Below are 126,752 nucleotides of genomic sequence, written 5' to 3'. Positions count from 1 at the left end.
AATCATCTTTGTTGCCCTACGCTGGACCCTCTCCAGCAGTTCCCTGTCCTTCTGGAACTGAGGGGCCCAGAACTGGACACAATATTCCAGATGTGGTCTCACCAGGGTAGAGTAGAGGGGAGTTAGGCAAACAGTTCAGCTTCTCAACAGGGTTCCCTCTGTAGTCAGCTCAGAGAAGAAAAATAAAAAAATAAAATAAAAAATCCAGGTGATGTTGCTTGGTAACTCAAATTTTCTTCAAATATTTAGACAGTTATCTTAAAATGGAATGAAGTTTCCCCTGGAAAGTTCTTTCTCCTTCCAATGGTTATGGATGAAATAGATTAAAGTGACTGCCTAACTTCTGGACCAATAAAGCAGGTGAAATTAATTCGATCTCAAGATATAATTACAGCACAATTATGCATTTTGGTTGGGCTCCAAGGACTGTAGTAGAAGGAAACTCAAGTATTACCACACAGAATGTAAAATACTTCATCTCTGTAGCCAGAATAGAGATTTGCCAAACTGATGGAGGAAGCAATGGCATGCTCTGTGAAGATTATGCATTCTTTTACATCCATAAACAGAGGACGACATGGGAGATGTCTGGGAATATTCTACACAGACAAGCTAAGATCCCTGTTAATAGGCTTATTTATCCCAAAGTAGAATAAATGAAAATTAATTTATTGTTTGGGGATCATTCTTTACCTTTGTCACATCAAAGGATGAAATATCATCATACAGTTTTGTTTCTTTTTTTTTTTTTTTAAAAAAAGCTGCTTCTTCTGGTATTTTATTGATTCTAAATAAGCTTCTTCAATGTTACAGAAAAGTAACTCTCTTCCCACTTTTTTTTTTTCAGTAAATGTTCAAAACTGTCATGTGTCACACACTTTAAGTAAAGAATTTAGGAATAAAATTATGAAAAAATGACAGCTGAAGGGTTAGCAGCTCATTGCAATAAGTTTTTGAAAGCACATACAAAGCTCAAATTGACTTTAGCTATGGAAATAAGGATGGAAATTGCATGTGAAGCTGAAGTACTTTATAGTTGTTCCTAAGCAAATCAGAAAACTCACGGTGTTTATTTTTCTTTTCAGAAAATAAAGTGATTTGTTTTGCTTTAATCACTAATTTTACTGATATTCTAAAATTCCTCTTCAATTAATTATTTTTAATTTTTTTCAATATTATAATTTTGGGGTCATATTTGCAAATTAGTAATTTAAGATCTACAAGTAGGTACCGAGTCCAAATACCATAGATACATGTACCTGAAATGCCTAGGGTTCATTGTTTCTGTACCTTTCCAGTGGCATTCACACTGCAGAGCACTTTGCTGGTATCTCTTCTGAATCACATGCACTACCATTGTTGCCCTGAACCAGGTAGTTAGTTAATTAGCCAGTTTGTGTGTATGTGTGTGTGTGTACACATGAATGAGGGTGGGAGTAGTTTCAGATCAATGAGTCTGATCTAGGATCTATGCAAATACCTCCAATCATTTTGTGCCAACTTTCTAAAAAAGCACTGTTTTTTTACCAAGCTGAGAAAAATTCAAATCTAGCAATTTAATTTACTTAGAAATGCTGTAAACAGTGTATACAGATTAAGCTCTGTAACTGATTATTGCATATATTCTTAACTAAAGATTTTACTATTCTGTTTCTCAAAACAGAGATACAAATAAGTCTGGGGACATGTTAGCTTAATCCATTTGTTTGTGTGGCACAGGTTGCCTTAGGTAAGTGTTTCAAATTTGCTTTGTTTTAAATAGCTTCAAGTTTAGAATGTGTAATGATTCTTACCTTGTTTTGGTCTTGTTACGTGTTCTTCCCCCTCCCACGCACATGTCTTCCCTCCTCTCGTCTCTTTTTTGGGAGCTTGGAATCATATACAGAAAAATAATTCTCCTTCAGACAAGACAGAGTGGCTGTTCCTTTCTTAATTGTACCAAAGGAAGAGATTCAAAAGCAGGAAAGGACCACAAGATTTCTTATTCTCTCTCTTATGCCCTATCCTGTGCATATTAAAGTGGGTCAGCCAAAATCTAGTGCTTGTCAGGTCTGATTTAGTAGTGTTCTGACAATCTTTCAAAGTCATACACTTCATCATATTCTTTAACAAACCAATCATTTAAAGTCTTTCACAGAAATGGAGAAGAAAGCTTGGAGAAAAACTGGAAAATAAGCCAATAGCATTCTTCTGAAATGATTGACTAAGTGAAAATACAGATGTGTTTAGAACTAGTTTTTTAACTAGTAGTAATTATTTGATTTAGTTTCTTTATGTTTCAGAACCTTAAAGGCTCTGGTGAAAATGAGCAGAACTAAAGTTGCAAAACTGTTAATTTTCTTCTTGTGAATCTTGGGGAGTTTTCTTATTTATGTACCTCTTGATTGTTCTGTTCACCTCTGTTCTTCTTTGACATAACAGAGTCTTCAATTTGAGAAAGACTAAATGTATATTTAAGATTTCTGAGAATGAAAAAAAAACCCTCATGTAAGTGACATATTGAAGGGAAGTTATTACTACTGAAGCACAGACTCCTTTTTTTCTTACAGACCCTTGGACATCTGTGAGAACACAGATTTGAGAGAATTCAGGCCTGCCTTGGCTTACCAGAAACATGGGAAGAGATTGCCTGGGATATCAAAGTCCCACCGGCAGATTTCTAGACATCATCTGCTTACTGAGTATAAGCAGTAAAACCTAAGGATAAAAATAAATTATTACTTTCCTCTTCTGACGTTTTATTTGCATTTTGTTTTGCCTTAACAAGTTAAGTGTAAACATGTCAGGAAAAGAAAAAACGATGGGAACCAGGGATTGAACTCAGAATGATTTATCATGGCAACCAGTCCAATTCCGTGTACTGCTGAGTGATCTTAGCCTCTGTGAAATAAGGAAATGCTCAGAATTTCAATGAAGATTGGGTTTGTAATCACTGCTTCCCATGGACTGTAGCAGACAAATCTTTAGGAAGGTAAATAAAGATGAATAGGGGTCAAAAGAGAAGAGACCTGATTCCAAAAAAGACTTCATAAAACTTAAAACTGAAGTACAGCCTGTCTTGCAATAAAAACAATCCTACCTTACCCTTTTGGTTGGTGCACTTCTTGCTTCTCCATATCTCTTCCCACTGCCCACTCATTTTCAGAAGTATTTTGTTTTCCTCCTCTATATGGAGTAGCCTTCTGTGTGTTAGAACACCACCTCAGATTTCCACCCTTCTTTCCCTATTTGCTGTTACACCTACACTTTTTCCTCTTTGGCCTACTTTTTATGCATATTCCATTTACGGTGCATATTGCAAAACTTTTTACCCCCATCATGCAACACTGTTAGCATTAGAACTGTCTTTTGTTTGTGAATATATAGCACATAATTTCATTTTTTCCCCTGTAATAGTTACTGTGCTGTATTTACAACACCATGAAAAATATATGTGAGAAAATAGACATTATGTCATCAAATATAAATAATGTTCCTTGCTTTACTACAGACTTCTAGGTGGCATCAGCAGAAGCAAAGGCATTCCCATTTATCTGAGTGTATTCTGCCTGTTATGAAACAGATCTATGCCTTCCTTTAAAGCAGAGGCCAGTCCTTCAGCTGCCGCTGAATAATGTTCTCTAAAACTCAAGGAAGTATTGTGCAAAGATACATCTTTCCAGTTTCAGGGATTTCTCTGTACCTGGATGCCCTCCCGATATTAATTAGAGTAGCCACAATGTTCCCAAAGAGCAGCCAAAAGAGTGAAAAAGCAGAGCCATTACTCATGCATTTTTATCATACAGGTATCCTCCTTTTAAGAAAATATCTTTTAGGCACCCCAAGATTTAAGGCTGTACTGAGACCATAGGGCATCAGAGATATACATTTGTCAGTAGCTTTTCTTTTTACTCTCCCATGTAATTACTGAGACAAAACTTTTGCTAATTTTTTTTCCAGTAGTTTCACCACTGAAGTGGACTGACCATGGGATGAAAATACAGATTAAAACTTTCCTTTATACATTTTAGCTGACGTAATTGATTTTTTCTGGGTTTGGATTTTGCTTTTTGGTTTTGAAAATACTAAACCAAATTCTGCACACCATTACACACATGAAAATATTGTTTTAATTGATGTGTAACAATCTCAGAAAAGACTTAGTTAATTTAGGGCTCAATTTAACTGCCATTGAAATCAATAGAAAGGTCCTGACTGATGTCTATATGAATTGTATCAATGTCTTAATCATTTCAAATGGGATCTAATGGTGAAATGGTTCTCATTAGAAACAGTGTATTGTGAATATGAGCCTGCTGAGCTCATCATTGGTAGTACTAAAGCAATAATAAGAACTTAAAGCATTAATTTACCTAGGTGTCTCAATTAGCTATTTGATGTAAACATTCCTTTTGTTACAGTAAAATTTCTCTGACAGAAAAAAACAGATTCCTCCTTTCACCGCAGTTACTGAACCCATAGCTTTAATGATATTTCATAATTAGAAACTAGTTTCATGACCCATCTTTCTAAGAGGAAATGTTGGTACTAGATTAATTATGTTACAAGCCCAGACAATTACACCTTGCAGCATTTAATGTTATTCTGTTGGTGCCCACAACAGACATCGGATGAAAGCTGTCTTCAGGGTTTGTTGACAGAGAAAGTGGTTGTGAAGTAAACGTTCCTAGAAGTCCCATTGAAAATGCTTATTTTATGTAAGTGGCTGAAATAGTCATTAGTAGGCAGAAATCCACAAAAATGCAAAAGTAGCAGGTACAAAACTAGAACCTATGATACTCCAGTTTTAAAAGGCAACATCTTATGCTTCAGTTGGAGATGGCAGTTCAAGTAAACCACAATATTGTGTAATATTGAACATCTGGTGACATAGTAGGGAGCAGTGATTACTTGTACCCAAACAAGCTGCACCAGGTACTGCTCCTGGCAAAACCATGTATTTCTGTGAATGACCTGGACATTATTAGCCACAATTCCCAAAACGTCCTTTGCAACTTCGTATTATGTCCACTTTCAGGTACAGTGGAAAGTCTATCATTATCAATAGCTGTAAATGACACTAGTTCTATAAGCCTATTGAGTAGAGGGGGAAATCTCCCACACCTTGCCCTCTTTCTACTAAAAATATTTTGTCACTGTGGCGTTACAGGATAATTTTACATTCTTCAATGAGTATGTGCACACAAATGGCACTGCATTGCTAGTGTAGATAATTAGAATAAATTTTTTCTCCACATAATTCACAGGTTATGGGCATGCTTTTACCCTTTTTATTAAAACCGAAAACAGAAAAAAATGAGGTGGTAGCATGAGTCTCTATGTTTAAGCCTCAGTTAATAAGAGGGTCCTTAACAAAGCCCTCCTTCCTGAACCCTCCCACTGCATTCACTTGCAAATCACTGTATGGCTGGCAAAGCCGGCATCCCGTCCCCCCACCCAGCCCCAAACCTTCTCTTGTTGAGCACTGCGGCTCTATCAGCAGCATCATCTCTCTCAGTGAGGGACGTTTGTTATTAATCAGGGGCACTGAATGGAAACCAATCAGATAGAGAGAGTCCCTTTGGCTTCGTGACTCTGCCTGCTTGATTTAAGAGTGATGCTGAGAGAGAGTGAGCTCTAGTTAGATGCAAGTACATGCAGCGCTGAAGATACAGTAACAAGCAGAAAGGAGGAAGCAAGTAAAGGAACAACACTGGATGGACTGAGCTAGACTCACACTGGCAGACACGGTGAGTAGATTAGCTTTCTTTAACATTGAAATTGATGAAAGCAAAAGAGCATATGTTTTCTTAAAAAGTGCCTAAAATGTTGAAGATGCCTTACAGATACTTTTTAGGAAGGGCAAGTAGGGGACAGGGTCAGCAGAGCATTTTGGGGAGAGTTCTATACAATTCAGAAAGAAAATAGTTGTGTTAAATTGCTGAAATCTGAACTTCTGTTGCTGTATATATGACAACTGCTTGTGTATATTAGAAAGCTGGCAATGTACATGCTATTTGTCAATGTTATTAGATGTTATTAAGTCTTTACTATGATACAGCAGTAACAATACAGACTAACTTTTGCTCAGGATGCTTTTTTGACGGTCCAGATAGAAGGTATCTTCTTTTTCTTTCTTTCACATCTGTTGTTATCTAAAACACCTAATCAAAACAAATCCAGTTAAGAAGGATAAAAAGAAGGACGCCTTTATTACTAATAAGAAAAAAAGTACTGATGCTTTGTTTTGTTTTTCTTCAGTGGCTGTAAGAAATTTATTTATTTATTTATTTATTTATTTATCTATTTTTTAATATGTGGTATGGGGGAAGTGGCAGTTCAGGGTTCAGTAAGACTGAGAGGTGAGGGAGATGTCACTTTGGATATTCACAGCAGTAAGTCAAAGTCAACAGGCTTTAAGTGTAAGGCTGTTTTCCAGAAGCACTACCAAACAACCTCATCAACCTAATATGTATAATCAGAGACAAGTACAGAAAGCAAGGCAGAAAGCATAAAAGATTGAAATGACCACTTGATTTTGAAGTAACCTTCAGAAACCAATTGTCCAAGGGTTGACATTTTGCTTTTTCTCTTTATTTGCAAGAAACCTGCAGTCATATCCTTTCAATTTCACCCTATGAGCTTCAAACAAAGAATGATGCATATGAACTATAAAGAAATCTATATCCTTTGCAGTTGTACACACAGTGCATACAGTAGCCACTTACTTTCTCACAGATTCAAGTAGTAGGTCAGAAAATATAATGGTATTTTCTTAGGATGATTTCCATCTTCAGTAGACAAAGTTACAACCAATGTATCAGTTTTGCTCTGATTAAAGTCAGTGACAAAACTCATATTTTACTTAAATCAAAGCAGGACTATGCTTCATTGCTGAGTGTTACACTAGTTACTCATAGTAAGGACAAAAATGGTCAAAAAGACAAGTGTAATATTTGCAATAGTTCTGCAAATGGGACTGAAAGCTTTGTTTAATAAATAACATTGGTGGTAATTACAGGAAGTGTGAAAAACAGAAATTTAAAAATCACTGTTTCCACATCTGAAATGTTAATTTACAATCAAAAAAGTGAGAACGGACCAATTAAAAATTTAGAATATTGTGATATTTTTTCCTATGATTATTAAGAACTCTGTAGAAGAATTATGTTAGTTTTAAAAAAGGTGTACTGTTATCTCTGTGTCAATTTGACAGGTAAAATATATTGTTCTGCCACTTTTCCTTCACTATATAATAAGTTCAAGACAGCATTAAATATGTTTGCAGATAATGTGATTTTGTGTTAGCAAATATATAACATTTTACAAGGCCACATTACACAATCAAAAGCCTATGAAATGAATATTTTTTGTTTTATTTTCTTGTTAGTTAGATAAACAAGGTTAATTTTAAATGAGGAAATCTAACTGTATCAGTACTACATACTAAACTTGTACCTAAAATAGTTGTCAAGTCTTTACAACTTGATGGAATGTTTTCAATGGAGTTTTTTGTATGTTTATGTGTGTGAACAGAGTAGGGTATTGCACTTCAGAGACTTGAAGCTGTTATTGTGAAAAATCATGTTGCATAGGTAACCAGTACATCTCACCTAAACTCAAAGAGCAATGCAATATTAAGTGAAAAACTCTGCCATACGCTTTGTACAAATCCATGGTAAATGTGTTTTGAGCTTCTGGCGTTTTCACACTTGTCTGAAGAACTGACCATGCTAAAAAGGCTGTCTCCCCTGCAGACAGCAGCCCATTTGTAGGGATCTGTGTTGTCATCTCTCCTAGCTGCTGCTCCACAAGGATGCTGAACTCAGAGGCAGTTACATGGTGTTGGCAGACATACTCTCATCATTGCATCAGACAATTAAGATTATTTCATTCTCCAACTTATCTACTAAACAAAATGTAATAACTTGAATCTGCTAGTTTAAATGTTAGCACCCATGATGCTGCGGAAAGAACTGTGAAACTTAATTCTGACATTCGCTTATGCCCTGGCATCAGGATACAGTTTCTGAAGCTACACAACATAGGTTTCAAGGAACCTACTGGTGGAAGTGTTGAGAAGCACAGCTAGAAACTAACAGGACTGACAATTTTCTCTGAGCTTGAGTTTGTTCAAGAGATAAAACAAGGTAAACTGATTTCTCCTTTTGGTTGTCGAAAGCCTGATGATAACAGGATACATGAAGGAGCACTTTTTCCTTCAGAATTTTCATTTATTATAGGGTAGCACACACACGCATAGAATTTTGAACCTATTTTCAGAGATAAACAGAAACACAGAACTGTTCCGCTTTTCTTCCTCCTCACCCTTCTTTTCCAAGTGTTCTGGAGAAACAGCAAGACCTTACTGAAAATCAAAACTCAGCAATGACCATTCTTTAAAAATTCTCCTAATTCCTACACAAATCTTATGCTTTTAAGAAGACTGGGCTATATAGTCCTGGATATAATACAATATAGTTACATAATTTTCTATATTTTTTTCATGTAGTCAGTTCTATTTGACTGCAGAAGGCAACTGGAGGAAAAGCCAAGACAAAAATGCCTCTCCCACTCATATCAGAATGCCTTCTGAAATTCTAAGGCTTGCAGCAGGTGTTACATGCAAATGCTATCTGCAGAAGCACAAATATTTGAACATGAATAGAGATGTCTGAAGGAAAGCTAACTGCATTCTGCATGTGAGTGAGAGAGTTTATGAAAAGTCATTTGTAGGAATAAATCAAAAATTTTGCTGAAAGGGGGTGGGAGGAGAAGGAAGATAAAGTAAAGAGAAATGAACAAAAAGAGTATTTGTAAAAGCAGTCAAGCATCTTTTTAATAACTTTCTCCTTTTCCCTTTTAAACAAATAAGAAATTGATGAATGGCAAAAGGCAAGTTACCATCCTGACATTGGTTGACTGATCGAGATTAAAAAAAAGTGACATCGAGGTCTACTTGCTGAGCATGACTGAACAGGAGAGACATATCTTGATTAGATCATACTATGTGTTTGCAGTGCAAAATCCTAGCAAAACTAGGCTTCGGTTACTTCAAGGAAAAAGTTGGTACTACCTTCATGGGAAAAGGAGAAATACTGGATATATACTGCAGCTTTAAATAAATATCTACAATGGCTATGTTTTAAAAATAAGTATTTTTTTAATGCATGCATGTAGTGTAAATGTAGAAAAGCTAAGTGAATTATGCTATTTATAATCTTCATTCTGCAATCTCGGAAAGACTGCAAAAGGAGACTTGTGGCAGTGTCTTCTTCCCATACACAGAGATGATTACACAGACTATTGACTTGACTCGGTCTCAGTTGCAGAGTAGCTCAATGTCAGAGCCCAGGAGTAGAATGGAGCCTCTGCTCTTCTACTCATCCAATTTTTCTGTATGAAAACACCAATGTTCATAAAAATAAATGTGCCTGAAATGCCTAAATAATACCATAAACAGCCACAAACATTACTCTGGAAATTTCTCTAACTATAAAATGGAATGCCTCAAGTGATGGCCAATGTATTTCTTTGACAGCAAAATGCAAAATTGTATATTTAAATTTCACACATTTTAGTAGGAAGAATAATAACAACATCAAGACAACAAGACATTAGATTCAGTTTTCCCTGTCTCATACAAACATGTCTTTCGTATTAGAGGTTTATGTAAGTACAAATTTTCTATGCGCTAAATGATATTCAGGTTGTTTCAACCTCACAAACCCTAGGCAAGGAAAATAAGTACCAGATTCCTGGAAATTCTGCCTGGAAGAACATAGTGTTGGGCTATGCATGTCATTGCTTACAGACTCCCATTTTGAAAAAAGTACTGAAAACATTTTCCCACTCTGTGTAAGAATGTTGAGAAAGAACTCCTAAATTACTTGTCCAAGTTCAAAACATGCTCTTTATAAATGGTACCGAAGAGAAGATTCTGTGAAATAGAGAAAATTGCAGATGATGCTTTCATGTTTATGGATGGAAACAGCAGGCCTTTCCATCATTGTAGACAAACTACATGACAATTCTCATAAGGAGATTATCTCAATTCGCATATTTTTAATAGTTTAGTTGAAGGCAATTAATAATGTATATAAGCCTATCTAGCAATATATACAGACATTATTGGATTTATCCATTACTTTCAGAAAACGATGATCAATGACATTGATAATGAGTAGTGCAGAATTTGACATTTATATTTTGACACCTCTTAAAAAGGAATTCAATAATACATCAGGTTGTATAAGAGTGTTCAATAAAATGAATTTTAAAAGCATAATGATGTAACAACCTCAGCTGAATATCTTACCAAAATAAATTTTCTTTATTTCCTCTGCATTCCTTTATTTGGTCCTGAGGAGATGACAAAGAGGTAAAATGAAAGAGGTATGACTTGGGGATAAAGGTGAAGTTAATCCCATTACTTTTGTTTAGAAAGAAAAAATAGACATAGTACAAACAGAAATCAACATTTTAAAATCCAGCAGCTATAGGTTATATATGACTAGAAGGTATCAGAAAACTACTCATACCTGAATTAAAGAAATCAAAGGAACCCCAATTCATGAACAGAATTGGTCGTATATATAAATACACATTCATGTATATATATGTATATACACATAAACCCAAGCATAATTCAGGAAAACTGTAAGAAAAATGATAAAATATTTTTAAAAGGAAAAGATTAAAATAGTTTTTCTTAATTTTGCAGTGCTACTTTCTGGCTGAATCTGCATTCTTATTTTGTTTATCATACTTTCATGTGATTTCTGTTATTCTTTATTATAATACTTTATAATAGTGTATTATAATATCAAATTCAAATTTTGTAGTGGGAAACTATTGTAAACAAGTTCTTTCTCCTGATTTTTAAGGCACAGGTGCTGGTTGTGGGAAATCTCATGGAAATAATTCTGCCTGTGTAGTAACAGGGGGAAAAAAAAAAGTTATTTCAAAAGGAAATTCTTGCCGTTATTGAAATTATTTGAAAGGAGAGCTGTTTGTGCTTGTGCCACATTCTCGAACCCTTGTTCAGCATGATTAACATCTTGCAATAAGACTAGCCACACTGAAGCCAGTGAAATTGCTTTTGTGCATTTCTGTTACCCAGAGTAAAAATGAGTGCTGAATCTGTGTTCTTGTAATTATTCTATCTGATAAAAACATATATTTTCCTCAAATTAAAAATAATGTGTATTGCTCCTGAAAATATTTTCTCATTTCCTGCAAGATTTGCAATAATCCTTACATTTACTTTCCAAACATAAAAGGAAATTTTACCTCTAATGAGAATTCAGACTTTTTGAAAATGGAAATATATTTTAAAATTAATGCATACTCTTTTTTCCTTACTGCTGTCTGCATCCCATGGGTTACCAGCAATCAAGTCAGATTTTGTTCCTAAAGGTTTTAAATTTGTGTGATACATGGCTTCCTTCCTAAGCAAGACACATGTTTTTATATTTTTTAGGGGTAAGATATTAAGTAGAACTCCTTGTATTCTAAAGAACATTAATTAGTGTCTCCGTTTTCCTTCAAGGAGATGGACCTTTTTTATCTATGATATTGAAGATATTGTTATTTGTTTAGTAGTAATAGTAACACTACCAGTTACTACCAGGAAGGAAGGAAAGAAAAGGAAGGAAGGAAAGAAAAGGCAGGCAGGCAGGCAGGAAGGAAGGAAGAAAGAAAGGAAAGAAAAGGAAGGAAAGAAAAGGAAGGAAAGAAAAGGAAGGTAGGAAAGAAAAGGAAGGAAGGAAGGAAGGAAGGCAGGAAGGAAGGCGGGCAGGAAGGAAGGCGGGAAGGAAGGCAGGCAGGAAGGAAGGCAGGAAGGAAGGAAGGAAGGCAGGAAGGAAGGAAGGCAGGAAGGAAGGAAGGCAGGAAGGCAGGAAGGAAGGAAGAAAGGGAGGAAGGAAGGAAGGCAGGCAGGAAGGCAGGCAGGAAGGCAGGAAGGCAGGAAGGAAGGAAGGCAGGAAGGAAGGAAGGCAGGAAGGAAGGAAGGCAGGAAGGAAGAAAGGGAGGAAGGAAGGAAGGCAGGCAGGAAGGCAGGCAGGAAGGCAGGAATGAAGGAAGCAGGCAGGCAGGAAAGCAGGCAGGAAGGAAGGAAGGCAGGAAGGAAGGAAGGCAGGAAGGAAGAAAGGCAGGAAGGAAGGCAGGAAGGCAGGAAGGAAGGAAGGAAGGAAGGGTTTCTCCAAAGAGTGCTTCAAGAGTGCATTCACAAAGCTGAAGCATCAGAAAGATCTGTGTCAATCAGCATAAGATTCTGGATTACTTGATTTGAGCTCTTCTAAACACAGTACGGTGGGCAGCCATGATAGAAATGGTGCCAAAATAAATGCTGTAGTTTGTTTACATCCTTTCTGTGCAAATAGCAACAGAATCATTAATTTGTACAGACTGAAATCTGAAATCTGAAAAAAACCCATAGGAACATAAATAGGAACATAAATAGGGGGACATTGCTGTGGAGTGGCATATAGATGAGTCACATCAATTTTCTGCTTCCTTCACCTCAAGTTGATTAGCACTAATCAAATGTCATGCTAGTCAGCCTCTGAGTTTAGTAGGCCATAAAAAAAAAAAAAAAAAGACATTTCAGTGCTTGTGTTGAAAATTCACACACATGTATATTTGCATGCACGTACCTTTATCTGTATCTTTATTGATGTAATTTTAAAGACTGAGATGAGATAAAGAGATCTAGAGATCTAAAGATATCAATGTAAATATATATCTATAACTATAATGATATCAATTTAGAGAAATGTGTTTTTATATAGGTTTTTTATATGCACAGCATCAGTGTCATGAAAGCCATGCATGTACTTGCATTGTAAGGTGTCCAGTGGTATATGTTCTAGCCAGTGACAGGTAAGGTAACATGTGAGGAGAACTCTGAAGGCCATTTCAAGTTGCAGTTCTTTAACAGCAGACTCAGACTAGTAAATATCAGAAGAAAACATGACAAAACAGCTGCTCTGCCTATACCATCAATCCAGAATTATTGAATCTTAGAATGATTTGGGTCAGAAGGAACCTTTGAAGATCATCTGGTTCAAACCCCTTTCCATGGGCGGGGATGTCTTTCACTAGATCAGATTTCTCAAAACATGATCCAACCTGACCTTGAACACATCCAGATATGGGTCATCAACAACTTCTCTGGCCAACTTGTTTCAGTGTCTTAACACCTTCACTGTAGAATATTTCTTCCTTCTGTCAAATCTAAACATACTCTCTTTCAGTTTAAAATCATTGGCTTGTGTCCAGTTATTCATCCAGCAGTATCCCCAAGTCCTCCTCCATAGGGCTGCTCTCAATCCCTTCATCCCCCAGTATATATCGATACTGGGGATTGCCCCAACCCAGGTGCAGGACCTTGCACTTGGCCTTGTTGAACTTCGTGAGATTCACACAGGCCCACTTCTCAAGCTTGGCAAGGTTCCCCTGGACAGCATCCCTTCCCTCAAGTGTATCAACTGCACCACTTGGCTTGTTGTCATCTGCAAAGTTTCTGAGGGTTCACACAACCACACTATGTCATTAATGAAGACATTAAATATTCATAGTCCTAGTACAGACCCTTGAGTAACACCAGTCATTACTGTTTTACACTTGGATATTAAGCCCTTCACTATAACTCTTTGGACACAGCTATCCAATCAATTCCTTATCCATCCAACAGTTCAATTATCAAACTTGTGTGTCTCCAATTTAGTAGCAAGAATGTTGGGGATGATTGTATCAAAGGCCTTACAGAAGTTAGGATAGATAACATGTGTGGGTCCTCGTGCACTGATGCACTCAGTCCATCATAGAAGGTCACTAGGTTAGTCAGGGAGGATTTGCCCCTGGTGAAGCCATGTTGGCTGTTTCAAATCACCTCCATGTCTTCCATATGTTTTCACATGTCTTCCAGGAGGATCTGTTCCGTGGTTGTACCAGGCACTGAGTCGAAGCCAGTAGTTCCCAGGGTCCATCAACCAGTAAGCCTCAGTTTATTCTTTCAAGGTTTTCAGGAAACAATCTCTGCTTCATTCAATAACTTTGTATTGAGGCAAGCATTCCCTGGAAGAGGAACTGATGACCAAACCACCTTAATACAACCATATGGCATGACTGATGACTTTCAGTGAGGCATCTGTATTTACTCTAATACTCATACAATTGCTACCTGATTACATGTATTGATAAAATTCCTACCTTCAGCAAATGTAAGCAACTATTTCTAAATGGGATTTTCAGCTTGTCTCACTGTTTCTTGCTTCAAGGGATGAAGATTCAGGAAACCTGGAATCTTCTTGCTACAATGCAGACTTTAGAATATCTTCAGCCTTACTATGTGGTCATCTAAATGATCAGCCAAAACGTAGACAAAGCAATACCTCTGATAACTTTAATTTAAATGCCCCTTTAAAAGGCAAAGTTCACTTCTTATTCCTACTTTATATAATTGCTCCTGAAGTTTAGCTTTTTCCTGATAACTGACAGTGATATGAGCACACTCCTTTTGAACAGAACTTTCCATCCCAGTGGTCGCTATCAGTTATCTGAAGGACAGGAAGGATGAGGAAGATACAGACATGTTCTTTCTCCTTGCCAGGTAGCCTGTGGTAGTTAATTCAAAGGAACACTGAATGAAGTATGAGGTTTCCAGGATTGTCACAGAACATCCAAATTTCTTAACCAATTTATAAAATAGAGAATTGTAGATGTTAGGATTTAAATAAAAAGGTAGTCATAGGACAAAGCTGCCACTTCCATTTACAAGCAAATTTTTTCTCAGGTGCAGGTGACAAGCAATAGTACCTATCCCCTTTAAAAGGTGAAGAACTGTTATTTGTCTTGAAATATAACGTTGTTCATCTTTGGAGGCAGCATGTATTGCAAATTTTTTTCCTCAATAAATAGAAGGTTGCCATATGGTACGTTAAACTGTTGTGTCTGAGAGCTGATGTATCTTAATACTTAGCCAGCCATATTAATTAGTGTTAGGAATAGACATTAAAACTTGCAGTTTATCCCACTGAGAATTTAATAAGAAGTATTTGTTAATGTTCATTTGGTTTATTGTCCACAGTTCCACGGAAGTTATGTGTGAAAGATATTCAAACTGAATCAGTGTAAAAAACTTCAATATTTAAATGTAAGAAAATATATGTGCTTTACTTATGTGTATATATATATGTATTTATGAACATAAATAAGTGTAATCGAAAAGTTAGAGTTGACTTACTAGTAAGAGTCAGGTGCATTATGATTTCACAGAGTGTATCGACTGGTGAGCAGGAATACCTCGAGATCCTGGCAGAATCTTAATTTACATGACACCAATTACCAAAATTATTATCTGCTAGAATTAGATAGTATTTCCAACATAATTTCCAATAAACATAACATTTCCAACATTTATCTCTTCTCATACTCTGCACCCCTCCCTAGGGTGTGGCCTCACTGCCTTCTTATAGAATCATTCTGGTTGGAAGAGACCCTCCAGATCATCGAGTCCAACCATAACCTAAACCTAACTTTAGCACTAAACCATGTCCCTAAGAACCTCATCTATATGTCTTTTAAACACCTCCATGGATGGTGACTCCACCACTTCCCTGGGTAACCTCTTCCACTGCTTCACAATGCTTTCCATGAAGAATTTTTTTCCTAATATCCAATCTGAACCTTTCTTGGCACAACTTCTGGAGAAACTGGCCTTGCTGTGTCCTAGCTGTGGTTTGAGCTGGAGGACTGTTGAGTTTTGTGGGGTCAGAAGGACTTGCCGATTTCAAGGGAGGACAGTGGAGGGCACAGAGGTTTCTGAGTGGTCCTCATTCTGAGGGAAATGAGGGAAAAGAAGGTGACACCCTATATCATGAGGTGATGTGTCAGTGAAAACATTCTTTGCCTTTGCTCTGGAAACCAAACCATCTTAGCAAGTGGACAAAGAGATCTTCCTGCCTTACTCCAGGTCTCACTGACCTCTTGTTCAAAATAATTAATGTCACCATCAGATTTGTCTTAACACTTTATTGATATTCAAACAATTAGAGATTCAGAAGGTCTTAACAAATACTAATGTCTGTATTCCATCATTAAGAGACATTCAGAAAAGGCCAGGGACTGAGCAGAAGCATAGGATCCAACCTAGCCTAAGTATATGCACTCATATCACTGGACAGCCATAGCCTGTCATCCTATTAGGGCAGTTATTGATCAGATCACCTGCAAGTTATATGCTCCTCTATTATATTTATGTCCACTGATAGTGACTGCCTGGCAAATATAATAATAATTAACTAATAGAAATATTAGTAATATTTCTGCATTCCCCCAACATGGAAAATATTGCCTATTACTTATGTGAAAGTCAATTTATCATTCGTAAATTAAGGACACTGAAACGAATTCTTATAGAACAACACAACACCACCTAAGTCACTAGGGATACACTGTTGTGTGTGTCTTTTACCCTGTGAGTCTCCAGACTTTTGAGCCTGTTTCTATGAGACCCATACAAAAATTTATATGCCCATTACAAGGAGGTTTAGATTTCTTGGACAGAGTTCCACTTTCTTCATGGTAAAATATTTATAGTGTCTGTAAAACACAGTAATCAAAAGGGAACAACTTACAACAATATTTGTCTACTGTATTTTAAACAGATTTGACATTTATAAATAAGACACGTGGCCTTTATCTTCATATACTTCATATACTGCAAATAGTGGAGGCACACAAAGTGAGAGGATGGGAAAGGACTTGAGAACGAAGACTTTTTATTCATATTTTGTTGTGATTTTGATATCACTAATAAATCTGAAGGACAGGAAAACAGGCAGGAAGGAACACGCAGTGCTGTTTTAAAAATGAGTTCTAACCATTCTGGTTTTAATATGCTATTAACATGTTGGGAAACCCGCATGGATATAAGTCTGTATTTCTTAAGCTCAACTTTTGTCTTTGACTTCAGCTGAGATAATAATAAACAAATAATTTTACTACTGAATATGAAGTCTGTTAAATTACTGGTACAACAGGAGAGTATAAACAGTTATAGTTTACTGTTCATTAAAAATGTACAGTAACTTGAATAACAGGTTTTCTCATTAGGCACAGAATAAAATACTGAAATTAAATTTTGAAGAATACTAGAACCTGAGAAAATTATACAAATACTATTAGTGCATCATACGTAATGTCTTTGTAATGATATGGTTCTATCTCACTATGACTGAAATGGAAGAAGGTCAGTGTTGTAAATACCAAGTAAATTGGTATTCCTGTGGTGCCCCTCAGAAATTATCAATTACCAGTCAGTAATTACAACAAAATATTTCAAAGTGTTCTATGAAAGCAGTTAAATATAAGCTTCAGGTAAACAACAAAAGTGCATGTAGTCCTGATGGAAAGCTATACATTGTTTAGTTGAATATTCCCATAGAAATTGCTAACATTAAGATTCAGTCTTTATAAAGGGAGGAAATACTGTCATGGTCATTAATAAGCAGAGCGGAGGACGTGAGAGCTGCAAAGGGAAAGAAAGGGCAAAATTTGCTACTCAGCTGAACACCAGCATGTTCATGAATGTCTGAAGTGCCTGACCCCCACCAGAGCCCACAGACTGGGCAGTAACAGCCTAACTAGAGGGGAAATGGTCAACTATTGTATAATCAGGACTAATGTTAAATTATATTTTTTTTTTCTTTCAAGCCTCTTTACACACATTCTCCTACACAGGGATTGGTATGTGTATAGAATCCACATTAATTTGTATGTGTGTGAATGTAATGTGAGTAGATACATAATATTACATGACAAAGCAAATTTACATACAATATGTGAAAAAATGTACCATTATTTTTTAAAATGTATTATCTTGTTGACGTAAGTAATCAGTATTCAAGCAAATAAGTGGGATAAATCCATGTTCCTTGCAAGATAAATATCAGAGGAAACAGTATTGCAAAATGCCAACAAATATTGATTTCTGATTGATCAGAGAACAAAGTTAGAAGAAAATCCTGATAATGTAAAGAGGTTTCTTTCTGCACAGGCTGGGAAAGAAAGGGAAATTATAGCATGTTCAGCTGGCAAAATGAGATTGCAATATAATTTCAGTATAGCTTTAAAAGGTATACATAGAATACTGTGAACATATTACTCCTAAAAGTAAAAAAAAAATTTATTAAACTAAAAACAGTTATACTTCAGTATTGCATATTACAACATTACCTAAACACACAGTACAGATTTTAAAATTATACACCGGGCCATGGAATCTTTGATTTAAAAAAAAAAAATCAAAATAAAAATGCATACATTTGTAACTCATGTTGAAGAAGTGACTTCATTAAAAGACAGACACTGACTAATGCCACAGAAAGTGAAGAAAAACTACAGAAATACAATAAAAACCTAACTGTAAGCTACTGAATTTGGCAGAATCTTTTTACTGACTTACATATTTTGGAAGAAAGTTCTGAAATTTCTTGCAAAGAATATAACAGCAAAAAATATGAACACCACTATGAATATCTGAGCAGAGCAAATACAGTTGATGTAGGAAGGAGAAAAGAAAACCCAACCCTAAAAAGATTAATTGCTTATTGAAATGGTGTCCTGTGTAAGTGATGGAGGAAAGAAGAATGAAAACAAAGGGTGCCTTACCACACTTAAGCTTTGAATACATGCCAAAAAAATAGATATTGAAACAAAGACATCAGAAAATTCTGGAATACATTTGCTTTCAGAAGGAAAAAGCAAAATTACAATTGTATGTGTCATAGAGAAATCACCAGATGTTGGCAATTCAAACTAGGAAGTTACTACCTAAATTCTTATTAAGACCATATTTTTTAGTGTAGGTACAGGTACAACATGTGTTAAAATCAAACAATAATTCAGTATTAATATTCAGTCACTGTATGACAGAGGACTTACATGATCAAAAAAATAAATTGAAAGATATGCATATTTTTGACTTGGTAATACTGTATTGAAAGTAAGCCTGAAGGTACATAATAGAACTTCAGTGAATGTAATTGGAGAAAATATGAACATGTTTTCAAATGCCAACAGGGAAAAGAGAAAGTAAAAATATGGCTGGAGTAAGCGGTTTTATTTATAATTACATTCACAAGGCTTACACCTAAATGAGGAAAGATTCATATGCAGTATATTTTTCAATGCATTGTCTATTATACTTTCAACACTCAGAGCCTGGTGTTAACAAATTTATTTTCATATTTATTAATCAAGACCAAACAGAAAAGCTAAAGATCGAGAAACAGATTTAACCTCAAGCTCATAATTTCTTGTATGATGACTTAATGGCAGCTAATAATATTTTATGAAATGAAATTCTGTGCAAAACTATTCACTTTCATGATACTACAAGTGCAAGGGAGGTTCAGTCTAGAAGTTAAGATAAAGTATTACATTTTTTATTACTTAACAAGGCCTTCAATTATGGAAGTGGTTTTATTCCTTAATATTAAATACTAAAACAGACCACGTGACAACAGGAGTGGTGAAGTGGAAAGCTGTTTACGTATGGTGAGATAATATAATAAAAGCTCATGAAATATTGAAACTAAAACTGGAAAACATACATTTTAGAATATACAATTAAAGAAGTTTTCTGTTACAGGAAATTTGGAAAAATACTTGTGAAGGGAGTAAATTATGAAAGGGGAACAACTTTAAACAAACAATAATAACTTGTTGAACATAAATAGCTCTAACCAATCTTTTTTCAAGTTTTGAATTCAAATATTTTTTTACAGCAAATTATTGGGAGGACAAGTCACAAGCTGTTCCAATAAGGCACAGAAAATTCAACAGGTCTCAAAACAAGCAAAAAAATAGCAGCTTTGAAAAAGTTAGATCCATGTTTCTTAAACTGAGCAACTCAAAAGAATAATTCTAATGAACAGCCAATCTTTATCTAACAAATATATGCTATGAATGGTATGCTTACATTTAACTGAAGAGTGCTTATCCTCCTTTCCTGAAGTTTTTTGTTCTCAAGTGTATGTATCTGCCTCTTTTCCTCTTTCCTCTCCTCCTTAGTACACTTCCCCTTTCCCTTCCCTACACTTGCTTTCCTCTTTTCTTGTTTACTCAGCAATTACTTTACCAAAAAAAAAAAAAAAAAGGAAAAAATATTACGTTTTAGATAATATAGCATTTGTAGGCTATGATGTTTAATTTTACATAGAAATAAGAAAAATACTGGAAACACCTAAAAAAATCACTTTCCATCCAAGGGGTAACATTTTCACATAAGTTTCATATATAATTTCAAATATATTTGAGCATATCTGCTTTCAATTACAGAATTTCTATTTGGTGTTTCATCTCTAGGGTTTTAACTTGGCCCTTCTTTTCTCATGTACTAAGTAGGTCTATAATACCAACATAAACATTACTTTCTGCCAACTACATTGCTGCCAAATAATGAGATAAGGTCAGAGACAAATCAGCAAGAGAGTTTTGTTTTGTTTTGTTTTGTTTTGTTTTGTTTTGTTTTGTTTTGTTTTGTTTTTTTTGTAAAGGAACAGACAAATCAAACCTATACTTTAGTTTAAAAATATTAGAAGAGGATTAAACAACTATCAGTGTTCCTCTGATGCCAAAAATATCAAAAGTCTTTCCTCACATAGGCTTATTGAGGTGTGCTGGACTCCCTGTATGGTACACAGAACTATCAGGAAGAGGCAAGGAGAATGCTCTAAAGAAATTATGAAAGCAAAGCAAGAGTTATTGATCACTCTGTGCTTTTCTATTCTGCTCCTTCAGATACATCCTAGTCCACTGACCTTTCAGGTATGAAGGCAATATAGTACATGCTTTTGAAAATATGCGTAAAGTCTTTATGAGTATCATGTTCCTCCAAGCAAAGATTTCATAGAACTGGATGTCTCATCAGTTATTAAGAGTGATATTTTATGTTGATTTTATGTTTACAGAGACAAAAAATTGAAGCATGTTTAACTAATAAGTCAAGCACTCTTCTTTGATAGTTACATCTTTTTTTTCCATTTCATAAGGTGGGAAATGAGTACAGAGAGATTAAACTCTTCACTCAAAATTGGTGAAAAGGCATGTGGTGGAATCAAAAGTAAGAAAATTGACTTTTTTCTTGTGACAGGATATTTTTCTATTGTTTAAGCATATTTGGCTTCAGTAGAACCATTTCATTCAGGTCCAATAAGATTATTAACATGTACTATCTGTTCTGAACCATATTGCTTATTCATATAAAACCAAAAAAAAAATCTCAGAGCAAACACAATTCTTAAATATAATGAAGAAAAAGGAGTAAAAAAATGTATTCAGTTTCACTGTCTCATAATGCGGAAAAATATAGTATAATGTTACGGCTCCCTCTTTTGGATAGCACGTATCGAGTATGCAATAATAAGAAAACACGTCCTTAACAGCAAAAAAAATCACACAAGTCTCTCTTTTTCCCCGAGATCCTGCTTAACAGTGGTAGACGCAGACAACCAAGATCTTTATAATTTTATTGTAAAATGCAGCTATATTGCAAACCTCTACATTCTTAAAAATAGACATGCATTTGCCAGCTGGAGCTGTAGCTAGAATATTTTTGTATTACTTTAAACATTAGTCTATCAATTACCTACAAATACTGGAACATAAAATTCTGTCGTGGGTTGCTCCTTATTTTAGCAATGTTGTTAAAACAAAAGGAAAGAAAACAATAAACAGAAATTGGTGGAAAGCACTTAAGCTAACTTAGGATCTGTAAAAGTGACCAGAAATGAACAAATTTTGTTCTCACAGTATTATTACTTCATTAGAATCTTTGAGTGAAAAATAAAATAGACAGTCATTTGGGTTACTTTTCTAAAATCTTTAGCATAACTGTGACCCAGCTGAAAGTCCACAGACTTATATACATTGACTTCAAGAAATGTTTGAATATACTCTTGGAAAAACAAAAGACATATAACATTTTTAGAAGGAAAAAAATATATATATTCCTCTAAAATAAAAGTTGTTTTATTAGATGGAAGAGGTAAGGAAAGAGTAAAGCTATTAAAAGGTATCAATCCATACAAAACAGTGAATCCTGATAGAGCCTAAACTTCTATGGTGTAAGTTTTTTTTCTTCTATAAGACTAGTAATCAAACAATGTGGGATTTATAGATATATTTATTTCTGAATTTGGATTTTGTTTTCTCCAGTATTAGAAGCATACCGCCATTCTTCTTCATTAATATTTAGGCATAATTCCACATAACACAGAAGGATCCTATTTTTCCATGTCTCCATGTATGCTGCTGTGAGACAACTAGAAATAAAATTTTTGGCAAAAAAATCTTCATTAAAAATTCAGTAGCATTATTCAATGACTTCAGCTGTGTCAGCTAGAAGACAGACTCTATTTCACTCAGAAATCCTTCCTATTGTTTTCTCGTTACCTTTATATAAAATATGGATATTAGGCAGGTATATGTAAATGAATTGTTCTACAGGCTTTGTTTAGAACTTTTTTTTTTTTTACTAAAAATAGCCATTCATCAACATTAAGATGTTGGGCTATACAATTATGAAATTAGTTGGATTTATACCAATGAACTTCAAATTGTTAAATAATTATTCCCATTTTATTTATACCATTGCAGCATGTTTTCCCTTCATAGCATCCGGAATTGCAATAGGACAATTGTGCTTGACTATGTTGGATCGTTGCGGGGGGTCAAGAGCATCCGCCACAATTATTCACTCCATTTATCAGTAGCTGTTGCTATAAAATATTTATTTTAAAATCAACACTGTACTAACGAGATTTGGATGAAGGCACCTTCTTTTCCATGAAGAACCGTCTGTGGAGAGCTCGTGTAATGACAACTCTTTAGAGCTGGGGAGAAAAAAAGGCAATTTAACATGCTCTATGGACAGTAGTAATTTCAGTGTTATTACTGTCCCTCACATCAGTTTAGCTGGTACTAACTGGCACTCTCCCAGAAAATTCCTGACAGTGTTTGAGGACCAAGCCCAAGGTGATTTCTCATAGATGTTACGGACATAGTAACTCTGCTTTGGCCGGGGGCAGAGGAGAAAAGAAGCAAGTTTGGCCATATGGATTTGAGCCTTGCAATGCCAATCAATCTCTACCTTACAGTGGTTTAATAACTAGAGTAGTTTTCTCTATATATTTTTTTAGTCTATGCAATACAATAAGTGGATACTAAAATGGATGGTGAAATTGTTATAAAATTATGCAAAGCCACACACATGGCAAACCCCAGATTTTATGTTTAAAATAATAAAGTCTGACTCTTGCCATTGGGGAATAACACCACCATGTAACAGCAGCATCTAACAAGAAAACATTAGCCCAGAGTCCTGCAGCAGTCAAAAAAAATAATGTGATTAAGCTGCTGTCTATATATGCATGAAGCTCCTGCAGCTTAAATACTGCAACAAATTATGATCTCCAATCTCAAAAGACACACCAAAAAAAGCAAGAGATTCAGAGGAGGGCTACAGGTGCAAGAAGAAGTATAGCACAGCTTCTAGACAAGGAATGATTAAGCAGGTAGTTCCAGAAATTTTCATCTCGGAAAAGAGACAACTGAAGAGGCAGTGATTTAAATCTATACATTCATCAGTGGCAAAGAGAGTGAAGGGTGAATGATTATTTACTGTGGCTTCCAACAACAGTACTATTTCTGTAATGAAGCTGTCAGTGATAATGTTCAAAAGAAGCAAAAATAATTGGTTCTTTTCACAAGATATTAAAACTATGAGTCTCTTGTAGAATATTGTGGCTCCTAGAAGCTTACATGGTTTCAAAACAAAAGTAGCGAAAGTCATGGCAAAGACTTGGGGATTACTAAATAGCTGATAAAAGGAGACTTAGAAATTATACAGGAGAAAAATCATTATATGCTTCATCATTATATGCTTCTCCATGCTTACACACTATCATGGACGTCTGCTTGTTTAAGATATTCTCATCTTGGACTATCAGGATACTAACAGAATAAGCAATACTTTGTTGCACTTATTTAGGATTTGTTCATGTTTTGCATTTTTCTTTCATTAATGAAGTAAAATGAGGTGCAAGTGAAAAGATTTTTTTTGTTGTTGTGGGACAGGTGGTGGGTGTTTTTTGTTTTCAAGGAGGAGATACAGACCTAGAAATAAGAAAAAATAAAGTAATTGTAATTTATATTTGAGAGTTCTGTATTATTCCTGTTAGTGTCAGAGTTACGAATTATAGATATTTTGGGGTGTTTATTATGGAAAAAAAGGCTGAAGCCCCAGCTTCATCAGACTACTTTCAGATTAACTGAGATAATAAATAGTAAAAAAATTTGTTAAACCTATGCACTATTTCTGTGTATAAACTCCTACGCTTGTACTAGATCTGCTCAGCTCTGAAGCTGAGACTTTTCTTGATTTTATGATCCCCTTGGAGACAGCAGAAGGGCATAAGGGGGGTTGAACTCCGATAAATGGCAGCATTCAGCAGCTGCTCAGTTCCTTGAGTAAGGAAGCAGCAACAGCAGACTGCAATTACCAGTCCAAATCTGCTAACTACCTTTAATTCATCAGCAACTGACTTTTTGCAGTCCAAAGGAGTGAATGTATATTCCTTTACAGGCAATAATTAAGTCTGATTTTCACGATCCTTCCCTATAGGAACAAGATTTCTAATGACTCAGACCCACATAGGAAAACAAAAACAAAAACAAAAAACAAACAAAAGAAAAAAAAAAGGATGGAAGCAATGAATGGTTTTTAAAAATTTGAGAAATACTATCTTGAAGATGATGTTCCAAGAAACTCTGGCTTCCAACAACCTCTTGGGTCATTGTACAAACTGTAGACTTAGAAAGTTTAGCAAACTCTCATCCTGGTACATACTATGCTCAAGAGATATGCAGAGGTAGGAGGTAATTGACTGCTTCCTTAGGAACTAGGCGTGTGACCAGAGTGGATTGCTGCATAATAAAGCATCAAGAAAGAGGTAATTAGAGAAAGCACTAGTCCCAGTTATCAGGAGCACTGGTGAGTACATCCTGCCATTAACACTGCTGCCATAGGTGAATCTCATCTGCCACTTAGAGAGACACTAATGAGAATGGATATGTCTGGAAATAGGGGTCTAAGTCTCCAGATATTGCTTTGTTTTGTATTGGTCAGACAGATGGCTATACTGTTTATGAAACAAACAAACAAACAAACAAACAAAACCAACAACAATGAAACCTCACACACACACAAAAAAACCCAGCCAATGAACCAAAACATCAAAACCAAACACCAAAACCCCAACCAAAAATGTTGTAAATATTGCAGGGTATCAATATCAAAATACAGCTAACCAGTTTATGAGTGACAGAACTTGAGACTGTCTTAAAGTGGAAACAAAGAGAAGAGTTTTGCTTTGATTACAGCATCTTTCTGCCTGTCTCTGAAGGCTATTCTTTAAAAAACATGAATGTGATGAATGTTTCATTTGTAAATAAGGTGTGTTATAAAGACACATAATAAAGCTTCATTATGTGTTAAGAGAGAAATGTGTTCCCTGTGGAGAAAAATTGATACTAAAGATCAAAATAATATCTTCAAAAGGCCTTGCGTTAAGGGTTTACAAGTGCTATATTTCCTAGTTCCTCTCAAGTTGATGTAAAATCTTGTAAAAATGTTCATTATTGGAGAAAAAGGGTCTTTTTTTTTTTTTTTTTTAGTGTGAAAATACACATTTTGCTTTTGTAATCCAGTGAGCTGATGCCTGGGGTGTAAATATTTTAAAAGTCTCTTTTTAGTTTCATTGAATACAATTTCCAACTGGGGGAGAAAGTGTCCAGAAACAGTTTTATTTGCACCTCAGAAGAGACTTACTCCAGAGAAGGGCAGATGGTATTTTCACCACCCAGGGACAGTTGCTTTAAATCACAGCTGTGTCTCTGCACGATTCTTTGCCAGTGGGTTTTGTCCAAACACAGATCAACACATTCTCTTGCCAGATCCACCCACCTGGGGGACTGGTGTTCCTCACTGTGAGTGCTATAGAGAGGGTGACTCAAGCAATGTTGAGTTGAATTTGGACCAGTGTCTCCAATGTATGTGCTCAAGAGGCTGGCAAAACCCTAAAATAAATTCTGCCTCGCACTTGTCACAGCAAGATGAATTTTTCTTATAATGCACCTACAAACCATAAACTTGTTTGCCTAAAGACCTTAATGCAACAGATGTTCCAATATAAATTGCATTAGTTCACATTCTCTAAAACTTTATTTATATTTATGTTCGTGTGAGTCCTTGACACATGTAGCTAAGGCACTATTGTCCCAGACATAAAGAATCGCCTTCAGGTGTTGCATCACAAAGTTTACAGCTGAGCTTATCTCCATTGTATATACTGCTGAACAGATCACCAACTCAATGGGCAAAAAGAGGTGTTGAAAATCTGTTCCTAAAGGTTTACAGCAGGAGCTGCTGAGTGGGCAAGAGTTTCTTTTTTAGTGTGGCCCATGTTGTTGTGCTTGAATGGGATCTGAGTACTTGTACTCAAAGAATGGGTGTTAAGTTATGCAGATCCCTCAAATGCTACTTCAGCTCTCACAGAAATCAATGAAAACACTTTTCTTGATTCCCTGAGGCTTAGCATGGGAGGTCAGTCAAGATGCACATTTGTTTTATTTCTGTCCTTTCAATGTTACACCCAAACCTATCTTTATCTAAAAGAAGTGAGAGGGAAGCAAAAAATTAGGAGGATGAAAACAAAAGGAGCTTGCTTTTTGAAAGTCAGCTATCAATGATACATCCAGTCTGTATTCACATTTGTAAGATGACTGCGCTCAGAGAAAATTTGAGTGCTGGAGTCAGAGGGAGACATGTTTGCATACCTGGGCTATCTTTAATTAGTTAGGAAAATAATAATCTGTGCAATGGCACAGACCTAGCCTCTAGCTAAGCTTTGTTATTATTGGTTGCAGTGTGCAGATAACAGAACAACCTTTTGTTGCTACAGCTTCATTGTTCTTAATATTCAGGCTAGGTAGATTAAAGCTACATTCAGATATTTTGTTTTCAAAGGAAACACGGTCAAAGTCAATGAGACTGCTTCCATGCATGCAGACTACATGAGATTTATACTTTCTATATCCTGTTAAAATACATATTTTAATGTTACAGATTGTTTGTGTCATCTTGAATATCAGTCGCATCCATTCTATTTGAAGATTAGTGAGTACAGTATGAGACACTGCTGCTGCATTTAACTCTGCTATTTTTAGCTATACGCGAGCACTATGACTTCTTTTTTTTAGAGCAGAATTTTACTTCATTATTAACAAATGAAACAAACTAATGTGAGGTACATTATCAAGTTGCCGAAGGTTAGCCTTTCTTCATGTCATTCTTGTGAGTGACTGTGCTGCACTAATTAAAAACATTGCCATGGCAATTGCTATAGAAACATTTAAATTGGCATCATTGCTAACAAATCCCTGCTATTGATCCCAGCAGGGCTTATTTCACACTACACCTGAAGAATCTAAATGGAATACTTTACATTCAAAAGGACTTTAAAAGATATATTTTTCTAGTTGCTAATGTGCTCAGGAGAATAATGTCTTTCATATAGGGACAATTCTTTTGCCTGGAACTGTTGTAGGATTCTGACATTAAGAGTCCTTATGCAAGGAGAGGCTGTAATGTTTCTAGGCTACCAACACATATCTCTCAACCCAAAAAAATTTTAAAAAGCCCACATTTATTGCCTCCAGCCAAATCCTCTCATTTGCAAAGTGGGGAAAGAATGCAGGTTCTCCCCAGTTTGGGGCACAAAAATGTTTAACGCTTGAATACCTCATCTTAAAAGAACTTTCCAGTGCAACTACAAAGAACTGTAATTTTCCATTGTTTGACAAGAACAATATGTTGACTGTTGTACTGAGTAAATGGTGGAAGAAAAGGTAAAGCAGGAGAGACTGCATGTATAATTTTGATCAATTCCTTGGAATAAAAGCAATTAAAATTATTCTCTCTGGTTTCAGATTGAAGAACTTTGTTCCTCTTAGAAGAAATCAAATTAGATGTTTACTGTAATGTCCAGTAGAACCAGACTGATCCAGACTAATAACTATCTTTTTACACCTAGTATGTCCAACTACTGTAAAAATAAAAAGTGGGAAATAATGGACAATATGTATGACAATATATATTTTTTCTTTTTTTTTTCATCATTCCAAAAGCTGAGTCTTATCCTTCATGTCACGGAGACAGCCTTTCCTGTCAGTAGTAGCAAAGTCGTTCTGTTAGCAAGGAAATCAGTAGAGGGCAGCACTACAGCAGAAAATACCCATTTTAAACAAGCTCAGATTAAGTTCTGCCTTGGATGGGACAAAATATGGGAATCTGGATTCTGCTGAGAGAAAACCTCTCTTAAAAAAATGGTGCTTGCACAGAAATAATTTCTTATAAGCAGGCTGAAAGTGTCTGTCCACAGTGCATTGTGGTACTTACTACTGTTGCTCTTACTGTTTCAGATTACAACAGAATCCTTTCTTTTAACATTAAAATACACCTTCTGAGTCTGCCAAACACAACTCCTGTTCCACTTGAGCAGCTGTCTACAAGACAAGATGCATAAGCCAGTGACGACCTTGAAGTGTTTGAGTACAAAGAAAAGAGTAATATGTGCATCTTCTGCATTTGACTCAGCATGGCAAATAAGAGCTTGGACAGAAAGAAATGAGGGCAATGTCAGGAAATTAAAAATGTATAGTTTTGAAAAAGTAAGAGTAAAATGTTTGAAATTTCATTTTCATTTTAAATTATTGTAAAATTGAAGGTACAATCACATATCTTCAGATCACTAAATGAAAATATGTTGGTGTCTTCTATCTTTCCCCGTTTCAAAACAGTAAAAATAAAGCAGATTAAATCATCTCACAGGTAGATATGTCTAAGCTATTAAATAATTACATTTTGAAGATAAAAAGATCTGAACAGTTTGATATTTTTTAAAAATATATTTTTGATAGCAGTCTTTCAAGGCCTTAAAGTTTTAATGTTTTTAGGATTTTTAGTAGTTTTATAGATTTACTATATGTTAAACTTCTGCCAAATATGTGTGCATTTTTCTGGGCTTTTTGTTTGTTTGTTTTATGGCTTGTTTTGTTTTAATGCAGAAAAGTTGATATGTTCCAAGAAATTAGAGAAATAAATCAGTCATCACCTTAAATATATAAAAACATAAAATTTACCAAAGTAGTTAAGTAGCAACACATCACTCATATACAAAGCAAAAACAATCAAATCCAAAATTTGATCAATATGAATACTTGAACTTGTTATCATTCAAAATATATGTAAGATGAATTCTTTAATGAATCCAACAAAAATGCTGTAATGCAGCTATGAAAGATGACATATTAAGCAAGAGTATCTCAAGAAAAGACAAGAGACATCAGAGTCATTGGACAAACTCGATAATCTGCCTTTTGAGTACAGTGTTTTCAAAAATAGTTCCTGTTGCTGTTTACTTTCATCCTACAATACCTTAAGCAGGATCTAATTTACAAATTCTGAAAACGCCATGCAATCTTCTTCAGATGGTGCATTGGAATTAAGGATTTGGGTGATCATGTCTTATGCTCTACATTGATAAATGGTTTTATTCAGTGATAAAAACTACTACAGTCTATATTTTACAGGAAATTTAGAAATGGATAAAAGATTGACTGATGTTTTTGTTTTCTTTTGTTACGTATCCAGTAACTTTCAATCACAAGGCAAGATCATCATTTATGCAACATGCTTTCCAGTTAACGTCAAAATTCACTAGTGCTAAATTAGCTACAGGAGAGTTCCCCTTTGCCCCTCTGTATGCAACAGGAACATACCGAGCATTACAAGGGAGAAAACAAGATTTTGAGAAAGAAAATACATCCCATAATGTATGCCAAGATCTATGTACTTGCATGATTTTATGCAAATAGATTTAATTTATTTTTTGCTTTGATTCTTCAATATATGTGAAGAAATAAAAGAAAATAAGAATTTTCCTGCATTATATCCATGATCTTGTGCATAAATTTGACACCTACTAAATTGTTTTCTTTTTCCTTTTGAACACTATGTTAGAAAGTGATAAATATTCCAAGCATTCTCCTCTTGCTCAGCTAAAACTCTGTTTGAAGTTGCTAAAATTCTAAGACTTTGATCTTCCTTCAGGATTGCTAGTTGAAATCCTGGGACCATATGGAATATCCTCATTTTAAGGACACAATTCTAACAATTTAATCATTGAAGGTCATTAGAATACAATTCACTGAATGTTTTCAGTTAGAAAGTTTTGGTTCTCAACCGACAAATAATTTTCACAAAAAAGGCATCTTATTTCTAAAAATTTGTATCTTTTATAAAAAAAAACCAAAACAAACAAAAAACAAACAAAAATAAACAAACAAACTAAACCAAAACAAAACAAAAACCACTTGTTTCCCCTCCCCTAAAAAAAACCCAAACCAAACCAAAACAAAATGAAAGTATGTGCTGGTAATGTTGGGTTGTGGGAGGAGGATGGGTATATTTTTTAATTATTTCAAAATTTCAGTATTCTGAAATTTCTTCATGTTATGGCTTCATGGTAGTATCAGGGTTCAGGGACTAGGATTCCAAAGCAAACAATAATTTTCCTGTTGAAATGTTTTCCTATACTTTCTGTAATATACAGTGACAACTCAGCTAATGATGTCCTAAAGCAAAAGTAGGCTTGACAGGAAACCCCGGTCATGGAAAAGACTGGGACATCAGGTACCTCAGTTGTGCTGCCAAAAAAAAGAGCACGGATCAAAAAAAAAAAAAGTTTTGATTAAGTGTTGTTTACAAACTTCTATGCAAAACATCAGTGCCAGTTTCAGAAACATAATAACAATAATATTCTAATATTCTACACCATGATGTCCTGTCCCAACAGATGGGATGAGGGATGAGTTAACTCTAGCTAGACGCGACAAGTGCCCTGGCTCAACAGATGAGACCAGGTGTGAGTTAACTCTGAGTTAATTCTGCGTGGTTATGTGAAGTGAATGACAGACAGTCACTCCCGGGGTCCAATTCAATTGTGAGTTTTACTAAAAGTACTTGTTGGAATATTGGTTACAGTGAATACAGTGACTGGGCAAAAGTATAACAGAACTTATCAACACATTAACAACGAAAGTCCTACTACGAGCGGTGTATTGGCAACCATAAGTAGTTATAATATGAAATTTAACCGGAAATCAACAGCAGAGCTTAAAGATGGTGTTATCTTTATGTGTTCAAAAGGGAAAGAGAGAAAGAGAGCAATATATATACGGGAGGAGAGACAAAGAAATGGGGGTATAGAAAGGAGAGAAGGAAAGAGCAGAGAGAAAGGAAGAAAGAGTGAGGGATCCAGTCTCTTACCGCACCACAGTGGCGATGACAGGACTTGTACGATGATGTATGGCCTCAGTGTTCCACGGCGAGGATGCTGGGATCAGGAGCGTAGTGTCCTCCGATGTCTGATTCAGTGTGAGGGTGCTCAGGGTGCTGGTATTCTCTTGGTGAGGCCGAGCTGGTATTTCCTTCGGTGAGACTGGACAGGCCCTTAGATGAGACTGGTATTCCCCCTCAAACAGTGCTGTTTTAGCTGGGCTTTTTGAAGTTCCCAGAGTAGAGGAAAGTCTTGGCAGGGGGAAAGTGGTGATTGCGAAAGAGGGACAAGTCTGGACAAGTCCTGGGCCACGTTGGGGGTCTCCACCTTGTGCACATCGCAGTTCCTCCTGCTCTGAATGTGTCTTCTCCTGGCTGAACTAGTCACAATGTTTTCAGCCATGATCCTTAATAATGCTCAACACATGAAAATTACCTTCATTCTGAAGGGGAAAAAATAAAATACATTCCAAATGCAGAATTCAGTCCCAAATGCAGAATTTTGTTAACCCAAGCAGGATTCTTATGAACTGAAACGTACCTAACAACTATTTCTTTTTTGAATAAAGAATCTGTTGAAGACATAAATAATAGTTTAAATTTCATCTTATGAGTTCCTTTGTGTAGAAATAGAAGCAGATCCTCTAGACAGTTGGGGGCTAGCAAAGGGGAGAAAAGGGTTTTATTAATCATGAAGTAAAAGAAAATTCAGATTTGCAGACAGTTGCGAACAGATCGCAAGATCTGCGAACAGATCGCAACATCATCAGGCTGAGCTGGGAGAGATTAAGTTGGAAGGTTTCTTACTATGTGGGCTGTTTGTTTCAGAATTCTGCTGGTAGCTAAAGTTTTCAGATGAAGAAGTATTTTTCTCAGATTGTGTTTTAAATGTCTATGTACAGTGTGAGAAAGTGAAACAGAAAATGAAGGAGATGTGAAACTCTCTGAGTAATTGTTGCATGTAATTGTCTCACGAAAATGTTCAAACATACAACTGGTCTTCATTTTTATGGTTATAAGTAATTTTCATGGGTTATTGTGATCACCAGGCTTCTGGTATTCCTGTTTCCCTAAGCCCATGGCATTGGGGAAACAAAATTATTGGAACTGACTCAAATACTTTTCTCCATCCCCTAGGTCCTACTTACAAGAGGATATAACATTTGAGAAATTTGTTCTGGTGAATTATTACAGGAGTGGAGGCTAGCAGCATCTCTGTAAATGATGAGGACTTACTCCTTGACAGTTTTGCTATGGAGCTGTGTGTTTCATGTGATTCATGTGATGCCATCCCAAAAAAGGACTAACAAGCACTCACACAGTGAAAGGATAACAGGATTGTCGGAGAATAGTGGAAAAACACTGCACCGCACCAAGCGTGGTTGGATGTGGAATCAATTTTTCTTGCTGGAGGAGTATACAGGTCCAGATACTCAGTATGTGGGCAAGGTAAGCCTTGTGTTTCAAGGATTCTTTAGAGGTGGTGCATCTGACACTCTTAGTATTTTCCCTCCTCCACAGTTGTTTTGCTCTTCATAGAGCAATGGTCCCAATTTCTCATTTAAGTCAAACAAAGCATGCCATGGACGATATGAGGCTTCCATGATTGTTAAAAGCTGTGGCAGAAATGAAGTAGTTTGGTGAAAAAAATAGCAAACTGTCCAGACTAAAATGTTCCCATTTCTTATTACACGTGCCCATACAAGTTTTATCACTGAATCCTTTCCAGTTTTCAACTATTAAACAGAAATATAAGATAAGGGAATAGAAAAGTTATTCCTTCATTCATCTAGCTTGTGACATTTGCCAATATACTTAAGTGAAATATAGAACTGTTTTTATTAATAAATAGAGGGAGGTGATAAAAAAATTAAGGGACATGATTCTTCCCCTCTACTACACTGTCACGACACCCTGCCTGGAGTTCTGCATTCATCTCTTGGGCACCCAACATAAGAAGGACATGGACCTGTTAGAATGAGTACAGAGGAGGGCTACAAAGATGATCAGAGGGATGGAACACCTCTTCTGTGAAGACAGGCTGAGATAGTTGGGTTTATTCAGCTGGGAGAAGTGAAGGCTCTGGGGAGACCTTATAGCAGCCTTATAGAATCTGAAGAAGGCCTACAAGAAAGCTGAAGAGTGACTTTTTACAAGGACATGTAGTGACAGACAATGGTTAACAGCTTTAAGCTGAAAATAGATTGATTTAGATTATATATAAGGAAGAAATTCTGCATTATAAGGGTGTTGAGGCATGTGAATAGGCTCCCCAGAGAAGTTGTGGATGTCCCGTCCCTGGAAGTGTTAAGGGCCAGGTTGGATGCAGCTCTGAGCAACCTGGTCTAGTGGAAGTTGTCCCTGCCCCACCGCAGAGGGTTGGAACCAAATGATCTTTAAGGTCCCTTCCAACCCAAACCATTCTATTATTCTATTATTCCGTGAATAACAGAATTAATTTCTATGCACTATTTTAAGTATGGATAAAGTATCCATGGGAAAAAAAAAAAAAATTATTTTCACCATTTCTGCAATAGTCTGAGATACTCTTTCCACTCTTTAAGACTCAGCTACATCAGCTGCAGCTAACCACAGTGTCTCTGAATTTGAGCTGTCTGCAGTCCTACATTTTCTGATAATGCACAACTCAAGGATTTCCATATTTTCAGCCCTTTGTGTTGTCTCACCATCCACAGATCTGCCTTGGGGTCTGGTATAACTAAACAATCTTGGTAGAGACCTAGAATACACACAGCAACCACCTAGAGTGACTTACAAACTAAGGAAATATTCATCTTAATGACTTAATATATGTCCATTCCAGCTTCTCTCATTCATCCACAATTCTGTCACTAGTTTGGATTGTCAGGTAGCTCACTCACTTTCTGGTACCTAACTACCAAATGGATTGAGACATTTTTAATTAAAAGAACCTAAAATGGTTTTGAACATTTGCTAATACTTCTGGTCATAGAAGGCGTGATCATCTAGAAAACAGGCAAATAATCTCTTTTCATTAAAAAAAAAAAATTCAAAGAAGTAGCTATGAACTTCATTCAGATCTCGTTTATACCAGCACTACACTCATGGAATTATCTTTTCAGAGAAATTAATTCTGACTTGCTGTTTCCAGAAATAAGATGAGAGCTAATAATCCTATTTCTAAATCTGTTTACTAGTGCGTAAAACAGGAAAGTTTATAATAGGCAAAGGGATCTTCAATAAAGAGTGAACTAAATCAAGAGCTGATTCTAATTTCAGTCCCACTGCTATAGTTGAATGGACTCAAAACTGTATATGCCATTCTAAACCTCAAATAAATTAAGCTTGCATCAAAATGGCCATCACCATCTCTGTTTCAAACAAGGAATGTCTACGTGTTATATTGCAACAGGTGCAAACATACTCTGCACTTATTCCAGACTAACTAAAAGCCATTGGACCTTATTACCATAAAGCTAAGTCCAGGAAGGAAAACAAATGACTGGACAACGTTTGGATCTGAGATGATTCATTTCTTACAAATCAGATAACAGGTTGAGATTTTCCACATTTCACTGTAAAATTTTGCACTGAGGCCCTGAGGGAGGGGTTAGCATTATTGATTCCCTAAAGAGATGGAGGTAAGCCCAAATATTACCCATATTCCAAAGACATGGAGTTGGACTTAAGTGATAAGCTCCATATGGTTGCATAAACCTTAGAACAGTTTATGAAATGGCAAAATTATCATGGTTCTGGTCTCAGTGATATAAAACCAAAGTAAATCCATTTGAGTTAGTTTGAACTATCCTAGGTACATGTGACAGCACTTAGCAAGAGCTGCTATGTCAAGAAGTCAACTAATAAATGTCTTAAAAAACAAAAAACAAAACAAACAAAAAAAACCCACCACTACCAACAACAACAAAAAACAAACAAACAAACAAAAAAATCCACCAACTTCTTTGAACAATATTATTCTGAGAAAGGCTTAAATCTCAGGTTTAGTATTCTCCTCCTCAAAGTGATGGTAATTAGCAAACTGGTATGTGTGAAGAGAGAGCACTTTTATTTCAACCCATGGGGAATAGTTCACAGAAAGTATTCTTATCCAGTTCTTCTTTAATATGGATATGCACATGCAGATGGGTTGCTGGAGTAGAATAATAAATGTTGTACTAAAAATTAAATAAACTGAATTAAGAAACTTTATCGTGAAATAAACTTCTAAGGGATCATATTCATAATACTAAAAAAAACCATTTTTCCCTCCCTACTTCAATTTTCAAACAATTTTAATTCTGTTAGGTCATTGTTTCTGTTTTGTTAGTGATGCTACTTTGTTGATGCTTTATTTTCTTATGAGTGCATTCTGTTTTTGCCATGGGGTAGGATCACTCAGTATGATAGAAAGGGATAAATTTATTTACTAATAAGGATAGGTACATGGGATTGAGAGCTACTCTGTGACATCCACACTCCTTGCACTTCCATTGCTCAGCCCCCCAGTCCAGTGTAGACCAGCAGTAGGGACCCAGGGGAACTGGACACCTGCTGTCCAAGTCCTGGCTGGCAGCCTCGTCCCTATGAGGGCACTTCTGCCTTGGGCTCAGACCCCACTTGGTGTCAGAGGTCCCTGGGAGGAGGAGTTTCTCCCCAGTTCTGAGGTGTTATCGTATTAAGTAGTGCTTTTTAAAATTAATTTGTCAGCAGCCAATGGCCTCACTAGCCAAATCATCTCAGGATGATCTCTTTCCTCATATCTAAGGCCAAACAGTTGTTACTGGGGTTACTCTTGTTCTCTGGTGTCCTTCCCAAATAACTTCCAGGAATAGAAAGTCATCAACAGGTCCATGATCCCTGATTTTTTGTTTCTCTCCTACACATACCAGACTAATTTAAGCAGTTAGACCCGGCAAATGCAATCAAAGTCTTATTTACCTGATTGAAGCTTGTGAGCAGGCTTCACCATGTGATACAAAGTAACTAAAAAAGAGGTCTGATGTACTTGTAAATTGGAGGAAAAAATCCAGCTCCACCCAAATGTGGTGCATGGCTCCCAGACTGCTGACAAGGGCAATACAATGTTAATGGACTCTGAGTAACTAGAACAGAGCTTATGTTCCCAATTACAGTTAGATAGCTTTTAGACAAAGGCAGTGGTAGTGTTTATAAGTGACATAAAATGTAGACCAGTAATGCATCTAATGCATTTAGCAGGAGAAGAAAATACTGTTTGATGAGCAAAGGAAGTTAGCATTCAACAACTACAAAAAGGCTTGATGACTAGAACAACTGTAGGAAGGAAATTATGCAAATAACAGACCTAGATCACCAACCACCCTTCAGGAACAGGGCATATATGCAGAACAATTGCCTTGTGAGTGTGATGAGAGTCAAGGTTAATCCAAACAATCTACAATATATTCACCACACATCTTTTTTTCCTTCTATCAGCTCAGAGGACCTATCTGTCTCATATACTGGTGCATGCATTAAAAATACACATAAACATAAAAATGACCATATTCTTTCAAGATGCCTGTTGTTCAGTGTGTGTTGAACATATCAGTGAGATCAACAGTGTGAAGAATTTTCAGAGGATGTAGTGAGGGAAAATGTAAAAATCATTTTGCTTACTAAGTATTCACACACACACAAAAAAAAAAAAAGGAAAAAAAAAGAAAAAATAGGTTACAATAGGACATCCAGTTAAATATAGGAGAGAAGTTTCTTTTTAAAGGAAAAAAAAACAACAGGGATTCTTTTTTTTTTTAGTATGAAGTTGTTGAGAAACACCTGACTGTATATCATACTGTGTCATTCCTTGGTTTCCGGCATGTCCTTTTCTTTCACCAGGGAAGATCCATAGGTCCAGCTTCTCAGCTGGTACTCACATGTAGCCCTGTGCAGAACCTAAGAAATGGAGTCTAAACCACTGACATTGTATCAGATAAAAAGGCTACCAGATTTACTCACTTTCTGAACAAACAATCCAAAGAGGTAGTAATCTAAAACAACAACAAAACAAAACAAAACAAAAAAAAACACCTGAACATGCAATTTAGGAAGTATTAAAATATTGATGGGAATTATGTTCATAAATTAAAGAAAAAGCTAATAAAATGGACAGAAGACTAACCAAGTGGCCCTTTAGGGATAGTTAGTTTTATTTTCCAAAGCTAGTAGCAATTTTATGTGCCTGTTTCTAAACAACTTAGATGATGCCAAATTCAGTTATGCAAAATGCCAAATATCCCACCTCTTTAACTCCATTCCTTATGAAATATCCCTAGGTAGGAAGAAATAGGCCTAATGAAAATTATTAGCCATTTTGGAAAACACAGTCCTTTATGCTTTGCACAAAATACTTAAATGATTTCAAGAGACAAGAGATTTTCCCTCTTTTAAATCACCCAGTTTCATTTTTTTACATGAAAGCTAGTCTCTCCTTGTATCAAATAGGCACTTTACTAATCAAAGAATGCTAATTTTGAATGTCTGAAGTTCCATGCAATATGTGTTAGACCAATCATAAACTGTACAATCAAATACCTGTCATCACCCAGAATTTAAAAACAGTACGCAACCAGCCACAAAATGTTTTTGTATACAGCCTGCAACCTTTCTTTTTCACATTAAAGGTGGTAATACAAAATCAAATAAAAAAGAACTGACACTGCTCAAAATTAGCTGCTCCATGAATAATCTCCTCTTTAATAAGTTCCATAAAGATAAATGAGATAGGCTTTTTATGCCATAAGCATAATCTAAATTGCATGCAAACTGAAAAAAAGTCTCTGTTCTACCTCCAGTTAACCAGTGAGTTTGATTCATGACATTTGTCTGAGTGTCTTATTAAAAAGTATGAAGTGAAAAGCAAAATATTCAGGGAGTGTTATTTTCAGGGGGAGTGTTTTGTTTTGGTTTTGGGGGTGGGCTGCAACATATATTCAAATACCATTTATTTCTTGTTGTCTGCACTTAGAAATATTCAGACATCCATAGGTGAGGTTGTCTACTATAGATGACCACCTTATAAGACATCATGTAACAATTCAAGAAGCAGCACTGAATTACCAACATCACCAGGGTTGCTGTTATTTAATACAAAACTTCACTTAGTTATTCAATCTTCTTTTTTTTTTTTTTTTTTTTTTTTTTTTTCTTACTTAATGGAATTGGATAGTATATCCTTGCAAATATAGACCAAAAATTTGCTAATGGCTGGAAATATTATTTCACGTTACTTTGCTGGCTGCCTTGGGCACATCATAAAAGTTCAGAGTAGGATCCCTCTTAGTATGGGAAGCAGCAAAGAAATCAGAAAATAGGATCAGTGAAGCCTTTACTCCATTAGTCTTATCCCAGTTCATCCATGTCCTTTCAACCGTGTTACGGAGGCCTTGGCCATTCTCAGCCTCTGCACAGAGGAGTTTGGGAGGAAGAAGATTATGACGCAAATGGTGACCCACTGAGCTGGATTTTGACAGCACTTCAGCACCAAATTTGCAGCAACCTCAGTTTCTCAATCCTGAAGAACAACATTCTCACTGCAAAAATATATATATTTTTTTAATTAATTACCTAATATTGCTTTCTTTATGTATTGAATTTTATCTCAATCTTGCCTTCAATCAATTTATGTAATTAATTCATAAGGAATGCTTTACAGCATTTGTAATTTTCCCTCCGCAGAGTCAGTTTAAAAACCATCTGTTCTCAGGACAAGAGAACACAGGTGCACTATCCTTTCAGTATTTTCAAGTGTGCCCTCTGCTTTGTTATAGTCACATCCCACTCGTCTCTTTGAAAAGCTATTGCATTTGCTACAGCACCTAAATGATACTGAAAACAGTGTGTATGTTTGCCATCTTTTGACGTAACAGTGTGTTTCAAAAAAAAAACCAGAATGAATCATAAGCAATCATATGTTGCAGACATATTATCATTTAGAAGTATAACGGGGAGATTTCATCACATTCCTAACATGTTCCATCTGGCATGTGCTATAACCCAAAGCCATCTTTTAAAACACAGCTTTTGAATAAGATTTAATAATGTATTTTGATAAGAATCTCTGTTCTTAAAATAAAATCAGTATTTTAAGACTAAATAAAAGAAGAAAAATTATTGGGGGTCTCCTGGGTCTACTCCCTTTGTCTTTACTTTGTCTCTCAGATGCTGAGTTTTTCCTCATCTTTGAACAAATACTGGAGAAAAAATGATATATCAAAACAGAAAGGAAAAAATGCATAAGCACAGAAAAGATCAAAGAAGTATGAAAACTCTCACCATAAAACAAACAAACAAACAAACAACAAAATGAAGAGGAAAACCTATTTGATTCCAAAATTACCTAATTAATAAAAATTATCTCCACTTCTCCAGTAAGCACATTTTTCAGCAAACTTTTGATCTAGTTTCAAGCAGCTATATCCAAAGGCAGATGAATCCCCAAAAGGAAAATGAAAAGGAAACAGGCATAACAATAACAATAATAATAATAATAATAATAGTAATAATATTTTTTTAAAAACTACAACAGGATTCTGGCCCCAGACACACGCATGCCTTAACTACAAATACCAATGAAAATCCATAGTTTTACTTTTTAAAAAATAACTTATTTTCTGAAGGTTTTCAATGTAAGTTTTACTGAAAAACTGCTGGAAGTAAAATTTATTTTTGTGAAAAAATAATAAAACCCCAAAGTTTTCAATAAAATATGATTGCTACTTCTAAAAAGATGGCTGAAAGTCTAGGGAAAAACAAACAAACAAACAACAAACAAACACAAAAGAAAAATGCTACATCTTCCAAAACCAATAGGATTGTTTTCTTTCAGAGAAAGAAGCACTGTTCGTTTCAGACAACCTAAATACATTTTTAACTGAATTTTCAAAAATAGTGAAGAGATCTAATAATATTGTACACAACCCAAGGATAAACAGTTTAAATATGAAATATCTTCAATGTTACATTGAACTGATTGGTCTAAACTAGAACTTTGCAATCAAATTTGGACATAATATTTCACAAAATAAAGAATAATTTCTGAAAACTGCAATGATCAGAGGCTTCAAATACATGAATAACAAGAGTGAGTTGGCATTGTTTGGTTCAGATAGAGCAGCTGTCATGAGATCTGACAGATTCTGTTTCTTCAACTACATAAAAGACTGCTAAAAAAATATCAAGTTCTTGTCACGTTCGGGGCAAGAAGTTAGGTTCATGTTTTTCATAAAGCTGATTTACATTAAACATCAGGAAAAGGGATTTTGTTGGTATCTACAGTCAGTACAGTGAAGTACCAGGTGAAGATCACTGAGAGGGACAGGATTATCTTGATACTGCAGGTTTGCATGGCAAACTGAAAACCCATGTACCAGAAAGTCTTCATTGACCCCACATAGAGGCAGGAGGATGGCATGGAATATCTCTTTAGCTTCCTGTCTGTTCTGTTTTCTAGGATTCTGTGTGTGTTTTTCTAGTCCAAATGCTAAATCAGCTAAACTGCTTGTGAAAAACAAAACTAAACGAAGAATAAAACTGAAGATATAAGAAATGAGGAAATCCTCAAACTATTGACTCTTAACTCTTCCCTTTCCCTTTCCCTTCTCTTTTCCTTTCCCTTTTTCTCTTCTCCATCTCTTCTCTCTCTCTTGTCCCCCAAGAAAGGACACCCAGCATGTAACGATTTTCAAGGTTGTTTTTTTTTTTTTGGTTGGTTGGTTGGCTATTTGTTTTAGGGTTTTTTTTGTGTGGTTTTTGTTTTTGTTTTGTTTTGTTTTTTGTTTGAAGTGTTTTGTTGTTGTTGTTGTTGTTGTTGTTGTTTTTTCAAAAAGAAAGCTTACAACTACGTACCTTTTCTTTTTTTTTCTCTCTCTCTCTCTCCATGTTCCTCATCTAAGGTGTGGAATAATTATGCTCACCTGATATACAACATAGCAGCAAAAGCTACCGTGTGGAGTCTAGTTTATTGTTCACTACAATATTTTCACTTAGTCACAGCTCCCCTTCCCCAAGGATCTCCTGAGTGTGCTCAGAGCACCCATGAGGGCAGTCAGGACAACAGTAATGTGGATCTGTGGCATGCTCAGTGGATTTTACTCAGATTGAGTTGTTGACAAGTTAATAAAAACAAAGGTTCAAAGTAAAAAAAAATATATATATATTTAAAGACAAAGTGGGCATGAACAATGGAGTTCTCTTCTATTTTCAGTGGTAACTTCCAGTTGCCATTTAAAATACTCTTTTCATTTTAATAAAAAATAGCTTTTCTGACCTTAAAACCTTCTTGGTTTTGGCAAGATCCTGATACTAAAAGGCCTAAACAGGTCTGCCTCAAAGATCTGCCTGACTCAGGATCCTGCCACAATAGGTAATTGTGATTCTTAGAATAGCCTGAGCTGCTTATTACAACTTCATGGGCTAGTATTTTTCAGCCTTGAAGCTTTAAGCCTGTGGGAAGAGAAGATTAGACTAGTGGCAATCTGCAGACTTGTCATTGTCTGTTATCAGGCAATCATTTATTGGGGGGAAGGTGAGAAAAAATTATTTCACAAGATACTTTTCATGATGTATATTTCTTACATTGATTACATTATGGGAGCGCGTTGTGGTTTACTGGTACCTGCCAGCCTGGTGAGTGCAAAGAGTGGAAAACCCATCAGAACAAATCAATATATGACTACTTAGAAGGGGTGATTTGACTGCATCAGAGGGTGGTATTGTGCAACATCTTTTCTGTTGAAGGAAGATTTATGAATAGTCATCTTGAAGACAAACAGAGAAGCTGTCAACAGGCAACTGTCAAGTACAGCAAGTCTTTTCTTCCTGTGTGTGTGTCTGATAAATCAAATCCTGTCCATTGCAGAAATCATGACACATTTCAGTCTTCTAGAAACCAAAAAAATATGCTTAACCATTGTAATCCATCAATTTAACACTATGCTGGGTATCAATCAAAAGAGGAACTGGTGACCTCTTTATCAGTTACACAAAAACATAACTATGATCAAATCCTTGCTGTACATATTGCCGTAGCAACACAAACACACAGCTAACTTTGCTCTCACATATATTGATCTACTGTCAAGAAACTCTGCTGAAATATCTCTTTTCTGTTTTTCCATAGCAGAGTGTAATAAAAAGAGGAAACATTCCCATCTCCATGAACATTTTAGAAGCTATAAATTCATCCCTGTCTTGCTTCACGTTTTAGGGACAAGCATGCTTGTTTCAGATGGAAGATTTCATAGCAATTTTTGTCAAACTGGGAGTGTGAGACAGTGACAGTCAGGCTGATAATATTAAATGAGTTTTAGCCTTAACTGAAGATAAACTGGTTTTAAGTATTACCCATTTGCATAGAGGGAACCTAAGGAGAAATGACATCAGTTCCCCTTTTTTAAAATTGTAGAACTCTAAACAAAATCGCAAAGAGGTCTTTGGAGTGGTTAAGTCAGCTACAGCAACAAAATTCTAGCCCAAGCCCTGCAATAAAAAAAATTGGCAATGCTGGAAATAAAATTATGTTGAATGTTTGCTTTATGTATGCTTAAGTTTATTGTTTTATCTTTAAAATCTAATTGCCAACACTTACCTTAGTGAAGCTTTTCCTCAGAACATGTGTATGTATGAGGTGTCACACACAATACTACAAAAAAGTTCAGGAATATAATGAAAACGGCCATGAATCAGCCACTTGATTGAAAGCAGGGCTGAAAGTGTCAGGTTGAATAAGATATCAGAGCACAGTATGAAAAGGAGATAAAAACAAAACTAACCATTTAGTAGCTACATACCTGGTGAACAGTGCTTGGAGTTAAAATTGAATGAATGAAGGATTACTTTAACTTTTCCTAATACATAAAAATTATGAGCATGGAAGTATTAAGTTGGAAATGGTTATGCTTCTACTCAAGCATTCATAAAATGCATTTACCTAACTGAAAATTTGTGATTGTTGTCACCACCTGTAGCCAGTTTTGCCCTTTGAACTTTCAGCTGTTGCTGCATATTTCTGATTAAGAGCTGAAATAGATTTAGTTTCTAAATATTGAGAAAAAATCTAGTCTTTATAAAAAAGTTCTGGTTTACAACTTCCATGTAGATAAAGTAGAATTAACACTACTCTATTACACTTTTAAAAAATATTGCACCTACTGATGCAAGTTTTAAAAACGATGCTTTTCTGAGAGTTCAGTCTTACAGAGATTGTAGGTAAGCATATTTTTATTTTTAATAAGCATTTGTGATGAATAAACACTGTCAAATACCAGGAGGTAACAGAGCATTAACCGTTCAAATATAACTGAGTCAGGCAACTGACTGATAGGACTGAATTAACAAATGAAAAATAAAATAGAGAAAGTATTTTCCTACCTTGTGTCTCTACCACTGTAGCATTTGCATTTAAAATGCTGGGACTAAAGATCATTTCAATCAGTGACTTAAGAAAATGCAAAAAGTTACTGTATGTTTTGTCTAACACAAGTGATTAAAAGAAATAACCATGCGTATATATCTTTTATTTTAAACCTATAATAATTATATATGAACAAATAGTGTGGATAATAAAATGAATGCAAAGTAGAATTTGGCATGAAAACAAGTGTTTCAGTATAAATTGTCACTGAAGTGGATGGAACCAGTGTTGTTGCAAGAAAGCAAAATAAATCTTTTCTTTTTTTTTTTTCTTTTTTCCCCTTAACTGTCTCTTGAAATTTCACAGAACATAAAAATACATTCATCTCTGTACAGGCTAGTAATTGTGCAGTGGAAAGCATCACAGTCTGATTACCAACCAATCCATATGAAAGATTTAGAATCACATGCAGAAAGGCATGAAGTGAAGGGCAAAATGTGAATCTATCACAGAAGAAATACTTCAGTCCTTCAAAAATACTTTTAATGGAGGGAAAAAGGAATGACCCATTCTGGTTTCATTCTATGAGAGGTATTGCAATTAATCGTCTTTGAACTTCAGATGTCTAAATCCAGTCTAACTTCCAAGTGTGTAAAAGAAAAAGAAACAACAAAAAACCCCAACAGTTCAAAATATTTTTGTGCTTCTAAAAATCTGCGAGAGTATATACATATATGTGTATACATATTTATATATAAACATTGTTTTCTCTTCAGGAAAAATAAAATATTTCTTTTGACCTCTTTGATGAGGATAAAAGAGGAAAGGATAAAAAAACCTTTTAATGATGATGCTATGATTATTAATAATGATTTCCACTTCTGTAAGTACCATCCAAAGAAATGTATCAAAGTATTTTATGTTAAATGAACAGTACCTAGGAAATTACATAATATCTGTTATTCTGACAAGAAAACTGCAGCAGAATTGTTGAAACATTGATTTGAGGACACAAAGACAGTCAACAACAACAGTTAGATGCAGAACAGAACAGACACTACACAGGGACAATTCAGCATAATGGCAAGTCTTATCTATTTCAAGAGAAGTTCAAGGCTGAAAAGACAGCACATATCAAGAATTAAAACCAATTTCAAAAACAAGCACTTCTAATACCTCGCTTTGAATGTTAGCAAAATATGAAGCTGTATCTTAAAACCTATCTCCAAATGGTCAACAAAATCATGTTCAACATTTTACTCCAGAAGTCATAGGATATTTAGTAAAGCAATCAGTTTTACTTTATATGCTGTGTGCTTCTCCAAAGTACAGAACATCTCTTTAGGAAAAAAAAAAAAAAAACAAAACGGATTTCAGCAAAAGATGCTGACAGTCAGTGCTGAATACTCCAGTTTCCCAAAAAACTTTTTTTTTTCATAAAGTTAATACTAAATTAGCATTGATACATTCAGATTTTTATCTATTTTAATGAGATGCAAGCACTTTGACTATCCATGCTGTCAAACTAACATCAGTTTAATGCATCCTTTACACACTTCCTGTTGAGCTTCTTTTTCATCAATATTTGCTCTGAGAATCAAAGAAAAAAGAATTAAAAAAAAATCTCTCTTAAATAGTTCCTGCATTGTCTAATGTCTTCATATAATCTCACTTCATCTGATGAGCTTGCAGATTCAGCTATTAAGTTAAACATAACCTCAATGAAGCAACACTGTTTGTCTGCAGGGTTTTATGCTTGATTTGGGCCTTATGATTTGACTTCTCTAGGAAATACTTCTATTTCACAGAATTTTCATCTGAAGCCCCAGGCAGCCTTATCCAGGCTTTCCTCTATGCCACAGTCTTTATGCTTAATCGGACAGGTAAAAACAACCTGTGGTTTATGCAGAACTTGAAGCTCGTCTTAGGTCCCCTCCAGATGGCGTTTCACTTATCAGGTTCTATTGAGCCAAGAAAATAATTAAGTTGTTTTGATAATTTTTCCAGCTACAATATTGTCTTTGCCATCATTAGAGTGATGACCTTACGAAGACAGTATTTTGAAACAAGATTTAAAAGAACCATACACGTAGGTAATGCAAATGTCAATAAATATAAAATCAGTGTCAAACAGGAAAAAAAAAAAAGACCCAAAATATTTATTTCCTAATTACTGGCTTTCAGCATACTCTTGTTGAAACAATAGCTTTCCTTAGGAAGCTACATTATAACAACAGAGATTCAAGGCTTGGTGCTTATTATTCCCCGTCCATATTTCAAACCTTATGCTTTGATACAATTACTTTTGATAATCTGCTTCTCAGATTTTACCAAGAGCTAGTTATCCACCTATGTGTCTTGGAGCAGGCACAAGGCAGGGGAATTACGCTCAGACTGAGGAAGGCATGAGATGGGTAATCTACAGTCTACTTTCACTAAGTACCCTTGGCTGGTATAACAGTTCACATGTCAAATATAGTCTGCAGAAGAGAGAAATAGTGTCATATTTTAAATTAATTTCAGTCTGTGTGGGTGTGTTTTTTGTGTGTTTTTTTTTTTTGTTAACTTTGCCAATAAATAAGCATTAGCAAAGGACCTTAGTGATGCTTTAAGTCGAACAATGATTTTATCTATGTTCTACATTTTCATTTGAAAATTTAGTTCTAGATAAAGATTTAAGGCACTTAGAGAATCACTATTTCGCAATTACATTCTGAAATGAGTACTGAGGAATGAACAGATTTCTTGTGAGGTGTGTACAATGTTCACAAAACATTTAGATTCTCAGTTTGCAAAGTAGAATCTTAGGAAAAAAAGAGATTTTAAAATTGCGATTTGAAGGTTTATGGTAGAGATCATTGTGAATCAATGGGCACGGAACTCAAAATAACAATTTTTTTAGGTTTGAAATTCTTTCATGTAAAAGTAAATATGTTTTAAAGATAGTAAATAACTTTAAATGTTTTTAGTATTTCTAGAAAAAAAAACATACAATTAAACAGCTCAGGAAAAATGCACATTTTGGGATCTGCTTCCTCTGAATCAACAGGCGTGCAGTCTGGTTTTTTTTGTTGTTGATGTTTGGTGCTGCAAACCTGGAAGGCTGTTTACATATTTTAGGCTAAAAAAAGCTCTTTGATCACAGTGCCTCACATCATTGATATGCTACTCTGTGAATCTTGCATTATGCTGTATGACTTTCTGAAAAACATTCAGTCTTGATCTGTAGATATTTGTCTACACGTATACATACATATATGTATATAGACACATAAAATTTGGATTAAAAGTAGTAAAATACTCCCAGTTTTGATGTATGTTTCAGATAATTGTGGATGACCCACAACTGGAAACAGTACAGTATCATTCAGTTCAGTGTAACATCAGTCAATGCAGTACTCATCCAAAGTTACAGCAATGGATAACCAGAAAAGTTCAAGGACATCAGATTCATGTAACAAAACAAAATAAAACAAAATCATACCACCATCCTCTCCTCCCCACCTAACCTCCCCCCCTCCAACTTCCCTGTTCTAATCTGACAGTTGTAGATGCTGGGGGTGGAGAGTGTAAAAGAAGAAAAAATTACAGTGGCCAGACTTGCATGCTCTCTCAAAACAGTATCTCCTATTGCCACTGAGATAAAGTACTTGGCTAAACAAACCATTACTCTCCCCATTAGGATATTTCTTATATGCCAATTAGTCTAAAGCTGGGCCTAGATCAATTAATTCTGTGAAGGGTGAGGGATAACGCATCCAAGACAAACTCGGGTTGCTTCCAGGGCCACAGCTTTTTTTCCTGCTTATCTGTGTGCACATCTTTTGGAACTACGTTACATTTTGAGAGTGTCTGAAACATCAAGAGATACCACATATATAGATGGATTTCACTCACAAGTTTCTGGTGAGAGAAAAATCTACAAGAAAAATAGCCTTTCTTATTGTGGAGTCTTTAAAATGATGATGGATTTACTACCTGTTCCAGGGACTGATTAATGTATTTGATGTTGTGATGTGGTAATTTCTGACCTGTGGATATAACTGATGACTATAGTCACTTCCTGTAATCCTGTATCACATGTTATGGAACAGCCCAATGACAGGGTATGGCAAACCATAAAAACGACTTTGGTGCTTTTGATCAGGTTGAAAACCTGCAACCTAGCTGTTCATTTGGAGGACAGAGAGAGAACAAATTCTAGGTGCTCTGAAATCCAATTATTTGTGCAGAAGTAAGAACACAATCACTTATCCAGATTTGACTACAGCCTAGCATATAGGGCACAGGAGGGAAGGAGGCATTTGAGAAAACAGGTCTGGTTTCCAGGACTTCCCCCTAGCTATGGGGAGATATAAGTGGAGGGAATGAATTTGCCTGTATTGTGTTTGTATCAGCAGAAGTGAAAGACTACGAAGAATTTTGCTGAACCCTTCTTGAATGAAAATCAGATTTACCCTTATCTACTAAGTAAAAATCAACACCTGCAGCTGATGTCAGCAGTGTTTTTCACTCTCTAGAGAATTTGTAACAATAGACAGCTGAACACAAGAACCATATGCTGGAAAAAAGAAGATAAGAAAAGTAAATGTCATTTGCCTTGTTTAATATACAGTCACTTAGGTTACTATCACACAGACAGTTTGGTTGTTTAATTAAGAAGTTTGTGCTGATTTCACAAATTCCAGTCAGGTAAATACATTACCATTTAGCACATACATAAAACTTTTGATTAAACACACATAAATAGAAAATTAAAGCAATGCAGTTACTGCTACTGCAATCCACACTGGAGAATTGCTGCAGTTATTAGGATATCTTTAGAGTTCTTAATTAGCTAAAATGCTAATGAAGAAGAATATTGACTGGGCTACTGTTGGTGCTGTATCCTATTTTCTGTAAATCTCACAAAGGTCTGAAATCACACAGTGAAGGCACTGATTAACATTATATTTATCACTAGCATTGAACTTATTTTCAGTGAGATTTTAGGGTTGGCTGAGATGCTACAAGCTCTTATTCCAAGTACATTTCTTGTAATTTTTGTATTAATTAGTTTACTTTGGTTTAGGTAATACTCATTCATCTTCCTTCATAAATACTGTCTTATTTTCTATGTCTATATACATAACCCTCTTTACTTGGAGTAAGTTTTGAGTGATAAGTCAAGTTTCTTGGGGTCAAATCTATTTATACTTTAATACATACTGGGTAGACTAGGACAACTCAATCTTTTTCTGTGCCACAGCTTCAGAATGAATAGTGTAGTACAATCACCATATATGAATAGAAACCCGATGCAGATAGGCACAGGGCTTTGTAAAAGTAACACACACAAGAGCTTGTGTTTTCCTATGTTTTGTATGTCTCTTTCCTCAGCCCAGAAGCTTCAGCTAGAAACTGTGGTTAAAAGTTGCTTCAGGAATCCTAAAAATAAAGAAACTTTCTTTTTTTTCTGTCTTGTTTCTGAAAGGATCACTTTGGACATACCTGAATAGCTTATGCTTCCTTGTTACTTCCCATTTCTTACTATACATGCTTACCAATTTCACCTTTAAGGAGACAGAAGCATATTTTAAGGAATCATACTAAAACTGACAGTTAATGACACTTTGCTAAGTTCATTGTTTATGCCATGTACAGCCTTTTACTGTTTCCCTATACAGCTTTCAGAGTCAGTAGGTCTGTATATATTACAGCAAAAATTCAACATTTTCTAGCTGTCAAACTATTATTATAATGCTTCATTATGTTAATTTTATGGAAAAGTTTTCCAATCTGAAGTTATACATCTGTGTTGTGGTTTAGCAAAACTTTAAATAGAAATACATTTGATATAAAAAGAAAATACCAATGTAACTCTTGGATCAGCTTTCATTTTCACAGGGAAAAAAAAAAAAAAAAAAAAGGAAAAGTCTTTTTTAGCTTCCTAGTTTCCCCTGTTGACTTGTGATGGCCTCAAACCAAAATAACTAGCATTACTTACACTTTACATTTCTACTGTTATGCCTCCGGAAACTGGAAGTAAAACAAAACAAACCAACCAACCAACCAAACAAACAAAAAACCAAAACCCCAGCAAACAAACCCTTGTTTGTGTTCTGGTAGCAGTTTCACCACAACAATGTGGAAATCAGCGTGGTCTTCATCTCCCACTAAAATAAGCTGATGTACCAGTTAAGTGACACTGAAAAGAATTCATTTGACTACAGCATTCTCCAAGATGTCTTCACTTTAAAAGTAAGAATGAACAGTTTTCTTGCTTTCTAGAAGGCAAGCAAATAGGGTTTGATATAGAGAACTTTGGGATATCAGGATTCTCTGCTGGAAACAATTATGTGGGTGGAGGCAGTGGAGGTAAGAGGCACACTGTAAACTATTTAAGTTGTAAGCATTAGTGCAGCACCTACCACAATAGATCTACCCTCTCCTTGATATGCCTTCATCCTTCCTTTCCCCGCATCTTTCTCTAGGCAATCAAATATATGTTTTCACTGTATTTATTCATAACAATCTCACCAATCATAAGTAGCTCATCTTGCTCTTTTCTCCTCTTTTCATCTTCAACAATGGTTGTAGAGAAATAAATTGTAAATAATGTTAAATTGAAATGAAGTCTGTCAATTTCTTGCTTCTAAATGGGGAAAACTCATTCATATCACTATGTAATTTGTTCACTGTGTCCATTGATTGTCCTCTCTCCAGTTGATTATATGTCTGTCTAACTTGCAAAGAGTTACCCTCTGTTACAAAGAGCTGAGAACCAGACCAGATGCACAGTTTACAGGAAAGTTATAAAATTAAAATGGAATTAATGAGAAACAGTCAAGTATTTTTAAACATGGGCCTCTAGGGACCTCTTTCCTAAGACAACATTTTTTTTTTTTCTTTTTCCTCTATGTTTTCTTTTGCCATCCCATACCAATTCCTGAACTTGGTAATTTATGAGATGTCTTTTCTCTCCAAACAATGCTGGTATTTTATTTACTGTGTACAATAATCGCAGTTTTGACAGAAGTTACGGATAAGCCTTAGACACTTTAAGACTTCATGGTCAAATAAAATACTTCCTGAAACCAGTCAGTTATGTGTTATAACCACCATTTCTTGGTAAGTATTGAGTGGTACGTAAGTGCAAAGGGTAAGCCAAAAGAGCAACATAATTTAGGGGGAATGGAATTATGCTACAGAACTCTGAGATAGTAGATAACAATTCGGTTTGACAAAACAGGCTAATTTGAGATGCACACTTTTCCTATGTAAATAAATCAAAAAAGATTGAGTGAGCATTTCTAAATATGCCAATATTTGTAAGACATACATTGTTACAGAAATAGATAATTGTCACTTCCGTAACCATTACCAGTGTCTTTGTCTCTGATGATTCTCAGGAAAAGTTGTGTTGAGAACACATTTAACCACACACACTATGTGGAAACAAATTTGGGCAAAAAAATAGAAATCAAGATACTCAGCAGTGCATCTTCTAAGTTATGTCTTCATTCTGACTTGTTTCAGATGACTTGATGCTAGATATTGAATGGAATTGGGATGGTATTTGTTATTGGCGTGGTCACTATATACTGAGCAATCTATTATCTGTTTTGGTTTTTGTTTGGTTGGCTGGTTATTCTGTTGTTGTTGTTCTGTGTTTTTTTTGTGTATTTTTTTAATTTGCTCTCTTTTTATCAAAATATTTCATGGTTATCCTCTAATCTGCCAGTTGTTTATAGAAAGTGCAGAATGAACAACTTACGATATGAGAAAGGACACTTCTGACAACTTCATTTTCTGCTCATGTAAAGCTTTTGCTTGCTAACATACTCCAGGCCGAATAGAGAAAAAGGAACATGTAGAGTAAAACAAAACAAAATATTTCTACAGAAATTACTTTCTTCTGACAGTAAATGGTGGACCTCCCCAGGCCTGCTGACTCTATAAAATGTAGAGAGAAACCACAGCAGTCAAAGATTACTTTAGATCAAATGTATTAATACTATTTCTGCAGTTTCAACATCTGAACCTCCCTCATACACACAAACAGTTTACTAATCTAAAAAAAAATAAGCCACAAATTATTTTGTATGTAAAACTGTTTACTAAAACTGGAAATAGAATTTAGAAAATTTGTCTGTTCTTATTCCTTGGTTTAGTGAATAAAGGACATAATCTCTTGTAAACACATTAAAACATACCACATTGTTGCACGTGATTTTCTGTAGGCTTGCCGTAGAACAGTTAAAATTTGAAAAGCTGTTATCGTATTTTATATTAAAAATTCAAAATATTCAAGCAGTTTATAGAAAATTATCTGTCATAAAGGAACAGTATAGATTGGTCAAAATTAGATTGCAATATATTTTTTACAAATTTATATGTTCTTACACTAATTTTGCATAAATATCTACAATCTTACATGGAATTACTCTGTCTCCTAAATTAAAAGCATGTTTTACAATTATATAATTCTAATATAGTGAGGAATAGCTGGATTGTTCTGTTTTACACAACTAGGATTTCATTTCTATAAGATGCTGGATAATGTTTTGCTTTTTTTAGTTGATAAATATGAAAACGGTCCCATTTTTTTCACAAACTATGATGTTGAAAAATTACTTCACAGATTAATGAAGATTTCTCAAATTTGAAGTGCAAAAAAACCCATACATGCAAATTAGAAATAGTTACATGTTGAATACGTGATAGTTTGCAACTGTACTTCAAGTGAATTTGGTAACAGAAAACTGGCAATAGGAAGTGGAACTCTTCATTTCTAGGAAATCACATTCTATTCTCACATCTATCATGCCTGAAAATTCTGTTTATCATTTAGTAGAAACCTCAGAACAGCAGGAAGCTTAAAATACCCTTCCCAATTTGAGCTACCTGATGGTTTTTTGTAGATAGCTTGAACAGACAGATAAAATAAATTAATATACTCTCTAAAGACCTATGTATAGTTGAGGAGCAAGGTAAGGGAATGGCAATAGAAAGATGTGATTTTTTTCCAGAACCTCTTGTTAGTGCAGTAAAGATCACTGCTCCAACTATTTGCTCATCATTGCCCTGTTTCAAGAGTTTATGAACCCTGGATTACCAGCAGCGTTGCTCATATGAGTGATCAAGATGAGGCTGGCAAGCTAACACTATTTACATTCACAGCCTGTATCTCTGCTACTCATCTGCATCTGTTTTATTTTAGTATATAGGACATCTTTTCAGCAGATGACCAGCTCTCCAAGTCTAGAAAGGAGGGATAAAAAATTTCAAATAACAAAATTTGCAATCTTAGTAAGTAAAGTGCTAGCTTTAAGTCAGTTTATAGTCTCTGAAAGATTCTTCAGGTAGCAGAGTTACCTGGGAATTTAGTAAGTTTTAAAATATGAATTACACTGTTACCACAGTGTCAAATAGAATTATATTAAAATAACATTCCCAATGTAATTACAAATAAAATGTGTATTATGTACTTACTATTTCTGATAAAATTCCATGTATACAATATATTCCTATTTATACTAAGAATTTTGTTATCTGTTCTAAATCAAGGCAAAAAATATAAAAATCTCATTCTACCTCCTTCCCCATTTTTTCTTTTATTTTCCAATTCAAAATCGTGTGAGATTTAGTTTCAGTAATGGCTGCTTGTTTTTAAAGTGGGAAAATTCTAATGTCTCTGGATATAGTCCATTCTTCCCATGCATAGCAGTCCTGACAATTAAAGACTGGGGTTCCTATAATTTAAGTCTCTTTCTTTGCAGTCTGTCAGACAGGCTGCTATGGAGATAATACATGTGGGCCAGAGCCTAGTTTAACTCATATAAGTTAAATGAATTTCTGTCAATAACAATGTGTGTTGGAGTATGCACATGCAAAGGAACAAAAGCCCTACAGAGATTGCGGTAAGTTATAGCAAAAATGCAAAAAAAACCCTTTGTAAATACAGGACAGAATGTGCATCTAATCAACTTATAAGTACTTGCATGTCTAATGTAAGCACTTAGGTAACTAATGTTAGTACTATAAACAGTTTGACAAATTAGTGATTAGCCAGTGGTGACTTATTGTGTAGGAATCAAGAAGTACTTCCTGATACACAGTGTTGAGAAAGGATGATAGCTTTATGGAGGCTTCAGCCTCCCTAAGGCTTTATGTTAAGTCACTTCACTTCTCCTGACCCATGGGATTGATCCTGCGCTCAGCTTTCAGACACAGTTCTTGCTCTGGCTGCTCCCCCAGCTGGCTGAGGTTGTTAAGGAGGTGCATAACAACACAGGGCGTTGTAACGGGTAGTTGGATGTTTTAAAGATTTAAAAAGAAGTTGGCCTATCTTTATGAGAAAACTAGGTTTAGGTGCTAGTCACAAGTCCTGAGATGTGATTCTTCTTTGGCATATTTTAAAAAAGGTTCTACCTCAAGAAAAGACGAGCAAACTATACTTATGCCTCAAGGTGAGGAGTACCTCAACAAGAATTAATGTGCACTGTTTCTATGAGGTGCGAGACAAAATCATCTGACCAAGAGAAAGATGCTAGATTTTGTACTTGTCATACAAATATGTCTACTTTTAACTTTTTTTTTTTTCTGAAAAGAATCAAATACGAAATCAGATCAAATATGAAAACAATAATAAAATATTTTTAATGAACTTTGTATATGGATTACATACTTCTCCACATTATATGTCAAGATACCCGTACTATATTTAAGTTTATTTTCTCTGTATTGTCTGTTGAGTTGGCAAGTTGACAGGGAGTTTTTGAGTGCTGTATGCACTAGGTTATAGTGTTAAAAAAGTGAAGAAATGTAACAGTATCCACCACAATTGCCCTTCATACAGGTGAAGTAATCAGAAGATGTAACAACCCAGCTACAAACATGGAGGTAAACACTGGCAGAAATACAGAAAAAATAAAACAAGGAAAGAAGTGGTATAATATAACTTATCTGGCTCTAGTGACTATCTAGAATAACAGCTTTACTGCTACTGAACAATATTTTCTCAGGTAGATGATATGTTATTTTTTTGTACTTGGAGAAACCAAAAAAATGTTTGGATTCTTACTGTCCCCACCTGAAAAACACTCAGGTCACTGATCTATGGCCAGATGTGACTGTAAACGTATAGCTAAGGAAAATATGATGCTGATGCATGTAAAAAAAGATCTGTGGGTTCCTGTAAATGAAATTAGAAAAACAGACTTCCAAAATGGAGTATTATATGAGAATTTATAGTTTGTGGGTCAACTTCAATACCTTGTTTTGGCTTTGGTTTTAGGAACTTTTTCATAATGCTGCTATATGGCAAACTAATCAGTGCCTGTAAGTTCACAGGGATACAGTTTTGAACTCTTATTAAGAGGTGTAGTAGGAAAAAGACTGTTAAATGCCACTCACTGCTTTGAAAATTTACCTCCTAGTGTTCTTGAAAATTATTTCTCCTGAGTGGAGAGGACTAGAAGGAAGGAAGTAATTAAGTGAGGTAAGATACGCCTAACACAAAAAAAAAAAAAAAAAAAAAAAAGCAAGTAGAAACTGAAGTTGCTTAGATAAGAGGATTTATAGCTGATTTGGGGAATTTCAGAAGCTGTAATCCTTAAAACCCCCTTCCTATACACTGTTACAAGGTGACTGATTGCCCTATCAGCAGTCAATAAATAGGAAGACAAGTGTTATTTTGCAGATAGAAACTTGGGAGTTTTACACCCCCTGTTATCTTCAAAAAGGAGACTTCTGGTAGTTTCTGGACAGATTATTCAAAGAAATATCATTTTTTGGTTTTAGCTGGCCATTTTAAATACTATGCCAATATCTTCTACTGTCACTTGTGTCCTTATGAGTTTGGAGCTATTTTTTGTGTATGACTGAGTCTCAAATTTGCAATTTTTCCAACAGTGAAACAGAGGATAACCACTACTGGCCCCAATTATAGTCAAGATTGTACAGACTTATTCATATATGCTGAATGATTTGGTCTGTAATAACAACACATATATTTATAGAATTCTTCTTTTCTACCTCCCTGAAGCTACACACTGACCAAGATAAAGGAGATGGAAATTTAAAATACATATTAACAGGAGATGGGGCTGGCAGTCTGTTCATTATAGATGAAAATACAGGAGATATTCATGCTGCAAAGAAATTGGACAGAGAAGAAAAATCCCTGTATGTGCTACATGCCAAGGCTATAGACAGAAAAACTGGAAGACAAGTGGAGCCAGAGTCTGAATTTATCATTAAAATCCATGATATCAATGACAATGAACCAAAATTCACCAAGGACACATACACCGCCAGTATTCCGGAGATGTCTGGAGTTGGTAGGTAAAAACTTATATTTATATAAAATACAAATGGGTTTGAGTTCATTTGGAACTTTTAAGTAATTTATTACTTGAGGCACTTAATTCTAGCTTGTGTGAATATCCATGGAACAATTTACGGTGCCAGTAATGTATCACAGATTATTGATTCCTGCTTTTATATATTTGTTTCATTTTCATTCACTTCTTAATCTTTTTGCCACATTTCAAGCTACTATTTGCTTTTTTAAGCCTACCAGAACCATCAAGGAATGTATATATGGTTGTCTTATCAGTTACTACATAGTTTTGCCACAGCTGAGAATATCATTTGCATAAAGTGTATCCTCTTTGTGTTTGTAAAATCTAATTTACTAAACCTTTCTGCATCTTTAGAGACAGAGACCCTTAAACATGTAAGTATATAAATCATCATGTATCAAAATTATGCCGAATATGTTTCCGCAAATACATGTTTTTAAATATTATTTTTCCTCTTTGGTATAGATATCAGTAGTTGTTCTTTTTTTTTTTTTTTTTTTTTTTTATAGACTTGTCTGTTTGGGTTTTTTTAAGATATCAACCATATGAACACCTTCTTCAAATATATAACTCTTTTTGTTTAAAAAATGCATTTCTTCATGGATAAACACGGCTATTCAAAACAGCTGTAATGAGAAGTGAAAATGTGGAGTGATAGAAGACAGGTGAAAAACATAGTATCAAAGGAAAATAATTCTCTGAGTTTTGTTTAAATAATATAAATTGATAGATAATATTAACCAGCACACATTCATCAGGAGTTATGATTACTTAAGTGCTCCACTCTTTTACAGTACAGACAGTCTCTCTGATGAGAGGAGTAAACAAAAAGTACATAGGCTGTGGGAAACAACTAACGTGAATTCTCAGGAGTTATTTACTTATCATGAATTACTGTAACGGTTTGCAAAGTCAGTCCTGGATGATGGCATTGATAAGAGGGACAATAAAATACCAGTCAACATTTGTGACTAATATGTATCTTTGCAAAATAATTTCCAGAAGCCAATAATTATCTCTGAGAGCAGTAACAGAAGTAAGTATAATGGAACAGGACTCTAGTTTATAACTCTCTTTTATAAAAATAAGAAGGGAAGAATTACCCTACTACGTGTAATGCAGAGAGACCAAGAATCATTCTTTAAAAGACAGATGAAAAATAGAGAAGCCATTCAGAATTTGCTTTGCTGATAATCTTTTAAGGAAAAATGTTGACAGTGAACCTGTCATATTTAATTTTAAATATATTTGCAAGGAAGAACCTCTACAGGAATAGATAGCATAAAAAGCATGATGTCCGTTCTTATCCTTATCACTTAGTCCAGCTTGACCCTCCATTAGAGTCAACAGAGAAGCATGAATAAAAGGATCCAGTGCTTTGATACTGCCTGTGAAATTTCAAGTCTATGAGATGTCTATATTTGATGAGGATGATGATAGTATAAGTACTATTACGTACTTTAAGCTGAGAAAGTGTCCATAAAAGACGCCCCCAAAAAAGATGAGTTTTACTGTGAAAAGAGAATTAGAGGAAAATGATTTAAACAGTAAAAAAAGTCCCATAGCTTCCAATATGAAAGCAAAAAAGGGATCTGAGTTACTCTTTGCTCTGTTTTGTTGACATTTGCATTTGAGAATATAAAAGCTACACTGAAATAACCATTCTTAGAATTTGAATTTGAACAAGAAGTTGTGTAATTTCTTAAATTAGCAGAGTATAAGAACCCAAATACAGATCAGTCCATCCAAGATGCAGAAATTCTATTCTTCTGAAGTCAGTCATAAAAATGCTAATATATTCTTTTTTGGAGTTCCTTTATTCTCCAGATAAGGAAGAATACCTTAACTCGAGAAAATTACTTGTATGTGAAAAGATGAAGTTCTTGCCATAAGTAGAATACAACTTACAGGTGAGCAAGTGGTACTCTTGAAAACCCTCCCATAAAGCACACAAGAGAATACATAAAATACAGAATGAAGATACTGTAGTTCTTGAAATATCTAAACAAAAGTAAGCTACATGAATGTAAGCCAGCAAATACGCACTGGGCAGCATATACAACAAAATGCAGGGAAAAGAAGAAAATAGAGTGTTTAACAAATATTAAACTCAAAACTGATACAGTGTGGCAATGGGCTGTGTAAGTAGCTCCTGGTTCCTACTTTCTACAGTGGTTAAGATACCAATTAAAAAATCTCCAGTGCACTACGAAAGCATCATTTAAGCAGTTGCAATTATTCTTCAATAGATATGATTTAATGAACAACCACTACCTTTTCTTTCATCTGGATATGTAGTCCCAATATTTTTTTTTTTTTTCCCCTGAATATACAGTTTATTGCAGAACATCACAAATTTACAACATTGTCAATTATGCAAGTAGGTTCATTATAACTCAACAGTTGATCTCACGACAAGCAGGTCAAAAATGTATGGGAAAACCCCAGATTCTTCTCATCCTTCAATTTATCCCAACTTTGTGTCTTAAAATATTTTTTGTTAACTATTATATTTATTATGTTTGCCAAGTTCAACAAATATGACAGGAAACATTTATGAAAGCTTAGGAAAATGTCACTAAGACTGAGAAGTTGAAGAGGAATCATCACTAGCAGAGTTTCCAGCAGCATGTGCTTCTGTTATTCAAATGACACATCATACTGTATATTTCTCACTGTGTAACTGACTGTTTCTTGGAATAACTAGATCTAAAGCACACAAGAGAAAATGATAAGTCAATACCTCTGACAGAATGTGTGATTTTCAGTACCAATACGCAAACCTCACTCATGTTTAACTAGTTTGATAGTAAGAATAGTGAATATGTAACATGACTCCTCAGCACAACATATCCAAGCCTGAGGGGAAATACGAATACTAATTTGTGCATTAGTTTATGTTGATCCTATGTTGTATTATCTGCACTGAAGCCATTAAGCTATACATAAATTAACCTTGCTATGCATAAATGGGATCCAGTCGTATCTCCAACAGCATTATGGATATACCTAAAATACTGTGTAGCAAAGTTAGTACTTGGAGCAATCAAAACCACTGAAGTGAGCTGTCTGCAGTGCCATTTCAGATAGCTTTTATGGAAACAATCATGCTAAATGCTCACAGTGATATTAACTTAAAAAATTAAATGAGAAAGTGAGTTTAAGAGATTCGAAAACTCAATAACATGGGATTTCTCATTAAAATCAGCTACTATACTAAAGATCCGGAGGATAATAACTGCTGTAGCTTTATTTTTAAAGAGTGTCAGAATTGACTGGAAGTGTCCTGTGATTTATGTCACACTAGGCAACTTGGTTCACTAAAAAATAGTTCAAAAAAATGAGAAAAAGGTGCTAAACAAACCCATAAAAGTTAATCAAAACATAATATAGAATGTAAAGGAACCAAAGACTTTCAACATTTTAAATTTGTGGAATGCCAAAGCTGTATGATACAATCTTGGTCACAATGAAAAGCAGGTGGATTTGAAGCAAAACCTGTTCCAATTTGACTGTATTTTAGAAATACTATAAGAGGAAACTTCAGAGAAGCTAAATACGTAGTATACATATTGAGAATAATATTTTGATTTCCTCTTCATGTGGAAGGAATAGTACAGCCCTCATCACACTTAAAATTTACTCATTTCATCTTCAAGATTTATGTGAGTAAAAGCTATGAGCCAAGTATTTTTCCAGGTAAAATATGATTCTTAAAACAAACAAATGAGCAAAATAAAACCAACCAACCAACCCACCAACCAACTAAACAAACCTACAAAAAAAAAAAAAAAAAAAAAAATTAAAAAACAAACAAACACACACAAAAAAACAAACCATACCAACCAACCAATCAAATAAAATATAATCAAAACTAACCCTGCGCCTCATTGTGAATACTAATTTTTTCTAGGATATAAATAAAGTTCTTAGGAAATTTTTAAAAAGGGAAGTTAGCAATGAGATGTCCTGTGGAGTTCAACTGCTTTTGGCTCCTTGGTCAATATTACTACATTCTCCTGTACCTTGCTAATTTTAATTATTAACTCCTATCATTTTTTCTCATTAAACATTTTTAGTATGTAGCTGATGAGTATTTCACAACGTATTTTTAATCTTTGAATTGATCTTATTAAGAGAGGGCATAATGCCTAATTAAATTTAGCACTAATTTATTCATACTTAATTGCTGCTTTCTAAATTTTATGGATCTAACCAAAGGCACCTCCTGGTTCAGAATTTCTACATGATAAGATTTGTATAATGTAAAAACATAGAGGGCCATATTTTAAATGGCTCAATTTAAAATTTATATTTTTTCCATTAAAATACTTTTACTGAAAATATAGCCAGAATAGAAGAGCTTTCTTTCGTTTAACAATTAAGTTTGATAGAAGGACATTATATATGAAATAAAGATATGTCCATTTTCATCTCAGACATACAGGATTACAGGGTGCTTAAACACGTCTTGTATTTAACAGCTACTCTAAATAAAATATATATGCAAAATACATACACACAAAGCAAAAGAGAGAAAAAAAAGAGATGAAATCGCAGTAAAACACACAGGGTAATATGCATTGATACTATCATTTTTATTACCGTGCTGTTGTCTGTGAGAGCAGTAGTACATATTGCAGCATCCATTACACAATGAATGTGTTAGAAGTTTCATTATTGTTGTTCACTATTTCTGTAGTGTCTCTTGGGAATCTGTAAGCATAACAACTACTACTGGATTTAGGCAAGACTGTATTCTGATGATTAGTTTTATTTACATCATGTTTTCAGCATCACATAATCATAACCACGTATTTCTGAAGAACAGTTTGTTATTTTGTGCAGGAAACTCTTACAAGAACAGGTAGGTTTTATGGTAATTAAAAAAAAAAAAAAAAGAAAAAAAAAAAAAGAAACTGAACCAAATACAGTAACCATCACATTTTCTATTTTTGGATTTGCTTATATGAGTAAGCATTAATCTGCAGATGTGTGTCAAGGATGAAATGCATGCAGCTCTTGTCTTCCATATTTCACCAGGAAATAATTATATTTTCTCCTCTGCATATTTTGTCTGGTTTCAGATGCTTATAAAAGAAGCTATAAATTACTTTATTGACTTTACCAGAAGCTTATGGAAACTATTTTGCTAACTTGAAAAATTTCAGAATGCTAAGAGTTGCTAATAGTTAACATAAACTCTGTGTTAAAATGAATTATTGAGTTACCTTTAAGAGAAAGATATATTTCAAATATTTTATCCACACTTGCATATTTTACATTCTGCAGTTAAAATGTAGCATTCACATTCATTTAACTGAAACTAAGTGGCAGAAATCCTGTAGCTAGAATACTTGCTGTAATTCTGTTTGCATTTGCCACCATAACTAAAGAATTTCAAAATTTCTGTAGCTGTCAGAATCTGTATAAGGTTCTCTTTTCTAAATGCAGTATCTTATTGACTTTTAATTTATCTTCTTTATTATTTATTATACAAGTTTTTAGAATGAAAATAAAAATTTCTTTCAAAAAATAAAGACATAAAATGATAGCTCAATGGCTTTCTTAAAATAAAACACCAAGGTGAAAAAGGCAAAAACCTCTTTTTGTTAAACAGTTAAAAGTAAAAATGTAGTATTCTAAGAAATTTGGGGCATTTTGGGGCTTTGTCAGTTTTTCACATGAATTCTGTTACATACATGCATAGCATTTTTATTTACAATAGGCTTGCACTACATTTTTATTAGGAAAATATATAGAATGCTTTATAAATATTTTGTATATGGCATAAGGCAGAATTTTTTCAAAAGAGTATGTGAGGGTATCACAGTATCACAGTATGTTTGGGATTGGAAGGGACCTCAAAAGATCATCTAGTCCAATCCCCCTGCTGGAGCAGGAACGCCTAGGTGAGGTCGCACAGGAACATGTCCAGGCGGGTTTTGAATGTCTCCAGAGAAGGAGACTCCACAACCTCCCTGGGCAGCCTGTTCCAGTGCTCTGTCACCCTCAGTGAGCAGAAGTTGTTTCTCAAATTTAAGTGGAACCTCTTGTGTTCCAGCTTGATCCCATTACCCCTTGTCCTATCATTGTTTGCCACCGAGAAGAGCCTGGCTCCATCCTCATGGCACTCACCCTTTATATATTTATAAACATTAATGAGGTCCCCCCTTAGTCTCCTCTTCTCCAAACTAAAGAGACCCAGCTCCCTCAGCCTTTCTTCATAAGGGAGGTGCTCCACTCCCTTAATCATCTTTGTTGCCCTACGCTGGACCCTCTCCAGCAGTTCCCTGTCCTTCTGGAACTCAGGGGCCCAGAACTGGACACAATATTCCAGATGTGGTCTCACCAGGGCGGAGTAGAGGGGAAGGAGGACCTCTCTCGATCTACTAACCACCCCCCTTCTAATACACCCCAGGATGCCATTGGCCTTCCTGGCCACAAGGGCACAGTGCTGGCTCATGGTCATCCTGTTGGCCACCAGGACCCCCAGGTCCCTTTCCTCTACACTGCTCTCTAATCTGTAATTTCCCAACCTATACTAGAACCTGGGGTTCTTCCTGCCCAGATGCAGGACTCTACACTTTCCCTTGTTAAATTTCATCAGGTTATTCCCCGCCCAACTCTCCAGCCTGTCCAGGTCCCGCTGGATGGCAGCACAGCCTTCTGGCATGTCAGCCACTCCTCCCAGCTTAGTGTCATCAGCAAACTTGCTGATAGTACACTCTATTCCCTCGTCTAAATCGTTAATGAATATATTGAATAATATTGGCCCCAGCACTGACCCCTGAGGCACTCCACTAGATACTGGCCTCCAACTAGACTCCGCACCATTGACTACCACTCTCTGGCTTCTCTCCTTAAGCCAGTTTGCAACCCACCTCACTACTCTATTGTCTAGACCACACTTCCTCAACTTAGCTGTGAGGATGCTGTGGGAGACTGTGTCAAAGGCTTTACTGAAGTCAAGGTAGACCACATCCACCGCTCTGCCATCATCCATCCACCTTGTGACATTCTCATAAAAGGCTATGAGGTTGGTCATGCATGACTTACCCTTGGTAAAGCCATGCTGACTGCCCCTAATAACCCTCTTATCCTTGATATGCCTTGAGATGGCACCAAGGATAAGCTGTTCCATTACTTTCCCAGGGACAGAGGTGAGGCTGACCGGTCTGTAATTACCCGGGTCCTCCTTCTTGCCCTTTTTGAAGACTGGAGTGACATTTGCTTTCCTCCAGTCCTTGGGCACCTCCCCCGCTTCCCAAGACTTGGCAAAGATGATGGAGAGCGGTCCAGCAATGACTTCAGCCAGCTCCCTCAGCACCCGCGGATGCATCCCATCTGGACCCATGGATTTATGGATGTCCAGACTATTTAATTGCTCCCTAACCCAGTCCTCATCGACTAAAGCAAACTCCTCCATTGACCTGGCTTCATCCGGGGTCTCAGGGGTACAGGGCTCCCCAGGACAGCCTCCAGCAGAGTAGACAGAGACAAAGAAGGCATTCAGTAATTCTGCCTTCTCTGTATCTTCTGCCACCGGGGCACCCACCCCATTCATCAGTGGGCCTACATTGCCTCTGGTATTAGTTTTATCTGCTATGTATTTGAAAAAGTTCTTTTTGCTGTCCTTGAGCCCTCTCGCCAGCTGTAATTCTAAGGAGGCCTTGGCTATCCTAGCTGCCTTCCTACATCCTCTAACAGCAGCCTTATATTCTTCCCAAGTGGCCAGCCCCTGCTTCCATGACCTGTAAACTCTCCTCTTCTGCTTGAGCATACCCAACAGATCCCTATTCAACCACGCAGGCCTCCTGGCTCCCTTCCTTGACTTCCTGCATGTGGGGATGCTCTGATCCTGAGCGTGGAAGAAGCAATCTCTGAATGCAATCCAACTATCTTGGGCCCCTTTTCCTTCAAGCAGTCTTGCCCATGGGATTTCCCCCAGCAATTGCTTGAAAAGGACAAAGTTAGCCCTGCTAAAGTCCAGGGTTGCAATTCTACTTGCTATTCTGTTCCTGCCACCCAAGATGCTGAACTCCACCATCTCGTGGTCACTGCAACCCAGGCAGCCCTCAACCTTTACTGCTTCGACCAGACCCTCCTTGTTAGTGAAGATGAGATCCAGCAGTGCACCTCTCCTAGTCGGCTCCTCCACCATCTGCATGAGGAAGTTATCATCAATGCACTGGAGGAATCTCTTGGACTGTGGCTGGCTGGCTGAATGGCCCTTCCAGCAAACATCAGGGAAGTTAAAATCCCCCACAGCAACCAGGGCCTGTGACTGTGAGGCCAATCTCAATTGCCCATAGAAGGCGTCATCAACTTCCTCAGCCTGATCTGGTGGCCTGTAACAGACTCCCACAACAGTGTCACCCCTGCCAGCCTGCCCCTTGATCCTGACCCATACACTCTCAACTTGCTTGTCATCGACTCCTGGGCAGAATTTAGTACATTGTAGTTGCTCTCTCACATAGAGAGCAACTCCACCACCACGCCTGGCTGGCCTGTCTTTCCTGAAAAGGGCATAGCCATCCATGACCACATTCCAGTCATGTGAACTGTCCCACCATGGTTACGTAATTGCCACCAGATCATAATCTCCCGACCGAACATAGGATTCTAACTCCTCCTGCTTATTCCCCATGCTGCGCGCATTGGTGTACAGGCATTTCAGGGAGCGAGCAGAGCTCACCAATTTCTCCCTAGGGGCATAGGAGGCCACCCGGTCCTCATCAGTTTTAGAATGCTGCCCCACTGGGACAAGCCCAGCTACAACCCCATCCCCCTTCGAGCCTAGTTTAAAGCTCTCCAAATGAGCCCAGCTAATTCCTGCCCCAGCATCCTTTTGCCCCTGCGAGATAAACCTTTCCCGCGTGACACTGTCCGGACTGGTGTCTTATCAAACCAACCATTATCAAAAAATCCAAAGCTCTGCCTGTAGCACCAGTCTTGGAGCCAACCATTAAGAGACTGAATTTTCCTATTCCATCCCACATCGTTACTTGAAGATGGAAGGAGTGAAGAGAAGATCACTTGAGCCCCTGAGTCTTTCACCATCCTTCCCAAGACCTTGAAATCGTTCTTCATTCCCCTCAGACTACGGGAAGCAGCTTCCTCCCCATCTGTCTGGAAGACCAGCAGCGGGTAGTAGTCTGTTGGGTGCACCAGTTTGGGGAGCTCTCTAGCGATATCCTTGATCCGGGCTCCAGGTAGACTACAAACTTCCCTAAGATTAGGGTCAACCCTGCATATTGGGCCCTCTGTTCCTTTCAGAAGGGAATTTCCTATTACAATCACCCTTCTTTCTTTCTTATCAGAGGCAGTCTTAAGTTGCGAAGTTAACCACCTCTTCCTGTGTGATCTTGTAGGCAGGCTTGGCACCGCCTCCTCACCTACCTCTTCTTCAAGATCCAGGACCTCAAACCTATTACGGAGGGGCACCTGGGGAGACAAGACAGGCAGGGAGGGGGGCTGCCCGTGACGCCGAACTGGAATACGCTTCCAACCCTCATCGTCTTTTAGGTCCCCTACCTCTGCCCGACAGCAACAAGGGTGGGGCCGTCTCAGGACTTCCGCCTCTGTCTGAGAGGGCAGGAGGTCCCTCTCCTTTTGGGGGATACCTCCCTGGGACCTTTCTGACTGGCACATCAGTGTGTTACTCCACCAGTCGATCTCCCTTTCGCACTCCCTGATAGCCCTCAGCGTCTCAACCTCCTCCTTAAGTTTCACAACCATGTCGAGCAGATCTTGCACCTGCTCACACCTCACACAGGTGGAGTGCTGGCCTCCCTCCCCCGGCAGCAGCAGGGTCTGGCACTCCCTGCAGCCGGAGACCTGAACAGCCACCGTTCGGGACAGAACCTCCTCAGTCTGCATAGCCACAGTCTGTCTGAGACAAGCTCTCCTCCTGGAGGCGACCATGGTCGTCAGCACTCTGGGATGCTGGCAATAAGTTAGAGGGGCTGACAAGCGACAAGTGCTCTCTGCACCCTGCTACAAAAGCTACCACACCCGCTGCTGCAGCACAGTGTGGGTGGGACTCACCTGCTACACAAGCTGGTTGCTCCTCCCTACACCTGGTGGGCAGCGACTAGTGGCTGCCCTCCCAAAGGCTTTTTCAAGGCAACAGGAGGGGCTCTGGTCACCGTCACCATGGGAACGCCCCCTGCCCAGTCAGCAGCTCTCTCGCAATCGCTGCCGGGGCTGCGGGGATCGGGACCCGCCGGGAATCACGCTGTCCCTGTACGTTTCCCTCTGAGCTTCCTAATCTCGGCTGAACCTCGTGGTCGGCTGAAGCCCGCTGGCTTCGGCTCTCGCTGGGCTGGCTCCGATCAGCTGACTGATCGGTGCTGTAAGACTTTGTATTTCCAGTTATAAAGAAAAGAAAATCGTTGGAACACTAAAGGAATCTTATTTAGATCATGATTTTTTTTCCTTAAATTATTCCATCATTTGCATAGTTATGTATATAATACATGTAGCATTTTCGGAGCAAAAAGGAGTTTTACTCTGCAAGGAACATACTTGCTAGATCTCTGATACTATAAACAATTTTTTTAATTTGTACAGCTCCACTGACTTCAAGCTAGGTGTTTTGTAAGTGTTAGGATCTCCACACATAGACTTTATTTCATGATTACTGTACATGATTTCTGTAAAATTTGAATGTCCATGTATAACTACTATTTTTTTCCTGAGATTTGTGCTTAGTAAGATAAACAAAATCTTATATCATGTACATGTTTTGTCTCTTCAAGAAACAGACTTAAACCATCCTCAGAGGAAAATCTATGAGTTTAAAATACTCCCAAATAATTATGTGTTTTCAAGAAACAAAGAAACATACACTCTGATACAAACGAAAAGTAGTAGTTTTCTTCTAAGTTCCAAACAAGTAACATAACTAAGTTTTAGCAATAACATTTTGGCATGATTATCATTCTAAAGCTCAGGTCAAGATCCAGAACAAGGTATGAAATTAAAAGTAAACACTGAATTTATGTATATATATATATATATATATTTTTTTTTTTCTATTTCATCATTTTGTTAATTTTATTTTTACGTAAATCATTTCACCTATGACTGATACTACTTTATTCTTTGTAACTGAAGAAAAGATAAATACTTAAGAAAATAATATAGGTTATCACACAAAAAATAATGTCTATGTGTTATCTATATATACATGAAAGTAAGAAGGAAAGTTAAATAAATCTTATTCATAAAATTTGGAAATTCCTCATAAGTAATCAGAAACAGCATAGTTCCTTTAAAGTTTATCAGAATGTATTAATGTCACACTTGAAAGAACTGAGAGAAACTGCACATTCAGAAAAATGAGGGACAAAAATCAGCCTTAGCAAGATTCAAACCATGCTTCTGAAGAATTCAAATAATTCACAAATTTGAAATTTTAACATTACAGAGAAGCAGATCTCAAGCTACAGCCAAAAGTAGTAGCTCTCTTTTTCTTCTTTTGGTCTCTCTGCTCCTAGTTGTGCTGTCTTATACCTTACTTAGTGTCCCTCTAAACCCAAAAGAAGAAAGTTTTAGTGAAAGAATCAGAAAAATTGATTGTTCAAGGTCAATAGTATTTTTCTGTTTCTTTTGTTCCCTGGGTCAGGTGACATGAGGTTAGATGCCAGAGCTGATGCTGGGGAGGTGACAAGAGCATGCAAAGTTTAACAGGTAAAAGCAGGAGAGACAGTTTAATATAGCAGTAGCTGACCTCAGCTAAAAAAATCACGTGATGTGTTCATTTTTCTTCAGCTACAAAATCCTCATATCTTCTAAACAGGATGCCTCACTTCCTTTCTCTCTTTTTTTTTTTTCTTTATTTTTTTCTCTGGGGGGAGGTAGCGGGGAAGTTTGGTTCCTTATTAAGACCAACAAGTCAGAGGCAGCACGATGGGAAAACCAGAATCATCTATTCACCCTGTGTGAGTGATCACTCACTCTTGGTGCTGGAAGAAATTGGGGTTTTGTAGAATTGCTGTCAGCAAGTAAAGGCAGCTAGCACTTGCAGTAAACACAGGAAGATATAAATAATTTCCATATTTCTGCCCTGTGGGAACTGAGCTGCTGTCAACTCATTGTTTAACTTTGTTGCCTTCTCTAAGTTCTCATAAACCTCCACCTGCCGACGCTTCAGGAGATGCTGGTCTAAACTGTTTCCCATAGGAAGAAATAAGGTGACAGGAGTTCAAACGCAGCAATTAGTAAGCAGGATGTATGACTTGTGAAGCACTATATGAGGCATTTAGGCTTTGTAAATTAGTTGTTCTAAATTTTGGAAATGAATTCTTAAGGTGACCACAAATTCATTTAATCCCTATATGTCTCAATTTCCCATCAATTAGCAGAAGGGTAGAACAGCTCTGCTCAACATAGATATGTTGAAACATGTTCAGCTACTGCAGCAACAGACATCACAGCACCCGTGGAGTGACAATCTTTTTTGCCTAGTGGAATTTTCAGGCCTGGGCTGTGTTAAGTGTGGTCCCTTTATATGTCTCTGAAATGATTCAGTGTAATACCCTTTGCCTGGCTGCTTTATTACAACACATGTATTATTTCCCATTATCTGTGTACATTGAAAACAAAACAAAACAAAACAAAAAGAAAAGAAAGAAATAAACAAACAAACAAAAAAACCCCAGCGGTCTGAAACTTTCTAGATTAGAGCCTGAAATTAGCCTTAAAAATACCTGTATCATACACTAAAAATTGTTTGATATATCCATTTTCCTTCCTTTTATTTCAGTAAATTTTCATCTATAACACTATAATCTCTGAACAAAAGCATAATGGGCCTAAATTCTTTACATCAGCACTTTTATTCACACTGCGATGCAGTACAATAGGATACATTCTGCATTGTCAGAGATGTTGTCCTTAAGATAGGATGTTAAACCACAGGCCTGTTAGCTTTTTATCTTTCATGGCTTCACATCTAAAAAGTAAAAATCTCATTGACATTCTGGAAATACTAAGGAACAGCCATGTTGCTTCACCTAGTATATATACCTCTTGATATGAACCTACACCCTTTGTACATTCTTTGATATAAACGTGTTACAGCTTACAGCCATGTGAAACCTCTTTTCAGAGCCACAGTAAATACTGAGTACCTATGCATGATACCAGTTTACAGACACCTAGTTTATTCACTTCTGAGCTCTTGCAGCTACCAGGCACCAAATAATTTTTCATCTTTTAAGAGAGTCGAAAGTATAACAGGTGCAGTGAGCCCCTTCTCACATTCATGTGACCATATTGGAGCCTACGGCATTTGAACTGCTGGTAGTAAGGACTGAAATAGCCGGTACTAATTAACGTTACTAATATTAGGAATACCTGCACATTTATAAGAAGGAAAAGGTCAAATAGGTGCATACATGTGTTGTATCCTTTCTTAAAACTAAAACACGGCAGACATTAAAATAAGCAAGCCAATAGTGGGAAGATGTAATATGTTAAGGGCAGGTCTTGCTCTTAAAGTGCTAACGTTAATGGTAAGCAACTCAGATACACTTTGATTAAACTGGATAAAAAAAAGTGAAATAATACTTCTTAATATAATTTGTAAATTGCATTTTATGGCTTCCTATAGCCAATTCTCAAACAGATTTAACTTATATATAATTAATTACAATTCCTGGCTTAGATTTGTGTGTCCAGTCTCCCCAGACTACTACAGATCCAACATTTGAGAAATTCCATTCACAGAAGTCATTTAAATGAAGAAAAGGATTTTTTTTTTTTTCAGACACCTGAAACAACACAAGTAACTTGATTACATGGTGTTAGCAAAGAACCCTGTGCGTACATGTGTAGTATCCTTTCTTAAAACTAAAACATGGCAGTCAGTTTAAAAGCAAAGTCAGCTTTCTGAATACAGATCTTAGTTCTGGAAGTTATGCAGCTGAGTGTAAAATGTTTGGTTTATTTTTTTTAAATCATGCTAAAGCATGTGTCTATTTTGAAAGTAAAGCACAAAGGCAGGGTAGTTTGTGGTTTGTTGTTCGTGGTGTTGTTTTTCTACCAGATTTCTCTATAACTTCCAAGTATTTCCGAAATATGTAAACTAGATACAAAGGATCATATTTGGGTGTAAGAGCAAATACATCTTTTCTTTTCTTAATATAACATAAATTAATGCTATTAAGTGTCACACGCAATAGAATGTACATAAATATACTTTGACATGATTTTCAGTCTTCAAAGGAGATAACAGTCTCATCAAACACATCAATTTGTCACAAAAGTCCATTTCATGAGCTATACACTTCCACCCTTAGCCCCCAGTTTTAGTATAGCTACTGAGAAATTAAAGCTTTACATCATGTGAATCTGAACGATTAGGACTACTTCTATTACAAATGATTTAGCTGCAGCATACCACAGCCTAAGAGCAGCAAACTCAGGAAAGCAACATTACTCCTGCAAAAGAAGTCCAATATTCTTCCTTAAACTGACCATCAAATGGCTCTCTACTGAGGTGGAAGAAGTATGAATGTCTGCTCATAATGGATACAGTATTGTTATATAAGTAAATTTCTTACTTAAAATGTGCCCATACACATATATATGTATATGTGTATGCATATATAATAGATGTCTATGTTTATATATATTACAGAAATATCATATACTTCTTCCAATTAAATGCTGAAAATAGCTATGGGAATTAATAAAAAGGTTTTAGCAACATAGAAGTTGAATTATAGAGATGGTAGTTACCACATATCTGATTTTCTTTGTACAATTAACAATTCAGCTTGAATTCTGTTATACATCGCCAATTCTCCTTGCCAATCATGTAGTAATTTCAGAAATTTTCTGTGTCATACACAGCCTTCAGAGTCAAGAAAATGAAGGTAAGAAAAGGCTTGTCCTGGACTATCTTGTCTAACTTTTGCTTATTGGATAACTACTCTATATTATTCTCACCGATACTCATCTTTTACTTAAGTACCTGGAACAAGACAGCTTACAGCATTTCTCATGGCAACCACTGTGTTTTTTTTTTCTAATATCTAGCAAAATGCACATCTGCCAGTTTTCACAACCATGGCAATCCTGATGCTCACATTTACTTTACTTGCTATCTATTTAGAGGACTCAAAAGACTTTCTGGAATAACTTTTTCCTACAACTTCATAAATCTGTGACAGAGTGAAACTAAGATCAAACATGATTATAATCTGTGCAAGTATTAGTTTTATTCTTTATTAAAGTTGTTGATATCCTCATGTTTAAAACACATATTGGTCATGCCTAATTGGTAATTTAAGCAAAACAACCTAAGTTGCTGTCCACTGATGTATGTACACGTGCCGATATCCTGCACTTAAGCAACAGAGTTGCTGCCAAAACCCCATAAATTCCCTTCAAAACTTCGCCAGAAAGCCAATGCCTTTAGTCTTTTTCAACCAGGAGTTTTCAAATAAATGAGATTTGTCCATGTGAGATCACCAGTATGTAATTTACTGTGACTGTAATCTTACAATCAATAGCCAATGCACTTGTGACCAATTTGCAAACATGTCATTTGACAGATCATTGTCAAGACATTTGAACACTTTTCAAGATAAATTAAATGTTTAGAAATAATAACCGAAAAGTCCCTAGAGTAAGCCTACTTAATATTCTAGGAGTGTTGTCTTTATATACATACACACACATATATGCTTACATTTATATGTACTTACATATAGCCATGTAAAATCTAAAAGTGTTTTGTTTTTGTCTAAAAATAGTTCTCTAACTGATGTGATTTTTTAAAAGCCCATAACAAAGATAACATTGGAATTTGTTTAATTTTTCTCTGTTTTAGACTAAATTTCTCTTCCCAATTATAGTTGAATGAGAAAGAGGTTCTAGTTCTCAGTCATAGATAGACATTTATAGTAAAGAGACCATCCAAAATCTAATAAAAAGATACAAAAGCCAAGCTCAAAAAAAAAAAAGCAAATGAAAAATAGGTGCAGAAATCTAACTTGTTTTTTTCCCCAAGAAATCATAAACCTATCTGTGTTGCATTGTAAAATGCAGAACTGTACAGGCATGTATGTTAGAAATGCAAACGTTAGCCCTAAAAAAGAGGCAATTATTGAAAATTGATTCTTTTAAGCTCGCCTTTTTGCTCTAAAGTGAAACCCTTGGAGTAGGGTTGTCAAACACCTTTTCACCGGGGGCCGCATCAGCCTCGCTACTCCTACATTTGTACAGTCCTAAAATTACATTCAGCCCTTTGAAGGAAACCATGAGTCTGATGTGGCCCCCAGTGAAAATGAGTTTGACATCCCTGTGTTAGAGATTGAACGGAGGAGTCCGTGTAACTTCATTTGAAAAAACACAATGGCAAAGCAGAAAGCTTCTTGAAGCCGTGTGACAACAATGAAGGGCCCTGAGACTAGTGAAGAAATAACATCGCTATGTTTATTTCATTATTTTATAAATTAAAAATTATAAACAGAACTACAAGCTTGATTGGAAATTTTGACTAGGAATTGGGTTTTTTAATCAATAGTTTACCATGTTGTAGTCTTTGCAGACTAATACTTCTATTAGGATCAATGGGGACAAGTTCTTCCTAGGTTTATCATAAAAACAGCTGAAAACACTCTTTCTCTTTTGGACTATCCTGGCAATTAAGATGTGGCAAAGGACCGTGATCACCAGCTCTTGTATTTAATAAGGAAATAAGCCTTCAATGGTTTTTAAGTGGTGGAGTTCCTGTGGCTGACTTACTGTCCTGTGACTGATGGCAGCTAACATTCCATAAAGCTGGCCAATTTCCACATACATAAAAGCATTCTGGTCAGAGAAAGAGTAACCAAAGTAATTAACTGCCATGTTATGTCTTTACTTGGTGCTCCTTCAACATGTTGGTTTCACTAGCAACTAATTCTAATTGGAACAACCTTACAATATGCATAGCAGATCCAGGCCCAGAAACATTCTACTGCTGAGTTTCATTATTATTTTGAATACAAATTTTGAAGATAATTTTGTGATTCATTCTTTTCATTTTTTGTTTTAATTTATTTTTGAACATAGACTGCAGATACCTGCTCTGCCTAAAAGAAGAGTGTTTTCTAATTGTAAATATGTAGAACATGTTGAACAAAATGAAAAAAAAAAAAAATTCTAAGCTGCAGTTCATCTATTATGGATGTCAGATCAATTTATACTGTACCTCTTTAGTCACCAGGAAATGTGATGTAAAAGCTAGTCAACATTAGTACTTGAAAGAGTCTGACTACTCTTTTCTTTTTTCACTGCCATTTCACGGCACCAGCATTGCTGTTTCAGAAGTGACTTTCTTTGTCGTCAGAAGAGGAAAAAAAAGGTTCACAAAAGCATAAACATACACAGGGTTGTTCAGTCACAGATACTTCAAACTATTTCTCATTCTTTTTACTGTTTCCCACCTGTTATTGAATCCATAACGCTTTTCAAATTCTCATGCAGGACATCTGATGCACTTCACAGTTACAATTACTACCAAAGGAAAACTAAAGTTACTGTATCAAGATATTGAACAGCAGGAGGGCAAGGGCTAGAGGCTTTGTTCAGTTTTAGCCTTTCTTTTCCAATTCAATTTCAGATGTTATGTTACAATGGTGTATATATTATATTCACTGACAAAAGCCTCTGCTCCACACAGCATTTCAGGCAGGTTAAAGACAGAGTAGTTTAGTCACATTGTATCTTTCTATCTGGTGGGACAATCACTACTTTAACACAAATTCTGATAATACAATCAAAAAGGTGACTTCATTTTGTCATAGAGAAGGGAGCATTGAGCAAAACCCCAAGACATCAAAACACAACATACACAAGAAATTATGAGAATTGTTTTCCTACTATGTTTACAAAATACAAGGGATCGTTTAGAAAGTAAAGCTCCATAGAAATAGCATCTCATATTTCTGGAATGCATTATAAGGTCCATCTGTTTTTATGGGTATGGAGTGAAATGGAGAAGAAAAAGTACTTCTGAGGGAATAAGTAAGGTTGTACTAGGCAGAATAGCTTGGTTTTCTGGCATCTTTCATAAAGCACTTTTAGTCACATTAGCAGGGATTACAGTCATGGTTTATGTACACCACAGTGCTGCAAAGATTGTGATTCCTGGATGGAAGATCAGTGGGCAGCCAAAACAAAGGTACAGTACATCAGCTGGCTTCTCAATCCACCATTATGTGACACTATATACACAAAAAATGAGACAGCATGTTTTCAAGTGAAATTGTCACCTCATACCTGTATGTCAGACTATTAAGAAACATGAACTCTATAATATGTTATTTATTAAATATTGCATCTTCTGTTTTATGCTACATGTTTGCCTCCTCTCTTTTTTTTTTCTTTTTATATATTTCTTCTCCATATATATATATGGTTGAACTACATTTTAAATTCCTTCTTAATTTTTCAGTGTCATGTTGTTTCTCTGTTGAGGCTGGTTCCTCAGGTTCCTCATTTGTTCTAAGCTGGATTTTTTTTTTTTTTTTTTCCTTCCGTCATGCTCGTGTATTCCTCTTCTAGATAGGATCATTTATCTATGTACCTGTTGACACTTGATCCTTTTCTGCTTTTACTCATTTCCTTTACTCTTACAAATCTTTCATGCTACTGACTTTCTGGTCTTTTCTGTATCAAAGAAAAACAAGTTTAGTGAAATCTCCACTAAATTGTGGTCCTGTACAAAAGAGCAAACTTCATCTTGCAGTTCCCTATTCCTGAAGACTTCTAGGTAGAGCTGTCTTTCAGTCAAAACATAAGAGTTATGTCTCAGCCTTATTTAGGTTTGCCCTTTGTGTAGAAAGCAGTCTGAAGTGATGTAATCCAACTGATGTGGTAATGAGATCCTTGTTGGTCAATTCTACATGTTCCTAAACATTTTAAACATGGGTAGTGCCATATGACTGCTCCTAGTTCATGTCTCCAGCTGATTGCCTAAGAACAGAGGCCTATCTCAAACTATCTCCAACTGCTTTCAAACCCAAAAGTGGTTTAATACCTCTCAATATCTCTGTAGCTCACTTAAAATTTCACTCATGTCTTTAGCAGGATCTTCTCCATAGTATGTTCACATGAAAATAATCTTTGGAGCCATGTTGTCTGAGCAAACGTCTGTCCACTTACCTTCTTTAGGCTTTTAACCAAACAAAATTCCTGACTTTGCCTCCAGAGGTTTTCCAGAGCTCTCTCAAATCTGTAAAAGTAGCCTGTAAAAGTAATCCACTTCTAAAATCTTCCTTCCATTAATAAAGTTGATGAACAACAGATTACCATTGTGCTTGACAACAGGAAGAAAGCACAACAGCTTCTCCTTTAGGGAGACAAAGTACTTCCTGCCTCTCCACTTACCCAGCTGGTCTTCTATTTCTGAAAATGAAATAGCCTTGAACGGAGCTCTCGCTTAAACAGAGATACACACACACACACACACGCTGTCATAGTTAATGCAAGGCAACAATAGATGGTGGCAAATACTCTCTATTAATCCCTCCCCCACCCTTTCCTGATAGGAAAGATGATAAGGAGGAATAAGGAAGAGAGATTTCACAAGTTGGGGAAGGTTTAAAGGCTTTACCAATGCTACCAATAAATAGAAAAAACATATAAAATACACAAAACCCAATCTTGAATGTCCCAGGTAGTAGCGTTTAACCCCTCCCGTGGTGTGCAGAGCTGGCATGGCTCCAGCAGCTGTAAGGCAGGCACACAGAAGTCGTGGAATGGATTTCACAGCAAACCAGAAACTGATTGCAGAGATTTCAGGGGTTCTGACGTAGGATTGCAGGCAGACAGGCAGGGTCCTCTCTAGATGCTGGCCATGATCGAAGAGAGTGAGACCCTCGTGATCTCCTTTTTATGTAGGGTGTATGACACTTATGGGATGGAATACTCGGTCAGTTTTAGTCACCTGTTCTGTCCACCCCTTCTTGAAAAAATGCCCCTCTTCATTATGGGGTATTATGAGAGCTCTTAGTTGTTATAGCAATAAATCTAAATATGAGCTCCTTCAGCATTCCATGGAACATCTTATCAGCTCTGAGAACAGTGTCTGAGAAAAAATGTGCAGCTAGCTGCAGGAAAGTGCAGTTACTCAGAAGAACTTAGCTGAAATGATTAATTCACCGAAAGAGAAACTGATGTTGTTTTTAACAAAACCAGGACACACGGACACAAAAGTTCTCTGTAAAAATGAGAAATTTTCAATAATTCCCAATTTTGAAAGAAGTTGACTTAGGAAACATTGGAAAGGAAGCTGTCTGCTAACACACAAAACATCCTGTTTCAGCATTTTCAGATTTTTTTTTTTTATTTCCAGATTGTGTTTTGAAAACTTTATATTAGAAGGCTAAAGCCCAAATCAAACATATTATTTTTTTTCTTAAAATTGAAAGTTTTAATTGATCTGAAATCCTACTTGTATGAAAATGAGAATGCATTTTGAAGTTACAGAATTCCCTTTGGAAAGGAAACATCGTGGGTCTGAATGATATTTAAATCACTCTCTGTCATTTTTTGATCCAGCGTTTATTATGGAATCTTGAAATATACTACGCTAACAACATAATCTTCTCATTTTCTTCACCCAGGCTGGAGATTACTGCTCAAAATTAAGATTACAGAAAAAGTTATCAGCAAAAATAACATTTTCAAATAAACACAGATATGTTCATCTGACTGGCAGAAGCTGTTCTAATTCATGTCAGCCAAAGAAGTGAAGTACGAGCAAGAGTTAAATGCTAAAGACTATTATCTTACATGAAAAGATGACAAAATGTATGCCTGTCTGATCTAGTAGAAGACCTCTTTTGCACTACAGCAATCCTCTTGCAGGCTATTTATGGCATCTTAGCAATCCACTCTGGTATCATGCTAGGAAATGTAATTAAAACAAAGGGACTCTTTCAAAGACTGAATAGTAAAAACAAACAAACAAACAAAATTAAAGCATTTTAAACACATTTCAGAAAAGCATTCTCATTTCAAATGTTTATTCACTTTTTTTTTTTTTTTTTTGCCTTCATGATTTCTGGAAGTCTGTGTCAATGGGACTCAGTTCTGACACTGAGTTACACTGTCCTAGATATGGAGTGATGCCCTCTCTAATTCAGTTTTCCTTCATGGATTCTATATTTTCGCATGTACATACCTGCATACATGTGCACATGCAAACACACACATGCAAAGACACTACTGGAAGGAGGGAAGGAAGGAAGGAAGAAAGGAAGGAAGGAAGGGCATACTTCTTGAAAACTCTGAGATTTAGTTCCCATCCTGGAATGGGATAGTCTTGCTGGGTAGGATTGTGTTGAAGTTCAGTTTGTTTTGCAAAAAAGTGATGTTATTACTCCTCAGATTGCTATTGTAGTCATTCTTGCATCTTCTCTGTCATCTTTCACAGCAGTTTGCTTGTGTAATGAGTTTGATCTTGACTGGCTGCCAGAGACCCACCCAGATGCTCACTTCCTCGTCTTCCTCAACACTGCAGGGGGAGAAAATAATATAGAAAAGCTCATGGGCTGAAATAAAGACAGGGAGATAACTTACCAATTACCATCGGGGCAAAAACAGACTTGATTTGGGAAAATTTATTCATTGCTCATTAAATATGGAGTTGGATGGTGAGAAACAAAGAAAAAACTAACACCTTCTCCCCCCAACAATTCTTCTCAGGCTCTGCTTCACTCCTTCATTCCTGTTCATGTTGGCAGCTGTGGAATATCTCAGAAAGCTTCTAATTTCTAACTTAACATCCTTATTCATATTTTAAATCATGCTGAGTTCCGCTGACAAATGTTGGGAAAAGGCTGCTTGTGAGGTAATTTAGACTATAAATAAACAAATTAATAAATACATCCACATTCTGTGAGTAGCATTCAGGTGGGGGTGGGGATAAGGCATGGTTGTCTTTAACTAATTACTAATGGTTGTCCTCACTAATTACTGAGTTCCTTTATTTCACTGCCATTACTGTTTAATTGTGGACCCCAAAAGCTAAGAGAAGTTTCTTTCTCAGTAAAAAAAAAAAAGCTACACAAACATTGCCTGTAACCCATGGGGATTTTCCTTTATGACACAGCAGATTGTTGGCACGGAAAAAAGTGAATTGCATGCTAACCACAGATTTTCTGAGGATATACTTTTGTAAGATGTTTTTCACAATTGTACTATTAGTTTACTAGGAAGCAACAGCTGTTATAGCACTATTTTTTTCACCATTCTACAGAATTCAAAAGATAAAAGGAAATATTGATATTTTGCAAAATATAATGAAATCTTATTCTATATAAGATCCATTTGAATTATCTGATAGTGACCTCCAAAGTTTCTGTAGAGTTACAGCTTCTGTACTCTCTTCAGCAACTATAATTATATAGCACTGGAGCCTCAGGAAACAAAGATACATATTTCAATGAGACAAAGACAGAAATTCCCCAAAGACAGCCCCGAACTCTGAAATGTTCTTCTTAAAAAAATAAAACAAAACAAACAAACAACACACAACCAAAAAAAAACCCAAAAAAAATCTAAAACAACCCCGAAGTCCCCACAATCTCTAAACAGGCTTTAGCTTTTTTTTTTTTTTTTTTTTTTTTTTAAATGGAATCACTATGTTAGGAAAAAGAAAGTTAATGTGCATTCAGTTGTGACCATACTCAAACTTCTGTGTCAGTACCAAGACAATGTCTAGATCAGGAGGCCACAGTAATAAGTTTTCCTGATGAAGAAATTTTGGGCTTTTATGAGGGGAGGGTTGAATGGACATATAAATTTCCCATTATTCTTAACTTCTAGATGCTACAGTGGCACACAGTATAAGCATATGATTATACTGATGATTTTTATATTTTTATAGGCTAGCAAATGATATTGACTCTCCTTATTAGTTTTGAGAAGGCATGGGATTTAACTTATTTTATTTTCTGAAAGCAGGTAGGACTTATGGAACTTTACATTTCCTGAAAAACCTGTCCTTATTTTTTTGTCTAGATGAGAAGTTCTGCTAGACACTATTAGTAAAAAACTGTCCTTAAATATTGACTTATTCAGAATTACCTTTACAGATCAGTTTGGCATACAGATAACCTCCAAATGTTTAACCAGAGAAAAAGTAATCTAGATAGCTGATGTCAGAAATCCTGTTTAGAGTTTGATGAATTGTGACAAATCTTTTTTAAAAACTTTGTTCTCCTAGTTTGTTGCAGAGAAAGAATTATCCCTCCTCTCTTGTCATGATCTTCAGATAACCTGAAATAGTGGTTATTGTTACTATTATATAGGTAAAACTATTACCTGTAAAGCACTATTATGTACTATGAGAAAATAGATGCATCTAATAGGACCTGATAATATTGTGGTTTCATAAATCTGTTTTGATTACTCTGGATTTCTATTTTCCCCAGTCCCTCATATATGCTGATGAGCAACAGTAGAAATAATTCACTGCAATTCCATTAGTCACAGGTAAATGAGCATCTGCTAAATGTGTAGTCAAGACAGATACTTCACTGCAAGTTATCTGTGTGAACTTCAGACTAGGGAGGCTGAGGGTAAAGAAAAAAAAGGGAATAGGAATTGGCATCACTTAATTGGAAAGTGCTCACTAGACCTTCTTCTTAAGTAAGTAGAGATATATAAAAAATACCCAGTTGAAAACAGGGTAAAGAGCTTCTTCTCAGTCAACCTTCTGCCCTTGGCAAGGTGTTAAGGACATTTATGCTTCTAGCTATTGGACTGCTTGCATTTATCCAAACATTTGTCAGCTCTAGATTGTGTTACCAAAATGTATCCTGACATCTTTAAAATTGCTTGGAAATAAAATCTTGTGAATAACAGTTTTGTTCTTTTATATATTAATATATTTTAAGAAAGTCTTTTCAGAAGTTTTCATCTGCTCTTAATCCATAAATTATACCAAATGTATTGGCTCACAGTGGTCTTAATCCCATATAGCCTATACTAGCCTCCCTGTGATCATAGGACATGGATGAACCATTTTTCATGCAAAATAAGTGAATTCTGAAAAAAAAGTGGTTATCATATAATGGCAATTATTTGTCAAATATATGGATAATTTAGATAGAGAGAAAAAACCTCCAGAATTTCTTATTGCAAAACCAAGTTAATTTTTAAAAGCATCTTAAAATTTACTAAGGATGAGGCAAAATTTTGAATTCAGTCTGACTTCAGATATTTGGAAGTTGTCATGTAAGCAGAAAATTAGTTTGGGGAAATTTGCTTTAGGTTAACTTACCAATAAAGCCAAACTTATGAATCATTGTGATACTTTTTACACAGCAGCTACCTACCTTTTGAGTGAACAGTTTCAAACGAGGACATGTTATTTATCAGAGAACAATCTTCAAAACTGTATGATCACCAAAAAACCCTAATGCTGTGTCGGGTTTCAAAGACATGTCAATCCCTATGTGTTTACTCATGTTCAACTGAAAAATGAAACTTAAGTGATGATGATTTTTGCTTTAGTTATGAGAAGGATGAAACTTCATTTTACTGTTTGCTTGGCTAGGATAACACTGGATTTGTCCACTGGATGCTGTTCAATATTTTACTGAATCCAATACTGAAACCACTGTCTGTGGTTTACAAGAAGTAGGTGCCTTCTTAAAAACTTAATTGGTTGATTCCTAGTTTGGTACCCATTTAGGTACATCTGTTATTCAAGTGACAGCTACAGATGCTGATGATGCCAACTATGGAAACAGTGCCAAAGTGGTATACAGCATTCTCCAGGGACAGCCGTATTTCTCAGTGGATCCAGAAACAGGTTAGTAATTCATCAGTCTTACTTTTTGCAATGACAGATACAGGAGACAGGGATCAAGAAGCTTTTCACTTGCATTTACATATTGGAACAGGCCTATGGGATCACATAACGTGATATGAATCTGATACAATTTTTCTAAATGGAAACTGGAGTCACAATAACAGTATGTGTTCTAGTGGGTTTTTTTGTTGCTTTTGGGTTTGGTTTTGTTTTTGTTTTGTTTTGTTTTCCTTAAAATAATAGTATTTAAAAGAATTACTGCTTTACTTGGTATGAATTAGATTTCTGGAAGACAACTGCTAACTATAAAAGTCAATAGTTCAGAAAGGGTGTAGAATATTGTAAAGGGTCCAAAGAATCCTGAAAGTATTAAAGCTTATTTTACAATTAAAAAAATAAGTATAACCTCAAAGGTAAATGAATTATTTCTAAAAGTTTGTGATAGAGTCTTGACCATTGACCATTTTTAACTCAAGCTGCTTTTTGAAAGTATATTCTGATTCCAACAGCTCTTAGAATTGAAGCAAGAAGCATTCATATTTTAAGAAGTAAAACATGAATGAAAGCCTTTCTCGCTGTTATGCAAGATATCAGATAAGAGACAAAGAAGGAAAACTTGTGTGAACTTTGGATATCTATAATCCAAAATTTGGGTTCAAAATGAAACAAAAAAGCAACACCCTCCCCCATCCAGATACCTTTTCCTAATTCACATAAGACTTTGCATTAGCTCATTCCTACATGTTATCAACATTGTTCTGGTTTGAGAATCCAGAATTTAAGTGCAATTTTGCCCAGAATCCCCAAAGTTCCTGATCCATTGAGCATGATCAGATGATGGCTAATTTCCTTTTGAAACAATTTATTTTTCAAATACAGCAAGGGCATTATATCAAAAGGTCAATAAGGGTCACATGACTATATTTTTAAAAGACAGCATAATGGTTTTGTCTAGGATTAAAGAGTTTGGGGTTTGTCCACCTTTTCCTATCCTACTCCTTTTTCTCTTTTCTACAATCCCTTACACAAAATATCTTTACCAGGCATGAGCAAGGAAAAAGGACCAGTACCACACAGTCATTAAACTGATGGCAATACATGGTTAGGCAGATAGGCAGTTTGTGGGAGACCTGAGATCTCATCCTTGGTTGTGGGATTATCTTTCATTTTTATCCAATTTGCCTTTTAATGTTGCATATATTAACAAACCTAGGTATGGTAATCAGAACCTGGTAATCCTGGATCCTGGTAAATGCCATAACCACTAGACTATTGAGGTTCTTTTCTTTGTTTCACTTTCTTTCTAGAAGAAGGAGTTTTCCAGAGTTGCTTTTTTCTTTTGTTTAATAGGGGAGGTTCCATACCAAGCTTGTAATGAGATTCTTCTTCTAAGAAAGGAAAGGCAGGGGTGTGAATCCTTCAATAAAAAATGATGTTGTATTTAAATTCTCCCACTTCAAAAAATAAAGCTCTCATCACTTCAGCCTTGCAAAGCCACCACCCTTCTAAATACAAAAAAACCCAAACAAACCAACAAACAGAAAACCTCAAACAAACGAACAAAATAAAAACAAAACAAAACAAAATCCAACATAGAAGAAAACATGAGTGTGTCCACTTTAGTGGAAAGGTCTTTTGGACTTGTATCCCAGAAGGACTCAGGTTGCTTCTTTTTCAGGCCATGGGATTTTCAGTTTTGTCACCTGAGGTCCTTTTCTTTTTTTTTTTGTGCTGTCCAATAGTCTAAGACATTTAATTTCCATTTATAAAATTCCTGAGATTAGACACCCAAAAAATATTCTTCAACACTAATTTTACAGTCTTGTCCAATTCTTTTATTAGCTTGTCCAATTCTTTTATTAGCTATATCCCTAGCTGACTTACAGTGGCCAACACTGGGCATTGAAATCTGTGATCTATTACAGTGTAAGGTAATGAAACCAGGGCATGTGAGAGCTCAGCCTTGTGCTATCATATCAGAACCTCACCTGGGCTGGGGATTGCATAATGCGTTAAAGTAATAACTGGAGATGGTAGCTGAAAAATTTAATAAACTCAACAAATACATTTGTATTTTTGTCATTGAAAGAATAATTAAATTGATTTGGCACATCACAAACAATGAATAATATCTCTGTTAACATTTATTTATCTTTTCTTCTTAAAATTACATTAAATCAGCCACAGATTGAAAGGCTTATCACTATATATCTTGTTTTGGTACTTATGGATTAATATCTGCACAGTATATCTTACATGAATCCATTTAAAAACTCAGATTAGAGTGAGTGGTGCTTCTTCTCTTTCACCTCTCTGTCTCTCCTTTTTTTCTCTTTTCCAAGGCATAATCAAGACTGCTTTACCCGACATGAGGAGAGAAAACAGGGAACAGTATCGAGTGGTCATCCAGGCAAAAGACATGGGAGGCCAGATGGGAGGACTGTCAGGGACTACCACTGTGAACATCACGCTGACTGATGTCAACAACAATCCGCCTCGCTTCCCTCAGAGTACAGATCATCTAATTGTTCTCTTGTTTTCCAGCTAGACTCTTTAAAATCGACTGTTTCAGTGTCAGCATCTGGGATCTTATATTTTTTTCTCTCTCTCTTTTTTTTTTTTTAGTATAAGTACTACCTCACAGCTGTATCTGTTTATGTCACAGCATTATTAAGGCAAATAGGAATCTCTGCCTCCATATTTTTAACAGCAAAATATTTAATGGGGTGAAAAACTCACTTCCTGTTCTTACTCTGAAAGAATGTGAGCTATAACAATAACCTAGGCTAACTGCAGGGACTTGAAAGCCTTTAAAGGAATTTAATTACAAAATCTATGGTTCAGTTTTTGGAGACTATTGTAGTTCCATGTGTTTAGATAGGCAAATATGTCAACAAATTTTCTAATGTACCACCTTACACAGGCAGAGTTGGTCAGGTGGTATGCAGTGCTGGAAGTCTAAGCATTTGGTTTAGGAACTTGTAATTTATTTTATAATTTATGTTATGCTATGGTTTTGATAAACCAGACCAGTTTGACATAATTAGTTTTTTAAAAAATATCTCTGTAGAATAAAAAATGGCAAACAACAGAAAGCTACACAGTACACAAAACTTCACAGCATACTACAGGTCCTTTCATCCAAGGCCACTGCTTTAGATCCAATCCCAAGTTGTTACAATCAGCGTCTGATAAGTGTTTGATAGGCTGCAGATAGAAGAAATTTACAGCCTCAGTTCAGTGCCTGCTGGAAAAATGTCCACATTATAAAATTTGAATTGCTTGTTGGCACTGATTAGGGACTTGATTGGCTCTCTTTACAGATTCACCAAGGACTGAACAAACAGAGCTGATTCAGAAAACTGTCTCAAGAACTTGAAGGAACTTGAAAAGCACTTCAGTACCATGGCAATAAGTACACTCAGAATAATATAAATAGGTCAATCTAGAACAGATTTTAAAAAATATTAGAAAACTCTGACAGTATGGGAGACAGGATTCTTGAAATTGCATATAACTTTTTTTTATCTGTGTTCATGATAACAGGTTGCTTTTTAAAAAGATAAGGGAGGGGAAGTACTGAAGCATTCATAAAGAAAATGTACTTTGGATTCACACTCAGAGTTTACTTGCTGAGAATCATCTTCACATGGCAAACTCAAACAGCAATTTTTAACTAACATTTCTGTTTGACTTCAGGAGGGGATACTGCTTGAACATATATAGCATAATACAGTACTTTGGTGAACAGGAATTCTTGAACATAAATTAGAATACAGTGTAGCACATTACATTGTAAGCTTTTTTTTCTGAATTATTTATTTTTTTTTTTTTTTAAATAAAGAATGGAGAATGCATAGAACTGCAAAATAACTTGTGGTTTTCAGTCTCCTTAGCCTTTGCTTTTTATGATGCTCTTCTTTCAAGTTTAGCTGAAGCCTGAAGTCTATGGAAGTTCTTCTGATTATTTCAATAAGCTCTGCGTTTAGTGCTTACTTATAGAGAAATTTTCACAATTGATACCTCATAAAATGTTCTCCATAACTTTCTACTTTGAACATCACTGAAACACATTGGATGGGCTATAGAAGACCTGCTGTGGGATCTACTGAATGATGCAATTTTCATTTTGCTGATGCCCTTTCCCTCTCATTTCCTTTCTCCTCAGCTGGGTGGTTTTCAACACGTCCTAAGAAATCAAACATAGAAAAATATCTGAAGGTTTTGATTTCTTCTTAGATAGTTATAAAGAGGGGTAGATCTTGAAAGGATTATCTAGTTCTCAAGTCTGCTCCTTCTAAAAACAATCATCTTCTATTTTCTCTTATATGAGACAATAATAAGTGAAAATTTGGCCCAAAGCAGAGGGTTAATTGCAAATGGAAAGAACAGGAGTTGATGTCAATGTACTGAAGAACTAAAGACTGATTTCTTAAAGGGACAGAAGAAAGGAAAATGTCAGAGTGCACTGTGAACTTCTGGTTGTTCAGACTGCATTAAGAAGGAACAAATTTTCTACTCTTTTTCGTTTGTTTGCTTTCCTGAAAGGAATCCTGGACAGTTAAAAGACATAGTCCTAAACTGAATTTAGGTGTCACCATAATGAAAATCTTACACTTTTTCAGTTCAGTTGTACTCCAAACCAAATTAGCCATCCTGCATGCTAGAAATGTGTAGCACTCACACAGCACCACAAGAGGAAGGACTGCTTTCAGATGCAAAAGCTTTCAAGGGAGATATTTATTCTGGAAGAAGTCATAAGTAGCATGATTAAATCTGTTCTTACAGCATTCCTGGCTCAACTGCCAAAACCTTGAATTTGAGAAAGCCTTCTAACTTATGGTTAGCTGCCAGGAATCCTAAATTCCGTGCTATTTTCAGCCTGGTTTAAGGCAATAACATACATTTTAATCTATGTGAGTTGCAGTCAAACAGTCTACTTGCTGAGTTTTCACTTAACAACCTTGAATTTATGATTTATCATCAAGCATTCGCTTCCATCTTGTTATACATCTATATAAACATAAGGTATTTGCAATGATACTCTTTTATACTCAATCTGTACAATTGGAGATAGAAATTCAGTCAGCATTCAGACATTTGGTATAGTCCTTGAACTTAAAAGCAATCTTCAGGACCCTCTAAATGTCTTAAAAGGAAGAAAAGGATGTGTAAATATAGGAAACAAGCTAGTTGGAAGAAAGATACTTGACTGTGCTCTACTACAAGCCAATGCAATTTATACAGGTTCTTATTGGACCCTCCAAATAAAGATTGTGCATGTTAGGTGCTATTTTTGTCAGGTCCAAACTCTTTAAGATACTTTTCCAAAGCTACTACTTCACACAGTAAATTAATAACACTTTACATTAGATAACAGATGAAAAATACCCATCAGATTCTGCAATGTCACATGTAAAAAGCTGAATATATCAAAATCTGTTTTTACATTTTCTTGATGGCAAATAACAGACATTGAAAGAGCACAAAAAGTACGTGCAGAATAAATAAAAGAAAATCTGAATGTATCTGCATTTCAGTCAACTATAGCAATTAACATGAACATGTACCCAAATGGCCTTTACCATGACTCTAGTATGTATTACTAGTAATGGATGAATTAGTTACTTTAACACAGAATATCCACAAATCTTCAATACTTTTTAAAGAGTTTTAAAAAACCACAAAACTATTCTCTTTTAGTTTCCTTCTAAAGTTCCAACTGGTTTCTACAACTCTTGTGCCTTGAAAAAAAAAATAAAATCCCCTATTACTTCTAAATATAACTGGGAGCATTTATAGAAAACTGGGAAAAACAAATATATACATATAGTGTTAAATTATCAAGGTTAGAACCAGTGTTTCATTGTTGAACTTTTCCTTATAGCTGAAGAAAAAAAAAAAAAAAAACATTAAAAACACAGTACTAAATGGCTTTGAAGAATCACTTGAAATTTTTGTGACAGTTTATCAAACAAATCCAAAGCCTGTTTTAAAGTTTAGTATGATGACTAACAGCATTTTTCCTGAAGTGTTTCTAACTTCAAGTTACTTAAAAAATTAAGATGAAATTTCAGATGTTTATTATTCAGAAGAACCAAGCTTCTCAAAATAATAAATTCTTGATTTTGCTCTTCCAGGCACCTACCAGTTCAGCTCTCCTGAGTCTGCACCACCTGGGACTCCTGTTGGCAGAATTAAAGCCAATGACCCCGATGTGGGTGAAAATGCAGAGACTGAGTATAGCATTTCCAATGGGGATGGATCAGACATGTTTGATATCGTCACTGACAAGGACACACAGGAAGGGATTATAACTGTCAAAAAGGTTTATTTTTTCTCCTTCTCTTTTATATGTAGTTAGCTCTTCAGGTGTTATGGTTATTTTTCTTTTTTTTTGCCAGGGAAAAGTAGGGTAGATCTCACAAGGGGTCAAGCTGCCAAGGAGTTGTTGAATTAGTTTTCTTCTTCTCTTTCTTCAACAGATATCTGTTATTTTCAGGTCTCGAGGGAAATTTACTGGCATGTCACTTCACATAAAGCAATATTTCAGTGGCTCCTGTTTGTTCAATATATATTCTGTCAGACATGTTGCTTCTGAATTAGGGCTGCGAAAACCTGCAGGAGTTCAGTTCACACAGGGGTTTGTCAACTGAATGGTGCAGTAAGGCTCACAAGGGCTGAAGGCTCACCTGAAGCTTGCTGAACTTGCATCTCCAAGGCTAAACAGTCCCTCTCTAATCTGTCCAACAGTCAGGTCTCTCCAGCACCTAAAATCTGTCTTGGTTTAAGCCCAACATTAGTGAAGCTTAATTTGTTACATGCTATGTCAATGGAAGTCCAAAGAGCAAAGTTGTGGGCAGAAATGTAATTCAAAATACCACCTCTGACAGATTTATTTGTCATATTTTAGTGTTCAGACTGTTTAACTCTGTAAACTATTTTCAGTTCTATTCTTACTGAATACATCATTAACAATTAATTGATATACACATATATATAATATAGATCTATATACATATATTTGGAAACGCGTATTTATGTATATGTATATGTGTGCACATATGAATGTATATATGGATATGCATAATTTAAATGTTACATAGACTGGAAATCAGTCCTCATAGTTTTTCTTTTCACTCTGGAATATGGAGGCCAGGGGCAGGCGTGGGTTGCTCTTGATGGAAAATAGGTAAGGGTAGATGATAATGCGGGAGGAGTAATGAAAAAGGAAATAGGACAAAAAACATTTAAGAGCTGGGATTATTGTTATTTTTCCAACAAACGAGGTGAGATAAATGCGACCTTAGAAATTCTTACTTGTGCATTGAGTCCAACTTCCCTGTTTCTTTCTCTCTTTCTGTTTTACTATCGATTGACCCCTCCTGGTTTTCCAGGAATCTGACCAAGGGATCATAATTGCCTTGCTGTCATACAATACTCCTTATTTTTCTTATAACTAGAATAAGCCTAATATACTCTGTCCTCTCCAAGATTCATTAAACTTTAGAGCTTTTTTCCCTAAAAATTACTATACTGCTAATTCAGCATTATGAAACTGATTCACGTTTCTTGTAAAGTGACACAATATTCTCTATTATTATTATTTGCTCCCCAGCATCTGGATTTTGAAAACAAGTTGTTGTATACCTTAAGAGTGGAAGCAACCAACACTCATCCTGATCCTCGTTTTCTTCAGCTGGGGCCATTCAGAGACACAGCTTTTGTCAAAATATCTGTGGAAGACATAGATGAACCTCCAGTGTTCAGCAGACCCTGGTATTTAATAGAGGTAGATGAAGATGCCAAGGAAGGAAACATTATTGGGCAGGTTGTAGCCCAAGATCCGGATATAACAAAGAATGCAATAAAGTAAGCCATTACAGAATATAAAATGCTTTAAATGCGGGTCAAGTCTCATGCACAAAGTATGATGAGAGTGCAGTACAATAGGAAGTCACTTGAGTAATGAAGCCCATAGGGGCTACTGAAAAGTGTCAAGCAGAGAAATAACTATGTGAGTTTGTGAAGTCAAACACAGTTAACAGTGCAGGGCATGCTTCTGAAGGACAGCCTGTGGACACCAGGCAAAAAAGAGAGGTCAGCATTTAATTGACATTATGCCATACTTTCACCAAACTGTTCATAAGATTATGCTTTAAAACCATGTCTCCAATGGCAAACTTATGTAAAATACTCAAAATGGTGTATTTCTATCCTCCTGCTGGTTGATAGCAGTCAGCCTTCTATACCTTCAATAACATCAGTGTCTACCATGTTCCATAGCTTAACTATTTAATGGTCACATTATATTAAATAATAAATGATCGTGAATAAGTCATAACAATTAGAAAGAAGAGATCAGTGTTGTGAAATTTCTGTAATTGTTGCCCATCTGCCAAACACAGCACTGAAATTTGTGTATTTACCATGCAACTGATGAAGAAACCTGATTTCTGCACTACTGAACAAACCTGTTGTGTCCCACAACAGCAACGTTTGAGGTAGGAGGTATGAGAGGGGGAAGAAAAAAAAACCCCACCATATTTTATGTAATCTAGGTATAAAAACTCAGTTTAACCTGATAGTGACTGGTAAATACTAGCCTAATTAAGGAACACCTGTAAAACAAGTTTTTTCCTTGCTGGGAAAGAAAAAGGCAAAAGTAAGTGTCATGCAATAAGATTTTAAGAAATTTTGTCTTAAAAAACAACTAATCTAAATATTTTTGTGGTGATTTTGATAGTCCTTGTGACATCTCAAAAATGTCTTGTTTTAAATTGATACTTAACTCTGTCTGTAATGTGTGCCCTTTGACCAATGAGTTATTAAAGAAACAACTAATTTGCAAAAAAATATTATCTTCGAATGTTCACTTTCAGTTGTTCCAGCATTCACTTTATAAGCTAAAATACAAGTTCAAATATCATTCTAACACACTGACCACATAAATAGTTTGCTCTTCATCCCACTCACTAGTCTTAAAAAATTGTTTCTCAGTGTTTGTAGCATTGCACTTCTCAGACAGTTTCAGGAAAGCCTCAGTGAATTGTAAAGAAAACAGCCTTGATTAACCACAGTTAAAATTAGAAAACTTTTAGAGATGGCTGTGAGCTAAACCAGAGACTATAACAGGAAAAAGTGATGTTCAGTTGCACTGTATCTTGACAGATATTCTGTGGATCGACACACTGACCTTGACAGAATATTCAACATCTATTCAGGAAATGGATCCTTATTCATCTCAAAGCCACTTGACCGGGAAGAAACACCTTGGCACAACATCACTGTCATAGCAACTGAAATCAGTAAGTTTGTGAAAAGATAATTTAGAATTCTCAATCTCAACAAAACTGTGTACAGCATATATTAGACAAGTTAATTGATTCCCTGAGAATTCTCAGCAAATAATTTGGTGCAGGTGTGATGCACTGGCTTTGGCCTAAGCGAAGTCTTTGGGAAAAACCTTGGAAAAAAAGATGTCCATAACAGACAAAAAAAATATTGCCAGAAGGACCACAGTAGACAGGGCAATAAATTATGCTTTACCACAACTGCTTTAACTTATCTCAGGAAATTAATTCAATTGAAGACAAGACTAGAGAAAATTCTTCCCCCTCCATGTCTGAAGCAAAGCCTGGCCCTGTCTTTCACCTGGATTCTTCACTCTTCTATTAGACCGTTTTAGATCTGGACTTTTTTTGCCTGCCTTTTCTTTCCAGACAACTGGTAGCAGTTATCAGGGGGAAAGAGAGACACTGACTTTAGGGAACGACTTTTCCTCCTTCTTTCGTTCTCTCTCTATATTCCCCAGGAGTCTATGTTCTTAACAGACTGGGAGTCAGGTAATATGGAGAGATGAATTATATCCTCGTATTCAGACAGACTGATATCTCTTCCTCACAAATGCTTTTTCATTTTTTGGTCAAATATGGTCTCTATTTTCAACATGCATACTGCGAGATTCATCTCTAGTGAGAGCTTGACCTTGGAAGACAAGTTTGTGAAGGGCAATAGATAATAACATCTACACAGACACTTCTTTTTTTTTTGTTTGGTTTTTACATTTTAGGGAGAAAGGACAACCTTGGGATGTTTTCTTGTTGTTGTTGTTTTTGTTGGTTGGTTGTAGGTTTTATTATTATTTTTTGGTAGTAGTAGTAGTATTGTGTTGTTGATGACTGGCACTGATTAACTGCTCTACTGCTTTTAACAAGTTCTTGACAGTTTGACCTCAGGAAACAGTTTTGCAATGAATCATTTACTTCACTGTTGTATGGAATACAAGTCAATGATAAATCACTGGTCTGTTTTTAATGCAAATCAATTAAAGTATACTCTGTATTATTTTAGAATACATATACTATGATAGAACAATTTGTTTCAAAAATTAATAGGGCTTTTATGCCTGTGGAATGTCAGTACAAAATGAAATATAATTGCTTTGAGATAATCAAGATAAATGAACATTTCTAATATCTATTGGAAAAAATGTATTAGATAATTTGAGGTAATTTCATAGACTGTAAGCATTTGCTTTGTAATATAAATTATTTTCTTGTTTCAGATAATCCTAGACAAAGTACCCAGATACCTGTCTTCATCCGGATTTTAGACATAAATGATCATGCACCAGAATTTGCCAAATACTATGAAACATTTGTTTGTGAAAATGCAAAAGCAGGACAGGTAAACAAATAAATATGTTACTGAATAACCTGTAATGAGACTATCCTGGAATATCATTATGAAAACTAGAGAGTATCTTGATTTAACCAACTGCAAACCAACGCAGCCTCTTTACTTCCTATCTTCTAAATGAGGTACAAGCTGATTATAGAAAAAAAATTATGGAGACAAAAGATACAAGATTTTACCCTAGTCTAATAATATGTATATTATACAAGTTGGTTATTTAAGGTGTTTTTCATTCCTAATATCAGAAAATATTTTTCACAACTAGTTACACATAATGCTGCCAAACTATTTATACTGTTTCATAATTCCATTTCTTTCTGGATTTCTTTCAAAGCCTTAGTTGATGTAGCTAGACCTTCAAGTACACAAAGCAGGAAATTATTTTATTATGCTTCAGTTAAAGAGATGTGAAAAATAAATGTTTATGAAAATAAAATGTAATGCAATTTTTTCCATGATGATTTAGACCTCAATTTGGAATTGAAATGAATTTGGTCAAAGCTCATGTATATCTCTTTCTAAAACTCAGCAATTCTATATTAATATAAGAATTCTGTGATAATCTAAAAAGACAGTAACAAGATGTGTAGAGAAAATAAAGTGACAACTAGGAACTGAGAAAGGAGGGATACCAACAGAACCCAGAAACCTTTTACTATTACTGCTGCTGCAACCATCAGTTATTTATGCTAATGCCAGTCAAACTTTCAGTTCTAAATCCTGTGAACAAAGATGTGTGTTTTGCAGATTTTTAATTCTGAAAACATTTACCAAAGATCTAGATTTAGTAGCAAATTTGGTACCTTGAGTTTGTCTTTCAAGCATGAGCCCAAGTCCATGCATGAGCTTTTTACAATCATAGAATCATTTTGGTTGGAAGAGACCCTCAAGATCACTGAGTCCAACCAATAAAATAACTCTGGCACTAAACCATGCCCCTAAGAACTTCAACTGTACATCTTTTAAACACTTCCAGGGATGGTGACTCCACCACTTCCCTAGGCAGGCTGTTCCACTGCTTCACAACCCTTTCCATTAAGAAATTTTTCCTAAAATCCAATCTAAACCTCCCCTGGTGCAACCTGAGACCATTTCCTTTTGTCTTATCACTTGCTACTTGGGAGAAGAGACTGACAGCCTCCATGCTACAATCTTCTTTCAGATAGTTGCAGAGAGTGAGGTCTCCCTTCAGCCTTCTTTTCTCCAGGCTAAACAGTTCCAGTTTCCTCAGCTGCTCCTCATAAGACTTGTTCTCTAGAACCGTCAACAGCTTCCTTGCCCATGTCTGAACCCTGTCCAGCACTCTCCAGGAATCCCAGGCCTTTTTCTGCCAGGTAGATTTCCAGCCACTCTTTCCCAAGCCTGTAGCATCGCCTGGGATTATTATGACCCAAGTGCAGGTCCCAGCAGTTGGCTTTGATGAACCTCATATAATTGGCCTCACCTGTCAATCTAACCAGTCCAGATCCCTCTGTAGAGCCTTCGTACCCGCAGGCAGATCAACACTACCACCCAACTTGGTATTGTCCTCAGACTTACTGTGGGGACACTGAATCCCCTTGTCCAGAGGGTAAAGATATTAAACAAAATTGGCCCCAATACTGAGCCCTGGACTCTTCTACTAGACTGATGCGTTTTTGAGTGGAAGAAAAAGCTTGAGATCACTATTTTCACTAGAACAAACCTGAGTGGATTCTTGTTCTAGTGGAGAGAGATCAGAATGGAACCCCAAACTCAGCTGAGGTCTGTCCTTGTGTCTCACTAGTTTTATGCTGACATCATCCAACCAGAAGTGTCTGACTTCATGGAAAGTATGTTGAAAGGATCAAAAAGTAGGATATTTTGTTTGTTCTTAGAGTACAGTGACCATATAACACTGAAAGGCTTTACAGGGCTGGGGAATATGGATAAACATCAAGAATCATAGTCATGGTTTCATGGTTTGCCTTAGTCTCTGCCCAGTGTCATATTTAACATAGCCACAGTAAAAAGAGGGTACAAGGATTCCTGGAGTTTGCATTCAACTCAGTTCTACCTTTTTTGTGTGTGTGTTTTTTTTTTTTTTTTTTTTTTTTTTTTTTTTTACCTAATACTGGAATTAGGTAAGAAAGTTAGAAAGACAGAGGATCTTTTGAGTGAAATTACTTGGGTCTGGGGAGGTATCTGACCATTACTCTAATTATTTTTCAAGGAAGTCTTACTATTTTTTATAGAAGTGACATAAATATGGGAATATACATATCAAAGGCAATGATGAATTAAATTAAAACAGTGGAAGGAATTATAATATCAGAAAAATGAACAAGGAACACCTTTCAAAACAACTGAAGTTTATGATCAGAACATTATGTCTCAACCAGTGACATAAATTGTCACAGAAGAATTCAGTTCAAACCTTATAGAATGAGCAAAAATTCCCTAAAGTTCTGGTTATTGTAACCTCATAGTTTTGTTTTATCATTTATAACCTGTTTTTCCTGGCTGAATACATTCAAATAATTCTAGCTGTTAGTTTCAAACAGCTAGCAGAGGACTTAAGTTCCCTCTGTGCAACAAAATCGCTTTGCACTAAATGAAACTAAGACAAATAAATCTTAAAATCTCAGTGTAATGACTGATAGCTGAGTCATATACTTTAATTGTATAACACAAAGAAATATTCCAAAGCTTACAAATGAAGATATCATTGAAATTTATCATGTGTAATTTTATCAACTAGCAAACACAAGTTTTGTCATATATTCGAACCAAGTTCAAACCAGGCATACTGCTTGTCATTTTCTCTAAACCAATGTCTATTTTGTCTAGCACACTTGCTGAAATATCCATTAATGTGGAAAATTTCATTTACCTTTCTGGTAAATTCTGTGTTTTTCTAACAACAGAGATGACAGATACACATTAGACAGTATGCTGTTATTCAAAATTCCCTTCCCTCTAACATACCAATATAATTCCAGGAAATATTTCCCTAGTTGGAAAAATCCACAAAAATACTAGAAAGACAGTGTACATCAGATGTAGCTGCAGAAGAATGAGAGATCCAGACCATTCTATTTGTTAACAATCAGGTTCCTCAAGACAGGCATCTGAGTTCCTACCTGGACATTTACATATAGTTGACTTAGTATTTCAGAAAACAAATTACCTTCAGCACATGAGACTACTTTTATTTTGGTGTTTAAAAATACCAATGAACATAGAGATACACACATGAAGATTTTGGCCAAGCATGCTAAGTTCCAGATACCCTGTATTACTCATGTTTAGCAGGCGCCCTGTAATACAATAAAGACACAGAATCACGTTATGTTCACGTAGTAATACTTCACCTTATTTTAGAGATCAGCTAAAGCAGCTGTCCTATTAAAAGCATTATTGCTTATTGGCACATCACAGCAGTCCTTCTACATCTGGTGCCCATAGCAGGAGGGCCAGCCTGAAAAGATATATTTAGTTTTGGTTTGGGTGTTTGGTTCTTTTCTTTCTTTCTTTCTTTATTTATTTCTTTTTTTTTTTTTTTTTTTTTTTTTTTTAATGGGGTCCAGCTATTAATCACATCACTCTCTAAATCTCAGTTGCATCAGGAAGCAGTCAGAATGATCAAATATTACTCTATGCCACTCATTCTCAACATCAGCAAATATTAGAGGTTACATTCATTGTGTTTTTCAGATAGCCTTAGGAGAGTCAGAGGATTTGTCACCATGTGAGTCCCATTCCACTCACTAACACACAGACTAAAGGAAGGTTTGATGCAGCCTTGCTCTCACACAATTTAGAAATCCCTAATCCTTTGATGGCATGCTAGAGCCTCAGGGACTGTTGTGGGGAAGGCTCTGGTACAAGATCTCTCATGCTCCTGTCACAGAAATTAATTGGGTCTTTTTAGCTGGATTAGAAGATGAGTCCTCTCCATGGAAACCAAGAAGATTTACTTGAAAAGAAGACTGACTTAACTGAACAATTTGCTAGTAACAATTTAGCTAATTTCAACACCCATCAATAATAATATTAAGAAAATAACCTAGGTCACTTTTTTTTTTTTGCACTGGTGCTATGTTCTTTGCTGCCATTCAGTGGCTCTCAGTCATCAGAACAAAGAGTTTGTTTCCACTTTCCGAAAGCTGACAGATTTTTCTTTTCATTAGTCTCTGTACCTCCCCTCCTTTTTTCAGATGGAGCAGACAGAGATCACGTTTTTTCATGTGGCCATTGTTAATTATCAGTCGTGAGCTGTTTATACATTGTAGTTGCCTTCTCTAGGTAGACACCTATTGGCTTGACTTAGTGAGAGACCCATGCTAACAGTCTGTCTCTCTTTTGAAGTAAGACTTGAAGTTCAAGGGAGAAATTTCTAACTTCTGACAAGCATTCAGTCCTGCTTTAAAACTGCCAACACATTTGTGGAACAGAGCCAAGGCTTGAAAACCAAACTGTTTTGCATTACCAGACATGAGGCTTTGTTAAGCAGCAGGCATTTTAGAATATTTTTTAAGACTCAAAGCATCCAGATCAAAGGTGTATTCAAGCTTACATACATGTGATGGAGGCTGCTTTCTGCAGCTATCACCATACAGGTGTGTAGGCTAGAATTGTGTCTGACCATGTACGATCACTCAAGCCACAAAAAGACAAGATGGGCATCTACTGACAGCTGGATTGATTTTGGAACGCTTTTATCTGAGGACACTTGAACTATATTATTACTTCACTCCTAGAGAAATGTAGCCACTTCGAAATCTTCTACAAAATCTTCATCCCACTCATACTGTGTTGTGTTAGGGATTGGTTCTACAAGATCATACAGGCAGGAAAAGGGGCAAGAGAAATGACAGAAGAAACACAAAATTGCTCTTCCACCATTCCCCCACAGCATTTGCACTCTACTACATTCTGATGACTGTCAAAAACGCAGTCCCTCTCACAACATGTTTTTTCATAGTTTATTGCAGAAAAAAGTGGTGAGATCTTTCCAGATTCCGAGAGAAATATTTGCAGCACAAAACAAAACAAATTTCAAGAATGACAAAGACAGTGCTCCAAGATTGGGGATTTGTTCTGTCCTTTCCTATACCACTTCTGAAAAAGAGTGTCAGACTAAAATAAACAGACAATATGTCCGAAACATTTCTTTCTCAAGTGCCTAGTGAAATTTTTTAAGTCTCATCTCAGAAGCAGGTGAGAGTAGATAAATGACATTTTCTGTGTTGTACAATATATAGGTTTAACTAAGAGCATAATATAACAAGAATGAAAGCCCAAATGATTGTAGTGGATTGAAGACCTTCTTCTCTGCATATCTAAAATCCCAAACAAAAAACAACTGAATTCAGCAGCTATTACTGTATCTCTAATTTAACAATGTCTTTCTCCAGCAGTTCTATTTCTCTGAGACTGGAAATACAATTTTCTTGCTATATGACAATTACATTGTTTTAAGTCTTCAGAAAGGCACTGTCTACAATAGCAGACCGTCTTTAAGTTCCTGTGAAAGTGACGCTATTTTTCACTACCTTATTTATGGTGAATTTTATCAGCTTTTTGAAGGAACCTCTCAAGGATATGTCTGAAGCATATTGCTGCATTTTTAAAGTGTGTGGCCTGGAGTCAATGTGCAACTGTGGTTTATTCACACGATATGCCAAGCCAGTGCAGGCTGAAAAACGTACCTGAAAAATGGCTAGCTGGTACTGACCTCTATATTGTTAAAGATGAACTACTGGCTTAATGTTTGCTTTAATGATTCTTCTATTCCTTCTAGAGGCAGTCCCAATGCTGAGCACACATCCCAAATCTCCTACATGTGCAGCTCTCTGTGTCCAAAACATGAAGCCTCAGGAGCAGTAAAGGCATGCTCTGAAGTGCATGGGGACCCTTGTTATTGCAGAATGCCCCTATCTAGCTTTTACTCTCTGTCTATAAAACAGCTTGAAGAAAACAGAAGAGCCGGCTACATCTAGGGATGTACCAGATGTACATAAGGAATCTGTTACCAGGCAGTCTATTCATCTCCAATCACATTTTCAGGGATGAGTATGAATAGCTATAAAATAGACTGAACATAAACTAGAGTCACAATTTTGAGTGTGGCCTTAAAAACGCAGTATCCAAGAGAAAAGAAAAAAAAAAAACAAAAACCACACAAAACAGCATTAAAACCAAATAATTTCCTCATTTCAAAACTATGAAATGGGTCCAAATTCATTAACTGTGGTTTCATCATAGAAGAAATTCTTCAAGATTTTTTTCCAGTGGGAATAATTCCTCATTCAGAACTAACATTGTCAAGCTACTCAACCACTTTATCTTGAGTGTAAAAGAGGAAACTTTACATCAATGCCTAAGTTTAAATTCTCAGTACCCTTAAAGACAAGTGACCCCTAAAAATTTGAATTTACTGAAGAAGAGCCACTCAAGACTATGAGATTGTTTCTTTGAACACACAGAAGTGCACACGCATGTGCACATGCAACCCTAAAAATAATGACAATAATGTTGTATTTTCCAAATTGTGCTCATTTCTACTGTAAACTATGGAAGGAATAAGAAAACAGAAATACTTTTTATCTTAGCGCTAAGCCTGACGTGCTTGAAAAATATTTGAATAAAAGTAATTTTCTTGAAATAACTCTTCCCTCATAAATCTTAGTGTCAGTTCTCTGGACTCCTGATGAAGAGAGATTGTAACTCTATGTTCATAACTGCTTCAAAATGGAAGGATACATTTCCAATGTGAAATTACGAAGTGTACATGAAACAGTACTGATTTTTTTTCATAAAACTGTGGTACCTAAAATTAAAAATAGCCACATCTCTTTCATTTCTGCAGTGATTATCATGAACGTTTAAAATTTATTTATTTATTTACAGCTGTATAACTGAAAAAAACCCAGAAACCTTAAAGAGATAACATTTCTAATTTCCTTTCACCTATTCATGATTTGGAAAAAATTCACCTGCAGTCATCCTTTCTCATTGTTCTTTTATTCTCCCATCTTCCCTGGTGGAAGAACAGCTGGTTCTCAATTTATGCAGCCAATAGTTAGAGCAGGTAATAAGATTGTTTTTTTTTTTATTTTATTTTATTTTTTAGTCTCACCCTCAACAATAAGTTTTCAATGTAATTAGGTTCCTCTATGCCTGGCACAATTGTTCTCCTCCATGTGATTTGCACATGAAGGGAATCAAATCCAGTTCCTACAAACATCCCACTGATTACATCTCAAAAAGTCCCAAGATACTCAACTGCAATTTCTGGTAGCTATTATATCAGGATATTTTCTCCTTGAGATTTTCAGCAAGCAATTGCACAAATATTATCACTTATTCTAATTCTCTTTCTGGTACTTTTACACTTTTTCTGTCTTTTCAAACTCTTAAAAAATGCAACAAGAATATTTTCTCATTTTGATTTGCATTTTAGTCTAATCAGAAGGATTTTTTGGGTTGTACTATTACAATACAAAACTAAAATTCAGCATGCTCCTGGTCTTGCTCTCTGTTGACACTCTGTCGAGGGTTAAGATTGCGGGGTGACAATAAAACCCTGGCAGATGTATTGTTAACCTCCTCTCCCCCCCACACACTTCCCCCTCCCTCTCCCCCCTTTTCACTAAGGAGAGGCGATTGGAAGGAATAGAAGCACAGAGTGAAGAGAGCTGGAAAAAATTAAAGATGTTTTACTAATGCTACTAATAAGAATAGAGAAAATAATACAAAATATACAAAATCAATCTTGAAAGTCTCAGCAACTGCAGAGCCGGCACCTGAAGTCCTGGATTAGACTCTGCAGCCAATCGGAGCTGGATTCAGTCTGTCACTAGGCCTCAGTTCGCAGGGACGACTAGCAAGGTCCTCTTCTAATGTCGGCCATAAGCAGAAGGGAAAAGGGAAAAGCAATAAAGGGACAAGATCCTCGTGATCTCCCACTTTATGTGAAGTATTCACGTGAATGGAATGTTATACACAGTTGGTCAGTTTCTTGGTCTCTTTCTTCTCGTCGCCCCTCTCGCGAGATGTCCATCCATGCTTATCAATAAGTTTGCATTCCATTGCTAGGTTTACCAAAACATGTGTCTGGTTCTCCAGGAAAGTGCAGTTAATATGAAGGCTTTGGCTGACAGGCAAAATTCACTGAAAGAGAAACTTGTTTTTAACAAAACCAGGACACACTCTTAGAGGTGGTAAAGAGAAAAACAATGGGAAACTGGAAAAATCTTGGCATCATCAGAGACTCAGTGACATACTGAACAGGCTACTTTGCCATAAATAGGGATTTGGCTAATCTTGAGAAAGAGATAAAACTGGAAAAAAATACATATAATGAGAAATTATCATCAATTTATTTAAAAGTGAAGAGACCTTAATATGTAGTTATTATTCTGATCACACTTAGAAAAACTGTGCAATCCTGCCTTCAACACAACCACATCCTCTGGTACAAGGCTGACGTTAACAAATGATGTCTTAAGTTCCTCAATATGCCTCAAAAATAGAAGGAAAATGATTTTAAAATAATCATATGGTTATTTTAAAAGGAGCTACTAGAAAGTGAATAAGGCAAACTTAGACTTTCTCTACAGGTATGGTTGTTTGTTTATTTGTTTGTTTGTTTTAATAACAACTTAATATTATTAGTTGTAATAAAAGCATCTTAAAATTAATTAGAAAAAAGGGCCAAATACTCATTGTGCATTACAGCACTATCAGCAGAAGTTTTCTGAATGATACAAAAAGAAAAATGCCTTAGTATTCTTGCTAGCCCTATAATTATGTTTGTCTAACACGGTGTTCTATCCCAAGAGGTGGTAAACACCCTCCAAAATTTAACTGTATACTCAAGTCCCACTCAAGCTGAGGTTCAGAGAAAGTACACAAGAAAAAGCTATTCCCTACTTGATTGCTGCAAAGCTTAAAAATCATGTCAGTATTACTTGTCAATTACTGTATTTCTTGAAGAAGTCATGCTGCACTTCCCCTGGAAATAATAGAAAAACAAGCTGTGAAGTAAGTCTTTGATAACAAATGGCTTTGATGTCTGTGGGATTTCAGGACACCCTATACGCAGGAAACACTTGAAAACCTCAAGACAGGCATTGGCTCCCTCATGGCTTTGAAAGAAACAAGTCTAACTGCTGAGCTCTTTCTGCCTTTAAGTTTAGGTGCCATAGCAACTCATCTGTACTGAGTTGTAGCATCCTCAGTTGAAGATTTTTCCCATTCTTATGCCACCAAGATTTGTCATCTTGTGATTGAAGTCAAACACACTCTTGCAAGCCAAAGTGAAGCATGGGTCATTCTCCAGTGTGATACCCACTAGGGAGTGCAAATGACATAGCAGTCATTCATATAGCTCACTGAAGTTACTACAACACATGCAACCTTACATGGTATTAACTATTGCAAGTCATTTCACAAGCCACAGATATTCCCAGGTAGCTTTTCCTTCCTAAGTTCTGGAGCTGTTTTCCTTAGTCTTCATCTATCAACCTAGCAGCACACAGTAGAAAAAGAGTCAAATTGCTAAAGTATATGTGTGTCTATATACACACGAGTACACATATTCACACGTTTCAACGCAACAAGAAAGTCTGTGCAATCCAGAGGTACTGCTGAACCCTCTCTTTTTTTTCATCCACTCTACTCTGACCCTAGGCTGATACTGTTATTGCTCCTTCCCAGCTGAGCTTGAGTGGCCTTATTAGGTTAGCTATAAAGCTCCACAGCCAGAAGTTTCAATTTAGGAGGAAGGAAAGCACCTTTTTTATTACCTCAGAAGAACCAAGCATCCTGCCAGTGCAGTACTCCAGTTTATCACCGGGAGCAGATGAGGTGGACCAGGGAATTAGACCCACACAACAACTGGTTTACACACTACTCTATGTCATTGCTACATAAGGCCACCGGAGGTTTATGGCTTACTCAGAGGGCAATTGTTTCTGTATCGTTGCAAGATACTGAGTACAAATCAGAGCACACAGCTGTCTTGCAATGAGGACTGGCCTCTTTTTCATCCTCCGTTGTGTATTTAATCAATAAAAAAATGTGCTTACTGTAACCTCTCTTGAGTTTATGAGGGGAATTTTTGGCTTAGGACATAGATTTGCATCTTCAGGTAGAGACTCATTAGGTTTTTACTGGACATGAAAAGCAAAGGCCTTGTTTCAAACACAAGATTTCTAAAAGAGCACGAAATACTGTTTTCTTTATAGCTGATACAGACTGTGAGTGCAGTTGACAAAGATGACCCTCCTCAAGGACACAAATTTTTCTTTGAGTTGGTGCCAGAATTTGCTGTTCGTCCAAACTTCTCCATTGTAGACAACAAAGGTAACTGCTGAACAGTACCATCCCCTCTACACCCCCATACCACATAAAACTTCATCAAGAAACATTTATTTATTCTGCTTTTCTGTCTAGATAACACAGCAGGAATTATGACTAGAAGAAACGGATACAGCCGTAGTAAGATGAGTACTTATCTCCTGCCAATCATAATATTTGACAATGACTATCCGATCCAGAGCAGCACCGGCACGCTGACCATTCGAGTGTGTGCCTGTGACAGCTGGGGGAACATGCAGTCCTGCAATGCTGAGGCCTTGCTCCTCCCTGCTGGCCTCAGCACAGGGGCATTGGTTGCCATTCTCCTCTGCATCATTATCCTGCTAGGCAAGTATCTGTGGTGAGATGTTTAACTGACTAGGTACAAGTCTGGTCACTTCTAGAACCCTCATATTCTTCAACCCCCTATTCACATAACCCTGTGAAGCAACATTTAATATCTGATGAGTTTGTTAGTTTTTTACCAAATGTTTTCTAAGATGGAAAAGTTGCTGGGAGAGCGGGAGAGGGAGCTACTATGGACTGATTGTCATCATTACTATTCAGAAGAATGTGCAAAAACTAGACTAGTGAATGTTATGTAGATGAAATAAATTTGAAAAGCTAGGGTCAGTTTTAGAAACTATAGTAATTGCAATAAAGTTTTCTGTTATAAACATATCTTCATTTAGATCCAGGACTTTAAAATCACACTCTTGAAGCTGAATGATAAGTTTCTCACTGATTAAAAGATTATCAATTATATTAGCTATTTAATCACAAATTATTTGCAATTTTTATATTGGAGAAATATTTAGCTCAAAAGCAGGGAAGAAAAATATTCAATTGCTTGCAAGTAGTAGCAAGAGCAGCTGATTAAATAGACTGTTAGCACAAAAGTTAGGTGGGTGTTTGGAGAGCAGAAGCATTAGACAGATGAGGTGATATAAAAATAAACTAGAATAAAAACTGCAACTTCACTGTTTCACTTACCAGAGAAATGCCTTCTTAAAAGAGCTATCAACTCTACTTTCCAGTCAAATTGTGGAAAACCTCTTTCTCTTTCCACCTGTCCTAGCAAACACAGCTTGCCAAGTAGGCAGTGACAAGTTTACCGGTGTAAGTTTATATAATTCTAAGGACATCACTTTTTCGACTGGATTCAAGCTACCCCCAGTAAATATTCAGAGAACCACAAAGATTGTTGGGAGAAGGGCAATACGCAGGAACTATATCTGTAGTGTTTGGCATAAGGAAGTGAGGGTACTGGAGCTCTGACAAACTGATTGTTCACACTGCTTGGGTTCAAACACTGTTGATGACCCGATTTCAGCACAAGCCAGCTTGGATTTCTCAGGCCGTTGCCCAGCTGTAGTCTAACCAGCAGACAATTTCAGCAGACAATTATGGTTCAAACTCTGCCAGATCTGGCTCTTTGCCTTGCATAGTTAATAATGTTAACAAGCCCTGCACCTTCAATGTCACCCTTTGTGCTCCATCATAAAGCATGAAATGTGTACCATGAAACACATACCCTTACTTGCTCACTGTAAAAACATCACTCTGATCATCTGCAATGCTTTAGTACAGAAATGCTGAATGAAAACGAAAAATCAAGGTGTGCTTTAGGACCACAGTGATGGTATTTGAGACTCAGAAGAGGCTCAGGTACCAGGGCTGTGCAAAACAAGTATTACTACCTTATGTCTCTTGGTCTCAGGGTCAGAGACCCTGCTCTGCTTAGCACTACTGCCATAGCTAAAGCCAAAGTAGCCTAAGTTTGAAGAACACCTAAACAGAATTGTTAGTCTGCAGCTGGTGTTGTTCTCAGTACCTTATTTACTTGTTCAACAAGATGTAGTATGTTACAGTAATAGGCTAGTGTCATCATGCCCAAAATAGGAGACACATTAAATATCCAGCTGTAAAAGATACTTCTTCATTATTACCTTTTAGTAATCTGCCCGACGTTTTTATATGAAGTTCTTAAACTTATTTAAGTGGGCTGTTACTTGTCTAGCATTAGGAAAACTTGAAAGAATGGCTCCCGTTTGAATAAAAAACTGCAAACAGAACAGAATAGTCATTATATTCACAGCAATGTGCCATGGCAAGTGAAAGATCTTGGTTCCCTCCTCTCTATCCACAGCACGTCCAATGCTCCCTTTTATTCATCAGTACTCAAGTCATTCAGATTAAAAACTTTGCTCCTAAGACTCAACGAAAGTGCTCAGCACTGCTGTAATGTATGGTTTGGCAACCACTGTTATGCCTCATTGACAGATGATCTCACTGGCATTTCCTGTTTACTCTAACTACTGGAGCTAGGGTCAGATTTTTAAGTGCATTTAAGCATTGAATATTACTAAAATCAATATCATTTAGGCATCAGAATGTATTTACAAATCTTAACTTCAGTCTTTCATCTCCCTCTGTAGAGCTTCATTTTCATATCAAAGCTGACCTCTCCAAAAGGAAGAGTTATTCAAATTACATTTTTTTAAAGTAGGGGGATCATGTTTTTAAAAAGAAACTTCTAACAGCAGAAATTGTATTTTAATTGTTGCAGCCATTAAAACCAAAAATAATTTTGTCAATAATATTGATAGATGAAGATCTTTGGGTTCTTATTTTCAGAAGGACCTGTAGATCCAGTTTTCAAAAACTAATTAGGCATAGGAATACCTAAATCATTAGTTATCAAGAGTGTAAATTACTTTTTCCAAGGAGATTCAACTACATTTGGTGAAATCACCCTTAGTGACTGCCAGGAATGCAGTACTTCACAAAAATAAAATCAAAGTCAAACCCTAGTAGGATGGTATATTTTAACACTTTATCTGCTCTCCAACTTCAGCTTAACTATGTATCTATTTGAAACACATATTTTTCTAATGATTGCTCCCATAGCTTTAAAAAAGCATGGTTTTGTCTGCTACAAAATCATTAATATTTTTAGTTATTAACTTGTACATGGAGATAGTTTTTATCTTTCCCTAATAAAAATCCTATCCGGCCTTAAAAATTTCCCTGGTCAACAGATGATGTAAAATATTTGCTCATTTATTTAATTTCTAATTCTCCATTTCTTCATTAATCTTTTGTGTCTTTTCAGTATTAGTTGTCTTGTTTACGGCTCTCAAGAGACAAAGGAAGAAAGAACCCTTGATCATCTCAAAGGATGATGTTCGGGACAACATTGTGACCTACAATGATGAAGGAGGTGGGGAAGAAGACACACAAGCTTTTGACATTGGCACACTGAGAAATCCAGAAGCAAGGGAGGAAAGTAGGATAAGAAGAGATGTTATCCCAGAAACTATATTTCAGATAAGACAGACTGCACCTCTTTGGGAAAACATTGATGTTCAAGATTTTATTCACAGAAGGTTAAAGGAAAACGATTCAGACCCAGCTGCCCCTCCTTATGATTCACTAGCAACATATGCCTATGAAGGGAATGATTCCATAGCAAATTCCCTCAGCTCCCTAGAATCACTTACCACAGAGGGCAACCAAGACTATGATTACCTCAGTGACTGGGGACCTCGGTTTAAAAAACTAGCAGATATGTATGGTGGAGAGGACAGTGATCGAGACTGAGAAAGTAATCTGTGACCTGGTCAGTGTTAGTGGAATTCATGTCTATGTTATTAGATAAAGTGGCCTGCTCTCTCTTACTTGGGAATAAAAAAATATATAAAAAATAGGTGTTGTCTTAGTAAGGGTTTGCTTAATCACTAAGTCCAAATGAATGAATACGAATTATTTAGATTTTTAAAAATCTATAATTCACCCTCTTTGCCTAGAAAACTCAGATGAAAGATTTTCATTGACAATGAAAAGACAATAAAAGGCTTTTTGTGCCTTTAATGAGATGGAAACTTAATTTTTTTAAATTGCTTTGCATTACCTTTCCTACTAGCTGGAACAGTATACACCCACATTGCAACATAATCTCAAAAATATACTTTAAAAAAGATTACTATTACTGCCATATTTATTGAGTTTAAGAATGTCTGTGTGTTGATTCATCATATTTTTATATATGTATATTTATATTTTTGTATTTTTATTAAATAAAATAACATTTATAAAAGCATTGGTTAATAATGTACTTTGTTAATCATAAGGAAATGTCCAGTCTTTCTGAACAAAGGAAACTGCGTATTGTGCAATACTTAATTTTTGATTGCATCTTCTTCTATTAGATTAGTAGTTGAAATGTACTGTGCAAGAACAATATGGAGAGAGTGTTCTGTAATGGGAATGCAGTGTAGAAAAAAATATTTTGAAAAAGTGATTATAAATAAACGCAGTATGACTTGCAATGTGTATTACTATATAGCATAATAATATAGTTTCGTTGTGAATCTTGCCCCCACATACTTTCTTATATGAACAGATGACCAGTGAGAGGATTTAACAGATATATACTCAGGGATTTAAGGAACCATGAAGGTTTGTTCTGGTAGATATGAAAACAATTTTAAAATAGGCTTTTTAAAAAATTGAAATAATTAAGCAAACATGAAATGAAGGTTTTTGTATTCTAATATTATTATTGAGTTTTGAGTCAATCAGACAAATCAGACATGTTATTAATAACTTATTTTTAAACCATAGAGAGCCAAGTAATAAAAAACAAGTCCAACTAAGATTTTGTTAAAGGTGTTAGTGCTCTCTTCCTTCAAAGAAATACATACATTTGCACAGTTTCTAAAGCGTTAATGACAATCTTCAAGTATATATTTGTGTTTAAAAGCTATTTGCTGGATCAGCTTTTGTGCAATGCACATTTCTTTTCACAACACAGGATAAGAGGAATTTACCTGGATCACATGTAATCTAACTGAGAATTTTTTAGCCTTTAGCCCTGGGCAGCAGCTAAAACAGTAGACAGCTGCTCTCTCTTGCTTTTCCTTCTCTAGAGGGAGGGAAGGAAGGGAAAAGGAGGAAAGACTCATAGGTTGAAATTAAAACAGATTTAATAAAACAATAATAAAAGAAGGATGATACAAAGCAATACTTAAGCCACTGGAACATGTCGTCCCAGCAAGGAACATCAGAGGGCACACACTGTGAACACAGCGAGTCCAGTAAAAACACAGAGATTGGAATGGGTGTCAGGAGAAGGAACAAGAGTGGGAGCAGGAACAGGAGCAAAAGTCCTCATAGACAGTGTCCATCGAGAAAAGAGGGCAGTCCCTGGCAACTTCCCACTTCCATATGGAATGAGATGTTCAGTGTATGGAATACTTCCATTGCCCAGCTTGGGCAGCTGTCCTGGATATTCTCCTCCCTGGTGCTATCTTGGACCTGCAGCTGGACACCGGGAAAGTCCTTTGTTCCATTGGCAATAGCCAAGATATCAGTAGGTTCTTACATTCTTTTCATACAACAATCAAAGACATCAACAATATAGGATGCACACTATACATAGCATTTCCATCTTTAACATCAACTTTAGGGAAAACCAAGTCCAAATAGATGTCCAAAATAATAATGTTTTAAGGTTTTCTCTCGATTGCTTAGCTATTTTTCAAAACTTTTCAGAAAGAGATTTAAGATACACATTATTAATGTAATATGGGCTACTGGGACACTCATCTCTTACCAAAAAGATAATAAGGACACTAAAATCTGGACATCCATAAATTTGTGGGTCCAGATGGGATGCACCCGCGGGTGCTGAGGGAGCTGGCTGAGGTCATTGCTAGACCACTCTCCATCATCTTTGCCAAGGCTTGAGAAATGGGAGAGGTGCCTGAGGACTGGAGGAAAGGAAATGTCACTCCAGTCTTCAAAAAGGGAAAGAAGGAGGACCTAGGTGACTACAGACTGGTCAGCCTCACCTCCATCACTGGGAAGATGATGGAACAACTTATCCTTGGTGTCATCTCAAGGCATATCAAAGTTAAGAGAGTTATTAGGGACAGTCAACATGGCTTCACCAAGGGGAAGTCGTGTTTGACCAACCTTTTACGAGGACATAAAGAGGCGGATAGATGATGGCAGAGTGGTGCATGTGGTCTACCTTGACTTCAGTAAAGCATTTGACACAGTCTCCCACAGCATCCTTACAGCTAAACTGAGGGAGTGCGGTCTGGATGATTGGGTAGTGAGGTGGATTGCGAACTGCCTGAAAGAAAAAAGCCAGAGGGTCTTGGTCAATGGGGCAGAGTCTAGTTGAAGGCCTGTATCTAGTGAAGTGCCTCGAGGGTCAGTACTGGGGCCAGTATTATTCAATATATTCATCAATGACTTGGACGAGGGAATAGAGTGTACTATCAGCAAGTTTGCTGATGACACCAAGCTGGGAGGAGTGGCTGACACGCTAGGAGACTGTGCTGCCATCCAGCGAGACCTGGACAGGCTGGAGAGTTGGGCAAGGAAAAATTTAATGAAATATAACAGGGGAAAGTGTAGAGTATTGCATCTGGGTAGGAACAACCCCAGGTTCCAGTATAATTTGGGGAATGATTCATTAGAATGCAACATAGGAGAAAGGGACCTGAGGGTCCTGGTGGACAGCAGGATGACCATGAGCCAGCACTGTGCCCTGGTGGCCAAGAAGGTCAATGGCATCCTGGGGTGTATTAGAAGGGGGGTGGTTAGTAGGTCGAGAGAGTTTCTCCTTCCCCTCTACTGTGCCCTGGTGAGACAGCATCTGGAATATTGTGTCTAGTTCTGGGCCACTCAGTTCAAGAAGGACAGGGACCTGCTGGAGAGAGTCCAGCGCAGGGCAACAATGATGAAGGGAGTGGAGCGTCTCCCTTATGAGGAAAAGCAGATGGAGCTGGGTCTCTTTAGTTTGGAAAAGAGGAGACTGAGGGGTGACCTCATTAATGTTTACAAATATATAAAGGGTGAATATCACGAGGATGGAGCCAGGTTCCTCTCGGTGACAAACAATGGTAGGACAAGGGGCAAGGGGTTCAAACTAGAACACAAGAGGTTCCACTTAAATTTGGGAAGAAACTTCTTCTCCGTGAGGGTAACAGAGCACTGGAACAGGCTGCCCAGGGGGGTTGTGGAGTCTCCTACTCTGGAGACATTCAAAACCCACCTGGACACCTTCCTGTGCAGCCTCATCTAGGTGTTCCTGCTCTGTCAGGGGGATTGGACTAGATGATCTTTTGAGGTCCCTTCCAATTCCTAACCTTTTGTGATTCTGTGATACACAGAAGGTCACTTCACACAGACACAAGAATACACTATGTCTTAAATTTTCCTCTCTACTAGATTGACTTTCAGATTATTTCTTAGAAATATCTCTTTACTATTATTTATTTTATCCCTCTAACCTATTCTTCTGCCAGTTACAAGTTTTCTGACACTGAACTCCTTTTTATTGTGGAAGGGTATGTGTGTGTGTGTCAGGGGATTGGGGGGTCCAAACAAGCACCTTAATAGTTCACTGTGAGCTCCATGTCAAGTATGAAACACTGCTATTAGTAAAAAACTTTAGTTACACACAAAAATCAAAATAATCTGCAGTCATGTGACAGCCATGTACATGGATGTGATATAGCAACAAGACTTCAGTGTATAGCTTGATGGCAGAAGAATACTTATATCTTTTTTGTGTTTTTTTGAGATGAAAGTAAAAGAATTATGAAATCTATGTTCTCACCAGTGTTGCTGGCAAAGTGAAAGTAGAGAGAAATATATAAGTTCTTCAATCTAATTTTCAAAATTTTATGGCACTATCTTAAGATGGGATAGGAGGAAAAAAGTGGATGACAAAGCAACTATGACCCTGAAGATAAATGACTGCAGGCAAAAAAACACTTAAAAACAAACAAACAAGCAAAAAAAAAAAAAACCAAACAAACAAAAACCACCAAAAAAACACCCCACAATGATATAAGAAAAACTTCCTTGACTTGTAAAACTATACACCAAAGCTTCATCTTCAGTGACAAACACAGTAGACTGGAATAAGAGGTGAGCTTTTAACATTCTTGGAAGTTGTCATCGAAAATACAAATATCACACAATGATGTAGAATGGCAGGAGAGAGGAAAATGAAAATACATCTGTCCTCAAGCAAGAACAGATATAGGCAAGTTATACGTCAATGAAGTTGAGAAAGTTTTTAAGATGTTAAGAGTTCATGTAGGATACATCAAAGGGTTGCAGTTTGATTTCAGAGAGGCTACTGGTGAACGCAGATTGAAGGAAACCAGGTGTAAGGAATTCTTCCTTGAAGACTTATAAATTTAATTTAGTATTATATTTTTCACATGGAAATAAACTCATTTGTGCATTTTTGTCTATTTATTTATTTATTCAGAAAGAAGTGGCAGAAAGGAAAAAGAAGTATTGTAGAAGTCACCTCACTAAATGCTCTGATAGAGACGCATATCCTCAGTATTATTATGTGATAGTACCACTGTGGTACTTTGGGAAGAGCAGAAAATCCAGAAGGTCAGAAAAAGGCATACCGTCTTCTCTCACTCTGGGTTTTGTTATCCCATGAGTCATTGCCACTAATGCAGACAGAGATACTTTCCCATGCTTTCGCTTTATTTCAGTAGTGAGCACTATACCACTTAAAGCAATATATATTTATAAGATGACCGACGTGGACTTTCAGCTTACAAAAATTCATGTAGTTGATACAGCAAAACAAATAATTTCTCAAAATTGCTAAAAATTCCAAGCATTCTTAAAATGACAAAAGTTAGCTGGCAAGTTTATCACCTGATGTGTCTAACTGGTAGTTATGTGGGTTTGTACACTCAAATGGGCTGTAAAAATATTTTTTCTATTCCTATTGCTTTCTAAAAAATGGATCTTCTTTTACTTTTGCATTTGAAACAACACAGTAAATAGCACATCACAGATGAGGAATTTGTATTCACAGTGAAAACTACTGTGATATGTTTGTTTTGCTCTGTACCATTTTAATCTGTTAACATTCATTGAGATTTTTTAGGGGGCCTTTTTGATTACATTTGATAAAATAGAACCAATGAGTGACAACCATATGCAATATGATGAGCTGCTTCTGGCGCCAGACTGATTTTCAGGATATTTCCCATGAAGAAGCCCCTTTGCACAGCGATAACCATGCTTCTCAGAGTACCACTGCCACCTTTGTTTATGACAGAAGCATGCACATTTGCTGCAACGGATACTCAGCAGAGTAGATGTGCTGCCCCTGAGTTTTCCCACCCAAAATGATAGAGGGTTATGCCTGCAGATCCCATGCTGTGCCACCTTCCAGTGCTGAGGACATTCTAAGATGAACAGGGACAGTGTCTGGCCTGTGACTCACTGAGGCTACTGAGTGGCCAGCCACTCTGGTTACTGTAGCTAATTAAACCTCAGTCTTCCTATGCCTCTGAACAGGCAGGAGGCCAGATATAGGAACCAACAGTAACTTGTGTAATGTTGGCAGATATAAAAATCTACCTTGGGTTATGAAGGTACTAGAAAAACCTGAGATCACACTTTGATTAACTTCTATTTTCCAGTAATAGGTTCAGATTGATAGTTATGTACATCCATTTTTGATCATTTAAACAATATTTTCATGAAATAAATATTAACCAAGTTCATCATTCAATTAATAAACAGTTATTTCAAAGGAGAAGGAAAGGAGATGATAATAAACATGTATGTATACAACTCATTTTGAAGTCCAGTTACAGGTAAATAATCTCCTTTTAACCTTCTGTGAAGCAAAAGCTATATGATTTCTCTAAGTCCTAAAAGGACCATCACTCTTAGATCCACTATTACATTGTATTTGGATTCCCAAAGATACAGAGAAGGAAAAGAAGCTCCTGAGAGGCTTCTTAAAGTTTCATGGCTATTGTCAGTTTCACAGGTCCACATTCAGAGGAACTGGGTGAGGTCCAGCATGAATCCATCTACCCTACCATGGTTAAAGGAGCTGACTGACATAGAAAATATCTTTCATTTGTCCAATACAAGCTGGTACTGATGAAGTTATTAGCTTTCTTTGGCATTTTAAGATTACTGACATTGATGGGTACAACTGACAAAAGGTCCAACACAAAAGACCAAGCTTCACCTGGACAGGCAAAAAATATTGGTCTAGTATCAGGCAGAAATGCTGATTTATGCAGTGGGATACACTATACTGCTTAAGCATCAGGAAAGAAAGAGAGGGATGAGAGATAGGAATTTCCTCCAGTGATGCTGCTGCAGATGTTCCTCCCTCTGTGAGACAACCGAGGCACGGAAGTGCTGGGCATTTCATGTTTATGCATATCTTCATCCTCTGTGAAACGAACTGTGCTTACCAAAGTTCCAGATCCATGGGCTTACCTCAAACCTCAGACAGGTCTCATTGGGAAGTTCAAGGCCTTGAGACCTTAGAAGGGGCTCAAGAAGAAGGAGAAAAGTCATTTTTTGTCATGCTAGTCTCACCAAGATCTTACACTTCTGTCAATCACATTTGTTGTGGTTCACTCCAAAGGAGAAGTAGTAGCTGGAAACACTTGGGATATACAAGGTTAATTTGTGATCTCTTGCAGAAAAACTACTTACAGTTGCTAATCACCAAGATAACTCTTGAGAAAATACTGTGGGAGATGAGTCTGATTTAGTCATCACTTGGAACATAGTCTTACATTGAGTTTGAGTGAGCTCTCCCCAGGATTAAGAGCAAATAAGCTCAGAAAAAGAAAAAAAAGAAAAAAGAAACAAACAAACAAAAAAAAGCATAAAGGAGTAAAAATGAACATGGACAAAATCCAAGTGAATGTTCCAAGAAAAAAAGAAAAAAAAAAACAAAGAATCCGTTACATCCTGAAAGCAGGAAAAAAAAAAAAAGAGGAATATATTATGAAGTTCTTGTTTTGTTATGTTTATGTATTTTCTATTTTTTTACACTTTAACTGATCTTTTTAACATCTTCATGGAGTTACAAGCTTATCTTGATAAACAGTCTTATCAGTAAAAAATAATGCTGGAGACATTTTCCCATAGAAGGTTACATCTTCCAGTGAAATGACAAAACAGACTCCTCATTATGTCAGGTTATACAACCTAACTGCAACCACCACCACGTGTAAACATGGATTAAGTTTTTAGTCATTTCATAAAATGGCTGTTTTCAGAATAGAATTGTCATAGAAAAAAAAAAAAATAATATATATATATATATATAACTTTACCTTAGTGCTTTTCCTGTGCATTGATGACAACAATCAATAACACCTTCTGTTCTACCAAAGGCGTTTCAGCTGGTAATGGTCTAATTTACACTGAAAGTTTTGTTTCAAAATCACATTTACACTTCAGTCCTTACTTGTCCTAAGCAGACAAAACACCTAAGTGTTTGGGTCATTACATATCATAAAAAAGTCATTAAAAAAAAAAAAAAAAAGAAAAAGCAGAATGAAGAAATCAAGTATTTTTGCCCCTGCTATGGGAAGATGAATGAAGGAGAGATGAATTCTAAAAGCATTTTTCAGGAACATAACATGGATATTACTTTGTATGCAAATGATTGTCTGTCTCCATGCATAGGTGAGTGTATATATGTATATTCACATATATTAAAAAAAAAAAAAAAATTCTATAAGGTTAACTAACAGAAGGCATCACTTCTGTTCATAGATGTCCGCCTAAAAGGAAAAAAAAGCATAGCAGAGTACAAGATACATTAAACTATGCACAACCAGAAGACATAAACCAATTCGATTTTATCGATGGTTTCATGTTGTCCTAGCATCCTGCTGTCAGAAGGTATATTTTACACTTTGGTTCAGTTTCAGTTCAAGAATCAGAATTCAAACTAGAAAGGATCTGGCCTGAACTCCACTTAAAAATCATTTTCAAATGCAGGATTTTGCATCTTCATTAAAATCTCACAGAAAGGGAAATGCAGAAAAGAGACCTGTGAATATCACTGTTCTTGTGTTCCAGATAAATGTTGACATTATTTCTGCAGGGGAGGTAAGCGCCTCTGTGCAGAATCAGCCCACTGGCTGTCACAGGGCACCATGCAACTGAGGAAATCCAGGAACATTTACTTCTTTCCTTTTACTCCCCACACCCCAGCATCACCACTCAGAGCAAAGCACACTGCAATGTCCTTCGCCCACTTCAGCAAAATTCATTATAATACTTTTTAGCAAATTTCAGGTCACCAGCAAAAGCTGAAGAAGTGACAGAGTCTTGTCACAACTTCAGTGTCTTTTTACCTCTTGCTGGTGTGCACTGTTTTAGCAGGAAATACATTTTCATAGCAGTCCTGTGACTTGTTCATTTTACCATGGGATTTGACACAGCTCCTGTCATAACACATATTAAGATACCTTCATCAAGCTTGGAATGAACTCCATAGCTTTAAAAAACATTTGCTTTTAGAGTCAGTGTGCCAAGCATTCCTCCCATCACTTCTCACAGGGCAATGACAACCTGTACAAAGTAAGCCTGCACAAACACAGATTTTGATTTTTGGTGGGTGCAAAAATATAATAATGTTCATTGCTTATAGTTCTGTCCTTCAGTTTACCTTTTGAGTTACTGGTAGATATTTATACCACATTAGAAAGAGTTTATGATCTGTAGAGTAGTGCAAGAATGTCTTCAGAGCAGCACAGGATCAAAAAAACCCTTATTTTTAAAATATCATCCAGGATTCTTACAGTCTTCCTTTCCCTCTAGCAGCAGGAGGCAGAATCACCTTCCCAGATACTGCATCACATAAGTATCTATCTGGCACTTACTTCTGGAAGGAGAGGTAAAAGCCAGAGTTTCACAAGTGAAAATGGTGAGAAGGAAATTAGGGCTGGGATTGTTACTTGAGAATTGCTCTTGCAGCTGTCAGGAAGCAGGCTGTTGGTTGCTAGGAGCAATGATAATAATACTTACTTATATAAAGCATTTCATCCCTAGTTTTTAAAGCTTTTTATGAAAAAGGTCAATATCATTTTCACCATTTTACAGGTAGGAAACCACTTATTTGTGCACCAGTTTCCCCAAGGACACTCAGCAGGACAGTAGTGGAAACAGGAGCAGAAGCCCACTCTTCTCTTCACGGGCCACATTGCCTTGAGGACAGCTAACCATTTAGGAGGCATTAATTTACGTACCTTCACTGCTTAAACTAATCAGAAATTTTACTTTTAGTGACCTTTCACTGCCCCACAAATTTCAGACATCTTCAAGGAAGATGCCCTTCTATGGTGCACCATGAGTCAAAGATCCTTTCCAAATTAAGGTTGTCCTCTAGACATATATGTCTTTCTGAGAGAGGTCCAAGGTAGTTGCAAGAGGAGAGACTAAGGTCCTTTCTCCCTGGAGGAAAGAAGAAGAAAGAGGCTTTGAATTCCAGGTACAAAGTGAAAAGGAGAGACAAGAAATGTGGAGCAAACCCTAAAAATCACAGTAGTGTGCCTAGATTGGGCAAAGTAGTAGCTTTAACTTAAAAGTCATCTTTAATTTAAAGCAGATGACAATGGGATAGAAGGGGCAGACAGTGGAAGAATATCAGGTTGTTGTACTCAAAACCAGCTGGTGTCTACTCCTTCAGAATTAATCATTTTTTATTTCTAAGTACTCATTCCATGCCTTTCCATTTAATTTCTTGATGAGACATTATGCTTTCATCGCTGAAAAAAAATTGCTCTTTTCCCCAGCATTTTAACATTGGTATTTTAATAACAAATTTTCAGGAACAAGCCTGACCAACACTCAGTAGAGATGCATAGAGAAAGCAAGATATGAAGATGTTCTTCAGCTCCATCCCCTGTGTAAGTGAAGGGCTTTGTTTCAACTAATGCTCATATTAGGACACAAAATGGACACCAGACCTCACAGCACCATCCAACAGGCTCCAGAGTGAGAGCTAAAGGGAATAAACAGCTTTCCCACCTGCTAACATATATTTTGCCACCTGCTACTTACTGACCAAGGAGGAAGCTTGATCTTTTCCAAAGAAACTGCAGTGTGTTTTCTCTGTGCCATGGCTGCATGCCTTCAGCCATCCTGTGCAATAGTGCCAGGATATTTGTTCTCACTGATGTTCAGCCAACCCTACACTGTTTTACAGCCAGCTTTGGTGCAGCACTACAAGTAAGGGCCAGATTTCACCCACTGAATATTTCTTCAAAATCAGTGACATACTGCTGGATTTCACAATACCAAACTCATTGCAAAATACCATGAAAAATCACACTCTATCATTTTTAGAGGAAACAAAACCCTTGTGTTATTGATCTCTTTTTCGATTTTGTGAAATGCCCTTGAAAATTAAATGAAAATGAATGTTGCTTTATATCATTAATACAGACACATGTGTGCAAATAATATTGTCTGATGTAATTTAGACATGCATTTGAGTGATAAAAAGGAAATCTTGATGTTTTAAACCAGATAGTTGCACATAAATGAAAAGTTTGATCGTAACAATCCTATAAAGCATGTTTAAATAACTTTTAAAGGATGGAGATAGTATTTTATATTGTATATATAATTTGCAGAAAGAGTATTTGTACAGATCTTTAAAAACTCTCACAAAAACTATGGATTTATACTGTCTAATATAAAGTATAGGAAAAAAAGATATACATTTCTACCTAGCAAATTTCTACCTTCCTATAAAAAGGATTTATACACTTATACTAGAGGGAAAGTCTGAGAACAGAAGTAGCATCTTTTATCTAACAATATTAGATGATCTAATAAAACCAGATAAAGTTTTAGGCTTATGAATGCCTTCTCATCAGCACTGACAAAGACTCAAAAAAATCTCCAATACCACTCTGCAACATGAACCTTTTCAGTCCAAATGCCAAATTGATTTTTAAATTGTTTATTAACAGAAGTTCTCATTTATAAATTTCAAATTTTGAGTATTTTGGTAAGGCAGCATTTGCAAGGTAAATGTGCTAACGTGTCCTATAGCCACATTTAAGGATATCTGCCTGTTAATGCTTTTTTCAGTTCACTTTTGTTATATCTGCATAACTACGGCAAATCAATTTATGAGAAAACTTTAATCTCACTTTTCATCCAGTAAACCAACACATTGACTAAATTTTCTAAGATAGGACTGTCAACATACGCAGAAAGGCAGAATATAATTTCAAAGCCATTAGTTCAAAATTATTATACAAACCAGTTTGCAACAAAATAGAACATAACTTATATGCATAATACATACATATTATAAACAAATTTTATTATGTGATCAATTACAATTATTACAATTATTATGTGATAAATAACAATTTATCCTATGGCTCTTGTAATATATGCAGTTCTTAAAAGTACTGCAAAAAACTTCTGTGAATCCAGTGGGTCACAGCAGCCAGATATTAGACTGTAAGAAAGTTCCTGCCATGTCACAGTTATCCTGCTAAAGATAGGAATTCTGAACTGTCAGGTTGCAGCCCTGTTCAAGAGCAAGAATATAACATTTGAACCTGAAGCTTCATTGTTCCAAAGTCAGTTACATTTCTGATTCAATAAATCTAAATCCAAGTCTTGCTCCCCAGCAATGCTTGGATGTTGAGTACTGTTACAGACAAACCCTCTCAAGTTTCAACATTGTCATAGAATCAGGCCTGAATGATTTCGTGGCTTCCTTCAGTTCTATTTAGTGACAGTATTGTTCTAAATATCCTGGTGAACCAGAGCACTGAAGAGGTGGGTGAATACACCTATGAAAATGAAAGCTCATTAATAAAGCTTCAGTGGTTTTCAGCTTTGAGAAGAACATGGTAAAGTGTTATACATTATACTCAAGAGCTCCAAGTTTAATTTTCTGTTTCCTCCTGTGAGAGTCGGTCCAAAGATGGAGCAGTATTTGCCTGGACGTCGCCATCAGGAACTGAGAGAACTGAGGCCCTGACAGAAAGAACGCATGGACAGTGACTTGCAGAGAGGCCTAAGGAGAAGCATTGTGTTGCACTGGTTTCTCTGATATGGGGGGGCTGCTGCTTACAATGGCTGCTGTATGGACTTAGTCTGCTGCTTCAACAAAACCAGCACCCGCCTCCTGAAAGTTATTGTTATGAGGGTCTCTTTGATCCAGGGACAATAGCTGCTGTCCAGAAGATGCATTCTCACCTGCAGCCTCAGTCATACCTGTCCCCCATTTGCTCCCCCAAACAATGGCCAACGAAAAGGAGCATACCCAGAAGCTTGCCAAGGATCCTCAGGTCACCCAACGGACCAGAGAAAGACCCCTGAATGCTGGACACGTAAGTGTTGGCAAAAGGAAGCATGAATCTTTCAAGCCTGCACAGTACAAGCCTGGGTTGCAAAATCAAGGCGGAGACTGGTCTTAAACAATGGGAGCAAGGTGGGGTGAAGAAGCACGAGAGATGACCCCCGAATGGACACCATTGAAGATATTCCCGCCAGAGGATCCCAAACAATGACAGAGGACTGGCAGGGCTCTACGGGATGGGGACCAGAAGGATGCTTCTGGAAATCAACTGGTGATAAACACAACCTTATTTCTCATCTTTACTTTTACTTTTCCCTGTTTCTTCTCCCTTTTCTTTTTCTTACTCTCTATCGCGTGCCACTTTACGGGCAAACTAATAAAGTAACACTGCTTGATTGAATTATAACCCCTTGGCATTTTGGTTGCCTTAATTTTGCACTTCGAGATCAAGGTAGAAGAACCATCATGAGTCCATCACCGAATGAACCGTGACACCTCTGTAGCAAACTATTTTGGATTTGGATGGACTATTTAGCCCGCCATCCCCTAGCATCATATCCTTTCTTTATGGAGTATGATGTCAGTGAATGATGTCATGATGAACTTGTACAAAGTTCCTTTTGTAGAGGGTGGACACTGCTTAAAAAAATATAAACCTAGACAGCATAAATCTACATAACACATTAATCATTGAACCTATACAGTGCCTATCAGGAGGTCTTAAAAACACTCATGTTCTACCAGGTTCAAGAACAAATTCTTTTTTCACCAAGTTTCCCTTTAGCCGTTGTCCTCTCCTCATCTTTTGGAATTAACCTGAGAGATTCCTCCAGCAGTTCAACTCTTTCAGGTTGGTTTAGATATTGATTTATTATCATTTCAGGAATATAAAAGACCTAGTTTATTGCCTAAAAAAATACAACCAAAAAAAACCCCAACCAACCAACCAAACACAAAACACAAACACACCAACCAAAACTACAGAAAAAACAATCAAACAATAACAAACAAAAACAACAACAAAACAAAGGCAAAAAAACACAAGCAAACAAACAAACAACCCAAAACACAACACATCACAACCCTGAAGGACATGTATTAGAGGAGAGCTTTGTTCAATACTCATCCTGCCCTGATTTGGACTACCATCTTAATAGCCACTAATATTTCTATCTTCCATAAAGCTTTTAAAATCTCTTTTGAGTTTATTTATGCTTTGAACAGCTTCTATTTAACTATGATCTGAGCTTACACCTGTTTTAAGCCTACTGCCTGAATTTCTCTAAAACCTGAGATCAACTTTTACAGTTTTTAAAATTAATTTTTAAAGTTATTTTACTAATGTAGAGGTTAAATGGCATTTGGAACTTACACAAGTTTAGAAGGATATAATCTCATTGACAGATAATTAATGTAATGTTGTTTCAGTTTCCTGAAAAACTAAGCATGCTCGTTAGAGGCTATAAAGCATCCTTCTGGTAACTAATTGCTTAAGGATGAAAAATTACTAGAAAATACATATTTTTTAAAAAAATTTTCAAACAATAAACAGGCATTTGAAGAAAAGAGCAAGACAAAAGAAGAGTGTTTATACATGATTCTTTACTAATTATTGTGGATCACAGATCTCATATTGGGAAACATTGAAATATATCATTAAAGAGAGATACACAGATATCAGAATGCTAATATGAAAAAGGACAGATGTGTAAGAGGATGAAAGATGATGGAAATTTGAGAGCAAAAATCAAAACAAAGCATTTTAAAGAAGATAAATATCACAGAATAGAGCCAGACTGATGAATGGACAGAAAGTGGACTGTCAGAGACGTGGCCAGTGACCAAGAACAGAAATTGACTAAGCAGAAGTCTGGTTATGAGTCTGCATTTTATTGTGTGTTTTTTTTAGTTTTAGAAGTGTGGAGAATCGCAAAAATAGAAACGGTTACATTTGTAAATTGGTTTAGTTGATCATTGACAGTGATTGTTTTTAAACCTCTTTCAGCCACCAGTCCTATAAATACTTCATTATTTGTACTCAAAAGATGAGTGATTCCCAAAACTGACTTTTCTTTTTTAAACTACCTTGCCCTTATTTTAAGAACTTTGTGTAATATCTTGAAAATAATATGACATACAATTTGTCCTTCTAAAATGAGAACTTACACATATATTGTGATTGATAACAGACAATACAATCTCAACCTAGTAAAGAGCTCAGGAAAAATAGGGATTCCAAATATATTAACTGCCCATGACTTCAATATCATATTTGTTCAGTCTCCTAGTAGAAATATTGTTTTCATTCTTAGTCATGCCTGAAACACAGCATGGAAGCAAAAAGTCAAGCTGTGTATCTCTTCTGCTCATGCATCACCCACAGTTCTGCAATTAGAACTTATGGAGTGAAAAGTGAAACAACGAAGGAGATTTTGTGGTGTAAAAAATAGTCAAAAGGTAAAGCTTCTTCTGATATTGCATAAGTTAGGAAATAATCCAGCCAATGGCCTGCTTGTGAACTACAGAATGTTCAAAAATATTAAAATACAACCAAGAACTGGTGTTTAAAACCAAGCAGCTTTCTAAAGTAGAAATGCACCATTCAAATTTGAGAAGACCAATGGAAAAAAGTCTAAATACTAGGTATGGTCTACAAGAGATTTATTTTCAAAAACATAGGGTACTCCTTTTAAAATTAGGAATAGGGTTGTACAGGGTGAGTATGAGGAAATTCAACATCCAAGCTCTACTATTGTTAAACTGGAGAATTATCTCCCCAGGAAAAATGTAGAAACTTGTTTGCTTGTTACAATTTAAATTAATCAAGAGAGGAAGAAACAATAATATAGTAGAGGAACATCCTGCTAAGGCATAAGGGATGGAAACAGAATGAATAGGTAATTACTAACACAATATTACTCTTTTACAGCAGTAACATCTGGAATATTACATAATTGTACATAGATTCCTTTTTTTTATTACATAGATTTGAGATGCAGAACCTGGTCCTGCTGAGCTTCTCCACTGGCATACTTTTGTATACCTGTGAAATACCCCTATCAAATTGTCTTTATAAAGCAAAAATCTATTTTTTTGAAGAAGAGACTCATTTCCTAGCTCTGCTACATAAGTATATGCCCTCTGGGGCATGGTAATGCCAAATTTACAATCCTGCTGTGCCTTTTATGTGCATGTTTTCAAAAAGAAATGTTTATGCTAATACAGCAAAATACTTGAATCAGCCCAGTATGTCATTTATGTCTGCTCTTGCATTCCTGAGGAATTTAAAAAAAAAAAAAAATGTTGTTTGATTTGCCTTAATTTCAGCATCACACAGAAGAAATGGCAAGAAAATATTACATATTTTGATTATATTTGAAAACTATTAAACATGACATTCAATGTATCAGCTGTTAACAGCATACATTTATCATACTGCTTCTCAAGATGTAATCAAGGAAAAACAAATCACCAATATGTCAGATGTGGAAATTTAAATCTCTGTAGCATATACACATTTTGTATGCTCTTATACATTCGTATATAAATATTATCATTCCCATGTGGACCTTTTTCTTATTCTTTCCTATTTTTTGTATAATCTAGGGCTGAAGTACTTTTCATGTACTGCCACAGAATAAAAGAATGAAAAAAAAAAAGAAAAAAAGGACAAAGTGTACTTCATTGTTTTCTGTAGGAAAATGCTAGCAGGTGTAAGGTTCTCTGGATGACTTCTGGTATTTATTTCTCACTTCCTCTGCCACCCAGAAGGCTAGCAAAATTACCACCCATTGGTAAAACAGCTAACCTTTACAAGAAAGTATAAGCTTCTGTATGCAGAGAAAGAGAGCCAGAGCCCACTTGGTGCTCTGAATCACAGTCTGCACCACTGGGAGAAGGATGAAAATAAAGAAGAACCTAAAAGGCACACTGTCGAGGGTTTAGATTGCGGGGTGACAATAAAACCCTGGCAGATGTATTGTTAACCTCCTCTCACCACCCCCACTTCTCCCTTTTGCCCCTCCCTCTCCCCCCTTCCCACTAAGGACAGGTGATCGAGAGGGAAAGAAGGACAGAGAGAAGAGAGTTGGAAAAAAATTAACAATGTTTTACTAATGCTACTAATAAGAACAGAGAAAATAATACAAAATATACAAAACCAATCTTGAAAGTCTCAGCAACTGCAGAGCTGGCACCCAAAGTCCTGGATTGGACTCTGCAGCCAACCGGAGCTGGATTCAGTTTCTCACTAGGCCTCAGTTTGCAGGAATGACTAGCAAGGTCCTCTCCTAATGTCGGCCATAAGGGAAAAAGGGGAAAAAGGGATGAGATCCTCGTGATCTCCCACTTTTATATGAAGTATTCACGTGAATGGAATGTTATACACAGTTGGTCAGTTTCTTGGTCACCGGTTTTCTGGTTGCCCCTCTAGAGAGATGTCCATCTGTCATTATCATTAAGTTTGCATTCCATTGCTATGTTTACCAAAACATGTATCTGGTTCTCCAGGAAAATGCAGCTAATATGAAAGCTTTACCTGACAGGCAAATTCACTAAAAAAGAAACTTATTTTTTAACAAACCAGGACACACACTCAAGAACATGAATTAGTTCTTCACTATGGAGCTTCTTACATTAAAAGCTTGGAGAAATGATGTGCAAGTCATCATCTCAGCCACAAAATGTCTGTGAAGCTGATCTTATTCAGAATTTCATTGCTATTGTCTTAATTTGACACCTGAATATTTGAGGCCCAATCCTTACCTTTAAAGCTTATTTCATGGGGATTGTTTTTTAAATACTTTTGAGCTTTGATTAGAAAATTGGAGCACATGGAATGCATTGATTTTTATTAAGTTTTATTTGACTTAGGAAAAGGTTCAGTGAAACCACAATGCCAAATATACAAAACTAATGTAAATTATTAAAATTAAGCTTTACTTATTACATAGATGTTTTTAATTATTACAAGTTTTTTCTTATGACATTTTCAAATGTACTTTCTATTAATATTCTCTTACCTAAAGGAATATCAGAATTTCTACTGGAATATAAACATTTATCTTGATTACTATGCCACATTTGTGCAGCAAGTTGGAAATCTATTCTATAGAAAAGATTACAAAATTGTACTAAATCACATTCCTTCAAAAATTTCTTTTAGTAATGAATGGGAACAAAATTGCTATAGGTTAATATTTTTAAGTTTTTATTGCTAACTCCCACATATTTTGATATTTTAAAAAGTATAATGTTGTTAATGTTGCCCGGCAGAAAGACAAGCATCATAATTAGTTTAACAGTGATATGTATTTCTAAACTTAAGCTTTAACGGTACAGGATTTTTAATACTAGTTAAATGGTCACGAGGAAGACTCTAAAGCAGTTATCTGCCACAGGTCATCACTGAGTAAGAGCATGCTTTCTACAGACACTTATTTTTAAAGGAAAACAAATATTGAACTGTGCACTGCATGCTTGCAAACTTGCCATTGTCAAACACATCAATGAAACTGCCATGTGGAAAAACACAAACAAGGTCTCAAAAACCATCTTCAAGTTATATTGAATGCATTTTGGTTATTTCAACAAGTTGCTGTGTTTAAAGCAACTTAAGTCAAGTCTGTTACTTTCCCTGCAATTATGTATTATTTCTGTAATTTTTTTCAACACATAATTCTTACCAGAATCCATACTGGAATCTGTGATACTGTATCCCAACACTGTATCTGCTTTCCAGTAGAATGAATATTTACATAAGCAGACAACCTCAGAAATACACTGCAGAACTCACTGCGCCTGCTGTGGTCCCCAGCATGTTGGAGAAGGGTGAACTTGCACTTCGTAGGGCTGTTCTGCCCATCTGGAGTAGCTTGTGTGAAAATGAGGATCCAAGTTGAAAAGACTGCTAGATAACAGATAGATAAAAGATATTATTTTCTATTTATCATATAAGCTTTATCTCCCACTCCTCCTTTCCACAGACTGCTTCAGATGATTAGCACAGATTCTGTCAGCTCCAGTCTGGTAGTTGGACTTAATGGTTAGAGAGTGAACCTGACACTGGGAGTAGTTTATGACTGGATTAGAATGAACATTCTGACTGTGCTAATGTGGGTGCCTTTAGGAAAAAAAAAAAAAAAAAAAGAAAAAAAAAAAAGAGAGAAGTCAGTATTGACTCAAACTACACCTTAAAGTGATGGATTGTCTGAAGTCTTCATTGTCAATTTGTTCTTACCTATGACTGACAAGATGTGAATCATCCAAGTGAAAATGCCATGGAGCCAATGCCATTTCACCACTGCAAATGAGTGCAGAATTATTTTCAGAATTGAATTCAACCTTATGCCCTATCTCTGGGATCCTCAGGTCCATTCAAGACAAGACTTTAAAGCTAAATAACTAGAGGAAGCTTGGCATGAATGGGATGTATAAATTCTTCGTACTCATGGTCTACAAGACACTATACACTCTAGTTTTCCAGGATGTGGACAGGACAGAGTTTATTTTGACTACAAAATACAGAATGGTTGTCACAACTAAACATTCATGAAATATTTAGTTGTAGAGAACTGAACTTTTCACAATACACTATGTATGATAAATTATTTTGCTGCAAATGTATTTAAAAATAAATAGCAGTTTATACTGCATTCATGCATTACAGGTTTTAGCATCTTTCCATCATCAGATTTTGCACCCCCCTGCCACCACCAGGCCAATAACAATATGTTAGTAAACATACTTTTAATTTTTTTTTTTTTTTTTTTTTTTTTTTTTTTTTTTTTTATGTCAGGACTGACAATCCAAAATGAGTGTCTTTTTTTTTCCCCTCATTTCAAAGCATCAACAGTGCCCATGTTTCCAAGGAAAGATGATACTTTGCGTTTTTCATTGTTAATCAAACCTTCAATTTCATATCTCTGTATTAGAATATGCTTAGGCCTGTCATTTAAATTCCATCTAATTAATCAGTTATGCTCACAGAACAGTGAATAATTTAGAAACAATGTCAAATGATATTGAAATGCAAATATACATATGTCAAACATAAGAGTGCTCCGAATCTTCACTAAACCATAGTTAAGATTTTGTTAAAATTCAACCATAATTAATTGTACTACATAACTTATTGATTCTTTGAAATAATAATTAATAAAAACTCCTTAAATACAGGCTGATACCAGGTTCTGTTTTCCTGTGAAATCTTTCTGCAGTCATCTCTAGAAAAGAGCAATGTTTTTCTTCATATCTTGTGGACAAACCTCCTCAAATCTTTATTAAATGTAGGTTTAGACTAGCTTTACTATTAGAGAAAATTAAATTTTATTCTCTACTGAAAATGATGATATCTCCATGTACACCAGGAAAAAACTGCAGATGTAAGGATGCACTAGTAATTTTGATAGTCCTTGTTGGTTCAGCAATTGTTCTCCAGTCTCCATGATGATTTTGTATCACTGCTACGATTTGTTCATTCAACCACTAAAATTACTAACCCTGTGCTACCATAGCAGTTACTGACAGAGATTATTTTAAAGAGCAGTATGACCAGTAATTACATCTTGTCATAGCAAATCAATGCACCTAGACAAAAATAGAAGGCACAGTATCTTGGTTTACAACCATCGTTTAAACACAGCTATGCAAAAATATTTGTTTTTCTTTCAACTTGTTTAAAAAATTAAGTAACTGTCTTTTATATAATTACTTTATGTTATCTGCACATTCTTTCATAAAAATTCTAAACTTTTTGTGAAATCCAGTCTTAGTAACAATTCTAATGCCAACAGTTAAATATGTAGCCTTGTATTCCCCTCCTTAAAACATGTAACAAACCATTTCGATTTTATAATTATAGAACAATATTGGGAACCTAATAAACGCAGACAAGGAAGGAGAGGAAGACTCTACATCTGAACAAAGAAAATGGAAGATCATGAATTTAACCTTGTTATGTTATAAGCAGAAGGTTTATCAACACAAAGAATTAGCCCAAATTTGAAAGACAAAAATGGTTTAGATTGGTAGGATAACTAGGATTGCTATGGAGATAGTTCAGGAAAATGGGATTATCAACAATGTCAAGTACCAAAATGAGGCTGAGGACTCCTCATTAGCAGAGAATAAGAGGATGCTAACTACTTCAGGGAGAATGGTTTCTATGGAAGCCACAGAAGAATCCTTACTGAATTAGGACAAATAAAATTCTTCAGAGTAAAAAAACACTTCTAAGAAATCTGATAAGCAACAATAGATTTCATACCCCTGTAAAAACAATCAAGGGTTCAACATTAGAGAGATTCAGGGCACTATAACACACAAAGCACCCAAAGCACCATGATGCAAGAGTGAGAGAGGATAATAAAGAGCTTACTTCCACGTTATGTTGTTTTCCGTATTATATATGATTAATTGACCTTTCTTGTCATTTTCAGAATCAAGAGTATATACAAGATATAAAGCGGTTGGGTTTTTTTTAGGAAAGTAAGAGAATGAAAAGTAAGAAGGAGAAGCAGGGTGGGAAGTAAAAGGATGCAAGCTCTTTGTATCTTAATGAAAGATGTAGCAGTGGAGGAAATGTGGGG

At 36.1% G+C, this 126,752-nt stretch overlaps 1 protein-coding gene across 7 annotated transcripts; it reads left to right on the top strand.

Annotated features, from left to right (window-relative positions):
- Window positions 1-5,418: 5,418 nt before the first annotated feature.
- Window positions 5,419-106,625, top strand: LOC102097569 (cadherin-9). 7 transcript variants are annotated; one of them, XM_065052592.1, is made up of 12 exons: window positions 5,419-5,729; window positions 32,582-32,893; window positions 55,828-56,122; window positions 80,856-80,975; window positions 83,318-83,485; window positions 87,116-87,303; window positions 88,675-88,847; window positions 90,147-90,283; window positions 91,543-91,664; window positions 101,888-102,005; window positions 102,096-102,347; window positions 105,115-106,625. In XM_065052592.1, the coding sequence occupies exons 2-12, from the start codon at window positions 32,666-32,668 to the stop codon at window positions 105,600-105,602; spliced, it is 2,289 nt and encodes a 762-aa protein (XP_064908664.1). In that variant the 5' UTR covers window positions 5,419-5,729; window positions 32,582-32,665; the 3' UTR covers window positions 105,603-106,625. The 7 variants fall into 7 exon arrangements, with proteins under 7 accessions (XP_064908664.1, XP_064908662.1, XP_064908666.1 ...); XM_065052590.1 differs by having other exon boundaries at window positions 5,421-5,729; window positions 88,594-88,847; window positions 105,115-106,609; XM_065052591.1 differs by lacking the exon at window positions 5,419-5,729 and adding an exon at window positions 21,039-21,109 and having other exon boundaries at window positions 88,594-88,847; window positions 105,115-106,611.
- Window positions 106,626-126,752: the final 20,127 nt, after the last annotated feature.

This window comes from Columba livia, chromosome 2, assembly GCF_036013475.1.
Source record: "Columba livia isolate bColLiv1 breed racing homer chromosome 2, bColLiv1.pat.W.v2, whole genome shotgun sequence".
Taxonomy (NCBI): Eukaryota; Metazoa; Chordata; class Aves; order Columbiformes; family Columbidae; genus Columba; species Columba livia.
This window is presented reverse-complemented; position numbering and strand designations above follow the sequence as displayed.

Excerpts from the sequence above, each read along its gene's own strand:
- LOC102097569 (XM_065052591.1), top strand. The coding sequence starts at position 32,666 with ATGATGAGGACTTACTCCTTGACAGTTTTGCTATGGAGCTGTGTGTTT. Across the intron at positions 32,894-55,827 it reads ATACTCAGTATGTGGGCAAG|CTACACACTGACCAAGATAA; the intron begins GTAAGCCTTGTG and ends ACCTCCCTGAAG. Across the intron at positions 88,848-90,146 it reads ATAACAAAGAATGCAATAAA|ATATTCTGTGGATCGACACA; the intron begins GTAAGCCATTAC and ends GTATCTTGACAG.